We start from the raw sequence: 144179 nt of genomic DNA on the forward strand, positions 1-144179 counted from the left end.
GCTTCCCACAATAAGTTGGGGGAAGTTTGGCCCATTCCTCCTGACAGAGCTGGTATAACTGAGTCAGGTTTGTAGGCCTCAGTTCTCGCACATGCTTTTTCAGTTCTGCCCACACATTTTCTATAGGATTGAGGTCAGGGCTTTGTGATGGCCACTCCAATACCTTGACTTTGTTGTCCTGATTTTGCCACAACTTTGGAAATATGCTTGGGATCATTGTCCATTTGGAATTAAAGTGGAAAACCACACTACAGGCTGATCCAACTTTGATGTAATGTCCTTAAAACATGTCAAAATGAGGCTCAGTAGTGTGTGTGGCCTCCACGTGCCTGTATGACTTCCCTACAATGCCTGGGCATGCTCCTGATGAGGTGGCGGATGGTCTCCTGAGGGATCTCCTCCCAGACCTGGACTAAAGCACCCGCCAACTCCTGGACAGTCTGTGGTGCAACGTGGCGTTGGTGGATGGAGCGAGACATGATGTCCCAGATGTGCTCAATTGGATTCAGGTCTGGGGAACGGGCGGGCCAGTCCATAGCATCAATGCCTTCCTCTTGAAGGAACTGCTGACACACTCCAGCCACATGAGGTCTAGCATTGTCTTGCATTAGAAGGAACCCAGGGCCAACCGCACCAGCATATGGTCTCACAAGGGGTCTGAGGATCTCATCTCGGTACCTAATGGCAGTCAGGCTACCTCTGGCAAGCACATGGAGGGCTGTGCGTCCCCCAAAGAAATGCCACCCCACACCATGACTGATCCACCGCCAAACCGGTCATGCTGGAGAATGTTGCAGGCAGCAGAACGTTCTCCACGGCGTCTCCAGACTCTGTCACGTCTGTCACATGTGCTCAGTGTGAACCTGCTTTGATCTGTGAAGAGCACAGGGCGCCAGTGGCGAATTTGCCAATCTTGGTGTTCTCTGGCAAATGCCAAACGTCCTGCAAGGTGTTGGGCTGTAAGCACAACCCCGACCTGTGGACGTCGGGCCCTCATACCACCCTCATGGAGTCTGTTTCTGACCGTTTGAGCAGACATATGCACATTTGTGGCCTGCTGGAGGTAATTTTGCAGGGCTCTGGCAGTGCTCCTGCTCCTCCTCGCACAAAGGCGGAGATAGCGGTCCTGCTGCTGGGTTGTTGCCCTCCTACGGCCTCCTCCACGTCTCCTGATGTACTGGCCTGTCTCCTGGTAGCGCCTTCATGCTCTGGACACTACGCTGACAGACACAGCAAACCTTCTTGCCACAGCTCGTATTGATGTGCCATCCTGGATGAGCTGCATTACCTGAGCCACTTGTGTGGGTTGTAGACTCCGTCTCATGCTACCACTAGAGTGAAAGCACCGCCAGCATTCAAAAGTGACCAAAACATCGGCCAGGAAGCATAGGAACTGAGAAGTGGTCTGTGGTCACCACCTGCAGAACCACTCTTTTATTGGGGGTGTCTTGCTAATTGCCTATAATTTCCACCTATTGTCTATTCTATTTGCACAACAGCATGTGAAATTTATTGTCAATCAGTGTTGCTTCCTAAGTGGACAGTTTGATTTCACAGAAGTGTGATTGACTTGGAGTTACATTGTTTAAGTGTTCCCTTTATTTGACGGCTGCGTGGTCCCATGGTGTTTATACTTACGTACTATTGTTTGTACAGATGAACGTGGTACCTTCAGGCGTTTGGAAATTGCTCCTAAGGATGAACCAGACTTGTGGAGGTCAACAATTTTTTTCCTGAGGTTTTGCCTGATTTCTTTTGATTTTCCCATGATGTCAAGCAAAGAGGCACTTAGTTTGAAGGTAGGCCTTGAAATACATCCACAGGTACACCTCCAATTGACTCAAATGATGTCAATTAGCCTATCAGAAGCTTCTAAAGCCATGACATCATTTTCTGGAATTTTCCAAGCTGTTTTAAGGCACAGTCAACTTAGTGTATGTAAACTTCTGACCCACTGGAATTGTAATACAGTGAATTATGAGTGAAATAATCTGTCTGTAAACAATTGTTGGAAAATTACTTGTCATGCACAAAGTAGATCTCCTAACCGACTTGTCCTAAAAACTATAGTTATTTAACAAGAAATTTGTGGAGTGGTTGAAAAACTAGTTTTAATGACTCCAACCTAAGTATGTAAACTTCCGACTTCAACTGTATAGTTTTTGTGTGCTTCAGGGCAACAGTGTGTAGATGGAATTTGTATTCGTGGTCCTGGCAACTGGACCTTTTTTGGAACACCATTATTTTTGTCTTACTGCGATTTACTGTCAGGGCCCAGGTCTGGCAGTATCTTTGCAGAAGATCTAGGTGCTGCTCTAGGCCCTCCTTGGTTGGAGACAGAAGCACCAGATCATCAGCAAACAGTCGACATTTGACTTCAGATTCTAGTCAGATGCTGCAGACTGTAGAGTTATTGTATGGCAGTAAATCCATACTGGGAAGTTCATTATCGCCAATTCGTTGATATATATACAGTATGTCGTTGTTGAAGAGAGTGGGGCTCAAGCTGCATCCCTGTCTTACCCCACAACCCTTGGAAAGAAATGTTTGTTTTGTTTTGCCAATTTTAACCGCACACTTGTTGTTTGTGTACATGGATTTTATAATGGTGTATGTTTTTCCCCCAACACCACTTTCCATTAATTTGTATCGCAGACCCTGATGCCAAATTGAGTCAAGCTTTTTTTAAATCAACAAAGCATGAGAAGACTTTGCCTTTTTTTTAAAAATTTTTAGGGTGTGCAATTAGGGTGTGCATGGTTAATACATGGTCTGTCATACAATAATTTGGTAAAAAGCCAATTTGACATTTGCTCAGTACATTGTTTTCACTGAGGAAATGTACGAGTATGCTGTTAATAATAATGCAGAGGATTTTCCCACGGTTGCTGTTGAGGCATATCCCACAGTAGTTATTGGGGTCAGTCCTTGATACCAAATATTGGGGAAAATGCCAGAGCTGAGGATGTTAAAAAGTTTAAGTAAAGCCAATTGGATTTTGTGGTCTGTATATTTTATCATTTCATTTAGGATACCATCAACAGCACAGGACTTTTTGGGTTGGAGGGTTTGTATTTTGTCCTGTAGTTCATTCAATGTAATTGGAGAATTCAGTTGGTTCTGGTAGTCTCTAATAGTTGATTCAAGATTTGTTTTCGATCATGTTTTTGCTGTTTGTTTTTTGTTATAGAGCCAAAAAAATAGAAGTGGTTTATCCATGCATCACCATTTTGGATAGATAACTCTTTGTTTAGTGTGCTCCAATTTTCGCAGAAGTGGTTTGATTCTATGGATTCTTCAATTACATTGAGCTGATTTCTGACGTGCTGTTCCTCCTTTTTCCATAGTGTATTTCTGTATTTTAGTGATTCACCATATTGAAGGCTCAGATTTTCTGGGTCTATAATATGTTTTTGGTTGGAAGGGTTTCTCAATTTCTTATTTTTTTTTTTTTGTTGTTATCAAACCTTTTGTCATTGTTAATTTTCTTAGGTTGTCTGCTTTAATTTTTGGGATTTGATAGGGAAGCTGAGAGGTCAAATATACTGTTTAGGTTTTCTACTGTCAAGTTTACGCCTTCACTATTACAGTGAAATGTTTTGTCCAGGAGGAATTTGTCTAGAAGGAATTGAATTTGTTGTTGCCTAATTGTTTTTTTGGTAGGTTTCTACACCATTTTCCATCTATAGCATTTCTTATTATTATGCAGTTCCTTTGGCTTTGATGCCTCATGATTTAAGTATTGCTCTGTTTTGCTGTGATCTGATAGGGGTGTCAGTGGGCTGATTTTGAACGCTCTGCGAGACTCTGGGTTGAGGTCAGTAAATAAAGTAATCTACAGCACTACTGCCAAGGGATGAGATGGAGGGTCATCACTAGCTTCCATAGCCACAGTCATAAACCCTGCATATTTCTAAAATGTATCTATTTCTAAAATATTTTAATTTTTTAAATTAAGACCAGTAATCTAATTTGTTATTATAATTGTTTATGTTCTAGCCAATTTGGGCTGTGGAATATAGTGGATACCAAGCCGAGTAGACTGGATACATGACATTGCACCCACCACGGAGCCCAGTTTCATAAAATTACTGTACATAAAATCCTGAAAAAATGATTTTTCACCCTGCCAGCTCCTATTGAGCACCATGGTACCAACATGCCTTCCGAACGTTCTATTCTCAGCCCACTGTTCTGCATCACAATGCTATTGTCACTGTTGGCAATGAGTTCTACCCACGTAAAGCTACTTCTGTGGATTTAATATGGCGTTTGGCAACCAACTTTAAGGTGCATTATCGCCACCAACTGGACTTGAGTGTGGACCAAAGACAGTGAAGATCTAAATGCTACCCAATATTCGTCTCCCTAAGGAAACAAAATAAATATACTACATCCCCTGAAGATTTCCCCAGCACTTAATCCTGGCTCTTCAACCTCATTACTCCTCAGTGCTGCACAGGAGTCCGAGCAGATGACTACTCTGTCTGGCCTCACCACCTCCACTCACTCTGCAACCAATAGTAAGGCCAGCAACTCCATTGATTAAACAGATAAATGATCCATTGCTCTTTTTGTCACTGCCACCTTAAACTCAGGAACATTAAAAGCTGCACCTGTCCTCCCTGTTTGAGTCCATCTGTGAATATATTCAAGAAAGCATAGTGTTGTGGCTTTAAATGTTCACTTACAACTAAATATACTCCTTCCTCAACATATCTTACCCTCTCAAGCGAGATATATCACTGGCTGAGGGAGAAACCAAGGTGGGATAGCAGGAAGAACCACAGAGGGGCTCAACTCCCATATAACCCAATCTCTCGCCATGCCATTGCCTATCCACCTATAGCTTGTATTCAGATTTCATTCATGTTCCCTGCACTCTAGGATTACCTTTTATTTTTGTAGGCTGTATAGCCTTATGCCCTTGTAGTAAAGCTTGTGTGCTTACCCAAAGATAGAGAAAATAAGAGAAGAATCCAATTGGGCAATGACTGGGAGACTGTATAACGCCCCACCCAGCAGACTGTCGACCAATTAAGTTCACGTTGTAATGCTGCATCACACGGTTGCTAAACTGATTGTCACGCAATCCCCTCAAAATCAGAGTGAGTCGAGAAATCCACGTCCTCAAAAGTACGTAATGTCACGATTCCAAAGCTATATGACATTACAGAGAAATTAGTCATCTTACATCTCTGAAAATATTTGTGATGTACTTCTTGTTCACTAAATTCATGCTAATGTTGGGTTTTTGAGCTAGCGCCCAACTGACTCCCATTCACTCCTTGAAGGAGAGCTCCCCCTGCCCCAAAATAGCCCAGAATACAACGCGCGATGCATGGGCAACGGACATAATTGGCATTGATACGATTTAAGTGGAGTTTCCATCTCCTCAAATGATTTTTGATTTACCGCAGGTAATTAACAAGGTTACGGCTACTTATTGAGAGATCACTATTCATCTGCCTACACTTTGTGGTGACCTACGTAGCCAGAGATGGCTGGCACCTACCCATCAAAAGGTAAACATTTTCTGGTCATGGTTAACAATAGAAACGACTACTAAAGGACACCAATAATAATAAGAGACTAGCTTGGACCAAGAAACACGAGCAATGGACATTAGACCGGTGGACATCTGTCCTTTGGTCTGGAGTTCAAATTTGAGATTTTTGGTTCCAACCGTTGTGTCTGTGAGACGCTGTGTGGGTGAACTGTCTGTGAGACGCTGTATGGGTGAACGGATGATCTCTGCATGTGTATATCCCACCGTAAAGCATGGAGGAAGAGGTGTTATGGTTTGGGGGTGCTTTGCTTGTGACACAGTCTGTGATTTATTTAGAATACAAGGCACACAACCAGCATGGCTACCACAGCATTCTGCAGTGATACGCCATCCCATCTGGTTTGCGCTTAGTCCCACTATCATTTGTTTTTCAACAGAACAATTACCCAACACACTTCTGGGCTGTGTAAGGGCTATTTTACCAAGGATAGTGATGGAGTGCTGCATCAGATGACCCTCCCTCCACAATCCCTGACCAAATTGAGATGGTTTGAGATGAGTCGGTGCGCAGAGTGAAGGAAAAGCAGCCAACAAGTGCTCAGCATATGTGGCAACTCGTTCAAGATTGTTGGAAAAGCATTCCAGGTGAAGCTGGTTGAGAGAATGCCAAGAGTGTGCAAAGCTGTCAAGGCAAAGGGTGGCTATTTGAAGAATCTCAAATATATCATATATTTTGATTTGTTTAACACTTTTGGGGGGTACTTCATGATTCCTTGTGTCATAACTTGTAGGGGTGTACTGGTACAAGTATTTGTACTGAACGATTCGGTACAGGCCCTCTGAGCCAGAAAATATACATAAACAAATATTTACAAAATAAAAACACTTGGCCTATAGGCTATGCTTACGCTGCTTTGTATGCCTCTTGAGAAAATCAGATGATAAAAACATTTCAGGCTATTCCGTTAAAACAACTAGATCCTATCCTCACTTTGTAATCAAAATTATAATCTTAATTGCTGCATTTCAAACTATCCGTTTGAGAGGCGCAGCCGGGAACTAGTTCTGTACAGCGGTAAGTAGTGGGGTCGATAAACCAGGAGGATGCTCCATTATCGTTTAAATCTACAGTTTGGGAACATTTTGTCTTCCCAGCAGATTACAATGGGGATGGACAGAGAGAGTTTGTCGCCACTGCTCAACGAGAATAGCCTGCCTATACAGCTGCCAACAACACAAACATGTTGACACATTTACGCTGACATCACCCCAGTATTCATACCACCAGAACAAGACGAAAACGCAAAAACAACACAACTTTGTCTCCACTCTGCTTTCGAGCAGCTATTTGCAGCTGATTCTGACCGGTCCAAAGAAATTACAAGGGCGATAGGTTGGGCCTACAGTTATAGCTGCGGATATACGCCCATTCTTCGTATTTAAGAGGAAAAAAGTTCAGCCTCGTGAAAGTGCCACATTACGAACTTCACCCTCTCGCACCCATTTCAGAATAACAGGTCCTAGCCGCTCTATATAAACTAAAGCCGAAGTTGTCAATGAATTTGTCAATGAATTTGCCAACGCCCCCGGTGTTTAGCTTACTACAGATGGATGGACATCCAGGGTTACAGAGAGCTACTTAACAGTGACATCCCATCACAATATCCCGGAGTGGGAAATTAGAAGTACTACAGACATGCTCCCTTTATGAGAGTCACACAACGGAGCATATTTTTGTATTTGTACAAAGACAGAGCATAGGCCTATAAAATGTCTGAGCCAGGTTTACATAATTGATTTCACACACATATTGCACTTAATTGTGTTTGATGAGTAATGGTGTGTTTTCATTTAAGAAAATGCAGTAATGTGCATATTGATGTGTTTGCTCCAAATTCATATGATCCTACGTTTTTTGAGTCTCTGAACAGCATATTATTATAATTAACAGAATTTCATCTGGTTATTGGGACAGACATTCATGTAATTTTGTACATGCAGGACAAATCTAATAAAACAACTACAATCCAGTTTCTCAAAAACGTGAAATCACACACAATGACTGGGCCCTTCTGTAACATGCCATTCACATCAATGTCATGTTTCCCCTATCTGCCTGCTCCATTGTCTGTTCCATTTTCCGTGTAGCCTGCTGCTGCATGTAACTGTCAAAATAAAGGAAACACCAACATAAAGCATCTTAATATGGCGTTAAGCCGCCAGAACAGCTTCAATGCGCCGTGGCATAGATTCTACAAGTGTCTGAAACCTTCTGTGTGGAAGCACCCCATGCTTGCATTATAATAATTCATAATGATCATTAAAAACTCTGACCGCCAGATTATATGGGATGCCACCACTATGGGATGCCACCAAAGGAATTATTCATTTCGATTGAATAAATCACAATTAAAGAAATTAGAATTGAAAATGTTAACTGTGTTAGAGTGTTCTCAACAAACAGACCGGGTAGCTATTACTCTTTCCAAAGTTGATATAACAGAGTGTCGAATTTGCCATCCATTTAGTTGGACTCAACCAGTACTTCCATGGTAATCATCCCAGTCATTTACTCGCCAACATTTTTATAACTAGCTATTATGGATAGTTAGCTAATTCAGTTTGGACTTAAAAAAAAAAAAAAACGAACATTAAGAAAAACTAAACCCTCCTACTGAACCCTGCACAACTAAGATTTTTTTTTAAAGGAGCCCAGCACCAAACCCTACGTATAAATCTTTTTGCCTCTTCCACATACCGGTACTGCCATCAACCATACACTCCGCACGCCAACCAGAACGAGTTCAATGTACAATATCATAGGCACAACCGAGCAAACACCACCTCTTCCTTCCTAATCTGACCTTTGAATCTTGGTCAACCAAACTTTATTTGGAGGGCATATAAATCCCGGCACTTGGGCTCGCTGTCCCACCTCTTCTGCCACACATCTATCATAATGGCTGGACTCTTAAATTTAGCCTCATCTACAGTTGAAGTTGGAAGTTTACATACACTTAGGTTGGAGACATTAAAACTCGTTTATCAACCACTCCACACATTTCTTGTTAACTAACTATAGTTTTGGGCAAGTAGGTTAGGACATCTACTTTGTGCATAACACAAGTAATTTTTCCAACAATTGTTTACAGACAGATTATTTAACTTATAATTAATTCACTGTATCACTATTCCAGTGGGTCAGAAGTTTACATACAATAAATTGACTGTGCCTTTAAACAGCTTGGAAAATTCCAGAAAATGATGTCATGCCTTTAGAAGCTTCTGATGGGCTAATTGACATGATTTGAGTCAATTGGTGGTGTACCTGTGGATGTATTTCAAGGCCTACCTTCAAACTCAGTACCTCTTTGCTTGACATCATGGGAAAATCAAAAGAAATCAGCCAAGACCTCAGACAAACAATTGTTGACCTCCACAAGTCTGGTTCATCCTTGGGAGCAATTTCCAAATGCCTGAAGGTACCATGTTTATCTGTACAAACAATAGTACGCAAGTATAAACACCATGGGACCACGCAGCCATCATACCGCTCAGGAAGAAGACGCGTTGTGTCTCCTAGAGATGAACGTACTTTGGTGCGAGAAGTGCAAATCAATCCCAGAACAACAGCAAAGGATCTTGTGAAGATGCTGGAGGAAACAGGTACAAAAGTACCTATACCCACAGTAAAACGAGTCCTATATCGACATAACCTGAAAGGCCGCTCAGCAGTTTTTATTTATTTATTTATGTCACCTTAATTTAACCAGGTAGGCTAGTTGAGAACAAGTTCTCATTTGCAACTGCGACCTGGCCAAGATAAAGCAAAGCAGTTCAACGCATACAACAACACAGAGTTACACATGGAATAAACAAACATACAGTAGAAAGATCTATATACAGCATGTGCAAATGAGGTAGGATAGGAAGAAGCAAGCAAGAAGCCACTGCTCCAAAGCCGCCGTAAAAAAGCCAGACTAAGGTTTTCAACTGCACATGGGGACAAAGATTGTACTTCTTGGAGAAATGTCCTCTGGTCTGATGAAACAAAAATAGAACTGTTTGGCCATAATGACTATTGTTATGTTTGGAGGAAAAAGGGGGAGGCTTGCAAGCCAAAGAACACCATCCCAACCGTGAAGCACGGGGGTGGCAGCATCATGTTGTGGGGGTGCTTTGCTGCAGGAGGGATTGGTGCACTTCACAAAATAGATGGCATCATGAGGATGGAAAATTATGTGGATATATTGAAGCAACATCTTAAGACATCAGTCAGGAAGTTAAAGCTTGGTCCCAAATGGACAATGACCTCAAACATACTTCCAACGTTGTGGCAAAATGGCTTAAGGACAACAAAGTCAAGGTATTGGAGTGGCCATCACAAAGCCCTGACCTCAACCCTATATCAAATGTGTGGGCAGAAAAAGCGTGTGCGAGAAATGAGGCCTACAAATCTGACTCAGTTACACCAGCTCTGTCAGGAGGAATGGGCCAAAATTCACCCAACTTATTGTGGGAAGCTTGTGGAAGGCTACCCAAAACGTTTGACCTAAGTTAAACAATTTAAAGGCAATGCTACCAAATACTTATTGAGTGTATGTAAACTTCTGACCCACTGGGAATGTGATGAAAGAAGTAAAAGCTGAAAGAAATCATTCTCTCTACTATTATTCTGACATTTCACATTCTTAAAATTAAGTGGTGATTCTATCTGACCCAAGACAGGGAATTTTTACTCTGATTAAATGTGAGGAATTGTGAAAAACTGAGTTTAAATGTATTTGACTGAGGTGTATGTAAACTTCCGTCTTCAACTGTACTAACTTGACTGTGTATCGGGGTTCCCCAATTTGATCTTATCCCAATGTAATCAAGGTAAGGAAATTATGTTTTTGTGAAATACTGCAGTGCCTTTCGAAAGTATTCATACCCCTTGACTTAGCCGCCTGGCTACTCCAACCTCGGCCAACAGCTCCGCCCCCCCCCCCCCCCCCCCCCCGCAGCTACTCGCCCAAGCCTCTCCAGGTTCTCCTTTACCCAAATCCAGATAGCAGATGTTCTGAAAGAGCTGCAAAACCTGGACCCGTACAAATCAGCTGGGCTTGACAATCTGGACCCTCTATTTCTGAAACTATCCGCCACCATTGTCGCAACCCCTATTACCAGCCTGTTCAACCTCTCTTTCATATCGTCTGAGATCCCCAAGGATTGGAAAGCTGCCGCAGTCATCCCCCTCTTCAAAGGGGGAGACAACCTGGACCCAAACTGTTACAGACCTATATCCATCCTGCCCTGCCTATCTAAGGTCTTCGAAAGCCAAGTCAACAAACAGGTCACTGACCATCTCGAATCCCACCGTACCTTCTCCGCTGTGCAATCTGGTTTCCGAGCCGGTCACGGGTGCACCTCAGCCACGCTCAAGGTACTAAACGATATCATAACCGCCATCGATAAAAGACAGTACTGTGCAGCCGTCTTCATCGACCTTGCCAAGGCTTTCGACTCTGTCAATCACCATATTCTTATCGGCAGACTCAGTAGCCTCGGTTTTTCTGATGACTGCCTTGCCTGGTTCACCAACTACTTTGCAGACAGAGTTCAGTGTGTCAAATCGGAGGGCATGCTATCCGGTCCTCTGGCAGTCTCTATGGGGGTACCACAGGGTTCAATTCTCGGGCCGACTCTTTTCTCTGTATATATCAATTATGTTGCTCTTGCTGCGGGCGATTCCCTGATCCACCTCTACGCAGACGACACCATTCTATATACTTCCGGCCCGTCCTTGGACACTGTGGTATCTAACCTCCAAACGAGCTTCAATGCCATACAACACTCCCTCCGTGGCCTCCAACTGCTCTTAAACGCTAGTAAAACCAAATGCATGCTTTTCAACCGTTTGCAGCCTGCACCCGCATGCCTGACTAGCATCACCACCCTGGACCACCCCGACCTTGAATATGTGGACATCTATAAGTACCTAGGTGTCTGGCTAGACTGTAAACTCTCCTTCCAGACTCATATCAAACATCTCCAATCGAAAATCAAATCTAGAGTCGGCTTTCTATTCCGCAACAAAGCCTCCTTCACTCACGCCGCCAAACTTACCCTAGTAAAACTGACTATCCTACCGATCCTCGACTTCGGCGATGTCATCTACAAAATTGCTTCCAACACTCTACTCAGCAAACTGGATGCAGTTTATCACAGTGCCATCCGTTTTGTCACTAAAGCACCTTATACCACCCACCACTGCGACCTGTATGCTCTAGTCGGCTGGCCCTCGCTACATATTCGTCGCCAGACCCACTGGCTCCAGGTCATCTACAAGTCCATGCTAGGTAAAGCTCCGCCTTATCTCAGTTCACTGGTCACGATGGCAACACCCACCCGTAACACGCGCTCCAGCAGGTGTATCTCACTGATCATCCCTAAAGCCAACACCTAATTTGGCCGCCTTTCGTTCCAGTTCTCTGCTGCCTGTGACTGGAACGAATTGCAAAAATCGCTGAAGTTGGAGACTTTTATCTCCCTCACCAACTTCAAACATCTGCTATCTGAGCAGCTAACCGATCGCTGCAGCTGTACATAGTCTATCGGTAAATAGCCCACCCATTTTTACCTATCTCATCCCCATACTGTTTTTATTTATTTTATTTTCTGCTCTTTTGCACACCAATATCTCTACCTGTACATGACCATCTGATCATTTATCACTCCAGTGTTAATCTGCAAAATTGTAATTATTCGCCTACCTCCTCATGCCTTTTGCACACAATGTATATAGACTCTCCTTTTTTCTACTGTATTATTGACTTGTTAATTGTTTACTCCATGTGTAACTCTGTGTTGTCTGTTCACACTGCTATGCTTTATCTTGGCCAGGTCGCAGTTGCAAATGAGAACTTGTTCTCAACTAGCCTACCTGGTTAAATAAAGGTGAAATATATATATATATTTTTTAAAGACAGTTTGTTGTGTTACAGCCTGAATTCAAAATGGATTAAATAAATATTTTTATCACTCATCTACACACAATACCCCATAATGACAAAGTGAAAACATGTTTTTAGAAATATTGGCGAATGTATTGAAAATGAAATACAGGAATAACTAATTTACATAAGTATTCACACCACTGAGTCAATACTTTGTAGAAGCACCTTTTAAGAGTCTTTAAGAGCTTTCCACACCTACATTGTTCGACATTTGCCCATTTTATTCTTTTAAAATTCTTCAAGCTCCCCAATTGGTTGTTGATCATTGCTAGACAGCCAATTCTTGTCTTGTCTTAGATGTTTAAGTAGATTTAAGTCAGAACTGTAAGGAACATTTACTGTCTTCTTTGGTAAGAAACTCCAGCGTAGATTTGGCCTTGTGTTTTATGTTATTGTCCTGTTGAAAGATGATTCATCTTCCAGTCTCTGGTGGGAAGCAGACTGAACCAGGTTTTCCTCTAGGATTTCGCATGTGCTTAGCGCCAATCCGTTTATTTTCTTTTTCCTGAAAAAATCCCCAGTCCTTAACAATTACAAGGATACCCATAACATGATGCAGCTACCACTGTACTTGATAATATGGAGAGTGGTACTCGGTAATATGTTGTATAACAATTTGTATTCAGGACAAAAAGTGGCACATTTTTTGCAGTATTACTTTGGTGCAAAATGCAGGTTTTGGAATATTTGTATTCTGTACAGGTTTCCTTCTTTTCACTCTGTCATTTAGGTTAGTATCGTGGAGTAACTACAATGTTGTTGATCCATCCTCAGTTTTCCCCTATCACAGCCATTCAACTCTAAAGTTACCATTGGCCTCATGGTGAAATCCCTGAGCAGTTTCCTTCCGATCCGGCAACTGAGTTAGGAAGGACGCCTGTATCTGGGTGTATTATTACACCATCCAAAGTGTAAGTAATAACTTCCCCATGATTCCTCAAAGGGATATTCAATGTCTGCTTTTTTTTTTTTTTTTACCCATCTACCAATAGGTGCACTTCTCTTTTTTTGTTAAACCTCCCTGGTTTTTGTGGTTGAGTCTGTGTTCATAATTCACTGCTTGACTGAGGGACCTTACATATCATTTTGTATGTGTGGGGTTCAGAGATGAGGTAATCATTCAAAAATCATGTTAAACACTATTATTGCACACAGAGTGAGTCCATGCAACGTATGTTACTTGTTTGACATATCTTTACTCTTGAACTTAGTTTTGCCATAAAAAAGGGGTTGAATACTTATTGACTCCAAGACATTTCAGCTTTTCATTTTTTATTAATTTATAAAAATTTAAAAACACATAATTCCCCTTTGACATTATGGGCTATGGCCTTATAGAGTTGGTTGAGACCGGTCTTAGTGCCAGCTTCGCTTTGTGGTGGTAAATAAGACGGCTACGAATAATACAGATGAGAACTCTCTTGGCAGATAGTGCGGGCGACAGCTTATCATAAGGTATTCTACCTCAGGCAAGCAATACCTCGAGACTTATTTAATATTAGACATCGCGCACCAGCTGTTATTGACAAAAATACACACACCCCCACCCCTCGTCTTACCAGAGGTAGCGTCTCTGTTCTGCCGGTGCATGGAAAATCCCGTAAACTCTATATTGTCCGTTTCTCTGTTCAGCCACGTCTCAGTGAAACATAAGATGTTACTTTTTTAAATGTTCCGTTGGTAGGATAATCTTGATAGTAGGTCATCAATTTTATTTTCCAACGATTGCACGTTAGCAAGGAGAATGGAAGGCATTGGGAGTTTGCTTGCTCGCCTCCGGATTCTCAGAAGGATCTCCGATCTGCGCCCTCTTTTCGGGCATCTTTTCTTCAGCAAAGATGCAAAGATGCATCATTATAAAACAAAGCACCTTGCATTGGTTGCTTTGGTTAAAGGGATACTTTGGGATTTTGGCAATGAGGCCCTTTATCTACTTTCCCAGAGTCAGATTAACTCATGGATACTGTTTTTATGTCTCTGCGTCCAGTATGAAGGATGTTAGTTAGTTTTGTGAGCCAATGCTAACTAGCTTTAGTGCAATGACTGGAAGTCTGTGGATATCTGCTAGCATGCTAACGCTAGTTAACCATTGCGGTAGTTAGCAACTTCCTTCAAACTGCACCCAGACATAAAAATGGTAACCACGAGTTTATCTGACTCTGGGGAAGTGCTGTAGATAAAGAGCTTCATTGCCAAAATCCCTAATGTATCCCTTTAAGATAGCGACTTCCAAATAATTACTCTCCCTACCAAATTTCTTTCCAATTCAGGCATTGTTTCTTCAGTAAAGTACAATTTGCCGCAGTAGGCCTACTGGCCTTGTGGTCCTGTAAGAATATATAAAGGTTCACTGTTGAGTGTTATCATGTTCTATAAATAAATCTCCACTATCCACACAAAACGTTACACTTAGTGTGGCATGAACACAACCAGTCATGATGCCTTCATCTGATTTTCAAACAAATCACTTCCAAAAGTAGGCAACCTGTGCATGTTCGTCCACTCCAAAATAATCCAAGAAGTGCAATGCATGTATACTCATGCCATTTGATGAATGGAAATATAAATCTGTTGACAAAACACCAGACAGTGTGCCTAATGTCATTCAGCGATTTCCATTGATTAGGCCCACGTTAATTGATGTGTCTTGCTTACAAATGTACCTTTTTTGTAGCCTGACATGTCGGGACACCTGAAATAGGGCTGAAACTGTCGTGGGAAAAACAGCAATTTACTAGATTAGGCTACTATTACCACAAACTTCAAATAGGCCTACCGTAGCCAGTTATGTAGAGGTAAGAAAATAGGTGGCTAAACTGATTGCTGGTCGCAGGGAAAAAATAAACACTCCCTATTCTTTCAATGCATTTTTCTGAAAAAGGTGGGTAAACTGCGTTTAGTTGTTTACCCTCCACAAGGCCTACACCACTGCCGGTAGCCTACCCTCTCAGCCGAGGCAATTTTACACACATGAACACATGCAGAACAGGTAGTCTACATTCAATATAATACACAGCAGTGGAGGCTGCTGGGGGGAGGACGGCTCATAATAATGGCTAGAATGGAGTCAATGGAATGGCATCAAACACGTGGTTCATATCATTCCATTGACTCCATTCCAGGCATTATTATAAACCGTCCTCCCCTCAGCAGCCTCCACTAATACACAGGTAGGAGTTGAATCAAAACATGTTTACACCCTAGTTCATGAGTTGTCCATAATTCATGAGTTGAATGCTTGGAGTCTTCACAGATCGTGTGACATTAAACACTACCTTTTTTCCTGACAATAATGACATTAATGACAGTGTTATTTGTCTATATTAGGCATTTACCAATTTAATTAGAACATTGAACTTAAACCCTGTACAATTCCTGGATCTTGGAGATCTCGTAAAATGCACTGTATTTCGCCATGAAAACAGTTCTCATGGGCATACAAATCCAAAATAATGTAGGCTTCTATTGCTAAATTGAATGCATCTAACCAAAGGAGAACTATAGTCCTACTTTCATTAATATTGGATGGATTAGATGCGCATTTGGGTCTAGCTGTAGGCTAGTTGTCTAGTGATATTGGAGACCATCAGCTTTTCCAGAAAATAAACAAATATAGATAGAACATAAATGGTCTACTACTTCTGGCCACAGACAGCACAGAGAACACCAATACCCGCTCGCACCCGAAAAACAAACCAATGAACCCTCTAAACAGCTGACTGACAAACGCAAACAATGCTAAATCTCATGTATTGCAATTAAGACTATTTGTATCAAGGTTGCATGGCAATTTTGGGGGGAAAATTAGCAAGTACAAAAGAAAATCTATGAGACCTCAGCTGAGACCTGAAATTCTGCAAACCTGAGTGGACATTGCCATGGACAGGGAGATTGTTTGTGCAGCCATGCAGAAATAAATAGCTTAGACTATGACAAAGAGGTGTGGGTGTTTGTTTCATTTGGTAGCTTTTATTTAAATATCTACCACTGGGAAACATTTTACCATTGCATTTTAAACAAATAGGAGAATGGTTAAATTAGCATTATTTAGAGACTCCTCCAAGGTTAGACTTCAGCTGCATTTAAGGGAGCTAAGGTCTCATTCAGGGGAGCTGAGCGCCCTCTGGCTCCCCCGTAATTCGCACCCTGCTCGCACTGTATCTGCAAGCTGTTGGCTAGAGTGGACGTGCCAATACCAGAGTGGGCACACTCACTATATAACGCAGCATTTGGTTGTGAGAAAACCATCAGTAGAGTTGAAAATGAGATGGAAACCCATTTAACTTGTATTTTTTATTTGGTACATGGGAATTGAAATGCAAAATATATTTTTATTTGAATGATATCATCTCACACAGCCTTTTATCCCCAACAAGTCAATTTGATGGAAATACATCTCAGGTGGGAAAATTAACATTTTGTTTTTATGTAATTTAAAAATATATATTTGCATGAAAATCTGTAACCAATTGGATGGAAACCTAGCTTGTGTGTGATTTTGTTTTATGAAGAAAATATCACTAATCATTTCCCCTGTTATTTACATAGTGTGGACCACAATAGAAAATGACAGATCAAAGCTGGGCACGACTGTAGTCACGACTGTAAAATGAAATGGTCAAGAATGCAATATTAATGGTTTGCAATGGTTTTTACAATTGATTGTATCCTGTCCAACATATGCCTGCAAGCTCACATTGGACCAAAACACAGCATACAGGTATCTGATGTGGTCTAAGGAGACCAGAAACGTGACGTGGGGAAATAAAAGGAACAGCTGGATCCTGATCACCCAGAGAAGTTTGAGGAATGGTCACAAGTGCTGTGTAGAGAGGGTCTGACTGAACGCTGTTACTGGGAGGTAGAGTGGAGGGGGGAGAGGGTTGATATAGGGGTGGCATGTAGAACAACAAGCAGGACGGGGGAAGCTAGTGATTGGACTCAACAACAAGTCCTAGAGTCTGGAGTGCTCTGATGACAGATACTTTCTGGCACAATTATCATAAAACCGTCATACCTGTCCACTCATCCCGCACCAACAGAGTAGGTGTTTATCTGGACTGGCCGGCCGGTACTCTATACTTCTACAGCATCTCCTTTGGCGCACTGACCCACCTGTTCACATTCCACTCATTCACAGAGCCCCTATACCCAGGGTTTGGTCTGGCTCTTTCACTGACCCTGTGCCACTTAGCTATAACAGTGTTAGGGTAAAGGACCTATCCGTTCTACTATAGTGCTACTATAGCATGCTACTGTGATTTTAGTATTATTTTCTCACCTTGAAATTTGTACAAAAAGTGCTCATAATATCAGGACAGTATGAGGACCATGTGTGAAGCTGTAATGCTTAATATGTAACGTATGGATGAGCAGACGGTCCATCTTCTCTGTTTAAAAATGCATTGTAGTACCATAATATGTTTGTAACAGTTATGGTATACTAGCTATACACAATGTGTTTCACTGAGAATCCAGCAGAATCCGGAAAAGAAACAGACAAATCTAGGTCGTTAGATTTCTCCAGCTTCTTCTGCATATTTTTTTGCTGAATTAGAAAAACATTAAACATTTTAGACTTATATCAGAATGGATTGTTTCAAAGCCAAGCTGATTTGGAATGTTTGTATAACAGAGCAGAACAGTATGATATCAGCATGAAGCCTCACTTTCACACAGCTCTCTTTTCCTTCTCACAGGTCCACTCTGTGTTGTCCTCTCTGTTCTCCTCTGGAACCATCTCTCTGCCATGTTCACACCCGGGTTGGGCGTCTCAGCTCTCTGCCATGTTCACACCCGGGTTGGGCGTCTCATCTCTCTGCCATGTTCACACCCGGGTTGGGCGTCTCATCTCTCTGCCATGTTCACACCCGGGTTGGGCGTCTCATCTCTCTGCCATGTTCACACCCGGGTTGGGCGTCTCATCTCTCTGCCATGTTCACACCCGGGTTGGGCGTCTCATCTCTCTGCCATGTTCACACCCGGGTTGGGCGTCTCAGCTCTCTGCCATGTTCACACCCGGGTTGGCCGTCTCAGCTCTCTGCCATGTTCACACCTGGGTTGGGTGTCTCATCTCTCTGCCATGTTCACACCCGGGTTGGGTGTCTCATCTCTCTGCCATGTTCACACCCGGGTTGGGTGTCTCAGCTCTCTGTAAGGAAGTCTAAGATCCCTGCACCTTTTCCCCGTAGATGGTTCCGTTAAACCGCAATGAGGTGCATTCTTCCTTTGATTCCTTGCATCCTCTCTCCTACTCCCTCCCTCAAAATGCAGGCTACAAATTGAAGGGTACTAATACTAAAGTGAGTTATAAATGTATGTGGGTATTAAAACTCTGAACTTGTATTACTGACGGTGGACAGTGGATAATATTTAACATGATAGGCTACAAATGGAAAATAGTGAAAGTCTGGGCATATAATTAAAACATTTGAGAGTGCACAAAGGTTAAACGGCAGTCATCAGCTTGGTAATTAAAAGGAAAAAATGAAGTAGATATTTTCCCACTTGGAACCTGACAGGTTGCTCAACCTTATTAATGGTTTTCTCGTACATAAAGCTGGTGGAATTAAGTCAACGTCAGAATACGCATATCCGTAGACACTTCTGCCATCTCCAACCCAAACGAATAGCTGGCTGGTACATCCATTACCCCATGCTTAAGTTCAAGGTCAGAATGCGCACAGACAGGAAAGTGCATGAAAAAGGAATTAAGTTCCTTTTATGTGCGCATATCTTGGTTCTGAATTGCCCCTTTTAAAGACGTGTATGTTCATGTAACTTTTAAAGACGTGTATGTTCATGTAACTTTTAAAGACGTGTATGTTCATATAACCTTTAAAGACGTGTATGTTCATGTAACTTTTAAAGACTTGTATGTTCATGTAACTTTTAAAGACTTGTATGTTCATGTAACTTTTAAAGACTTGTATGTTCATGTAACTTTTAAAGACGTGTATGTTCATGTAACTTTTAAAGACGTGTATGTTCATGTAACTTTTAAAGACTTGTATGTTCATGTAACTTTTAAAGACGTGTATGTTCATGTAACTTTTAAAGACGTGTATGTTCATGTAACTTTTAAAGACGTGTATGTTCATATAACTTTTAAAAACGTGTATGCTCATATAACTTTTAAAAACGTGTATGTTCATATAACTTTTAAAAACGTGTGTTCATATAACTTTTAAAAACGTGTGTTCATATAACTTTTAAACTGGTCTCAAACTTGTAAAACACATAATAAAATAAATCACTACACGGTACAAGAAAAGTGATGTTCTGGTTCAATTTGACCCTCAATTTGACCTTAGTCTATATAACTTTTGAACGGTGTGTCCTAGAAGCTGCTTTCTGCACAGGAATGATATCCCTATGATACTCAGACGCTGAACAACACTGATCTGGAGTCAAATTGACCTGCAATTTGACTCTTGAACTTTCTGTAAAACACATAATAAAATAAAATAAAATAAATCACTACATGGTACAAGAAAAGTGACATCCATGATGTTCTGGGTCAATTTGACCCCCATAATTTGACCTTGACCTTAGTATATATAACTTTTGACTGGAGTGTCCTAGAAACAAGCTGCACAGGAATGGTGCAACCACGCCGACCACATAGATATGAGAATGATTTCCCTATGATGTTCAGAGGCTGAGCAACACTGATCTGAATTTCAGCTAAAACTGAGTTTTGACAAATGTTGACTTAAAACGTTGGATCACGGACGATCTGACGGATTTATGACTTTGACATGCATCAAACATTTGGCTCTATTGAAAGGTTGGGGCTATTCACCCAGGGAAAAGAGCATCTGAAAGAAGACATTCTCAGCAACATTTAAGGGAAACTGTGCTTTCTGTGACTGTACCTACTGTATTAACCTGGAACATAACTTGTGTGTAGGGTTTCCTGTATTAAGTCTCGCTATTGTTATTTTACTGCTGCTCTTTAATTACTTGTTAATTTTATTTCTTATTCTTATCCATTTTTTTAAAATATTTTTTTTAAACTGCATTGTTAGTTAGGGGTTCATAAGTAAGCATTTCACTGTAAGGTCTACAACTGTTGTATTCGGTGCAAGTGACTAAAATTTGATTTGAAGGAGAGCATAATAGTTGACCTACAGTATACATGACCGTTGAAATGAATTTGACCTCAGTTTAATAACATACAAGAACATCATCTTCATAACATATATTATCTATTATACATATCACATGCAAAAGCATAAAGAGCAATACACATCCTCTTCTTACATAACCCTTTCCTGCAGTCAAACAACCTAGTGGCCTCATTGGTAGAATGTTATTCATCTTTTTTTATTATTAATAAACATGATTTTTAAAAAATGCAGAAAATCTATGTCAAACAGTTTCGTTATATTTCAGTCTTCTGTGATGTACAGTATATAAAGTCTATTGGGATGTAAATTAAAAATGTAATACATTTCAACTCTATATCTGACATGGTACAGGTGTCTTCTTTTTTTTAAGCCCATGTGTGAGTTGTATACTTTTGTTTCAAAGTACATTTTCTTAAGACTACCAAGTCACCCTGATTTAGCCCACTGCATTAAAAGGTTATCTCACAGTTTATACAACAGAGTCGCTGAGTCTGTCTCTCTAAATTCATTGAAGCTGTGTGTGTATGTGTACATGCGTGCGTGCGTGTACATCTGTGAAGTTACATTTGTGTGTGTGTGTCAGGTGAGGCTGTACTGTCCCAGAGCAATGATCAGGTCCTGTAGAGGTTGTGTGTGTTCTGCTTCCAGCAGGTCGTGTTGAAGGCTGAAGTGTGTGAGGTGTATGAACAACGTGTTGAGGTGGGGGTGTAGTCCCAGAACCAGGGCCTCTCTGTAGTGACTCCAGTAGATATGAGCCAGAACACGGAACAACAGCAGAAACACCTTCTTGACCAAGAAAATAAAGCCTGCTGGGAACACTGACCCTGGTGAAATGAGATGGATAGGATGTAGAGAGGTGTTGGGGATAAGAGAGGCAAGGGAAATAGTGAGGAGGCAGAGGATGATGTGTAAGGTAGTGGGGGAGTGGGAATGAAAGGGGAGAAGGGTTGAGTATTTTATTGACTGATAGATCAGTTGGTTTGTTATGTTGTAGTCATTGGTTGATGATCAGTAGGGCAGTGAATGTCTGCAGCACTTGTGTTCATTTACTATACTGTGTGTGTGCGTGCGTGCGTGCGTACGTACCTGCTCTGGTGGGGAAGACGTCTTCATCTGTCAGTAGGTCTTGGATGTAGGACATGGTATAGTCAAAGTAGAGAGGAGCGGAACACCTCAACTTCTTCCCCTGATCGTCTGTCCATGTATACACTCTACACACAGACACATTGAGGGAGCAGAAGGGTATGTCTGCATGAGTGTGAATATTAACATACGTACGTGTGTGTGTGTGTTTGAGTGTGACTTACATGTTATTTGGTCCGCAGGCTGTAGGACAGGTGGTAGGAGTACATAACTCAGAAAGGGTACTGGAGAACAGGTTAATATGCTTAAAGAACGCTACCGCTGGAGAGGGGGAGAGAGAAACAGTTTAGGTTATAGTAATGCAATATTGGGATTAGGGATATACAAAATTAACCCTAACTCTTTTGGCATAACCCTAAAGTAACCGTATCTTCATTTCTACATCCTGGTTCAACCCTAGCTTCATGTCTACATCCCGGTTCAACCATAACCTCAACCACAACTCTAATCTTGGCATAACCCTAACTCACTTTATGTTTAACCCTGGTTTAACCCTAACCCTAACACTCCCAAATAGGGCTCCCATTTCTGAATTCCCAATGTATGTGTGTGTGCGTGCGTGCGTGCATATATATATATACTGACTGTTGCTGGCGAGCCACTCAGCCTGGTCCAGTCCGGGTGGCAGGGCGGTGAGGGCGGTCATGTCGGTGTGTGTGATCCTCTCAGAGACATACTGCTGCTGCAGATAGGGACGCTCCTCCAACACCAGCTCATTGTTATTATCTCCCCTAAACAATACAACACACACAGTTAAAGTGTGAGTGTGTCTGTCAGTATTTAAGTGTCCATGTTTCACTGCTCCAGCTGCAGTCATCAGATTGCATCGTTTGCAGTCTGGACTATATGGTTTACTATATGCTCACACACACAGCTGTTGCTGCAGTCTCTTCCCAGGTAGCACATAACATTCTGAAAACCAATTGTGTTTGTCTTGTTATTCTGGAAAATAACTCCAATTGACTCTCAACTAATTCATACCTTCAGGTTAATACATTTACCCCTATATTATTCTAATTGTAGTCTTATAGAGTTATTACTAAAATAACTCATAAGTCAGGTCTTCTTAGAAAACCAGTTGGTCCAATAACTAGACTGGTGCCCTGCTAATCATTTCAAAGTAATACGTGTACACACTACCTTACAGTATGTATTAACTAATTTGTTAGTACAATTAACTGTTTCAGAAAAATCCACAATATTTAGGAGTGACCAAGCTATACGATATATATGATTAATATTTGGTTGTACACTCCCATTTCATTGGTAATAATAGATTTTTGACCCCATCTGTCACTTCTTTGATCCTTATTCAGGCAGAAAGGGTGTAATCTCACAGAGAAATGCTGTGATGTGTTGGCTTCAGTTCTCAGCTCAAACTCCTCTAATCTAGGAGAGAGCTGGACCTGAGTGATACTAAACTGCAGGATGCAAGACTGGAGCTGCTCTCTGCTCAACTGGGGAATCCACACTGTAAACCGAAGACACTGAAGTAATGACATCGCTCAAATATGCCATTAAAACTCATTTGTTAGAAAATATAAATTGATCCTTCATGTAGAGCTGAGATGGAAATGTTTTTCTCCCATTGCAGGCTGAGAGTTGTAAAGTCACAGCGGAAGGCTTTGCTTCTCTGGCTTCAGCTCTGAGGTCAAATCTCTCACACCTGATAGAGCTGGATCTCAGTAACAATGAACTGCAGGATTTAGGAGTACAGCTGCTCTCTGGAGGACAAGGGAGTCCACACTGTAAACTGGAGGTTTTGAGGTGAGATATATCATACAGAACTTTGGTCATATTCTATCTCAGCCAGTGTGTGTCAGCGAGTGTGAATATATACATACTGAAATACACATTCGGTATATATTCATGCCTGTTGTAGTACAATGTTCCTTAGAGCTTGGTGAGAGCATGGTTATCCTGTGGTTATTTTGCATACAACCTTCCCACAACTTTCTGGGAATGGTGCAGGATAATCACTTGGTTGGGAACATTCTCAGCACATTTAAGGAATTTGACAAAAAAAAAATTATTTTTGTGGTTATTTCATTACTTTAACCTTAAAGTTTAAACATGGTTAGATTTGTCAATTTTGGTAACGTTCAAGGAACGTTCTCCAACTGGTTTGACATTGGGGAATGTTCTCCAATAGTTCAGAGAACATTAAGAAACAACTTTCTTCTGTGGGAATTTCAGTACTTCAGCATAACGTTTCCTACAGGTTTCCTCATAGTTCTATTTGTTATTGTTACATAAAACATTAGTAACGTTCAAAGAATGTTCTAAGAACATTATTAAAAAATATATACGTTCCGTTCTCAGTGTCAACAAAACTTTGAAATGGGGTCTGTTTGAATAGACTAAAATGAATAAAGAAAGCTTTGAATGAATATAAAAATTAAAAATAAACACACTAGCGCCATCCCGGTGGTGCAGTGGACTAGTTCAAAGGATAGAGAATAGAAGATCATAAGTGCGAATCTCACTGACACCGTGTCACAATAAAATGCCTAAGCAAATTAATTTCAATGTCCTCCTATCTGTGTTCAAAACAGTTAACCTAAGCTAGCAGTGTTATTAAAACTAATTTAAAAATGTTCAAATAACCAATCATTTCCATTCTCAGAATGTTCATAAAACAATCTCAGAACCTCCCTGCAAACTAAAAAAATGTATTCCCAGAACAAGCAACATTTTCACTTCCATTCTTAAAAAGTTTTGAAAAAAACATTGTTTTACCAGTCAGGAAGATTTGTTACCAGACCAGTGGGAAACCAAAAACGTTCTCTGTCACAACTTCCAAGGACCTACAGTGACCAAAAATATAAACGCATGTAAAGTGTTGGTCCCATGTTTCATGAGCTGAAATAAAAGATCCCAGAAAGGTTCCAAACCTTATTTCTCTCAAATGTTGTGCACAAATTTGTTTACACCCGTTAGTGAGCTTTTCTCCTTTTCCACAATAATCCATCCACCTGACAGGTGTGGCATATCAATAAACTGATTAAACAGATGCACCTTGTGCTGGGGACAATACAAGGCCACTCTAAAATGTGCAGTTTTATCACAACACAATGCCCATAGATGTCTCAAGTTTTGAGGGAGGGTGCAATTGGCATGCTGACTGCAGGAATGTCCACCAGAACTGTTGGCAGATAATTTAATGTTAATTTCTCTACCATAAGCCACCTCCAACGTCCTTTTAGAGAATTTGGCCAACCGGCCTCACAACTGTAGACCACGTGTAACCACGCCAGCCCAGGACTTCCACATCCGACTTCCCCCCCTGCAGGATCATCTGAGAGCTGTCACCCAGACAGCTGATTAATCTGTTGGTTTGCACAACCAAAGAATTTCTGCACAAACTGTCAGAAACCGTCTCAGGGAATCTCATTTGCGTGCTTGTCGTCCTCACCAGGCTTTTGAGCTGATTGCAGTTCGGCATCATAACCGACTTCAGAGAATGGAAATGATTGTTTATTTGAAGGTTTTTAAATAACTTCCTTAACTTTCACTGAAGATTTAAATTATACTTTTAATTACACTGCTAGCTTTGGTTAAATGCTCACCTTCAATGGCCACTGGCACGCTGGAGAAGTGTGCTCTGCTCTTTCACGGATGAATCCCGGTTTCAACTGCACCGGGCAGATGACAGACGTCATGGCGTTATGTAGGTGAGCGGTCTGCTGATGTCAACATTGTGAACAGTGCCCCAGGGTGGCGGGGGTGTTATGGTATGGACAGGCATAAGCTACGGACAACGAACACAATTGTATTTTATCGATAGCAATTTCAATGCACAGAGATACCGTGACGAGATCCCGAGGCCCATTGTCCTGACATTCATCTGCCGCCATCACCTCATGTTTCAGCATGACAATACACTGCCTCATGTCGCAAGGATCTGTACACAATTCCTAGAAGCTGAAAATGTCCCAGTTCAGACATGTCGCCCATTGAGCATGTTTAGGATGCTCTGGATCAACGTATACGACAGTGTGTTCCAGTTCCTGCCAATATCCAGTCCAACATTCCACAACCATGATCAACTCTATGCGAAGGAGATGTGTCGCACTGCATGAGGCAGATACTGACTGGGTTTCTGATCCACACCCATACCTTTTTTTTAAAGGTATCTGTGACCAACAGATGCAGATCTGTATTCCCAGTCTTGTGAAATGCATATATCAGGGCCTAATCAATTCATGTAAATTGACTGATTTCCTCATATGAACTGTAAGTCAGTAAAATGTTTGAAATAGGTGCATGCTGCGTTTATATTTTGGTTCAGTGTAAATATGCTAGCTTGGTTATCTCCGGTGCTCATGGGTGCTAAAGCGATTTAATTATGCGCCTGTGTAATGAGGTTAAAGAGCTGTGTGTCTGGTCGTTACGGAAGTATCTGTTCAGCTTAACAAATCAGAGATGAGGAGGGGCGGGCTGAGGAGATGATAAAGTGAGAGGGGTAATACTTTGTTATAATGCATTATAACCACAGACACATTAAATGTATTGTGATATTGGTCAATGTCTCTGTCCTAGAGAGTCTAAACCAGGGACTGGAGCCAGAGAGATTTGACTTCATGCAAAGCAGGTCCAAGTTTTCCACTGTACTACACTACACTGTCAGTGTTTTCCACTGTCAATGTTTTCCACTGTACTACACTACACTGTCAGTGTTTTCCACTGTCAATGTTTTCCACTGTACTACACTACACTGTCAGTGTTTTCCACTGTCAATGTTTTCCACTGTACTACACTACACTGTCAATGTTTTCCACTGTACTACACTACACTGTCAATGTTTTCCACTGTACTACACTACACTGTCAGTGTTTTCCACTGTCAATGTTTTCCACTGTACTACACTACACTGTCAGTGTTTTCCACTGTCAATGTTTTCCACTGTACTACACTACACTGTCAATGTTTTCCACTGTACTACACTACACTGTCAATGTTTTCCACTGTACTACACTACACTGTCAACGTTTTCCACTGTACTACACACACTGTCAACGTTTTCCACTGTACTACACACACTGTCAACGTTTTCCACTGACTATATCAACACACAGTCAGTAAAGTGAAAGCAACGAAAATACTTTCAACCTTGATATCTGTGTGTGTATTTGAGAATGTGTGTGTGTGTGACCTTGTTACACTGATAACAGACACATTCTGTTCTCTATGAGGAGTTTCAGTCCCTGCTGGGGTTGCCTTGGTGTGTGTGTCCTATTGGCAAAACAGCATGGCCTTTGTCCACAGGAGAAAGAGAGAGACAGAGAGCAAGTGAACGATGACAGAGGGAGGTTAGGGTTAAAGGCTAAGGTCAGGATAAAGTATGTAGGAATCTTCAGAATGGCTTTTAAACAGCATCTGGGGATGGTGCAGACAGAAGGAAGGTCACATTGGGAATCAATATAGTGAATTAGCGGTGAACACAGCGATCAGCCTGGTTTTACCACGCTGAGGGAACTGTCAACTCAACTTCCTCCCTATTCTACTCTACACAATTGCCCCTTTATTTAGACTACCCTCTCTACCAACCACCTGTACACACACACACACACACACACACACACACACACGAATCCAAAGTAGGTGGTGTGTTTATAGGTAAACAGAATCCACTGTGAGCCTGCTCTCTCACTCGTGTGTGTGTGTGTGTTAAAGTTTCACTGCACTCTGTGGATGAAGCAAACAGTAAACCAAGCATAACTGTCTCTGTTCAAAAAGCCACACAAGCAATCTATATATTCATGACATTTTTTTAAAGCACACACAATCTCTTCTTAAACACTTTTTGAACCACAATCCCATCATTCCTGTTTTTTGCCTCAGAAAAGGAATCTATATCCCCGTTGATGTTATCAGACAAATATGTGCCCCACACACACACACACACACACACACGTCCTTATAAAGAGAACATTCCTCAGTTTACCATGTCCAGCAGCCGTCTCTCTTTTTCCCAGTCCCTACGTCTCTCACTCTATCCCCAATTTTCTCTCTCCACCTCAGTTCAGATCTTTTGAGTTCTAACTAACTGTTCAACCTACTGCCAGCCCTACTCACAAACCCAGTCTAATCTGAACTAGCATAGAACAATGAGAGGGAAGGGGGGGGGGGAATGGATAGATTGAGAGAGAGGAAGTGGAGAGATACTCACAGTTTGTTGACGTCAGAGGGCTGGGGTACTATTTGTGTATCCGCAGCAGAGGGGTGACTCTGGCAGCCCCCCATGGCTGGGAGCTAAGACCTCGGAGTAGCCAGCGACAACCCTTTCCATCCGGGGCCGGGCTGTTACACACACAACATAACACACTCACACATGCTCTCACAGTCACTCATACAAAATACACTAACGTAGACACACTATACTACACACTAACACACAGACCTCCTCCAGCAAAGTTCCAAATATGAATTATATTCCACAAGTGTAAAATCCACTGTGTACAGAAAAGTCCTCTTCTCCCTCCTCGTGTTAGTGTGTGTCTGTTCTTTGTCTGTGTCCCACGCCCCTAGACTCCTCCTCTGTGAGGTGGACAGGCAGGTTTCTCCACAAACATATTTACTGAGCCAAGAGCTCTCTACTCCTCCCCCTCCATCTCTACTCCACCCCTCCCTCCATCTCCCTGCACTAGGTAGCCTCGTGGTCAGAGCGTTGGGCCAGAAACCGAAAGGTTGCTGGATCGAATCCCCGAGCTGACAAGGTAAAAATCTGTCATTCTGCACCCTGAACAAGGCAGTTAACCCACTGTTCCCCGGTAGGCCGTCATTGTAAATAATAATTTGTTCTTAACTGACATGCCTAGTTAAATAAGGATTAAATAAAAAAAATAAAAAAATCTCTACTCTACTCCACCCACCCCTCCATCTCTACTCCACCCCCTCCCCTATCCATCTCTACTCCTCCATCTCTCCTCCACCCCGCCTCCCCTCTCTACTCCACCCCTTCCATCTCCCCCTCCCTACTCCACCCCCTCCCTCCCTCCATCTCTACTTCACCCCCCCCTCCCTCCATGTCTACTTCACCCCCCCCTCCCTCCATCTCTACTTCACCCCCCCCTCCCTCCATCTCTACTTCACCCCCCCCTCCCTCCATCTCTACTTCACCCCCCCCTCCCTCCAACTCTACTTCACCCCTCGCTCCATCTCTACTCCACCCCCTCGCTCCCTCCCCCCATCTCTACTCCATCCCCTCCCTCCCTCCATCTATACTCCACCCCTCACTCCCCCTCTACTCCGCCCCTTCCCACCCCCTCCTTCCACCCCCTCCCTCCCGCTCTACTCCACCCCTCACTCCCTCTCTACTCCAACCCCTCACTCCACTCCCTCCCATCTCTACTCAAGCCCCTCCCTCCTTCTCTACTCCACACCCTCCCTCCTTCTCTACTCCACACCCTGCCTCCATCTCTCTACTCCACCCACTCCATCTCTATTCCAACCCTCTCTCCCTCTCTACTCCAACCCCTCCCTCCACCCCCTCCATCTCTACTCCACCCCCTCCATCTCTACTCCACCCCCTCCCTCCACTCCCTCCATCTCTACTCCAGCCCCTCCCTCCTTCTCTACTCCACACCGCCCCCCATCTCTACTCCATCCCATCCCTCCCTCCCTCTCTACTCCACCCCCTCCCTCCCTCTCTACTCCACCCATCCCTCCTTTCCTCCCTCTCTACTCCACCCACTCCAACCCTCCCTCCCTCCATCTCTACTCCAACCCCTCCCTCCACGCCCTCCATTTCTATTCCACCCCCCCTCCCATCTCTACTCCAACCCTCACTCCATCTCTACTCCAGCTCCTCCCTCCTTCTCTACTCCACACCCTCCCTCCATCTCTCTACTCCACCCCTCCCTCCTTTCCTCCCTCTACTCCACCCACTCCATCTCTATTCCAACCCTCCCTCCCTCCCTCCCTCCCTCCATCCATCTACTCCAACCCCTCCCTCCACGCCCTCCATCTCTACTCCAGCCCCTCCCTCCTCTACTCCACACCCTCCCTCCATCTCTCTACTCCACCCACTCCATCTCTATTCCAACCCTCTCTCCCTCCATCCATCTCTACTCCACCCCCTCCCTCCATCTCTACTCCATCCCCTCCCTCCCCCCAGCTCTATTCCACCCCCCTCACTCCATACCCCCCATCCATCTATACTCCAACCCCTCACTCCATACCCCCCATCCATCTATACTCCAACCCCTCACTCACTCCCTCCATCTCTACTCTACCTCCTCCCCCCCCCATCTCTACTTCACCCCCTCCCTCCATCTCTACTCCACCCCCTCCCAACCCTCCCTCCAGCCATCCATCTCTACTCTACCCCATCCATCTCTACTCGAAACCCCTCACTCCACTCCCTCCATCTCTACTCCACCCCCTCCCTCCCTCCACCCATCTCTACTCCACCCCCTCCCTCCCTCCCTCCATCCATCTCTACTCCACCCCCTCCCTACTCCACCCCCTCCCTCCACCCGTCTCTACTCCACCCCCTCGCTCCTTTCCTCCCTCTCTACTCCACACCCTCCCTCCCTACTCCATTCCCTCCCTCCCTCCCTCTACTCCACCCCCCCTCCTTTCCTCCATCTCTACTCCACACCCTCCCTCCCTACTCCATTCCCTCCCTCCCTCCCTCTACTCCACCCCCCCTCCTTTCCTCCATCTCTACTCCAACCCCTCACTCCACTCCCCCCCCCATCTCTACTCCACCCCCTTGCGCCCTCCCTCTCTACTCCAACCCCTCCCTCGACCCCCTCCATCTCTATTCCACCCCCCCCTCAATCTCTACTCCACCCACTCCCACCATCTCTACTCCACCCACTCCCACCATCTCTACTCCACCCACTCCCACCATCTCTACTCCACCCCTCCCTCCCCCATCTCTACTCCACCCACCCCTCCCTCCTCCCCAGCTCTACTCCACCCCATCCCCTCCCTCCATCTCTACTCCATCCCCTCCCTCCCCCCAGCTCTACTCCATCCCCTCCCTCCCCCCAGCTCTACTCCATCCCCTCCCTCCCCCCAGCTCTACTCCATCCCCTCCCTCCCCCCAGCTCTACTCCATCCCCTCCCTCCCCCCAGCTCTACTCCATCCCCTCCCTCCCCCCAGCTCTACTCCATCCCCTCCCTCCCCCCAGCTCTACTCCATCCCCTCCCTCCCCCCAGCTCTACTCCATCCCCTCCCTCCCCCCAGCTCTACTCCACCCCCCTCCTTTCCTCCATCTCTACTCCAACCCCTCACTCCACTCCCCCCCATCTCTACTCCACCCCCTTGCTCCCTCCCTCCCTACTCCACCCCCTCCCTCCCTCCACCCATCTCTACTCCACCCCCTCCCTCCCTCCCTCCATCCATCTCTACTCCACCCCCTCCCTACTCCACCCCCTCCCTCCACCCGTCTCTACTCCACCCCCTCGCTCCTTTCCTCCCTCTCTACTCCACACCCTCCCTCCCTACTCCATTCCCTCCCTCCCTCCCTCTACTCCACCCCCCCTCCTTTCCTCCATCTCTACTCCACACCCTCCCTCCCTACTCCATTCCCTCCCTCCCTCCCTCTACTCCACCCCCCCTCCTTTCCTCCATCTCTACTCCAACCCCTCACTCCACTCCCCCCCCATCTCTACTCCACCCCCTTGCGCCCTCCCTCTCTACTCCAACCCCTCCCTCGACCCCCTCCATCTCTATTCCACCCCCCCCTCAATCTCTACTCCACCCACTCCCACCATCTCTACTCCACCCACTCCCCCCCATCTCTACTCCACCCACTCCCCCCCATCTCTACTCCACCCCTCCCTCCCCCATCTCTACTCCACCCACCCCTCCCTCCTCCCCAGCTCTACTCCACCCCATCCCCTCCCCCCATCTCTACTCCATCCCCTCCCTCCCCCCAGCTCTACTCCATCCCCTCCCTCCCCCCAGCTCTACTCCATCCCCTCCCTCCCCCCAGCTCTACTCCATCCCCTCCCTCCCCCCAGCTCTACTCCATCCCCTCCCTCCCCCCAGCTCTACTCCATCCCCTCCCTCCCCCCAGCTCTACTCCATCCCCTCCCTCCCCCCAGCTCTACTCCATCCCCTCCCTCCCCCCAGCTCTACTCCATCCCCTCCCTCCCCCCAGCTCTACTCCACCCCCCTCCTTTCCTCCATCTCTACTCCAACCCCTCACTCCACTCCCCCCCATCTCTACTCCACCCCCTTGCTCCCTCCCTCTCTACTCCAACCCCTCCCTCGACCCCCTCCATCTCTATTCCACCCCCCCCTCAATCTCTACTCCACCCACTCCCTCCATCTCTACTTCATCCCCTCCCTCCATCTCCAACCCCCCCTCCCTCCATCTCTACTCCACCACTACCTTCTTTACATCATACCCCTTCCTCTTTAGTCCCCCTCACACTCAGGGCTACATATGCGTGCTCACTAAAGACCAGTCGCACACAACAGAGCAGAACAAAGCTGAGTGTGAGAAACAGAGAGGAGTAACAGAAAGAGAGACAGGCTATTTGTCTGTTTGTAGTTGTGAGACGGTGTCTGTTTAGAGTAGCAGTGTCTGTACTGTGTGTCACATATTAGAGAGAGAGACTGAGGGACAAGGGAGACCTATCAGAAAGAATACAGGAGTTTGTTTTTTGTGAATGACTGTGTGGAAGTAGTTAGGTCATATTTACCCTTTCTAACCTAAATAATAGCTCTTCCTCCAACCAGTAACTACAAAGTAGGTGTTTATGTAACAAGAGGGGGGGGGGGGGGGATTATTGTAGATGGTTTGTGTGTGTGTGTGTGTGTGACTGCAAATTGAACCCAACCCCTCTACTCACCTGACCTAAAGGTAAACATACTGTATTTGTGTTGGCTGCTGTGTGTGTCATTTCAGCACATGACTCAATGACATTGAGAGCCCAGTGTTGATGGTTGACATATTTATTAGTTTGATATCTGACTTTACAGGCTAGGTTTGACAACAGTAACACACACAATTACATATACAGAAAAGGAACCGCCAGCATCAGAACCCTTTATAAAAGGCCTCTGACTACAGAGAGCACACACACATATGGGTCAGATGCAGTGTGTGGTGTTGTATGGGTCAGATGCAGTGTGTGGTGTGGTATGGGTCAGATGCATTGTGGTATGGGTCAGATGCATTGTGGTATGGGTCAGGTGCAGTGTGTGGTGTGGTATGGGTCAGATGCAGTGTGTGGTGTGGTATGGGTCAGATGCAGTGTTGTATGGGTAAGGTGCAATGTGGTATGGGTCAGATGCAGTGTGTGGTGTGGTATGGGTCAGATGCAGTGTTGTATGGGTAAGGTGCAATGTGGTATGGGTCAGATGCAGTGTGTGGTGTGGTATGGGTCAGATGCAGTGTTGTATGGGTCAGATGCAGTGTGTTTTGTGGTATGGGTCAGATGCAGTGTGTGGTGTGGTATGAGTCAGATGTCGTGTGTGGTTTGGTATGGGTCAGGTGCAGTGTTGTATGGGTAAGGTGCAGTGTGTGGTATGGGTCAGATGCAGTGTGGTATGGGTCAGGTGCAGTGTGTGGTGTGGTATGGGTCAGATGCAGTGTGTGTTATGGGTCAAATGCAGTGTGTGGTGTGGGTCAGGTGCAGTGTGTGGTATTGGTCAGGTGCAGTGTGTGGTGTGGTATGGGTCAGGTGCAGTGTGTGGTGTGGTATGGGTCAGGTGCAGTGTGTGGTGTGGTATGGGTCAGATGCAGTGTGTGGTGTGGTATGGGTCAGATGCAGTGTGTGGTGTGGTATGGGTCAGATGCAGTGTGTGGTGTGGTATGGGTCAGATGCAGTGTGTGGTGTGGTATGGGTCAGATGCAGTGTGTGGTGTTGTATGGGTCAGATGCAGTGTGTGGTGTTGTATGGGTCAGGTGCAGTGTGTGGTGTGGTATAGGTCAGGTGCAGTGTGGGTCAGATGCAGTGTGTGGTATGGGTCAGGTGCAGTGTGTGGTGTTGTATGGGTCAGGTGCAGTGTGGGTCAGATGCAGTGTGTGGTATGGGTCAGGTGCAGTGTGTGGTGTTGTATGGGTCAGATGCAGTGTGTGGTGTTATATGGGTCAGATGCCGTGTGTGGTTTTGTATGGGTCAGATGCCGTGTGTGGTTTTGTATGGTTCAGATGCAGTGTGTGGTGTTGTATGGGTCAGATGCAGTGTGTGGTTTTGTATGGGTCAGATGCCGTGTGTGGTGTTGTATGGGTCAGATGCAGTGTGTGATGTGGTATGAGTCAGATGCCGTGTGTGGTGTGGTATGAGTCAGATGCAGTGTGTGGTGTGGTATGAGTCAGATGCAGTGTGTGGTGTTATATGGGTCAGATGCAGTGTGTGGTTTTGTATGAGTCAGATGCAGTGTGTGGTGTTATATGGGTCAGATGCAGTGTGTGGTTTTGGATGGGTCAGATGCAGTGTGTGGTGTTGTATGGGTCAGATGCAGTGTGTGGTGTTGTATGGGTCAGGTGCAGTGTGTGGTGTGGGTCAGGTGCAGTGTGGGTCAGGTGCAGTGTGGGTCAGATGCAGTGTGTGGTATGGGTCAGGTGCAGTGTGTGGTGTTGTATGGGTCAGGTGCAGTGTGGGTCAGATGCAGTGTGTGGTATGGGTCAGGTGCAGTGTGTGGTGTTGTATGGGTCAGATGCAGTGTGTGGTGTTATATGGGTCAGATGCCGTGTGTGGTTTTGTATGGGTCAGATGCAGTGTGTGGTGTTGTATGGGTCAGATGCAGTGTGTGGTTTTGTATGGGTCAGATGCCGTGTGTGGTGTTGTATGGGTCAGATGCCGTGTGTGGTATGAGTCAGATGCAGTGTGTGGTGTGGTATGAGTCAGATGCAGTGTGTGGTGTGGTATGAGTCAGATGCAGTGTGTGGTGTTATATGGGTCAGATGCAGTGTGTGGTTTTGTATGAGTCAGATGCAGTGTGTGGTGTTATATGGGTCAGATGCAGTGTGTGGTTTTCGATGGGTCAGATGCAGTGTGTGGTGTTGTATGGGTCAGATGCAGTGTGTGGTGTTGTATAGGTCAGGTGCAGTGTGGGTCAGATGCAGTGTGTGGTATGGGTCAGGTGCAGTGTGTGGTGTTGTATGGGTCAGATGCAGTGTGTGGTGTCATATGGGTCAGATGCCGTGTGTGGTTTTGTATGGGTCAGATGCCGTGTGTGGTTTTGTATGGGTCAGATGCAGTGTGTGGTTTTGTATGGGTCAGATGCCGTGTGTGATGTGGTATGAGTCAGATGCAGTGTGTGGTGTGGTATGAGTCAGATGCAGTGTGTGGTGTGGTATGAGTCAGATGCAGTGTGTGGTGTGGTATGAGTCAGATGCAGTGTGTGGTTTTGGATGGGTCAGATGCAGTGTGTGGTGTTGTATGGGTCAGATGCAGTGTGTGGTGTTGTATGGGTCAGGTGCAGTGTGTGGTGTGGTATGGGTCAGGTGCAGTGTGGGTCAGATGCAGTGTGTGGTATGGGTCAGGTGCAGTGTGTGGTGTTGTATGGGTCAGGTGCAGTGTGGGTCAGATGCAGTGTGTGGTATGGGTCAGGTGCAGTGTGTGGTGTTGTATGGGTCAGGTGCAGTGTGTGGTGTGGTATGGGTCAGGTGCAGTGTGGGTCAGATGCAGTGTGTGGTATGGGTCAGGTGCAGTGTGTGGTGTTGTATGGGTCAGATGCAGTGTGTGGTGTCATATGGGTCAGATGCCGTGTGTGGTTTTGTATGGGTCAGATGCCGTGTGTGGTTTTGTATGGGTCAGATGCAGTGTGTGGTTTTGTATGGGTCAGATGCCGTGTGTGATGTGGTATGAGTCAGATGCAGTGTGTGGTTTTGTATGGGTCAGATGCCGTGTGTGGTTTTGTATGGGTCAGATGCCGTGTGTGGTGTTATATGGGTCAGATGCAGTGTGTGGTGTTATATGGGTCAGATGCAGTGTGTGGTGTTATATGGGTCAGATGCAGTGTGTGGTGTGGTATGGGTCAGATGCAGTGTGTGGTTTTGTATGGGTCAGATGCAGTGTGTGGTGTTATATGGGTCAGATGCAGTGTGTGGTTTTGTATGGGTCAGATGCAGTGTGTGGTTTTGTATGGGTCAGATGCCGTGTGTGGTATGAGTCAGATGCAGTGTGTGGTGTGGTATGGGTCAGATGCAGTGTGTGGTTTTGTATGGGTCAGATGCCGTGTGTGGTGTTGTATGGGTCAGATGCAGTGTGTGGTTTTGTATGGGTCAGATGCAGTGTGTGGTGTTGGGGTGAAGGTATGACGTAACTCTGTACACAACTCTGGTTAGCTTTATCAGGGTGGATCCCTCTCCCTGTCCCAAATCTAGCCAATTTCATTAGTCTCTAGCCCACTTTGGCATCACAATAGGTGGATCAAATCGTCATATCACATACAAATATTATTAAGATTTTGTAATAACTCACTGATTCCTTTAAGTCAAACCTCTTCCTCAGCTGTGAGTAAAATACCTTGATGGTTCTGACCACCATCACAAAGTGCATAAACATAAAACCACACAACAGAAACTAACTTCACGAAGTCATACCTGAATGACATGCTCTAAATGAGAGAAGGGAGAGAGACCGCTTTAGATACTGATAAGATGATATAGCATGAGGAATTGGATATGGAAGACATTCCAATACATTAAACATATACATACATGTACCCACACACACACCCAGGAGGAAGCATGTAGCAGGGTATCAGGGTCTGATGCTGGGGTAAAAACCATAACAACACAGATGTCATTATTGCCTCATTTCACCACTATAAACACACATACACGCACACGCACACACACACACACACACACACACACAGCAACCTGCTAAACATCCGCTTTCCGATACATCTGAATTGATACCAAAAATAGATACGTGTTTATATATATATACTGTTTACATTATAATACGTTTACATTATACCACAACCTAATAAAAGGTTCAAAGGTCACAATATTACATTTACACAGCTCTGTGGAGGGGTGATATGGAAGGGTGTGAGTGCTTGTCTGCGCAAACTCTGTGTTTGTGTGTATACACTCATACAGTGGAGTGTGTATGCCTCAAGCTTTGTGTGTGTGTGTGAATAATCACACTGTATGTGTGTGTACTCATGCTGTGTGTGACGTCACACATGTGTGCTTTCATCACATCCACAGAACTGCTCTTTTAACCTGAGAATATATATTCCAAATCTCCCACACAAAGAGAAAGAACAGACAGAATCAATATTTCACTACCTGTAATAGTCCACACAGAGAGGGAGAACAGACGGAATAGTCCACACAGAGAGGGAGAACAGACGGAATAGTCCACACAGAGAGGGAGAACAGACGGAATAGTCCACACAGAGAGGGAGAACAGACGGAATAGTCCACACAGAGAGAGATAGTGGAGAATGTTCATAATCAGGCTGGATTTTCTATGCTGAAATGATTGAGTCAAAAAAAAAAAAAAAACTAGGAACACATTTTGTCCTTGAAGATCTTACAGTCAGTACTGACTACTCATTCCCCTCCTCAGACTACTCTGCGCTGATGATGTGACTACAGCGGGAATGGAGCATCTTCTCTACTTAAAGTGTAAAAAAAAAAGCAGTCTGAGCCAAGAACTAACAAGACTACATAAAGCTGGATCTCACACACACACACGTCGCAGTGTGGTGATAGGTGTCTAGGAGAGACTACAGCAGTAGGGCAGGGACAAACATCACATGAATCTGTTCATAAACTGCTGTGTTTAGGAGCTGTTGATTGGCTTCCGGAATGGCTTTTCTCTTCTGCTTTTTGACTCTCTCAGCCCCCGTAGATGTCCTAGACACAGACCTATGACAGGGCAGCACTGCTCACGATACAAGACGTTGCATGGCATGGAGTGTTGTTGGGAAGTGGAGTGTGTATGTGTGTGTCGTGGTACCGTAGTACTAGGCCGGTCCGTTTGCCAAGGATGGTGTGTCTCTGTGGGGAGAGTGGAGGGGGTGGTGTCAGCGAAGAAGCAGGTACACAAGACAGAGGCACAGATACACACTTACTTTGTGACGGTGGCAGGCCGAATTTTGAGGGGAGCAGCGGTGGCATTGAGAGGGTCTCCTCCACCCATCACCCTCTCTTTCTCCTTCATCTTCTCTTTCTCTCTCATGTCAGCCTCACTGTAAGAGTAGAAAGACATAGGTAAGAACATATTGGCAGTGTCTCAAATCACACCCTCTTCCCTGTATAGGGCACTATTATTGGTCAGAACTCTACAGTGCATTCTGAAAGTATTCAGACCCTTTGACTTTTCCACATTTTGTTACGATACAGCCTTATTCTAAAATTGTTTCAATTGTTTTATCCCCTCAATCTACACACAATATCCTATAATGACAGAGGAAAAACGTTTTTTTTTTTTTTTTTTTACATTTTTGCAAATTTATAAAAATCTTGGGTATAACGCTACAAGCTTGGCACACCTGTATTTGGGGAGTTTCTCCCATTCTCTGCAGATCCTCTCAAGCTCTGTCAGGTTGGAAGGGGAGCGTCGCTGCACAGCTATTTTCAGGTCTCTCCAGAGATGTTCGATCGGGTTCAAGTCCGGACTCTGGCTGGGCCACTCAAGGACATTCAGAGACTTGTCCCGAAGCCCCTACTGCATTGTCTTGGCTGTGTGCTTAGTGTCGTTGTCCTGTTGGAAGGTGAACCTTCGCCCCAGTCTGAGTTGCTGAAAGCTCTGGAGCAGGTTTTCATCAAGGATCTCTCTGTACTTTGCTCCGTTCATCTTTGCCTCCCATCTTTGTCTCCCAGTCTTTGCAGCTGAAAAAATAATATTGTTTCTCATGGTCTGAGAGTCTTTAGGTGCCTTTTAGCAAACACAAGCAGGTTGTCATGTGCCTTTTACTGAGGAGTAGCTTCCGTCTGGCCACTCTACTTTAAAGGACTGATTGGTGTAGTGCTGCAGAGATGGTTGTCCTTCTGGAAGGTTCTCCCATCTCCACAGAGGAACTCCGGAGCTCTGTCAGAGTGACTATCGGGTTCTTGGTCACCTCCCTGACCAAGGCCCTTCTCCCTTGCTCAGTTTGGACAGGCACCCAGCTCTAGGAAGAGTCTTGTTGGTTCCAATCTTCTTCCATTTAAGAATGATGGAGACCACTGTGTACTTGGGGACCTTCAATGATGCAGAAATATTTTGGTACACTTTCCCAGATCTGTGCCTCGACACAATCCTGTATCTGAGCTCTCCGGACAATTCCTTCGACTTCATGGCTTGGTTTTTGCTCCTTATATAGACAGATGTGTGCCTTTCCAAAATCATGTCCAATCAATTGAATTTACCACAGTTGGACTCCAATCAAGTTGTAGAAACATCAAGGATGATCAAAGGAAACAGGAAGCACCTGAGCTCAATTTCGAGTCTCATAGCAAAGGGTCTGAATATTAATGTAAATAAGTTATTTCTAAAAACCTGTTTTTGCCTTGTCATTACGGGGTATTGTGTGTAGATGGATTAAATAAACAATTTCTTCATCCATTTTAGAATAAGGCTGTAACGTAACAAAATGTGGAAAGTGAAGGGGTCTGAATACTTTTCGAATGCACTGTATGTTGCAGCCCTATGTGGTTCTGACCAAAAGTAGTGCACTCTTTAGGATTTTCGAGCGCTTTTGGATTTGCCTCTAGTAGACCCATCAGAACTCAGCATAGACCTAGAGTAGAGAGGCATAGTCATAGGATCAAAGAGGACTGTAGGGATGTCCAGCCAAAGGTCAGAGGTAAAAACATAGTTAGTTTTCATGCAGCTGAACACAAAGCTCAATGCCTTGGTTTGACGTTATCAACAGCAGAACTGCAGTCCATTCACTGCTAATAGGGTGGCAGGTAGCCTAGCGATTTGAGCGTTGGGCCAGTAACCGAAAGGTCGCAGGCTCGAATACATGACCCAACAAAGTGAAAATCTGTTAATATTCCCTGAACTTCTTTGGGACAGGGGGGCAATATTGAGTAGCTTGGATAAAAATGTGCCCAGAGTAAACTGCCTGCTACTCTGTCCTAAAAGCTAGAATATGCATATAATTAGTAGATTTTGATAGGAAAACACTCTGGTTTCTAAAACTATTTGAATGATGTCTGTGAGTATAACAGAACTCATATGGCAGGCAAAAACCTGAGAAAAAATCCAACCAGGAAGTGGGAAATCTGAGGTTTGTAGTGTTTCAACTCTTTGCCTATCCAAGATATAGTGGAAATGGGGTCATTTTACACTTCCTAAGGCTTCCAATGATGTTAACAGTCTATAGAACCTTGTTTGATGCTTCTACGATAAAAGAGGGGGGGAATGAGAGGGGATTGAGTCAGAGGTCACGAGCTGGTCACGCACATTCACATGGGAGGTAGCTTACATTTCATAGCATTTTTGAAGACAAAGGAATTCTTCGGTTGGAATATTATTGAATATTTATGATAAAAACATCCTAAAGATTGATTCTATACTTAGTTTGACATGTTTCTACGGACTGTAAAATGACTTTTCATCTGAACTTTCGCCTGGACCTGCCAGCGCGTCGTCAGTTTGGATTGTGTACTAAACGAGCGAACCAAAGGTGTTTGGACATAAATTATGGACTTTATGGAACAAATCAAAAATGTATTGTGAAACTGGGATTCCTGGGAGTGCATTCTGATGAAGATCATCAAAAGGTAAGTGAATATTTATAATGCTATTTCTGATTTCTGTTGACTCCACAACATGACGGATATCTCTTTGGGTTGATTGGGCTCTGAGCGCTGTACTCAGATTATTGTATGGTGTGCTTTTTCGGTAAAGCTTTTTTGAAATCTGACACAGCGGTTGCATTAAGGAGAAGTTTATCTAAAGTTCCATGCATTACACATGTATTTTCATCAACATTTATAATGAGTATTTCTGTAAATTGAAGTGGCTCTCTGCAAAATCACCGGATGTTTTGGAAGCAAAACATTACTGAACGTAACGCGCCAATGTAAACTGAGATTTTTGGATACAAATATGAACTTTATCGAACAAAACATACATGTATTGTGTAACATGAAGTCCTATGAGTGTCATCTGATGAAGATCATCAAAGGTTAGTGATTAATTGTATCTCTATTTATGCTTTTTGTGACTCCTCTCTTTGGCTGGTGTTTTTCTGTGGCTATGTACTGACCTAACATAATCGTTTGGTGTGCTTTCGTAAATCCTTTTTGAAATCTGACACGTTGGCTGGATTCACAACAAGTGTAGCGTTAATTTGGTGTATTGAATGTGTGATTTCATGAAAGTTTAATTTTTATAGTAATTTATTTGAATTTGTCGCTCAGCATTTTCACTGGATGTTGGACGCTAGCGTCCCACATATCCCAGAGAGGTTAAGCAAGGCATTTGCTCCAGGGGTGCGGTACTACTATGCCTGACACTTTAAAACAATACATTTCACTGCACCTATCTGGTATATTAGACAATAAAAACCTGTATTTGTTTGTTAGCAGATGTCATCTGTGGCTATGTTTCCATTGGGTTTTGCTCTGCAAAGTGTTGTACACTCTGTAACACTCCCATGGCAATACAACTCCACAGGCAACACACTCAATGGCTAGAGACCTCATACACTACATACCCTCTGACTGCAGGATGAAACACTCTGAGGAGGAGAGGAAATTCAGAAGTGGAGGAGAGAAGATGGAAGGAAGAGAAGAGGAGTGGAAGAGGGCAAGACAAGAAATTAGGAGAAGATGAGTAAGAAGGACTGATTTGGAAAGTGAGAGGGAGGGAAGGAGAGAGGAAAAGAGAAGGTAAGATGAGAGGAGTGGTGTGGTGAGGACACTGGACAGTAAGGCAGGGAGAGGAATATACTGCACGACTGAGAAGCGAATGTGTGTGTGTGTACCTGGTGAAGACAGCTCTCTCGTTGTTGGCGTCCATCCTAAGTTTGATGGTCTCCCGTCCGGCGGTTGTGACAACGGTCTCTGTAGTGACCATTTCCTTGGATACCTTCTCCATAGTAACAGATTCAGTCTTGTCCTCTTCATCACTTTCTGAGCCTCCTGATGAAGAGCTGTCTGATGCTACCAGGGGAGCCTTCCTCGCCACACACACACTCCACACACAAGCTGCAGAGAAAACACACACACTTTGCAAATTGAACACACACGGTTACACACGCCATGCAGGGAGAACACACAAAGACTTACAGTTCTTGTCTTGGCTGGGTTTTGTTTTGTCTGACCCACAGATCTCGGAGTCTACTGGAGAAGTGCACCTCGGACCTGTCTCTGAACTGAATACACACACACACAAATATAAACTTATACATGAGCAGCAGAATGTTCATAAAGACAGACTGAAATGTGGCTACACTCACCAGCAGAAGGGCTGAAAGTCAGTGAACTTGGCCCAGCCCTTCTCTGCAGTTATGGGTTGGGGGGCGGGGCTGCCCCATGCATCCACGCCCACTTCTGACTTGGGGGCAGGGCTGTCCCATGAGTCGACGCCCACTTCGGACTTGGGGTTGGGGCTACCCCATGGGTCTAGGCCCACTCCTGATTTAGAGGCGGGGCTACCCCACGGGTCTAAGCCCACTCCAGGTGTGGGGGCAGGGCTACCCCATAGGTCTACGCCCACTCCAGACTTGGGGGTGGGGTTAGCCCATGGATCCATGCCCACTCCAGGAGAGGGGGCCTTAGAGTTCACCTCCCCGAAACTAGCCGCCCAGCCAGGGCCTGAGGAATAAATACAACTCAGAGCTGAGGACCAGACACACACAAACAAAACAAGAAGAACCAGAAACATACGCATCGACTACCACAGCAACACACAACCAAAGAAAATGATAAACACATACAACCACAAAAACACCCCATGAACAAAAACACATTATATACCCACACACAAGCAGTCCTGTGTTCAAATAGTCATCCTTACTCTGTGCAGTCTCAGTCTGGCTGATGTTCTCAGTCTGGCTGATGTTCTTGCTGTGTTCTGTCTGACCTGTGACCTCAATAGGCACCTCCCACTCCTCCGTTTCAGAACCTGTTGAGCTACCAGCAGTATCGCTCACCCCATCACTCTGAGCCGCTCCAACAGATGTCCGTGACCCCCCAAACCTGAGAGAGCAAGACAGAGAGCGTTGTATGTGTACCTGGTCCTGGTGTGTCGTATTCTGGTCCTGGTGAGTCGTATTCTGGTCCAAGACCAGGTGTGTCGTATCCTGGACCAGGTGTGTCGTATTCTGGTCCTGGACCAGGTGTGTCGTATTCTGGTCCTGGACCAGGTGTGTCGTATTCTGGTCCTGGACCAGGTGTGTCGTATTCTGGTCCTGGTGCGTTGTATTCTGGTCCTGGTGTGTCATATTGTTAATCTAAGTGTGTGAATGTGTGTGTGTTTGTATACCTGGTCCTAGACTTAGTGTGTGTAGTATAGTTGATCTCTCTCTCCTCCCAGATATCTTCCTCTTCGTTGTCATCAAACGACTGGATCTTCTCCTTAGTGCAGGCCTCAAATGCTGCAGTCTTAGCCTGCACATGCATGCACACACACCACAACGTATGCGTATAGATCCCTGCATAACTGTACCTGTTGACCAGTCTACGTAATGACTCAGACAGTGGATTTCAAATGGAAGCTCCTAGGAGAGAGGCTATGGACTCTGTCACTCACAGTGTCCTCTGTGTCCACGTTGAAGTTAATCTCTGCGATCCGGTCAAAGGTGGCACTGCCGCACACAACATACACACAATCACAGTCAAGTCAGAACCACTTAGAGGACTTACTTGACGCTGTGTGTGTGTCTGTGTCTTACTTGATGTTGTCGCCGTGTTCTGAGAACTCGTCGTCATTGAAGCCAAACTGATCCACAAAGTTAGCAGTGATCTGCTGGATCTGGTAGTCTGAGAATGTCTGAAAGACAGCACACATAGAAAGCAGAACTGTATTATGGTAACTACCATGACAGAGTAGGAGCAGTAGATGACTATCTGGAAATACATGTAAATGCATGTGTGTGTGTGTACTTGTTGCAGTGACAGCTCTTTGGGGAAGGGACTCTGTCGATCATCATCTTCACTGGAGGAGCGCAGGTTGTGAGACACCTGGAACACACAAGGCCAGGGGTTTTACATGTGTGTGTGTGTGTGGGTGTGTGTGTGTGTGTGTATGTATGAATACCAGGTCTACAGTGTTCTTCCTGTTGATCTCTGTCAGGGCCTGGTCTACAAAGGTCTCCCAGCGCCCCTTGCAATCCACAAGCAGCTCTGCAACACACAGTCACAGTAGAGACAGCTTCACACACAGGCAGTTATTCTACAATAGGTTTGTTATGTCCGTAACCCTAAGTAACCCACACAGCCCTACCTGTAATAAGGCTGCTGATCTGGCTGTGTACTGGTCCTTTCTCCATGCTACAGACTACAGTGTTGGCGATCCTAGTCAGGTGACCCATGTAGCCTCTCCTCATGCCCCCCTCCTCCCTGAGAAAACACACATTCGTGCCAATATGTAACACACACAATTATATTTATGAACGTTAACACACTATACTAGTGATACACCAATCACAGATGACAAAACAGGTTCAAAAACAGCTGATTTGCTATCTGTTTAACAGTTTAAAATATCTTACTGCATCTTATCATTCTCCTCCCAAGCCTCCAATATCCTCGGAACCAGACGACAGTCCTGAAACAACTGCAGATGGGGAGGAGAGAGAGAGAGAGAGAGAGAATGTTACTGAGACACACAGGCAGGCAGAGACAGAGAGACACAGACAGACAGACAGACACGTACATGGGTCACCAGTGGGTTGTGTGTGAAGATGTCGGGAGGAACAGAGGGCAGTGGGAGTGTGGGGCCAGGCGAGGCCTGCTTCTCCTGGGGCACCTGCTGAAGCCTGGGATTTTCCTGGGTAACCAGGGGTCTCTGCTCCTGGGCAGAGTGGCTGAGGATGGCTGCCACACACAGCTCCACTTGGAAGTGCAGGAAGTTGTTCCAGGTGTACTTAAAGAACAGGTCCTGCAACACACAAAAACAGGTTAACGGATAAAAGAGGTAAAGGTGTATACAAACCAGGACATGGTGTGTGTGTGTGTACTGACCAGTAGAATGTTTATGGTGTTGAGTCTGCAGAGCTCCAGTGTGACGGTGTTGTTATAAATGGTGTTGTTACAACAAATGTAATAACTGGTGTTAGTGGTCTGTAGCAGAGAGGCCATCAGTCTGGCCACATGGAGACGACAGTTACCCAATGGCACCTCCAACACACCTAGACTGGTAAGCATGGGGGTCACCTACAAACACACACACACACACACGTCAATGAGTTTTATGATGTGTTGAATAGTTGACATTACAACTCTGAAACTATACATGGCATAACAGTGCAAGACTGTATGGGTGACTAAGTCAGAGAATACAGGATGTGTGTCTGTTGAAGGTGTGCGTTTGCGTGCGTGTGCAAGTTTACCCTGGGCGGATCCAGCAGTAGTTGGTGGTAGTGTGTGAGGTGGGGTTGGATGGCCTGCAGGATGCTACTGTTGACACACCTCTCATGTCCCTGAACACACACATCCAACATACCCTCCACCCTGGAACACACACACAGGTATGGTAGGTATCTTTAGATAAGCATCTAGATCAGTCACAACTTTTCCATTTACACCCCCTACCCATGGGCAGTAGCTACTGAGGAATGTCTTCCTGTCATAAGAGGAAATGTGTGCGTGCAGTGAAACCAAAAAGAGGCTGTGACCACATTCCTATACATCCCAACTAATAGAGAGCAATATTAATTTACTATTCTTGAAGGCAATAACGGAGGCTAACTCCGCCATGGCTCGTTGGCCAAAGCCTTTTTGGGAAATTTATGGGTTTTTTGGATAAACTTTGAAAATAAGGTATGTGGTAAACACAGGCTTAAAAGGGTAGGAAGCATGAGTTTTTGCTCACCAATGTAACAACACGGTGTGGTCAAAGACTTAGTAACTTAGTTGTAGTCACGATCTGGTTACCTATAAGTACAAACATGGTTTTGTTTTTGGGTCATTACATATTTAATACATTATTTCCGGATATCTTCTAAACAACCCACAATGCACTATTTCTCAACATCACATGGAACATCTTCTCTGTGCTGCCTAGTTCGTATGCAAGCTCGGCAGCTTGCTCAATCTGGCTAACGTTAGCCACTAGCTATGCTAGCACGTAATTACATTCCAGACCAAGTGTTGGCGGGGGTGAGCTACAATCCACTGATCAAGAGGAGGTGTGATGTACAAATGGGGCACCTGCGGCATCCCCGTGCTCTTTACGAACTTTGTGGCCTTTATCTAGTGGGAACCCATTAGCATGGCAGGCTCTGGTGCCTTCTTGCCGTAGGCTCAAAACAAAATAGAAAAATCATACCTGCTTGCTCTAATTGTGTAGTACCCGTTCTTTAATCTGTTCTCCTGTTTGTTTTGTCAACTTTTCAGCATGTTCTCTGTGAAGTAGGTTTCGAGAGTTTTGTAACTTTTCCCACCTTGGCTTCGTGCTATCACGCTAGTTGACTGACTTCTGGAATCTATCTATTTTATATTTTTCTCACTTTATAGCTATTGGATTTCCCTGACTCTCCCTCGGCCCAGCGAAACGCCCGCCTACCCCTCGCTTTGGTAGCCAACTCAGCTTGCACTCTTAAAAGGTTTACCATTGGATGGGCCCAACACTTCAATCTGTAGGTCTCTGCTCTCTTTTTGCTTTTAATCTGCGGTTATGTTTAAGTTGTGTTAGTTGTGGTTGGTTATGCTAGTTGGCTAAATAGCTAACATTAGCTGGCTGGCTAGCTTGCTGGCTAAGATAACTGCATATAGCTAACATTCTTTGAAAACTGGTTAGATGGCTTTTCTGGTTAGATGGCATTTCCAAAACTTAAATTTACTTTAATGTAGTTGTACGCTAGGTATTGATAACAACAGGCTGACTATTGCAGTGCTAATGTAGCGATAGCAGGCTGGTAGGGCTAAAGTTAGCAGGCTAGTTGGCTAGCAACCTTGCAAGTTGATTGGTAACAATTAATTATTTAAGTATTTGCTTGTAAATTGGCAGAAAATTACATTCAATCCAGTAATGAGTGCAAATTCTTTGGTTTAATTTGAAGTTATACATTTGAAGTTATTTCTGTTGGAGTTTACATTATAGGGAATAGGCTGGCTTGCCGGGTCCTCCATAACAGGCTGACTACACCACTCGCGTTGCGTGCGCGAGCGGTGCAAAAATACATTTAGAAATCTATATTATTCAATTACTGCACCCACACTGCTCGCGCTCGCCAACCAGCGTCTGCGTTACCAAGGGCTAAAATAGAAGTCAGTTCTATTTGTGACACAGATTGCGCTGCTAGTCCTGCCTCTCCCATTGGTTTATAGAAGCAGGTACCCACGTGCCATCTCCTCATTGGTTATACCCACGTGGGTGACTGAAAGACGAACGAGGTCAGTGGCGGTAATGCACCTAATATATGAAAGTTGCCAATTGCAATATAATGTCAAGAGAAGAAAAAGCCTAGAAGGAGGAGAGATGACAAGAAACGATTTGGTTGACCGTTTTATGTGTGGATTAATTGTCAAAGTAGAGGACCTTGTGCATTTCAGGTAAAATAACAACTTAATGTTTATATTCCAGGACAAATAAGGCAGCAACAGCAAGCTAGCTAAATAGGAGAAATTAGCTAGCAAGTGCAAGCTAGCTAGCTAAATTGCCATATATGTTTAATGCTTTTCGACCTGTCCCCAAATTAATGTAATTGGTTCAGTTTGTTTTGATATTTTAACCTGTGTGTCGTGATCGCGTTTGGTGTGGGGGGACAAAATACATTCATGCACGATGGCGCACGCGCGCAGCCGATTTGGGTTCCGTGTAATACATCACATCCCCAGAAAACATTTTCCGTCATGACTTCAGAAATCTTCGGAATTATGATTGTTTTTTTGTGAATTTTGAAGCATTTATGTAATCAAAACAAGTACGTAAAGGCTTCATAATTCATTAATTGACTGATATTATCTCATAGAACAAAACGTATAAGATTTCCTAAGCCTGGGTTAACTCGGACCTTACTTTCTGCATATATCCCAAAACCCCATTAATTTCCCCCATAGGAATGAACCAGAAACAGAGGTAGAAGATGCTAACTCATTTCCCTTTTTTAGTACTGCAAGCTGGCAAGCACTAGGCTTTTTAAGTATGCAAGAATAGAACACCCACCCTGGCCTCCTGATTTCCAGTAAGGTTAGAAGGATTTGAGTTCCACAGATGATACAGCTCTCTGTCCTCTCTCCCACAAACATGTTGTCCAGCAGCTGACCCACACACTCCTGCCTGGAGCACACAGGAGCACACAGGGCATAGGATATTACAGGTGTGTGTGTGTGTGTGTGTGTGTGTGCGCGTGTGTGTGTGACTTACGACTCCAGCACGGCAAGCAGAGGGTCAGCCTCAGAGTTCTCTTGGAGCTGATTGGCCTGGTCTCTGCTGAGACGGATGATGTCACACACAGTCTGGGATGCATTTGACTGTTTCTGAAACACACACACACGGCTGTCGTTACCCCTCTGACAGCACTCTCTAGTCATCAGTAGAGTGGGTGTGTGTGTGTCGGCCTTACCTCCTCATCTTTCCCAGGGTGGATGAGCTCTATAAGCCTCTGGGCCAGCTGCTCTTCATTTAACCACTGTAGAGGGAACACAAACGCACACTATTACATACTTTACCACACACTGAGGGTGTGTGGATGTGTGTGTGTGTGTGTGTGTCGTACATTGAGCGTGTCATGTCTGAGAGGAGCAGGCTCTACACAACTGATGAGGCGTAGCAGGAGGTCCATCATGGCTGATGTGTTGATGTGATTCAGGACCAGACCCAGGAAACCCTCCTTTCCCCGCAGAAAGGAGATCACCTACAGAGACCACAACACAACCACCTGTCAACCAGATCATCTAAAGACCAAAATAAATTATCATACAACAATATAGGCTACAACAACATCATACAACAAAATGATTACAACCAATATTATCTACCCAAGTAGGCCCCTATAAAAATCATTCAGTTTTTCCCAGGTTTCCATTTTTCACTCTCAAAATCAACCTTTTTATAGAAAAACAACAAATTGGATGTTCTAAGTCCATAACAATGCTTAAAACACATTGTCGGACAATAGTTCCCAAAATCATATAACCTGTAGGACTAGGCTACATATACAGTACCAGTCAAAAGTTTGGACACAATTACTCATTCAAGGGTTTTTCTTTATTTTTACATTAATAATAGTGAAGACATCAAAACTATGAAATAACACAAATGGAATCATGTAGTAACCAGAAAAGTATTAAACAAATCAATATATATTTTCAAGTAGCCACCCTTGCTTTGATGACAACTTTGCCAAGAGTGTGCAAAGCTGTCATCAAGGCAAAGGGTGGCTACTTTGAAGAATATCAAATATAAAATATAATTTGATTTGTTTAACACGTTTTTAGTAGCCGGCTAACGGAAGTCCTGGTGTGTGCACACACACACGCCGTTTCAGAAAGTTGCAGGAAAATACAAATAACTGATGCATTTTCTAATTAGATCAATACATTTTGAATATTGTTGAATTCTGTTTTAATGTCTGGATTCCATGCGCATTTTCCACAACACAGATTTTAGGGCTCTACACTAAAGAGAAGAAACCTTCCTTCTTCTGCAGAAAATGAATCACCGCCACAATGAAACTACAACACAACCAGAATAAAATGATCAACTGTGTGAGAGAGTTGGTGTTACTGTACCTGTTCGGTCTTGCGTGTGATGAGGTTTCCGATGGTCTTGCTGAAGAAGGACGCAAGAAGGGGGTTGAGGGGAGGGGGCTGCTCCAGGAAAGAGTACAGGGTATCCAGCAGGGGCTTCTCTCCACCCAGTTTATCATTTATCACCCCCACATCACTCGTCAGCAGCTCACACGCTATGTTAGGGTGCCTGGAACACACACACACTCAGCAAAGTATCCCACTGACTGACTGACTGACTGATAGACAGTGTGTGTGTCTCTCTACTCCTCTTGGCCTCCAAAGTTTTCTGAGCAAAAATGTAAAAAAAAAAAAATAGAATTTTAATTGTTGGACATAAAAGACTAAAAACACCAGGAAATCAGCTCCAAGTGTTTTAATTTTGGAAATCAGTTCTCAAGTATTCCCACGCATAATAGAGAGATGTGATCATTTACAAAAGTAAGCAAGGTTTGAAATGATTATGTTTTAGTCAAATATTATCTCTGTTTGGGCTTCTTGCGGTCAATTTGCCATCTATAAATTATTTGTAATTATGTTCCGGCCCCCCAACCACCCGCTCGAGAAACAATTCGGCCCGCGGCTGAATCTAGTTGATGATCCCAAGTCCACTCACTTAAAACGTCTTGTTTCTTCCAGGCCAGCAGGGGGCTCTGTGGTGATGAGGTGCAGCAGCTCTTGCATGCAGGTGTCCTGGGACAGGAAGACAAGCAGCCTTGGGCCCAGAGAGGAATGAAGAGACACTCATTAGCATGACACCATTTCCTATTTGAAATGCTCAAACTAATGCTAATAAACAGTGTGCTTTCTATGGCAGATGTTAATGCTGAAGGATAACCTGCGGTTCTGGGCCTTGCACTCCTGTAGTACGTCCTCCTCCTCCATGAGCTCAGTGAGTGTGACATCATCCTTCTCCAGCAGGGCCTCCAGCTGGGACGACATGTGCAGGTCAAACTTCCAGAACATGGCTGCAGCTGCAAGGAGAAAGAGTGAATAGAAAGTCATCCTCACCAACTGTGTATCAAATGTTTTGCAACTTTACATTTCCTGCTTGGTCTGGAGTGTGATGAGGTTCGATCCCCACGGTCTTACTCAAGAAGGATGCGAGGAGAGGGCTTGAATGGGGGGGTTACCAAAGTAATGTGTGTCCTTGGTCTGACCTCTTCAGTCATTTGTCTCATAGACCCAGGAAGGAATGGTCATCTGCATGGACGATTACACACAGCCAGATACACCCCCCACCAGTTTACAGAGGAAGCACATTAAACCTATAGTGAAACAGATATAGGTTAGATTGCACCTTTAAGTGAGAATGTGTGTGAGTGTTTACCTAATTAATGTGTGTCCTTGGTCAGACCTCTTCAGTCATTTGTCTCATAGACCCAGGAAGGAATGGTCATCTGCATGGACGATTACACACTCACACCATTGGCGCACACACACTGATAAACGGTATGCAAACCGAAAAGGTGATAGAAATGGAGAAAGAATCAGTGGGTTCCAGCACATACACACATCTCTGACTCTCCTAATCTTCAAGATTAGGACGCTGTGCTGCGTAGCAAGGTGGCTAGCTAGCTGCCAATGACTGTCAAATATGTCTGACCATATTAGCTAGTAGGATGTTGTTAGCCAGATAGCTAATTAGACTGCGTATATAGCTAGCCAGGCTGATTATTGCAATCTTGCCATGGCACAACTACGACAAGCACCTACCTTGTCATTTAGCTCCAGGGCGTCAGTGTCAGTCTGCTAAAGTAGCTGGTTGAGCAGTTTGTTTATATTCCAAACCAGTCAACTGGAGCTGCACGCCCCATCAACCAAATCTGTCAGTAATCTGGCGAGTGTTTCTTTGACAGCTCACCAGAGGCTGCCTGACCCTTCCACCCGTGTATAGTACAATCAATCCCAGCGCCAGTAAATTAATTGTCGCTTTTACCCTCAAGATTGCAGAAAGACAGGCAAGGATGCTGTCATATTTTTTAATCAAAATGGCGGACACTGTTACGAGAACGCGCAAAATTAAAAGGTAGCTACGGGCACTTGTGGTTTATCGTTGTGGTAAAGAGTAGAGATTGTCCTGAATATTACAATTCCTCAAAATATGGGTGGCACCATTAAACCATAGCTTTCGCACTGCTATATGTATGCCCCCGCCCTAACGGATTATTGGCAATAGGAGATTAGTACAAATGTTAACTGGGTCACACAGTCAGAAGGATACTTCCAAAATTGACAAGCAGACGTTATCCAAATCTGTAACTGTTAGCCTAGAGATAATGCTATACAGATACATATGTATGTCCTCATCATCTCTGCTATCTCTCTGGAGCATATCAGCTGACTGACAGCGCGCTGACCCAAATTGACGCATTGCGTATGACGTTTCCACCCGGCTTGTCTTCTCTCGTTTCCTTTCATCCGCAGGTCTTTCTCTGTGTGTAGCCCTAGATAGATAGCATAATGGCCAACGTTGTGGATACCAAACTATACGACATCCTCGGAGTCTCACCCTCCGCTTCCGAAAACGAGCTAAAGAAGGTACGTGACAGGTGTTGTTATTGTTTAAAAAAAAGAACACCACCACAGTGCCTACACAGACATTTTGGTGAATAATTAGACAGCAAAACTGGGTTGGTGTGGCCTTGCCAACACTGTTCGGATGCTAAGCTAACTAGCCTTGTGAGTTAGATAGCTAGACTTTCATTATATAAGTTATTTTCTCCAGAAATATCCGCTATGTCTTTCTCTGACAACTCGATCTAATGTAGCTAGACAGTTAGTTAGCTGTTAGGAATTTGGTTATATATATTTTATACATGGGAAACTAACGTTAGGCCTTACTTAATGCATAGAAAAGTAACATTCGTTATCCCAGACAGTCAGATCGTTGCTAGACGATGCACTGCAGATTGCTTCTCGAAGTTAGCTGCAGTGGCTAGCTGGCTTAACGTTAGCGTGAGGAAACAAATCTGTCAGTGTAGAACCATAGAGGTACTAGTTAGGCTATGTGTTAGCTAGCTGGTTAGTACATACGATCAGAATTTCTGGTTAGACTATTAGCTAGCTGGAAGATGTTCAGATTCACAACGTGTTGGTCTTGCGGCAGCAGCAGTGTAAAGCTACGCAGTTAGAAAAATGTTGGCCCAGAGACAGTAACTGATGTAGTTGTCTCTTTTGTGTGCAGGCATACCGCAAGTTGGCCAAAGAGTACCACCCTGATAAGAACCCAGATGCCGGGGACAAGGTAAGAGACAGGTGGTTATACACACATGTGACACAGCACACAACGAATCACAACACGCTAATCACGCCACATCACGATCACCAGCCATGTTCGTACCATTACACAGGCCTATCTGTATTGAGCAGTAACTAAGATGTGTATTAATTGACTTTGGTATTAGTCAAATGGCCTCCTCTCGAGAGCAGGAGTGCACCTGGCTAGTCTGTAGAGGCTCCTTCTCTCTCTTGGTCTCATCTGCTTCATATACAGCACTGACTTGAGATAACTGGCAGGTGAAAGCTAATTCCCAACCAGCGTGTTCTGTATCTCTCAACTGACCTGTGTAACATCAGTGCAGATGAAGGAGGAGAGGAAAGTAAACCACGTTAGACTATTGCGTTGGGAGAGGAGTATCTGTGAGACAACTGCATGTGGTGATTGTTCATGCAGATTTAAAGTAAACAGTGGGAAATGTCATCTGAAGTTGTAGAATGTCTGTCTGTGGGAGGTAGTTATGATAAAGATATGATAAAGGTCCCTAATAGTTCACCCCTTTTCTCCCAGTTTAAGGAGATCAGTTTTGCTTATGAGGTGCTGACCAATCCAGAGAAGAAGGAGCTGTATGATCGCTATGGAGAGCAGGGGCTGCGGGAGGGAGGTGGTGGAGGGGCTGGCATGGACGACATCTTCTCCCACATCTTTGGAGGGGGGCTGTTTGGCTTTATGGGGGGGCAGGGACGTGGAGGGGGAGGACGCAACGGGGGACGCAGGAGAGGAGAGGACATGGTGCACCCCCTCAAGTGAGTAACAGTTACTCTCCCTTCACTTCTCTAGTCTTCCATCCAGACATTGTTGGTTATGCCTTACCTAACCCTGCCTACCTTTCTAACACAGAGTATCACTGGAAGACCTCTACAATGGTAAAACAACCAAACTACAGCTCAGCAAGAATGTCCTGTGTGCTTCCTGCAATGGGTGAGTTTACACACTTTTAAATAATGTATTTCATGTGAAAATCAATGTTAGTAGTTGCTGAGCTACTCCACTTTTTGAAATAAATCACATCTTTAACATGAGCTATATTGTTTAATGTGATACTTTACTCTCCTCACTTTGGTCTGTCTCCAGTGCGGGGGGTAAGGCGGGGGCAGTGCAGAAGTGTGTGGCCTGCAGAGGGAGAGGCATGAGGATCATGATCAGACAGCTGGCTCCTGGCATGGTCCAACAGATGCAGTCAGTCTGCACAGACTGCAACGGAGAGGGTAGGAAAACACACACTCACATAGTCTGTAATTTTATGAATACACTTTTGAAAAATTTTTTGATAGGAAACTAATCCGTTTGATGTTTTTGTATAGGGGAGGTGATCAGTGAGAAGGACCGTTGTAAGAAGTGTGAGGGTCGTAAGGTGAACAAGGAGACCAAGCTGTTGGAGGTCCATGTTGATAAAGGCATGAAACACGGCCAGAAGATCAGCTTCACAGGAGAGGCTGACCAGGCCCCAGGCACTGAGCCTGGAGACATACTACTTGTCCTACAGGAAAAGGAGCATGAGGTAATATACACACTCTCACACACACATTGTAGCAGAGAGTACTTGAAGACTTAAACAAACTACTGGAAACCTCTTCAAGTGAAGTGTTTGGAAATTCCTTAGATTCCTCCATGAAGATGGCCCTCAATTCACATCTTCTGAGTTTGAGACATTCCTGAAACTCTCGCCCACTTGTCATTCAGAGCAGTTGGGTCAAAGTGCTGAGAAAGTGTTGTGTGTCTGTTCTGAAGGGGTTCCGTCGTGACGGCCATGACCTTCACATGACGCAGCGTATCGGCCTGGTGGAGGCTCTGTGTGGCTTCCAACTGGCAGTCACACACCTCGACGGACGCCAGCTCGCTGTCAAATATCCCCCCGGCAAGGTTATAGAGCCAGGTAAAACACACACATCACCTCAAGTATATATCTATTTGGTCCAACCTGTATCATTAAATTGATGATTGTGTGTGTTTGTCAGGTTGTATCCGGGTGGTGAAGGGAGAGGGGATGCCTCAGTACAGGAACCCATTTGAGAAGGGAGATCTGTTCATCAAGTTTGACGTCCAGTTCCCTGAAAACAACTGGATCAGTCCTGAGAAACTCTCTGTAAGTACCTCTAAGAACCAACTGGCCTGCCTAAGGTGTCCAACCACTTAGTTCACAGTCCAGGACATCACACATTGTCTCAACCATGACTTTGTCTACGTGATTGTACTGAGCAGGGTTTCTGTTAGGAAAATGTAGTGCCCGCCGGACATTTGACTGGCAGCATTTGAATTGATCCTACATTTGAGAAATGTACCAGTCCCATATGCATTGGGTGCATAACCTAATTAGGCCGTCCACCCACAGTGCTCAGAATGACAGAAATCACATTTCGATTATGGTAATTCATCTTAACAGAACAAGTCGAGGATGCAACTACGTGCGTCCTTTTTACCGAATTCTGATGCACAATAAGACAAGTAAAGACCAGCAAAATCACTAGTCTATGTCAATCTACTATCCCCCATAGTAGAACAATTACATTTTTATATTGGTCAGCTGTGCGAGAAAGAAACAGCCTATCCCAAACAGACTCTGGGACAGTTGTTGAACAATAGATCCCAAATTCATACAACCAGTAGGTCTAGGCTACATTTTTTGGGGGGGAGCAATGCGGCTGATGCAACAGTTCAGAACGTTTAGCTTAACATTTTTATAAACTATTATTTCTTCACATTATGAGCGCAGCAATGCGCACATGGCAGTAGGCTACGCGTGAGTGTTCATTCCATAATGCAATTAGCGGGAAAACACAGTTGTCATGGTGAGATATAAATGAACAGATCTGTTAGAAGTTTTGAGGGGAGATCTTTTGGCTACTGGACAATGAAAAAAGTTGAAAACCAGTAGAACATGAGTGAAATAGGCTACTAGTTTCAATGTTATATGGAAGTCTTTATAAAATAATTACCTCCACGTTTGGTCATATTTTGATGTTACGCACGCCTCTATGAAGAGGGAACGCAACACCCTGCTACAACTAAACTCTCAGTGAAGCGAAAAAGGTATGGACTGTAGGTGCGAGTAAGAATGATAACAGACAGAATGTGGTACCGTTTACAAAGACTTTATTCCTTTACACGGTAATATGGGGAAAAGGGGCTGGACGGAACCAAAGCAAAGAAAGTAAATCTCAAAGCCCCCCCCCCCCTCTCCTATCTTACCTGCCTACCCACTACTTACCTAATTTAGCACCACCTGGTGCCCTAACCAAAATACAGGGGGTGGTCCGCCCAGGTCTTACCTAGTGTGCCTAGACAATGAATATACTACGGGTATATGTATGCCAGCGGGCCTCTTGCCTAAACACTCCCAAGGTGCCTTCCCCTTCCCCCCTGGGAACAAATGAAACAGAATATTACACAATTTTACAAACAAACTAAGAAACAGAGGACGTCAAATAAGCTCTACCTGAGCAACAAACTCACAGAACATACCCACTCTCAGCAATGAACTCCCAGCAAAATCAACCTCTAGCAAAAACTCTCTATCACAAACAATCGCTCTGCAATGACCTCAGCAAAGTCTCTCTCAGCAATCCCTACCTCCAAAATCTCTCTATGCAATCCCTACCTCCAAAAATCTCTCTCTCTCTCCTGAACAGAACACTTGCTTTTATATAGCTTCTGAATTAATGTGTAACTGGAGACAGCTGTGTCTTGACGAGGGGGCGGGGTCAGCTCTCCAATTAGCCCTGGAGTCGACCAATCAGCTGCTTGAGGGATTTCAGGAAGCCATTTCCTGAAATAAAACACATGCAAATACACAAACTACAACACAAACTGGGGGAACGTAACACGCCCACCACAAAAATTGCAAACCTAGTTTTGCAATAACAAAAGCCATTGCTTCCCCAGTTAGTAAACCCATGATAGAGCGTCAGCAACCACATTCGCCGAGCCCTTCACATAAGCTATCAATACAGTCATCTAAGCGAGGTAGAGGAAAATAATCAGACTTTGTAACTGCATTTATGCAACGATAGTCCGTACTGGGTGTAGGAGATAAGATATGCTCCTTCAAAACTTTAAGCGGACCCCGTGGGGTGTGTCCAAGCACAAGGTCAGCAGGGCTGAACCCTAAGGACTCTTGTATCGTTTCCCTTATAGCAAATAGGACAAAGGGCACCCCCTCATCCCAATCAGTACTGGTATCCATACAATACTTGCGTAGCATTGTCTTCAGCGTCTGATGCCAGCGTTCTAGAGCCCCTTGACTCTCTGGATGATACGGACTAGAGACCTGATGGGAAATACACAATGTCTTTAACACATTTGAAAACAGTTTAGACATGAAGTTGGATCCCTGATTAGTTTGGATTACTTTAGGGAGTCCAAACAGAGAAGAACTTCACTAGTGCCTTCACCACAGTCTTAGCCGTTATAGTACGGAGAGGAATAGCCTCTGGGTATCGAGTAGCACTGCACATTATTGTTAGTAGGAACTGGTTACCTGACCTGGTTTTCGGCAATGGACCTACACAATCAATTATCACTCTTTCAAACGGTTCCCCCACCACAGGAATCGGGCAGAGTGGCGCTCGTGGAACTGTTTGGTTCACTTTCCCAGTGAGTTGACATATGTGACATGTTTTACAAAATTGGACCACGTCAGACTTCAAACCTGGCCAGAAGAAATGACGAAGGACCCGGTTATAAGTCTTTGTGATCCCCAAGTGTCCAGACCACGCCTGGTCATGGGCGAGTGACAGCACCTGCTGTCGGAACGGTGTAGGAACAACCACTTGACACACTTCACTCCAGTCATTAATGGTGTCATGAGATGCCCATTTACGCATCAAAACTCCTGCTTCCATAAAGTAGGCGGTCTCTCTAGTTTTAGCTTCCTCAATGGAAATTACCGAAGCAAAACACTTGCGAAGACTGGTGTCTTCTTTTTGACATTCAATCACCTTCTCAGGGGTGACAGACAAAAGAATGTCATGTAATTGGGGCACAATTTCGTTTTCCCCTGCCTTAGTTTTTACGGGGGTAAAAACTGTCGGCATTGCAGAAGGCATACTCGGTGCATTGTCTTCTACCTCAACATTCTCAAAAATAGAACTTGCCAAATCCACCACATCTCCTAGCTTGCGAGATTGTGCCCTCGTTAACGCACAAGCAGGAAAAACATGTGGAAATGCTTGAACCAATTTCTCATCTGTAGTTCTGATTTCTGGATTGTCTACTACTTCTAACACAGGAATGACATTACCACCAGCAATATCATTCCCTAGTAGCAATGTGACTCCTGATACTGGCAGTGTAGATACTACACCAACACGGAAACGTCCTGATACCAAGTCTGACACTAAGTGGACCCAGTGTAATGGTACAGGTACGGTTTTTGTCTCTATCCCCTGTAATATGACATGTGAGCCACAATATGTTTCAGGAGACCAGGGTAAAGCATCAGTAATGATTACTGACTGCGCCGCCCCAGTGTCTCGTAGGATTTGGATAGGCTTTTGATCAGCTTGTTCTCCTGTTAAGGAAACATAACCGGCAGAGAAACGGAGCATAGACAGGATCCGGTTTCTCAAATGCTGAATCAATAACTCGATCCAATGGACGAGCCAAAGACTTGACTAAACCCAAACTTTTCATTTTTGGGGACGGTGACTGGGACTGTTTCGGTTTATTTTTCAAAACTGGGCAGTCCGCAATCACGTGACCCTTTTGGTGACAGTAAAAACATTCACGAATTTCATGAAAAGGCTTAGGGTTGTAAGTCCTCCAACAGCATCAACTCCTTAATATCAGCAAAGGTGTTAGCTTTGCTGGCTGAACACCAGCGACTAAACAGAGACTCTTTGTCCCTAGCAAATTCAACAAATGTACGGTGAGATGTTTTTTTGTGGTTCCTGAAGCGCTGTCTATAAGCTTCAGGCACCAACTCATAAGCCCGCAACACGGTAGTTTTAACTGTATCGTAGTGTAAACTGTCTTCCAGGGAGAGAGCAGCTACTACTTCCTGGGCTTTCCCAGACAATTTACATTGTAACAGGAGCGGCCAAACCTCGAGTGGCCAATGCAGCGCAGCGGCTACACGCTCAAACGCAGAGAAATAAGAATCAACTTCCGACTCTCGGAATGGAGGGACTAAAGCTATGTTTTTACTCACATCGAAGTGGGTTTGATGAGGAGCAGCTTGTAGAGTCGCACTGGAGCGAGCGTCTAGCTCCAGTTGTCGGATCCTCACCTCCTTGTCAGCTTCTATTCTCCTAATTTCAAGTTCAAAATTCATCTGTCTCTCTTTATCTTTTTGCTCCATTTCTAACCGAGCCAGCCTCACTTTCAGCCTAGCAGTCCCATCTGAACGACACAAAGCAGAAGATAAAGGATCGAATCGGGGCAATGTAAAAGGGGTACGAGGAACCCCTTCCTCCGCCTTGTCCTCCGACTTGGCATCAGAAGGTCTACCCGTCTCCTCTCCTTGCAATGAGAGAATCCGTTCTCTCACTAAACCCTCCCTGACTAGCACCAAAAGCTCAGCCTTTAGGGCTTTCTCAGGGAAAACAAATCCATAATGGTCAGCTATAGCTATAAGGTCTACTTTACGAAACCTACCCAAACAATCAATAGAGGGCGCTTCAAAAAACTTGGAGATGGCTGAGGCAGCCATCTTATACAATGTAGTCTCCTGAACACCCTAACTAAACAAGTCATCCAAACTCACAACCTACCATCACACCTCAATCACTAACCACAGAGAGCTCAGAGCAGCAGGGTCCGGTGGGTTTAATGGAAAGATCCCGGATGAGCCCCCATTATGTTACGCACGCCTCTATGAAGAGGGAACGCAACACCCTGCTACAACTAAACTCTCCGTGAAGCGAAAAAGGTATGGACTGTAGGTGCGAGTAAGAATGATAAGACAGAATGTGGTACCGTTTACAAAGACTTTATTCCTTTACACGGTAATATGGGGAAAAGGGGCTGGACGGAACCAAAGCAAAGAAAGTAAATCTCAAAGCCCCCCCCCCCTCTCCTATCTTACCTGCCTACCCACTACTTACCTAATTTAGCACCACCTGGTGCCCTAACCAAAATACAGGGGGTGGTCCGCCCAGGTCTTACCTAGTGTGCCTAGACAATGAATATACTACGGGTATATGTATGCCCGCGGGCCTCTTGCCTAAACACTCCCAAGGTGCCTTCCCCTTCCCCCCTGGGAACAAATGAAACAGAATTACACAATTTTACAAACAAACTAAGAAACAGAGGACGTCAAATAAGCTCTACCTGAGCAACAAACTCACAGAACATACCCACTCTCAGCAATGAACTCCCAGCAAAATCAACCTCTAGCAAAAACTCTCTATCACAAACAATCGCTCTGCAATGACCTCAGCAAAGTCTCTCTCAGCAATCCCTACCTCCAAAATCTCTCTATGCAATCCCTACCTCCAAAAATCTCTCTCTCTCCTGAACAGAACACTTGCTTTTATATAGCTTCTGAATTAATGTGTAACTGGAGACAGCTGTGTCTTGACGAGGGGGCGGGGTCAGCTCTCCAATTAGCCCTGGAGTCGACCAATCAGCTGCTTGAGGGATTTCAGGAAGCCATTTCCTGAAATAAAACACATGCAAATACACAAACTACAACACAAACTGGGGAACGTAACATTTGACTAGGGATAGACCTTTTTATGGACTGTTGGAGTACTTGCAAATCTGTGAATTTATCTATATGCCAACACTGCGCACAATGCCTAATTTATCATAACCATTTGTTTTATTTCACCTTTATTTAACCAGGTAGGCTAGTTGAGAACAAGTTCTCATTTACAATTGCGACCTGGCCAAGATAAAGCAAAGCAGTTCGACACATACAACAACACAGAGTTACACATGGAGTAAAACTTTGGTGACAAAACGGATGGCACTGTGATAGACTGCATCCAATTTGTTGAGTAGGGTATTGGAGGCTATTTTGTAAATGACATCGCCGAAGTTGAGGATTGGTAGGATGGTATGTTTGGCAGCATGAGTGAAGAATGCTTTGTTGCGAAATAGGAAGCCAATTCAAGATTTAATTTTGGATTGGAGATGCTTAATGTGAGTCTGGTAGGGGAGTTTACAGTCTAACCAGACACCTAGGTATTTGTAGTTGTCCACGAATTCTAGGTCAGAGTCGTCCAGAGTAGTGATGTTGGACAGGCGGGCAGGTGCAGGCAGCGATCGGTTGAAGAGCATGCACTTAGTTTTACTTGTATTTAAGAGCAATTGGAGGCCATGGAAGGAGAGTTGTATGGCATTGAAGCTTGCCTGGAGGATTGTTAACACAGTGTCCAAAGAAGGGCCAGAAGTATACAGAATGGCGTCGTCTGCATAGCGGGGATCAGAGACTCACCAGCAGCAAGAGCGACATCATTGATGTATACAGAGAAGAGAGTCGGTCCAATAATTGAACCCTGTGGCACCACCATAGAGACTGCCAGAGGTCCGGACAACAGACCCTCCGATTTGACACACTGAACTCTATCAGAGAAGTAGTTGGTGAACCAGGCGAGGCAATCATTTGAGAAACCAAGGCTGTCGAGTCTGCCGATGAGGATGTGGTGATTGACAGAGTCGAAAGCCTTGGCCAGATGAATGAATACGGCTGCACAGTAATGTTTCTTATCGATGGCGGTTAAGATATGGTTTAGTACCTTGAGTGTGGCTGAGGTGCACCCATGACCAGTTCTGAAACCAGATTGCATAGCAGAGAGGGTATAGTGAGATTCGAAATGGTCGGTAATCTGTTTGTTGACTTGGCTTTCGAAGACCTTAGAAAGGCAGGGTAGGATAGATATAGGTCTGTAGCAGTTTGTGTCAAGAGTCCCCCCCCCCCCCTTTGAAGAGGGGGATGACCGCAGCTGTTTTCCAATCTTTGGGAATCTCAGACGACACGAGTTAGTGTTGCAGGAAGCAAATTTCTGCTTGAAAAAGCTAGCCTTGGCTTTTCTAACTGCCTGTGTATATTGGTTTCTAGCTTTCCTGAAAAGCTGCATATCACAGGGGGCTGTTCGATGCTAATGCAGAACGCCATAGGATGTTTTTGTGTTGGTTAAGGGCAGTCAGGTCTGGGGAGAACCAAGGGCTATATCTGTTCCTGGTTCTACATTTCTTGAATGGGGCATGCTTATTTAAGATGGTTAGGAAGGCATTTAAAAAAAATAACCAGGCATCCTCTACTGATGGGATGAGATCAATATCCTTCCAGGATACCCCGGCCAGGTCGATTAGAAAGGCCTGCTTGCTGAAGTGTTTCAGGGAGCGTTTGACAGTGATGAGTGGAGATCGTTTGACCGCTGATCCATTACGGATGCAGGCAATGAGGCAGTGATCGCTGAGATCTTGGTTGAAGACAGCAGAGGTGTATTTAGAGGGCAAGTTGGTTAGGATGATATCTATGAGGGTGCCCGTGTTTACGGCTTTGGGGAGGTACCTGGTAGGTTCATTGATAATTTGTGTGAGATTGAGGGCATCAAGCTTAGATTGTAGGATGGCTGGGGTGTTAAGCATGTTCCAGTTTAGGTCGCCTAGCAGCACGCTCTGAAGATAGATGGGGGGCAATCGGTTCACATATGGTGTCCAGAGCACAGCTGGGGGCAGAGGGTGGTCTATAGCAGGTGGCAATGGTGAGAGACTTGTTTTTAGAGAGGTGGATTTTTAAAAGTGGAAGTTCAAATTGTTTGGGTACAGACCTGGATAGTAGGACAGAACTCTGCAGGCTATCTTTGCAGTAGATTGCAACACCGCCCCCTTTGGCAGTTCTATCTTGTCTGAAAATGTTGTAGTTAGGGATGAACATTTCAGAGTTTTTGGTGGTCTTCCTAAGCCAGGATTCAGACACAGCTAGAACATCTGGGTTGGCAGAGTGTGCTAAAGCAGTGAATAAAACAAACTTAGGGAGGAGGCTTCTAATGTTAACGTGCATGAAACCAAGGCTATTACGGTTACCGAAGTCATCAAAAGAGAGCGCCTGGGGAATAGGAGTTGAACTAGGCACTGCAGGGCCTGGATTCACCTCTACATCACCAGAGGAAAAGAGGAGTAGGAGGATAACGGTACGGCTAAAAGCAATGATAATTGGTTGTCGAACATCTGGAACAGAGAGTAAAAGGAGGTTTCTGGGGATGAGGTATAATGTATGGTAGGATGTGAATACAGTGGAGGTAAACTTAGGTATTGAGTGATGAGAGAGATATTGTCTCTAGAAACATCATTGAAACCAGGAGATGTCATCACGTGTGGGTGGTGGAACTAATAGGTTAGATAAGGTATAGTGAGCAGGACTAGAGGCTCTACAGTGAAATAAGCCAATAAACACTAACCAGAACAGCAATGGACAAGGCATATTGATATTAAGGAGAGGCATGCTTAGTCGAGTGATCAAAAGGGTCCAGTGAGTAGTGAGGTTGGTTGGGGTCACGGCGATTCAGACAGCTAGCCGGGCCATCAGTAGCAAGCTAGCGTAGGATGGAGGTCTGTTTTTAGCCACCTCGTGCTTTTCCGTCGGTAGGATTAGTGGGGTTCCGTGTGGTAGAGGTGAACAATCCAATTCGCAAAAAAATAGATATAGTTATAGAGGCCCAATAAGAAGAAAAAAATGTCCGCTAGATCTATTCAGATAGCAGCCGATAAGACAGCTAACGATAAGCGGGCCGCAGATGGGCGTTCAGGTAACGTCGCGACAGAGGAGCCAGCTGGATAACTCCCTCGGGCAGATAGATTTTCAAGCTAAAGGATAGCTGATGACCACAAACCGTGGTTAGCTGAATACTATCGATTAGCCAGTAAAGAAGCTAACTAGCTTCTGGCTAGCTTCTAACTAGCTTCTGGCTAGCTTCTAACTAGCTTCTGGCTAGCTTCTAACTAGCTTCTGGCTAGCTTCTAACTAGCTTCTGGCTAGCTTCTAACTAGCTTCTGGCTAGCTTCTGACTAGCTTCAGGCTAGCTTCTGGTTAGTTTCTGGCTAGCTTCTGGCTACCATTATAGATAACGAATCCTAATTGCTAAATTGTCTCATATTCGGTCAATTAAAAAAACGCTGCCATTTAAGTAATTTATTGAGACTGTCATATCAATGAATAAAACAAAACAAAATGTACCCCCTTTTTCTTCCCAATTTCATTATATCCAATTGTGATCCAATTACGATCTTGTTTCATTGCTGCAACTCCCCAACGGGCTCGGGAGAGGCAGCGGTCAAGTCATGCGTCCTGCGAAACATGATCAGCCAAACCGCGCTTCTTTAACACCTGCCCGCTTAACCCGGAAGCCAGCTGCACCAATGTGTCAGAGGAAACACTTTTGGACTGACAACCGAGGTCAGCCTGCAGGCTTCTGGCCCAACCACAAGGAGTCGCTAGAGTGTGATGAGCCAAGTAAAGCCCAGTCCAAACCCTCCCCAAACCCGGACGATGCTGGGCCAATTGTGTGCCGCCTCATGTGTCTCCCGGTCACGGCACAACAATGTATGAATTAATGGTTGGATCAGAATATCCGTTATAATCATTGGCCAGTACATAAACTTCAGCAAAACCACAAGTCCAAATCCCTATCTCCAGTATGGCTAATTTAGGAACGGGACAATTTTAGCTAGCTAGCCAGCCACCAGAGGGCAACAACACAAGGAGATGCAGCAACTCAAGTTTTTCTGTCAATGATGTGTGCTCTCAATGGGATTTGATAGGAGTGACGCCAATATTTAAGCTAGTTTCCCCTGACACTTTTTTTTGGGTGCTCCTGTACCATTCACAATTGAGCTTGCTCAGTTTAGCTCAATGCTGATTGGCAAGTTTTTGTATACTTTTTTTTTTATCAAGGGAGACCAGATGCTCGCTGACTTCCTTGCCTTCAATGCTATGGTTGTCATGTATTCATTATCTTTGGTTAAATGTTTGTAGTTTGCATGTTTCAGTAATGATTAACATGGTTAAATAGTTGTAAATCTCTGCTTGGTTTATCTTTTGGTATATTTGGCATTTTATACATATTCTGTATTTCCAAGGAAGAAAGCAATAATTAATTAACACACTACTGTAAATAAATGGATACTACCTGTTATAAAACAGAAATTGCTCTCCGTAAATAAATAGTGAGAAATTCTGTCTGAAGCCATTAGGCTATGGCTTTCCTAGCCCTATAATAATGATACAAGTTATAGCCCCTTTAAAAGGGTTTATTTTCAACCTCTGGGGTATAACATGTTGGACAAAGTAGTATAGAAGAGTCTGACCCCTAACTTCGCCAATGAGAATCAAGAAGGGCGTAGCAATGTCCTTCATGACTGTGAAAGGCCTCGATTCTAGGCCGTAGAAAATCCCACATCCATCTCATTAGATCAGAACAGGATGGATCAACAGTGATTCATATTACTGGTCTGCATCCTAAAAAAGGATAGTTGTGTTTTGCTGCATAACAATCTTACGTTATTTGTCTGCCCACATGATGTGGTTCACAGAGGAGTTTCTTCTGAATAACTGGTCAGGGCATAGGACTTTCCATTCAGCTTCAGGCAACTTTGATGTAAGGCTTGATTACACCTGTAGTAACTACTTCTATCTGTCACTCCCATTGTTGCTTATCCATTGTTCACTAGATATATCAATGTAATTAAACCCAACACAATGTTGAAAAACCGAATGCTTCCCACCTCTAGATCACATAACTAGATGTGAGCTGGAGGTGATCCAAACGCTGCCACCAATATAGCGGAATAAAGTGAAAGCTGCAATAGGGACTCTAACCAGGGCTCATAGTGGAAAAGTGAGCTCTAATGGCCATTGCCATGAAAGTCTAGCCAACAATGCTTGCATATGCCTTGTTACAATAGCCTAAGTATATAACATGATTGACACGACTGTAATAATCATCATGAAACTGCCTTGGAAGTGCCATAAGTGTAAGCCAACATAATTCATTATTTTACATGAACCTGTTTAATTGATCATAGTCCAGATTCGTTATAGTAGCAAATACCAAAGTTTCACCAGGGGATTTAAACCAAACAGATTTGTTTTACAGGTCTTCTTTCCCAACATGTATATATTAATCAAATCTGACAAATACAGCTTTTTACTCCAATCTGGCAACCCTCATAAACTCCGACACAGCACCAGTATCCCAAAGTATTAAGTGAAAACGTGCAAAGAAAACAGCATTGGCATTAATGTAAGGCTGCTATTATAAGTATTTCGATGACAACCTGGTTGATTAACAATATTGGGTTGTAAACGTGTGATTTATATATATATATATATATATATATATATATATATATATATATATACAAACAAACAAACGTGGGACAAGTCAGTGTAAAACACCATTGCCCAATATGCATTGCTCCAATAATTTTCAAAAGATTGTTCCGAAGTTTGCCCTCAAATGTATTTTTGTAGAAATATGCACAAATTGCGTGTGAGATTGCAAGTGCGTGCCCACTTTTTTTTTTTTTCAAAAATTACACGGAACCCAAACTGGCTGCGCGCGTGCGCCATCGTGCATACATTTATTTTGTCCCCCCACACCAAACGCGATCACGACACGCAGGTTAAAATATCAAAACAAACTGAACCAATTATATTAATTTGGGGACAGGTCTAAAAGCATTAAACATTTATGGCTAGTTAGCTTGCACTTGCTAGCTAATTTGTCAATTTTAGCTGGCTTGCTGTTGCTAGCTAATTTGTCCTGGGATATAAACATTGAGTTGTTATTTTACCTGAAGTGCACAAGGTCCTCTACTCCGACATAAAACGGTCAACCGACTCTTTTCTAGTCATCGCTCTTCCTTCCATGCTTTTTCTTCTCTTGACTTTATATTGCGATTGATAACTTTCATAAATTAGGTACATTACCGCCACTGACCTCATTCGTCTTTCAGTCTCCCACGTGGGTATAACCAATGAGGAGATGGCACGTGGGTACCTGCTTCTATAAACCAATGAGGAGATGGGAGAGGCAGGACTTGCAGCGCGATCTGCGTCAGAAATAGAACTGACTTCTATTTTAGCCCTTGGCAACGCAGACGCTCATTGGCGCGCGGGAGCAGTGTGGGTGCAATAATTGAAAAACATACATTTCTACATTTATTTTGCAACGCTCACAGTGTAGTCATCCTGTTAGCTTCCTCTAGCCTTATGGACATGTGGCATAAACACAACCAGTCATGATGTTTTCATCTGATTGTCAAATAATCACTTAACAAAGGTGATTCAGTCTAACACAGCAAAATGTGGAAAAAGTTAGCATGTGAGTACTTTCTGAAGGCACTGTATATGCATTTGAATGGGAAGTACACTTCAATTACCAGTTGATAAATAAAAATAGTACCTATTTTTAATGGTGGCTATCAAAACAGTTATCACGTGAATTCATTTAGAATTGTTGTGCAATGATTGGGCTTATAAAAGCGTGTTTCACTCCAGCAGCAACAGGAGCTGTAGCTGCAGCTCTTGCACAGTCTGACCAATTTTCTGCATAAACTTGGCTCTGTATCTGTATGCTGTGCGTGTGTAAATAATCATCTTGAAACTAACAAAAAATACACCTGCCAATTTAATTACACTAAACTATGCAAATTAACCTATAGGCCGATTACATTTTTGTATCATCCAAAAGACCGCTAATTACTGGCTAACCTGATACTGAGATATGCAGAATGTGTGTTTTGCCTGTATTTTTAGGAGTTGGAGGATCTGCTGCCAGGGCGTACGGAGGTTCCAGTTATCTCATCGGAGGCGGAAGAGGTTGACCTCCAGGACTGTGAGGTCAGAGGTCAGGGTTCAGCGGGGGCCAGGAGAGAGGCCTACAATGACAGCTCTGATGAGGAGGGTGGACCACATGGCCCAGGGGTACAGTGTGCCCACCAGTAGACTGAATACATACACACCCTTCTCTCACTGGTCTGTGTGCCCATCTGTTGAGTACTCTGAGGGAAGGGCACCCCTCCACTGCCCCGCCCCCAGGTCCCATCAGGACCCTCAATCCTCTTCATTCCTCCATCAGCCAATCAGTGTGTGTGTTTGAGTGTGGTCAGCAGGCTGTGATGGATGTTTAGTGGCCATTTGACATCTTAGGTTTGTAGGCTCTACATCTGTCTGGAAACGTTGTCATTTGGGAACCTTGTGTACAAAATGAAAATATTGTCTAGTGAAATTATTAATTTATCTTCTAACAGGCTTCAGTGTCGTAGTCTAGTCTTAGTCACACACCAGCGCATGCTGAAAACACATTTAACACAGACCTACCATAGCCCCTGGTCTACACGGCGGCCTGCTGAGCCACACAGAAAGCTATTTTATTGCTTCCTGTAAGCTCAAACGTCTCCCATCGCTGAGGCACCTCGGGACTACCTGGTCAGATTTCTCTCCACCAATAAAATAGCTTGAATCTTTAGGCTTATTTACCTTTGTCAGAAAACAACATGTTTCTCTTCTGTGTGAGGATTGTGCTTTTGCGCATGTGTGCGTGTGACCACAGAGCTTGTGTCTTGAGTAGCATACTCTAAACTGAGTGTGTGTGTGTGCGCGCGCGCGTGTGATTTAGGAGCTGGGTGTGTGTGAGCTGCTGTAGAATGTTCTGGCTTCTCTGCTCATAACGGTTTGTGTTCTGTGTGTATCGCCAATGTGAGTGGAGACCTCGTTTTATGTTCAATTAAAGATAAAAACAATTGAATGTGTTGAACTTCTCTCCCACCTTGACCATGTAACATTTAGCCCCTAACCTCGCATTATACACAACTTTCCATGCCAGTACAACCGTCACACATGCCATCTCAACTTCCATTCCCTTAGCTCTGTAAATACCAACCCCAGCCCCTGTGCACGGTCACATCTCAATACTCTACAGTTGCCTCCTTCCCTCCTATCCAAATTCCTGTTCTTCGTCTGCACTGATGGGACAAGACAGCATGGTCATGGTCAGTTGGCACAAATGTTTTGGAACACTACCTGGAAAAACAATAATTTCCTGTTTGAACATTTTGCATTAGTGTGCACTATTGAACATGATCCAGGTGAAAGCAGCATGGTTTACTAGGCCACACATGGATTTCCTTTCTCATGTCGTTCTGTCAGATCAGTACAGATGGAGTGGATAGGAGGCTACTTTAAACTGTAGAGATGTAGTCATCTGACTGTCACTGTATATATGCTATATAGGCCACTGGAGGGACACGCTACAGACAGGGGCTTTATTTAGTAAATGATGTTATTATTGTTGATGATGCTCATGTTTGTTAGGATGACAATTAAACTGTATAATAAACTGTCACCATCAGCTCTGTTTTTGTGTTCATCCACTTATCAGGCTACAGTATAAGCCAATAACAGAAGAAGCCAGAAATGGCTAATGTGGCTTGTAAACAGGGTGGGTAGTAGTGTAGTGACTGACAGATTTAGGGGGGACTTTAACCAGCAAATACCAGCAGATTTCTAGTGAGACAACTGTGTAGTAATAGCATAATTAGCTTGCGCTGGTGGCTAGCCTGAGTGAGTCAGCAGTGTCGTCTGTCTCTGCACTGTGGAGTCTCACTGGACCCAGCAGCTCCTTGAAGCCTGCTGTATTCCTGGGAGGAGGGAGAGCAAAAGGGAAAGAGGGGGAATAAAGAACGAGTGAAAGGTGGAACTTGACACCAGTCTGGTTTGTTACCTGTATCTCTTACATAGTGTGTGTGTGTGTTACCTGTCTCGTTTGGACTGCATGACATAGGAGCGTTCTCTCCTCAGCTGCTCCAGTCTTTCTCTGACCACTGTCTTCTGCTGGCTCTTATCCGCCTGACAGAAACACACAGTCCAGAATTACACACCTGCTCCAATGCCTGACAATGGGGTATATTACATGTGGTTGTGTGTGTGTTTGTCACCTGGGGCAGGTTATGTGTGAGGTGTCGGAGTCTGTCAGTCTGTCTGAGGCCCATCAGGTCTTCCTGGGACTTCTTGTTCTGAATGATTGACAGCCGCTCCTGGACCTGACACACAGGAAGTAGTCATATGCCTTAGTGACATCTATAAATAAAAAAAAATCTTTGTTCTGTGCCTTTCTTCCTTTCTCTGTACATCGCTCTCGCTCTCTCACACACCCTCAGTAGTTGTCCCTGTCTATTCCATTCCTTCTTTCTCTCTCCCTTCTCTTGTTCACCCCCCCCCATCCATCTCACTCTCAGTAGTTGTCTCACCCTTAGTAATTGTCTCTCTCTGTCTCGCTGTTGTTTCTGCTCCACCTTCCTCTGCAGGTCCACCAAGCAGCGCATCGTTTTCTCTCTCTCCATCATAGAGACTGGCTCCAATGTCCTCTCTCTCTCTATCACACTCCCCATTGTTTTCTCTCCCTCCATTGATCTGTCTCCCTCTAGAGTAGTGTGTGGAGTATTGAGGGTCTCCTGGGCTGATGTAAGGGGTGCAGGTCTACTCAGGGCCCAGAGCTCTGTCATGTCCTCCCTCTCCCCTCCCAAAGAGCGCGGGTAAGCACTTCCATTGGCTCCCAAAGCAGTGAGGTCATCAGTGTGTTCCTCATCGACAGGTGGACTTCCGCGCCTTTCCTCAGCCTCCTGCTGGGCTCTGCCCCATGTTGGAGGCTCCTCAGCGTGTGTGATAGGGGTATGTGTGGGCACATTAGAAAGTGTTTCTGTCTTCTCTGACTGCTCCATCACCAACTCCTTCTGCAACACACACAGTCATCACAGTTATAATCTGAACCTTAGTGAGCCAGCTGGAACATTGGCGAGCCAAACAGAATCTTAAGAGTGACACATGGAATCTGAGAGTCAGACGGAATCTTAGAGAGACTAATATAGACTACCTGGCCTGTGATGGGGTGCTGGTCTGTAGGCGGTAAGAGCTGTTCAACCTCAGAGCTGTACTGGAACAGAGACGAGTCCAACACCTTCACCTGGACTGTGTCTCTGGTTGTGTCGTTGTAGTGTATGTGTCCAGGTGCGTCATAGGGTGTGTATCCGGGGGTGTTGTGTGTGTCACAGTGCACACTCACCTCACCCACTTCCTCTTGTTGCTCTGTTGCAGTAGACATGACCTACAGAACCACAACACAAAGAATACACAGTTCAGATCTCTGTGTGACAGTGTTTCTGATCCTAGATCTGTGTGTGAGACGGACCTGGGCCAAATATAGTTTATATTCGGAAAGTATTCAGACCCGTTGCCTTTTTCCACATTTTGTTATGTTTACAGCTCTATTCTAAAATGGATTCAATAGTTTTTCCCCCTCATCAATCTATACACAATACCCCATAATGAAAAGTCAATAACAGGTTTTCTATACATTTTTGCAAATTTATTACAAATGAAAAAAATCACATTTACTTAAGTATTCAGACCCTTTACTCAGTACTTTGTTGAAGCACCTTTGGCAGCGATTACAGCCTTCAGTATTGTTGGGTATTTCTCTTATTCTTCTCTGCAGATCCTCTCAAGCTCTGTCAGGTTGGATGGGGAGCATTGCTGCACAGCTATTTTCAGGTCTACAGAGATGTTAGATTGGGTTAAAGTCTGGGAGCCCCTCAAGGACATTCAGATACTTGTCCCAAAGCCACTCCTGCGTTGTCTTGGCTGTGTGCTTAGGGTTGTTGTCCTGTTGGAAGGTGAACCTTCGCCCTCATTTTCAATACATTTGCTAAGATTTCTAAAAACACGTTTTCACTTTGTCATTATGAGATATTGTGCGTAGATGAGTGAGTCAAAATATAAATGTAATACATTTTGAATTCAGGCTGTAACACAATATTTGGAATAAGTCAAGGGGTATGAATACTTTCTCAAGGCACTGTAGTTGAATTAGTCTAAATATATTATCATAAGCATATGGCTTGGAGGGTTCTTAGATATGAGAACCTATAGCTGCTCTCCTCTCCCTCCAGCAGCTTCCTATAGCTAGAATGACATACTTGAGGTACATTGAATCACCTCAACATTAGAGAAGACCATGTTTGCAGCATCAAAATGACAGCATATTTTCAAAATAAGTGAGACATACTGTATTACCGTAACACTTGACATCAATTTCTTATCTGTAGTAACTTTTTGATCATAACATTAGCAACATTGTTGTTACATAGGACTTAGCTAGTGTCGTGTCCTTGGCATCATTAAACTGAAGACTTATTTTTATAAAAAATTATCTTATTATTACGTGATTAAACTAAATTAATCATGTAACTGTAATTAACTAGGAAGTCGGGGCACCAAGGAAAATATTCAGATTACAAAGTTATAATTTTTCTAATGTAACTTTCAGATAATTTAATATCTGATCAATTAGTCTTCTAATGAATTAATTTTTCTTTACCTCATGTTAGTCTCATTCCAAACGTCATAAATTGTTGGTTATCTTCATGAACCCAGTCTTCACTATGAATCATCCATAGATCAATTGTCTTAAATCATTTGTTTACTAACTAAATAATCACAGAAATGCACAAAACAAATAAGTAGATATGGTTACAAGTAAATGATAGGGGAATGTTCCCTAGTGGGCTAAACCGGCATGGTGGCTTGTTAGACAAAGGGACTGAGGAGGGCGTAAAAGATACAAGACACTACAAAGTTGATAATTATAACAATTGAAATGCTAATCCTTTGCACATGAACGCTCACTCATTTGGGAATAATTGCAATCAATATATATATTTACGCTCAGTGTGTCATTGTAATCTCTGTTGGAAAGTTTGTTTCTTTTGGAGAGTTTGTCCGCTCTCTCTCTCTGCCGTGGTTAGAATGGATAGTTCAGAGTAACATTCAGCAATGTTGTTATAGGATATATGTTTCGGCAGTTGTCGGTCTTTGCGTTCAATGGTACAGAATTCCTAGCTGCAGACAAGTAATTAGTATCCAAGATTTGTTCTTATTCTGTGTGTTCGATAGTCTCAGAGTTGAAACACGTGGTATGGTTAAGAATTCAGCAATCGTCTGAAACCTTAGCCCTCGCGTGGTTATCGAGGTAAGCTGGTCTCTACTCAGACCTTAGCCCTCTAATAATTGACAGAAGCATGGTCTGAAGATAAATTCCTAAGGTGGGGGTTATATTCGGGAGAGCAGAAAGGGGCTGTCCCATGACGCCAGATTAATGTCTGTGCTCAAGGGGCGGGCCAATGATTTAGTTAAACTCCAAAGGCAATTGGAGTTTCCTTCATTAAACAGTTCAAAATCACATTACATAATTTCACATAGTTACATCTTTACTCATTCATTTTATACAACAATTAGATGCAAGCCTCCTAACTGAGACTCTTGTATAAACAGGGTTATGGTAATGTGGCTGTATTGTCTCTCATGAGTTTCACAAACATTAAAAGAAATGGACCGGTCGTAGCTGGATTCTTCCCCGACTGTGTACACCTTCTCCAAAACATGTACATTGTTCAGTCCTCAAGTTCTATGCTGGAGAAGAGGTTCCATTGTTCTCCTGTGAAACCTTTTCTCTCTCTATACTGTCTGGCCATGAGGAAGAGAGTCTCCTCCAGGAATTTATGACCTGAGATAACAGCAGCCTGGGTGTAGGCGAGAGGGGGAGGGCACGCTATACCCAAAGAGGGCCACATCATGACACAAAAATTGCTTTAGAATTCCATAATAATGAGGTTATTACATAAATTGTATGGCTTGTTCTTCTTCGGTATTATGGTGGTCTGCAAACAAATATTAAAGGTGCATGCCGCCAACTACTGTATTGGCTGCCTACTATTCTGTAGTATGAATTCATTACGTGTTGAGAAAAACTGCCCTACCAACTAAACCTGCACCCATTAAAACCTCACCACTATTCAACTACTTTGGTCCTACCTGATCCTACTCCAGGCCAGCAGCCTGGGAGAATGGGACTCTAATTGTTCAAAACTTATAAATTTAATGCAGTAAAATCTCGTACACCCAAGTACTTCTCTGCAGCTGCCACCACAACATCTATCCTCTGTGATTTATATTCCGTTTCTGCGGTACAATTGACAACCAGCACCATGGGTATTCATACAGTTTACACACACATCTTTTTCCACATATAATACACATTCCATTGTCTCAAGTCCTCCTGCACACTTCTCACATCTAGGAATCTCCCTCTTGCACACTACTGCCACATGACCATAAATTTAACAACTAAAACACGGTAATCTGAAATGGAAAAACTCAGTAGTACAGACAGTGTCTTCTCTTTCACCACACTCTCCACTGGGTCTGCACCCAACGGCGAGTCACACACACCGGGAATCTTCAACTTCAGTTGATCCTCCTCAACACTTAACACCACTCCACTTACCACTACTTTCAACTGCGTCCTGCTCCAGATAGGAAATCAAGTCTGATGAAGTATCATGACGTCTGACGAGAATACACTTGCAGGGTAAGGGGCGAGTGAGAAAATAATCCTTTTTAAATGGACCACCCTTGGCCACAAGGCAATGATACTTTCTCTCCGACAATCTCACTCCCACTGGGCCAGAATCGTCTTTGTCATCATAAGGACGAGGCTCAAACTTGGAGGTCTTCACCGCACCTGCCACCACAATTGATTCATCCTCACTCTCGTCACGTTCAATTTCCTTCTGTAGCTTTTCCAAAAGTTCGGTGTGATCTACCACTCCATATTCACTCAAAACATGTTCCAATTTTGTACTTTTTTTCCATCCACCATGTTCTCCTTCATAAGATCTTCTAGAAGGCTCTCCCATTCCATATTTACTTATTGTATGTTCCATTTTTCTAATTTTTTTCTAGTGATGTTACATTTGATACCGGAGCTACAGTATGAGGGATGTGTCGAAATAACATACAAAGCTTAATTTGATCACATGCTGTTTCATACCGGTCCAAACACTTAAAGGACACACCCTATCCCCTCAGCCTTCAAATTAAGATGACACTTCTGATGATGTATCATGACGTCTGACGTAAGTATACACTGACGCCTAAGTATACACTTAGCTGACTTTTCTTAGCGGATGTACAATCGTCGCAAATTGAATTATGGGGAGTTTCGGGGCCAGGAGTGAACATAATTGTACACTCGCAAAGCCGACTAAAAACGAGGGCTGAGGGGCTTGCGTTGCAAACTTCCCTTGCTTGGCTAATCATTTGGACCGCCCTCCAAGATGGCCGACGGGGATTCCCCCGAGGACATAAGGTGGGTAAGTGGATGAGGATGTTTCTTTTAAGTGTTTGGACTACATCCCGTGTGTTGCAAAATGCAAGATCCCACTGATTTCGCCGTGGTTTCACTGCTTTTTCCCATTCCAAGCTGCTTTCAGACACTGTCCTCTATTGGACACTGTACTTTCAAATAGAGCTAGGATTTTGTATATAAAGTTTCACCTGACTAGTAGTATAGCAGGTAGAGTAGGGGACTGTGTGGAACATTCAGGGACGTGAAAGGTATAAGGTTGAATCTCGTTGAAGGCACACTAGTTTGAAAATGGTTTTGTCTGCACTGTTGTTCAAGTATAATTTTTATTTAGTGTAGTATAAGCTTATGTCTTAAGCATCCTAAATAATGCAATAGATTCCGTTTTTGAAATATAGTCAACATGTAGGTGAAAAAGGGAAGCATAATGTAAGATGCAAACCATTATAGGTTACTAAAGGCAACGATTTACCGGTGCGCCACCCTATTATAATGAAATGGATTAAAAATATATTTTTTAAATGTTCACACACTGCTATTTACTGTTGACCAGCAGATGTCTCTAATGTGCATTGTGAATAGATAACGAAGCACCGACAAAATAACCGTTTTTCAGCACAATTCCTCGGCTTCCGATTACTATTTATTTCCCTGTCCACCATTTTACCCCTTACCTCATGGCCACACGAGCTAAATGTATGGATTAGAATTACCTAAGGCATTTAAACTGGAACAATTATTTCAATAAGGGGTGCAAAAAACATCTAACTAACTTCATTGGATTTGTTTAGAAAAAAGTATTTGTGTCGCATAAGATTAATAAATCAATCAATGTACATGCACAAACATAGATATTGAAACAATGTTTTTTTTATCTACCGGCCATAGAGCATGCTGGGAAATATAATAATGATGAGTGTAGTTTTGGTTCAATGTGATGTGTATAGTTTCTGGCCCCTGTATTAGGGTAATTCCAGCCCTTCAAAATAAGGCCTTATGAAACATGTCTCTGTCACTAACAAATACAGTCATGGGTAGTAACTCTACAACTTACTCGAAAGGCAAGGCACTCTGGGAAATATTTAAATAAGACTTTACACTCAACAGTGTGTTAATTTTAACACTTTCAGTGCCTATATGGGTCCACAGACTCCACACTTTCAGTGTTGATTTAACAATCGTATAATTTGCTCTGTAAGCATCCAACTTGCTGTTTGCAATGTTTGCAATTGGCTTTGAATTACTCTGAAGTATTTTTGGTATCATAAAATTAAGTGCAGCTTTCGACAGATTCAGTGGCATGTTGATAGAGTCATACAGTAGTTGAGCGTCACAACTTATTTGACTTGATTATGTACACGTGGGGCAATGGACATTCAGGAGAATGGACAGTTACAGAATGTTCAGATAGAAATGTTTTGTGTAGATCAAATATGACTTTCAGATATTTTTATCTTCAACATGCAGTTCCAGATACAGCCCTGCCATTAGTTGAAGAAAATCAACCCAATAGTTTCAGAAAAGTAGTCACTTCCTGAGATCTGTATTCAGATATTTTAACAATGTTATTTTAACATTTTGAAAATGTTGTTGCTTTCTCAGATCTGTATTCAAATAATTTTGAAAAGTAGTCATTCTTTGGGATCTATTTGTTCCCCTGGAAAAATAGTTACTTTCAATTAAGCATAGTTAAAACTATGCCAGGTCTGGTGTGCGTTAGTGTTTCTGATCCTAGATCTGTGTGAGGTAGTGTTTCTGATCCTAGATCTGTGTGAGCCCAGGTAGTGTTTCTGATTGTAGATCTGTGTGTGAGGTAATGTAGCATATCTTACTGTTCCTGTCTGCTGCTCAGTGTCTCCATCCGGTGGTTTGCTCCAGGCCAGAGTGATGAGAGAACCCTGCTTCTCATAGCTCTGAGGAGTCTTTCTGTGGCTGCCCTCCCTCGCCTCTCGTCCCTCACACACCTCTCGCTCTGCAGAGAATCCATTGGAGGCAGAGGGTGTGTGGTGTGTGTCGAGGGAGTGGATGGTGTCTGAAACACACAGGATCTCCAGATAGGGCAGGTCCTCCGGGGCCAGGGCCGTCCCACAGCCTGGAGACACACATGCACACAATATGTGATGTGTCTTTTTTAATGATTTGTGTGTTTGTGTGTCTGTGTATTACCTGTGCAGAGGTCCCCTGTGTGTTGGTATTCTGGGTCACCTCTGGTCAGGTCTGTGGGCGGGGAGGCTGAGGAGATGTTCTGGACTGAGATTGAGTCAGAAGGCCCCAGGCAGGGGTCAACAATAGTCAGTAGTGTGTTGGGGTCTGAGGTCAGGCAGGGGTTAGAGGTGAGGAGTGTGAGCAAGCAGGAGAGACGAGGCTCTCTGAGTTCAGACTCATACTCTTCTATCAGGGACAGCAGGCACTGTTCACCCTGGACACAGACGCAATGCACGCACGCACGCAGGCACACACACACAGACACACAGACACACACACACACTTCAAATGGTGGACCAAATAGATCTGCCAGTGTAGCCACAATGGAAAGTTGCTTTGATTTTAACACAGTGTTGTGACTGACCCTGTCCAGTAGAGTTGACAGCACTGCAGAGACCTGGGCCTCCTGGAGATCCATCAGCTCAACCAGCAGGACCAGAGCACAGCCTCCCCACTGGGACTGGTGCTGGAGGGAGGATTGGGTTTGGGCCTGGGGCTGGGCAGGGCCCTGTGCTGGCAGGGTTTGGGGCTGAAGACAGGACTGGAGCTGGGCATGTGTTTGGGCCTGAGTCAGCAGGAAGGTGTGTGTGTGTCTCAGCCTGCTCATACACCCCGCTCTCAGCACCCCCTCCCTTTGCTGGACACACTCTGCTAACACAACACCTCACAGATCACAGTCACACAACTGGTTACTGGACATCACTGATTACATTACAGATAATAGCAGAGATCCAGATAGATAAAAGCAGTCATTTAGCTATATTTGATATACAGACTGACCCTCTGTAGGTGACTTCTGCTCTCCTGGTCCCTGTAGCTTGTCTGGGGAGTCCCCGTGCAGCAGCCTCAGCAGACACTTTCTCTCCCGCTCCTGATTCAGTACCAGACACCTCAGCACCACCTGGTCAGAGGTCAGAGGCTAGAGGTCAAACTCCAGTAGCAGAGAGGGGCGGGAGGGAGGCATATAACAGTAAAACAAAGAGCCAACAGCAGTGTTACTGACAGATACTAGACATAACCTGTTGTTGAAAGACAGAGGATTCCTCTTCTTCCTCCTCCTCCTCCTCCTCCTCCTTCTCCTGCAGCCAGAGCTGGGCCTGATCTCTCTTGCAGGACCCTATAATCCTGGGCCTGGAAACAAGGCAGATGTAGGTATTCATTGACACATTAAAGTCAGAGACTTATTCCCATTGTGGTTGTCATGAAGGCCTCACCATGTCTCCCAGTCCTGTCTGGCTGCCAGCAGTGCACCATGGGACAGTGTCTCCCTCTGAGCTCTGATGGTGGCCAGGCTGGCATACAGACCCATCAACTGCAGGGTTTTCCTGTCCAGTCTGCAGGGGCAGAAGGACATGATCTGACAGTCAAGGTTGTAATTGGCTTATTGCAGGACCTGGAAAATGCCTCTCGTCGGGGCTGTTATTGTGGAATTGGTGTGTGTGTCTGTATGTGTTTGTACCTCTTGGCCAGGGCAATGAGAGTGTTTGTCTCCTGCTCAAGGCTGGTGTGTATTTCAGTGAGGAGAGAGATGGCCGACCAAGACTGCTCCCTGGGTTTCACCCAATCAGGACAGCCCCTCAGGGACACACCCTCACTGCACCTGTCAATGATATCATCACCTGGTCAGAGGCATAGCCATCTGCTGCACATATACCTGCTCATCCTCAGGTTTGCCAATCAATTAGATCACTCCTCAATATAAACTCAGTGTGCATATTTGTTATGCACAGCCTAAAACTATCCTAAGTTTGTGTGTTACCTGTATATCCTGAAGGCTCCAGGTAGGTCAGACAGACTCAGCATGTCACCTGACTCCTGAGTCTCCTCCCATAGCAAACCTAGCTCCGCCTCCCTCTCCTCACGCTCCCATGGCAACAGTGCCTTCCAGGCAACCAGCCCTGTAATATCATAAACATGATGATATGTACTGAGTATACAAATGTGGTGTGTGTGTGTGTGTCTCACCATGGTGTTCCTGCAGCATCTCTGTGAAGAGTATGTGTGTGACGGCATCATACTTCACTCCTACCAGTAGGAGTAGCTCTGACAGAGAGACACACCCCAATGCCTGACTTCTCACCCCTGACCCCCGACCACCACTTAAAGACGGCAGGGCTCCACACACACCCTCCTGCACCAGTCTGGGGACAGACACACACACACATAAATGAGAGGGGGGCAGACAGATAAGGGGAGAGAAAGAGAGCGGGAGGGAGACAGAGAGAGTCTTACAAACTAACAGCTTACCTGGCCCAGCGCTGTCTAACTGCTCTCCTCAGTCTCCACCCACACACTCCTCCCACTTTTCTCTCCTTTCCCTTTTCTTTCTCTGTGGGTATGTTCTGTGTGTCTCTGTCGTACTGCGCTTGACTGGTGGTGTGGTACAGGTCTTGGTTGAGGTGTATGGTGTGCGTGTCTCTTGTATGTGTGTCTGTGGTGTGTGTGTGTGTGTCTGTGTGGTATAGGTCTCTGAGTTTTCCTGTGTTGAGCAACTGAAGGTCCCAGTAGATCTGTAGAATCAGGGTTCAGAAACAAACCTCATTCAAAGTTTTTTAAGCTCAAACATTAAGAATTTGAATTATATTTGAACACAGGTGTAATACACAGACACACACATACACACAGAGCTGTGATAGCTACTATACCTCGTCTCTCCTTTCTCTCTCTCTTTCCATCTCAAGGAGAACTTCTAAAACCTTTCCATCACTGCAGGACCAACTCTCATCCTCCCCTGCAACCTAAGTGAGGCAGGGGAAGAGGTTTAAACAATACACCTTGGCAATAGTAACACATATTTGCCTGTCAAATCTATATCATTTTTGTCTGGGTACCAGTCATTTTCGCTAACATTCCACTCCTTTCCACTGGTCACATACTGGTTGAATCAACGTTGTTTCCATGTAATTTCAACAAAATGACAATTAACCAACGTAGAATAGATGTTGTTTTGACGGTCTGTACCCAGTGGGTTGTCACTTCTTTAATTTGCCAAAGACAGGAGTGGCAAGGAGTGGAATGTAATAGCTGAACAGAGACGTCAACCAGACTAATTGAATTTAGAGAGGAGAAACAGAAAGAGTGTTCATGTGTACTTCTAACTTCATTATAGCTGTGTGTTTGTTTGTGTGTACTTCTAACTTCATTATAGCTGTGTGTCTGTTTGTGTGTACTTCTAACTTCATTATAGCTGTGTGTCTGTTTGTGTGTACTTCTAACTTCATTATAGCTGTGTGTCTGTTTGTGTGTACTTCTAACTTCATTATAGCTGTGTGTTTGTCTGTGTGTGTCACCTTCTTTATAGCTGTGTGTGCATCCTCCAAGCCGGTGTGTAGATGGAACACCTTGTGGAACAGAACACACACTTCCTGAGGAGAAAGCTGTCCTCCAAGAGAACGACCTAAAGACTGGTACAGACCAGCCACACACTGCTCCATCACACCCTGGAGAGATCACACACACAGTACACATCACACATTACACAAACACAATACTAATAAGACAGTACTGAAGAAAATAAATATTATCAGCCAGCCATAGTGTCTTACCTGCTCCATGTTTACGCTGTAGACTGATGAATTATACACACTATCGCCATTATTACGCCAGTCGCCCCGACAACAGTCGGATTAGGTTACCAGGCAACAATACCGAAAGTTGTCTGCCAGCCTAAGTCAGACAGGTGACACCTGACCATGTTACTGGTCTCACCTAGGAGCAATTAGTTCCCCTGGCCTGTATAAAGTATTAAAACACGCACAGAAACCACACATTGAACAGTCATCTTTATTTGTTGTGAAATGGCAGAGGGAATGTGACCAATATTGCCAGTCTGTGTCCGGCATAACACATGTTACATACACATTAAGTAACAAAGAAAAATCATGTGTTCAAACATATTCCAATAATTCCCTGTGGATACAACAGGGTTTCTACAGTAAAAGCTCCTGGGATGCAGTGGAGTAACAACATGTTAATAACAGTGTTTATCCACCTTTTTATTTTCCCACTACATCCCTGCAGAGCATCATAGTGTACCAGCAGCCCTATCAAATCAAATAGCAGATGTTATTGTGTGTGTAGCGAAATGCTTGTTTCTAGCTCCAACAGTGCAGTAATATCTAACAATTTCACAACAATACACACAATAGACACACATCTAAAGTAAAGGAATGTAATTAAGAATATATAAATATATAGACCAGCAATGTCAGAGCGGCATAGAAATAGAAACTAGAATAGAATAGAATGCAGTATAAACTGTACATATGAGATGAGTAATGCAAAATATGTAAAAATTAAAATAAATAAATTGTGACTAGTGTTCTTAAAGTGGCCAGTGATTTCAAGTCTATGTACTGTAAATAGGCAGCAGCCTCTAACGTGCTTGTGTTGGCTATTTAACAGTCTAATGGCCTTGAAATACAAGCTGTTTTTTAGTCTTTCAGTCCCAGCTTTGATGCACCTGTACTGACCTCGCCTTCTGGAATATAACGGGGTGAACAAGCAGTGGCTCGCTCGGGTGGTTGTTGTCCTTGATGATCTTTTTGGCCTGGTGGGCAGGTAGTTTGCCCCCAGTGATGCGTTGGGCAGACCAAACCACCCTCTGGAGAGCCCTGTGGTTGCTGGTGGTGCAGTTGCCATACCAGGCGGTGATACAGCCCGACAGGATGCTCTCAATTGTGCATTTGTAAAAGTTTGTGAGGGTTTTAGGTGCTAAGCCAAATTTCTTCAGCCTCCTGAGGTTGACGAGGCTCTGCTGCGCCTTCTTCACCACACTATCTGTGTGGATGGACCATTTCAGTCTGTCAGTGATGTGTACGCCGAGAAACTTGAAGCTTTCCACCTTCTCCACTGCGGTCCCGTCGATGTGGATAGGGGGGGTGCTCTCTTTGCTGTTTCCTGAAGTCCACGATCAGCTCCTTTGTTATGTTGATGTTGAGTGAGAGGTTATTTATCTGGCACCACACTCCCAGAGCTCTCACCTCCTCCTTATAGGCTGTCTCATCATTGGTAATCAAGCCTACTACTGTTGTGTCATCTACAAACTTGATGATTGAGTTGGAGGTGTGCGTGGCTGCAGTCATGGGTGAACAGGTAGTACAAGGAGGGGGCTGAACACGCACCCTTGTGGGGCCCCAGTGTTGAGGATCAATGAAGTGGAGGTGTTGTTTCCTACCTTCACCACCTGGGGGCGGCCCGTCAGGAAGTCCAGGACCCAGTTGTACAGCAGGGCAGGGTTCAGACTCAGGGCCTCAAGCTTAATGATAAGCTTGGAGGGTACTATGGTGTTGAATGCTGAGCTACAGTCAATGAACAGCATTCTTACATAGGTATTCCTCTTGTCCTGATGGGATAAGGCAGTGTGCAGTGTGATGTCGATAGCATCGTATGTGGATCTATTGGGGCTGTAAGCAAATTGAAGTGGGTCTAGGGTGTCAGGTAAGGGAGAGGTGATATGATCCTTGACTAGTCTCTCAAAGCACATGATGACAGAAGTGAGTGCTATGGGTTGATAGTTAGTTCAGTTACCTTTGCTTTCTTGGGTACAGGAACAATGGTGGCCAACTTGAAGCATGTGGGGACAGCAGACTGGGATAGGGAGAGATTGAATATGTCCGTCAACATCCTGAGTGCTACAGAGGCAGGCAGTGGTCACATCACAAACACTTACCTTACAGTCCTAAAATACAGAGCATTCATTACAAGGTTGATAAAAATGCATTCATCTTCACAGAATCATAATAAATTAACAACAAGGTAAGGGAGCGAGTGAGGTTCCTCCTCAGAAAGTTCATTCACACTGTCAGAGCTGGGAGAGGTCCATGCAGTCCTTAGAAATGTATGTATATGTCTGTGCGTTAGGATTTGCCGTGTATGATCTTGAGGCATGTCTTTGGCGGTACACAGTGGTTGTTGGGTTGTTGTGTAGTACCAGTCCAGCAGGACATTGGCATCTGGGTACACAGGGTTTAAAACAGTGTCTCTATCACTACTAGTGGTACTTCACCGTTAACACATGTCACTGGACATGGGGGAACACACACATCAAATATGAAACCACGCTCCACTGGACAGTCCACCGCTAGAGAGAGAGAGCGAGAAAGAGAGACAGGAAGGGGGAGTTGAGGAGGGTATACATGGAGGGGGAGATTATGTCAACACAGACAGATGTTGGAAAATAATGTTGGAAAACAATGTGTTATAATGTGGTTTTGTTTGTGTGTATATTTGCCACACAGTGAGGAGCTCCTCGAGTACAGTCTAGCCCCTGCCTCTCTGCACTGCGCTGCGTAGGCCTCCAGGGCATCACACATAAACTTGTCAACATTGGCTCTGCAGGCAATGTGCGTTTAACCCAAGTCTGGTGTATGTGTGTGTGTTAGCTGACTTCCTGGCCTGCTGTCTTACAGGGGTCAACATCCTCCCCAGGCCTACAGGACGACTGCTGTTATCCCTGCCCACCTACAGAGGGAGATATAAATAGGTTGGTCGGTCGGTCGGTTGGTCGGTCTACGAGCTGTGGTTAACACTACAAGACAGACACAGACCTTCCAGCTGTTTCCGAAGGCGGCCTCTGATTGGCTGACTTTTCCTGCAGGGGTTCGCAGGTCACTCTGGAGGTAGTTGTTGAAGTTGCCACAGAGACCTGTCATGACATTGCCCTCTTTGGGTACAGCAAGCCCCGCTACACCCAGGCTGCTGTGGTCAGAGAGAGGTCGTAAATTCCTGGAGGAGATTATCTCCCCATGGCCACAGTATAGAGACAGAGTGAATTTTCATAGAGAACAAAGGAATTTCTTCCACCTCACAGAACTTGAGGTCCGAACAACAGTTATGTTCTGGAGAAGGTATAAAATATCGGTGAAGAATCCAGCTACGAACTGGTCCGTTTGGTACAATTTTGTGAAACTCATGACACATTACCATAACGTTGTTTATATAACAGCCTCAGATATGGTGCTTACATCTAGTTGTTGTATAAGATGAATGAGTGAGGATGATACTGTTTGTGAAATTGTGTAATGGGATTTTGGACTGTTTAATGAAGGAAACTCCAATTCCCTTTGGAGTTTAACTAAATCAGAGGACCGCCCATGAGCACAGTTATGGTCGGGCATCATGGGACAGGCCCTTTTCTGCAATTCCGAATATAACCCCCACCTTGAGAATTTCTCAACAGACCATGTTGCTCTCAATTACGAGAGGAGAAAGGTTGCAGACCAGCTTACCTTGATAACGAGAGGGCCAAGGATTGAGACCAGACTGCTGAATATTTTAACCATCCCACGTGATTAAACTCTTAGACTATCGATACCGACAGAATAAGAACAAATCTTTGATATTAATTACTAGTCTGCAGCTAGGAATTCGGTATCATTGAACGCGAAGACCGACAACCGCCGAAACATCTATCCATAACGACATGAATGAATGTCACTCTGAACTATCCATTCTAACCACGACAGAGAGGGAGGACAAACTCTCCAACAGAAACAAACTTTTCAACAGAGACCCCGACGACACACTGAGCGGTAAATATATATATTGATTGCAATTGTTCCCAAATGAGTGAGCGTTCATGTGCAAAGGATTAGCATTTCAATTGTTATAATTATCAACTTTGTAGTGACTTCTCAGCTGACCCCCACTCCCCTTTTGTCTAACAAGCCGCCATGCCGGTTTAGCCCACTAGGGCACATTCGTTATCATTTCCTTGTAACTATCTGCTGTTTGTTTATGCATTTCTGTGAATGACTTAGTTAGTAAATAAATGATTTAAGACAATTGATGTATGGATGACTCATAGTGAAGACTGGGTTCGTGCAGATAACCAACAATTTACGACGTTTGGAATGAGACTAACGTGAGGTTAAGAATAATTCATTAATCAGAAGACTATTGATCAGATATGAAAATATCTGAAAAGTTATATTAGGAAAATTATAACTTGGTAATCTGAATATTTTCCTTGGTGCCCCGACTTCCTAGTAAATTACAGTTACATGATTAATCAGTTTAATCGCGTAATACTAATTACAGAGAATCTTTGATAAAAAACTAAAAGTCTTCATTTAATGATAGTAAAGACACGACAGGCCACAGGTGTGACCTTTATACGACCCCGGAACACCTCCCTCCAAGTGGGACCGCCCACTCCACAACACCTGAGGGGAGGGGAGTTCAGACATGTAAGAGTGAACACGGTAAGTGTTAAGACCGCTAAGAGTAAATAGATACAGTAGTTCCAGTACCTTTATTCCTATAATGTTGAGTAGGATGGCATTTGTCCGGCGCTCCAGGTAGATGTATGGCAGGGTGATTACCTGGAATAAAAAAAACACCTCGCCTCGGATTGGCTCTTACCTCTAATACACACACTCTGATTGGCTCTCTGCTAGAACATCCACAACCAACAACTTTCTCACCTTAACAACCCAGTCCTGGAGTAGCTGCGCCACCACATCTCCTATGAAGACAGTCACCTCTTTGGTCCAGGACACTCCCTTTTGACCACGGTCATCATTGGTTGCATGGAAACTGGATACATACAGACAGGTGTACATAAATTACTTCAAATCAACCAAATACCAAACCTTGCTAAATATACATTTTGTTCATACAAAAAACTTTACTGCATACCTGAAGTTCCCTCCGTCACAGTCCTGGGCCAGTACGTAGGTGCAGGTTCCTTGGAAGTGGCGCATGCAGCCATCGAAGGTCCTTTAGTGGGAATCCCCGAACGCTACACAGGTGGCTGGCCGTGGAATGCAGTGGGGACAACACACACCTGGGATCACAGCGGAAGTCTTGTCCTGTCACACACAAGTGAAACGGAACACTGAGAGACCAGACGGAACACTAAAAGACCAGACAGAAGACAGAGAGACCAGACGGAATATTGAGTGACCAGACGGAACACTGAGAGACCATTCGGAACACTAAAAGACCAGACAGAATACAGAGAAACCAGACAGAATATTGAGAGACCAGATGGAAAACTGAGAGTCAGACAGAACAGGGAGTGGGGTTGAGCCGGTACAGTCACACACAGGGCAGCAGGAGTCAGGGAAAGTGTGGTGTTCTTCAGGGGGGTAGCTCTGGTAAAGACACGTCAGGTCATGACCAACATAACAACACACGTTATACCACTAGTCCAACACACAATACACAGCTTTACATGATTATACAACTACTTCACACAATATACAGTTTTAAACAAACACAATCAACACAGGTCAGTGGTCAAGGTACCTTGCACTGGCAGGTGAAGCAGGGTTCATCAGAGTTGCTGTGTAGTTACTGAGGGGCTATACACACATGAACGTTACTGGAAGCCTTAAAGTGAGAGAGAGTGTATGTGTACTGATATACTACCTATGTAGGTGTGTAAACTGGGGGATCTGTGTGTGCGTGAGAGGCCTACAGGTACACTTCAACTATGACAGACAAAATGAGAAAAAAACATCCAGAAAATCACATTGTGGGATTTTTTATGAATTTATTTGCAAGTTATGGTGGAAAATAAGTATTTGGTCACCTACAAACAAGCAAGATTTCTGGCTCTCACAGACCTGTAACTTCTTTTTTAGGAGGCTCCTCTGTCCTCCACTCGTTACCTGTATTAATGGCACCTGTTTGAACTTGTTATCAGTATAAAAGACACCTGTCCACAACCTCAAACAGTCACACTCCAAACTCCACTGTGGCCAAGACCAAAGAGCTGTCAAAGGACACCAGAAACAAAATTGTAGACCTGCACCAGGCTGGGAAGACTGAATCTGCAATAGGTAAGCAGCTTGGTTTGAATAAATCAACTGTGGGAGCAATTATTAGGAAATGGAAGACATATAAGACCACTGATAATCTCCCTCGATCTGGGGCTCCACGCAAGATCTTACCCCGTGGGGTCAAAATGATCACATGAACGGTGAGCAAAAATCCCAGAACCACACGGGGGGACCTAGTGAATGACCTGCAGAGAGCTGGCATCAAAGTAACAAAGCCTACCATCAGTAACACACTACGCCGCCAGGGACTCAAATCCTGCAGTGCCTAGACGTGTCCCCCTGCTTAAGCCAGTACATGTCCAGGCCCGTCTGAAGTTTGCTAGAGAGCATTTGGATGATCCAGAAGAAGATTGGGAGAATGTCATATGGTCAGATGAAACCAAAATATAACTTTTTGGTAAAAACTCAACTCTGTCGTGTTTGCAGGACAAAGAATGCTGAGTTGCATCCAAAGAACAACATACCTACTGCGAAGCATGGGGGTGGAAACATCATGCTTTGGGCTGTTTTTCTGCAAAGGGACCAGGACGACTGATCCGTGTAAAGGAAAGAATAAATGGGGCCATGTATCGTGAGATTTTGAGTGAAAACCTCCTTCCATCAGCAAGGGCATTGAAGATGAAACGTGGCTTGGTCTTTCAGCATGACAATGATCCCAAACACACCGCCCGGGTTCCTCATTAAATGTTTAACTCCTCGTACCTGATTCTCATCTCCAGCATCGGGCCTTACTCTCAGACCATGAGAAACAAGATTCTCTAGTCAGGATCGAGGCAAAGATGAACAGAGCAAAGTACAGAGAGATCCTTGATGAAAACCTGCTCCCGAGCGCTCAGGACCTCAGACTGGGGTGAAGGTTTACCTTCCAATAGAATAAAAAACCTAAGCACACAGCCAAGACAATGCATGAGTGGCTTCAGGATAAGTCTCTGAATGTCTCTCTGGAGAGACCTGAAAATAGCTATGCAGCAACTCTCCCTATCCAACCTGACAGAGCTTGAGAGGATCTGCTGAGAATTGTGTGCTGTACATATGTGTTTGTATGCCTGAGTGCGTGTGTGTGGCTTGTGTGTGTACCGTTACAGTTGTTCTGGCAACAGATCCCTGGGAGGGGTGTGGTGTAGTGAAGCCAGGGGCATTCTGAGCTGTGTCAGTCGACCCTCCCTGACACACACACACACACACCTCACACACACTCACCGGGCAGGGGAACACCTCGCCATCTCGCCACACATTGTTCTCAAAGGAACAGTCTGGAAAAACACACAGGCAAAAACACACGTGTTATACCTATGCATTTAAGGCAGCATTCTGTGTGGTGTGTGTGTGTTGGAACAGTTCAGGGGGGGGACAGGCTCTCCTCACACACTGCACTGTGTTGTCCTGGGAGTGAGGGTTAGGACAAGGCTGGTCGGGGTGTGTAAAGGTTTGTCTGCTATAGACACACTGGTTGAAGGTACAGCACTCACACTCTGCACAGCACCAACCTTACCTTGGTGGGGTGTGGCAGGCGGTGGGGGGACAGTGTGTGTGTGCACACCACTGCTCCATTTAGTCAGGAACAGTTGGAGCAGCCTGTCTTTATCTCTGTAGGTATAGAATGTTATCATTGTTGCAAAATAATCACGTGTGTGTGGTACCTTTGCAGATGGGGACTTGAACATCTCTGGAGAGACCTGAAAATAGCTATGCAGCAACGCTCCCTATCCATCCTGACATAGTTTGAGAGGATCTGCTGAGAATTGTATGCTGTATAAATGTGTGTGTGTTCCTGAGTGCGTGTGTGTGGCGTGTGTGTGTGTACTGTTACAGTTGTTTCGGCAACAGTTCCCTGGGAGGGGTGTGGTGGAGTGAGGTCAGGGGCATTCTGAGCGGTGTCAGTCGACCCTCCCTGACACACACACACATTTCGGTAGAGTACCTTATGATATCCACATCGAGCTAAAGGCTAGAGCTGCCAATTTCAAGGAGTGGGACACTAATCCGGATGCTTTAAGATAGAATCCTACTACACCGGCTCTGATGCTCGTAGGATGTGGCAGGGCTTGAAAACTATTCCGGACTACAGAGGTTAACACAGCCACGAGCTGCCCAGTGACGTGAGCCTACCAGATGAGCAAAATGCCTTTTATGCTCGCTTCGGGGCAAGCAACACTGAAGCATGCATGAGAACACCAGCTGTTCTGGACGACTGTGTGATAACACTCTCGGTAGCCGATGTGAGCAAGACTTTTAAACAGGCCAGCATTCACAAAGGCGTGGGCCAGACGGATTACCAGGATGTGTACCCAAAGCATGCGCGGACCAACTGGCAAGTGCCTTCACTGACATTTTCAACCTGTCCCTGACCGAGCCTGTAATACCTAAATGTTTCAAGCAGACCACCATAGTCCCTGTGCCCAAGGAAACGAAGGTAACCTGCCAAAATTATTACCGCCCCGTAGCACTCACGGTAGCCATGAAGTGCTTTGAAAGGCTGGTCATGCCTCACATCAATAGCATCATCCTGGATACCCTAGACCCACTCCAATTCGCATACCGCTCACACAGATCCACAGATGATGCAATCTCAATCACACTCCACACTGCCCTTTCCCACCTGGATAAAAGGAACACCTATGTGAGAATGCTGTTCATTGACTACAGCTCAGTGTTCAACACCGTAGTGCCCACAAAGCACATCACTAAGCTAAGGACCCTGGGACTAAACACCTCCCTCTGCAACTGGATCCTGGACTTCCTGATGGGCCGCCCCCAAGTGGTAAGGGTAGGCAACAACATGTCTGCCACACTGATCCTCAACACTGGGGTCCATCAGGGGTGCGTGCTTAGTCCCCTACTGTACTCCTTGTTCACCCACGACTGTGTGTCCAAACATGACTCCAACACCATCATTAAGTTTGCTGACGACACAACAGTGGTAGGCCTGATTATTGACAATGACGAGACAGCCTATAGGGTGGAGGTCAGAGAACTGGCAGTGTGGTGCCAGGACAGCAACCTCTCCCTCAATGTGAGCAAGACAAAGGAGCTGATCGTGGACTACAGGAAAAGGCGGTCTGAAAAGGTCCCCGTTAACATCGACGGGGCTGCAGTGGAGTGGGTCAAGAGTTTCAAGTTCCTTGGTGTCCACATCACCAATGAATTATCATGGTCCAATCACACCAAGACAGTCATGAAGAGGGCATGGCAACACCTTTTCGCCCTAAGGAGACTGAAAAGATTTGTCATGGGTCCCCAGATCCTCAAAAAGTTCAACAGCTGCACCATCGAGAGCATCACCGCCTGGTATGGCAACAGCTTGGTATCTTGGTAGGCTTGATTACCAACAACGACGAGATGGCCTACAGGGAGGAGGTGAGAGCCCTCGGAGTGTGGTGTCAGGAAAATAACCTCACACTCAACGTCAACAAAACTAAGGAGATGATTGTGGACTGCAGGAAATAGCAGAGGGAACACCCCCCTATCCACATCGATGGAACAGTAGTGGAGAGGGTAGTAAGTTTTAAGTTCCTCGGCGTACACATCACAGACAAACTGAATTGGTCCACCCACACAGACAGCATTCTGAAGAAGGCGCAGCAGCGCCTCTTCAACCTCAGGAGGCTGAAGAAATGTGGCTTGTCACCAAAAGCACTCACAAACTTCTACAGATGCATAATCGAGAGCATCCTGTCGGGCTGTATTACCGCCTGGTACGGCAACTGCTCCGCCCACAACCGTAAGGCTCTCCAGAGGGTAGTGAGGTCTGCACAGCGCATCACCGGGGGCAAACTACCTGCCCTCCAGGACACCTACACCACCCGATGTTACAGGAAGGCCATAAAGATGATCAAGGACAACAACCACCCGAGCCACTGCCTGTTCACCCCGCTATCATCCAGAAGGCGAGGTCAGTACAGGTGCATCAAAGCTGGGACCGAGAGACTGAAAAACAGCTTCAATCTCAAGGCCATCAGACTGTTAAACAGCCACCACTAAGATTGAGTGGCTGCTGCCAACACACTGACTCAACTCCAGCCACTTTAATAATGGGAATTGATGGGAATTTATGTAAAATATATCACTAGCCACTTTAAACAATGCTACTTAATATAATGTTTACATACCCTACATTATTTATCTCGTATGTATACAGTGCCTTGCGAAAGAATTCGGCCCCCTTGAACTTTGCGACCTTTTGCCACATTTCAGGCTTCAAACATAAAGATATAAAACTGTATTTTTTTGTGAAGAATCAACAACAAGTGGGACACAATCATGAAGTGGAACGACATTTATTAGATATTTCAAACTTTTTTAACAAATAAAAAACTGAAAAATTGGGCGTGCAAAATTATTCAGCCCCCTTAAGTTAATACTTTGTAGCGCCACCTTTTGCTGCGATTACAGCTGTAAGTCGCTTGGGGTATGTCTCTATCAGTTTTGCACATCGAGAGACTGAATTGTTTTCCCATTCCTCCTTGCAAAACAGCTAGAGCTCAGTGAGGTTGGATAGAGAGCATTTGTGAACAGCAGTTTTCAGTTCTTTCCACAGATTCTCGATTTGATTCAGGTCTGGACTTTGACTTGGCCATTCTAACACCTGGATATGTTTATTTTTGAACCATTCCATTGTAGATTTTGCTTTATGTTTTGGATCATTGTCTTGTTGGAAGACAAATCTCCGTCCCAGTCTCAGGTCTTTTGCAGACTCCTTCAGGTTTTCTTCCAGAATGGTCCTGTATTTGGCTCCATCCATCTTCCCATCAATTTTAACCATCTACCCTGTCCCTGCTGAAGAAAAGCAGGCCCAAACCATGATGCTGCCACCACCATGTTTGACAGTGGGGATGGTGTGTTCAGCTGTGTTGCTTTTACGCCAAACATAACATTTTGCATTGTTGCCAAAAAGTTCAATTTTGGTTTCATCTGACCAGAGCACCTTCTTCCACATGTTTGGTGTGTCTCCCAGGTGGCTTGTGGCAAACTTTAAACGACACTTTTTATGGATATCTTTAAGAAATGGCTTTCTTCTTGCCACTCTTCCATAAAGGCCAGATTTGTGCAATATATGACTGATTGTTGTCCTATGGACAGAGTCTCCCACATCAGCTGTAGATCTCTGCAGTTCATCCAGAGTGATCATGGGCCTCTTGGCTAGATCTCTGATCAGTCTTCTCCTTGTATGAGCTGAAAGTTTAGAGGGACGGCCAGGTCTTGGTAGATTTGCAGTGGTCTGATACTGCTTCCATTTCAATATTATCGCTTGCACAGTGCTCCTTGGGATGTTTAAAGCTTGGGAAATCTTTTTGTATCCAAATCTGGCTTTAAACTTCTTCACAACAGTATCTCGGACCTGCCTGGTGTGTTCCTTGTTCTTCATGATGCTCTCTGCGCTTTTAACGGACCTCTGAGACTATCACAGTGCAGGTGCATTTATACGGAGACTTGATTACACACAGGTGGATTGTATTTATCATCATTAGTCATTTAGGTCAACATTGGATCATTCAGAGATCCTCACTGAACTTCTGGAGAGAGTTTGCTGCACTGAAAGTAAAGGGGCTGAATAATTTTGCACGCCCAATTTTTCAGTTTTTGATTTGTTAAAAAAGTTTGAAATATCCAATAAATGTCGTTCCACTTCATGATTGTGTCCCACTTGTTGTTGATTCTTCACAAAAAAATACAGTTTTATATCTTTATGTTTGAAGCCTGAAATGTGGCAAAAGGTCGCAAAGTTCAAGGGGGCCGAATACTTTCGCAAGGCACTGTATGTATATACTGCACTCTATATCATCTACTGCATCTTTATGTAATACATGTATCACTAGCCACTTTAAACTATGCCACTTTGTTTACATACTCATATCATATGTATATACTGTACTCGATACCATCTACTGCATCTTGCCTATGCCGCTCTGTACCATCACTCATTCATATATCTTTATGTACATATTCTTTATCCCTTTACACTTGTGTATATAAGGAAGTAGTTTTGGAATTGTTAGCTAGATTACTCGTTGGTTATTACTGCATTGTCGGAACTAGAAGCACAAGCATTTCGCTACACTCGCATTAACATCTGCTAACCATGTGTATGTGACAAATAAAATTTGATTTGATTTGATTTACAGAGGGTACTGCATATGGCCCAGTACATCTCAGGGGCCAAGCTTCCTGCCGTCCAGGACCTATATACTAGGCAGTGTCAGAGGAAAGCCCCAAATATTGTTAAAGACTCCAGTCATCCAAGTCATACTGTTCTCTATGCTACCGCACGGCAAGCGGACTAGAAGGCTCCTTAACAGCTTCTACCCCCAAGCCATAAGACTGCTGAACAATTAATCAAATGGCCACCTGGACTATTTACATTGACACCCCCCTTGTATGTTGACTCCATATTGACGTTGAGGTTTTAATTTTTGGCGGTCTTTTCATAGCTTAGATGTACAGTTTCAGGCCCTGGAGTGAACATAATTGTACACTTGCAAATTCGACAAAAAAACGAGGGCTGAAGAGCTTATGTTGCAAATTTCCCTTGCTTGGCTAATCATTTGGACCACCATCCAAGATGGTGAAGGGGATTCCCCCAAGAGCATAAGGCGAGAGTTAGTGGATGAGGATGTGTCTTTTATGAGTTTGAACCGCATCCATAGTGAAGAGAAACATATCACATGACACCTTTTAAGCCTATAGGACAGGGGTGTCAAAGTCAAATGGACGGAGGGCCAAATAAAAAAATCAGCTACAAGACGAGGGCCGGACTGTTCGAATGTTCATTGAAAAATTTTTAAATGACGCATATAGTCTAGTGAACCTAATTGAACCTACTGAAAACCTAACAAATATATTACAATATGATCAGATAAATAAAGCAATATTTTCTTATGGCTCTGTCAGTAATCTTTAATTTTCAACAGACACAAAAGACAAATTTCCTTTATATAAATATCCCCATAACATGAACATTAAATGAAAGAAACCGGTATTCAAGGCACCATCAGTAGACTATATTTTCTATTTTAGCAAAAGTGGGCTAAATTTACTTCAAAGAAAAAACAATAATAGCAATTTTCTATCATCCACTCAACTGAAATATTTTTAAAATATAATTGGATTGAAATACAAAAAAATAAAGTGCAAAAATCTATTAATCAAAAACAACACTTTGTTTAAGGAGAAGTAACATGCAGTGAAAACAAATATTAAATTTTAACTTTTAAACTTGAACTGAGTAAAAACTCTAAATATGTGATTGCACAGTAATGTTCACTTGTTTGAGGTTGAGGGTGATACTTGGTGGTGTCCCATCTTTTCCACAAGTTCATCAATGTTCGGGGTAAGGCTCTGAGCTGAAGAAATCCTCAGAATTGAGTGGAGGTGTTCAGCAGTAAGTCGACTTCTGTGTGATGTTTTGTTCAGGTTCATCAAAGAAAACAGTTGTTCACACAGGTATGTGCTGCCAAACATAGACAACGTTTGAGCAGCCTGGATGCGCAGCTGGGGCATTGTGCCGGGGAGGAAACGGGCAAACTCCGCAGCACCCACTGCCGCATATTTTTCCCTCAGTGCATCATTGCATTGGAGGTCAATCAACTCCATTTGGAGGTTTGGTGGTGAGCTTTCCACGTCAACAGCAAATGGGTTACCGAGCAGTTCCAACCTGCTTTTTTGTGCTTCAAAGTCAGCAAATCGGCGTCGAAAGTCAGTGGTAAGCATACCTATTTTATCAGCCAACTGTGTGCTCGGGAACGCACTGGTAGAGAGCTTCTCTTTCATGGTCTGGCAGCTGGGAAAGTGGCTCAAATTTTCTTTCCGCATCTGCGTCTCCCACAGAGTCAGTTTGGTTTTAAATGCCTTCACTGTACTGTACATATCAGAGATGACACGATCCCGACCCTGCAGCTGCAAGTTTATTGCATTCAGATGACTCGTAATGTCACACAGAAAAGCCATTTCACACAGAAACATTTCGTCTCGGAGTTGTGTTGTGTCTTTCCCTTTGCTGTCCAAGAATAGACAAATCTCCTCACGAAGCTCGAAACATCTTTGAAGCACCTTTCCCTGGCTTAGCCATCGCACCTCTGTGTGATAAGGCAAATCACCATGCTCCGTTTCTAACTCCGTCAGAAATGCCTTGAACTGGCGGTGATTCAAACCTTTGGCTCTGATAAAGTTAACTGTGCGCGTGATGATGCTCATTACATGCTCCATTTTCAAGGCTTTACCGCACAACGCTTCCTGGTGTATGATACAATGATAAGCTGTCAGCTCACCTGTCGCGTTTTCCTCTTGCATCTTTTCCCGTATCTTCGCCACCAGTCCGCTCCTGTGTCCACACATCGCAGGTGCTCCGTCGGTTGTCAAACCCACGAGTTTTTCCCAAGGCAGCTCCATCTCATTTACACATCTTGACACCTCTTCATACAAATCATGCCCCGTAGTTGTGCCATGCATAGGACGTAAAGCCAAAAACTCCTCTGTCACGCTTAGGCTGGAGTCCACTCCGCGGATGAAAATTGACAACTGGGCAATGTCAGAAATGTCGGTGCTCTCATCCACAGCCAAGGAATATGCAATAAAATATTTTCCCTTTTTCACAAGCTGCTCTTTTAGATTGATGGACAACTGGTCTACTCTCTCGGCAATGGTGTTTCTGCTCAGACTCACATTTAAAAAGAGTTGCCTTTTTTCTGGGCAAACTTCGTCACAAACTTTAATCATGCAGTTTTTGATGAAATCCCCCTCCGTAAATGGCCGGGCTGATTTAGCGATCTCTTCTGCCAAAATAAAACTGGCCTTGACAGCAGCCTGGCCTTGTGATTTGGCTTTTTTGAACAGAGCCTGTCGAGATTTGAGGCCTCGTTTTAATTCCTCTGCCTTTTGTAGCCTTTGTTCCATGTCCATATTCTTGTTTTTGTCCGCGTGTTTCGTTTCATAATGTCGTCTCAGATTATACTCTTTCAGTACCGCCACACTTTCTCCACACAGAAGACACACAGGTTTTCCAGCTACCTTCGTGAACATATACTCCGACTCCCACCTTGTTTGAAACCCCCGGTTCTCAGTATCCACCTCAGTATCCACCTTCCGTTTTGCCATTTTTGATGGGTATCTGAAAGTTAATTTTACTGTGATGCTGACGACTGCTGTGCCAATAAATATTGAAATGAAGCAGCCTACTGCTCGGTGCGTCACCTTTGCATTGTGGGAAATGTAGTATTGGTGCGTGTAAAAGATCTGCGGGCTGCCGGCTTGCTGCGGGCCGGTTCTAATAATAAATCAAGATCATCCCAGGGGCCGTAAAAAACCTTCTTGCGGGCCGGATGTGGCCCGCGGGCCTTGACTCTGACATATGTGCTATAGGAGAAAGAGAAACATCAAATGACACCTCAACCAATAAGATATCACAGTCTGACATCAGAATTAGTTGTTCATCCATGTTTCTCAAACGTCAAATTTCAAAGTGTTTCAGGATAGGTTTAGGCATTAACTCTGAATTTTGAAGGTTAGTGTTAAGTTAAGGAATTAACTCTGAATGGTTAAGGTAAGGGTTAAGGATTGGGATAGGATCAGATTTTTTGGGGGAAAAAAATAACTTTCTATCAGTAGATTCGAACGTGCAATCTTTAGCACCAGAGGCAGATGCTTACATTTAAGAGATAAATGAGCAACACTGCAACAGAGTTCAATCTTTAACATTTTCAAAATTGTTATTTTAACCCCAGTACTGTGGGACTCATATCTTCACTGAAATTAGTGTACATTTGACACCTTTAAAGTTAAATGTACACCATTGATTTAGTTGTGCAGACACAAAGGTCCTGTTATCAGTTGTACCCCTCGAAGGGGCCAGCATCTGATCTACCTGAAAGCTGTGAATCTACCTGACCAACCAGGCAGTCACAACCACATACTAGACAAGACCTCCATGAGCCAACTAGCTTTAAGCCGGTCTTCAGCTCTGATGTGGGTCTGCCCACAAAATGAGGTGGAAACTGAGCTGCACTTCCTAACCTCCTGCCAAATGTATGACGATACTAGGGACACATATTTCTCTCAGATTACACAGACTCACAAACAATTCGAAAACAAATCCAATGTTGATAAACTCCCATATCTATTAGATGAAATATCACAGTGTGCCATCACAGAAGCAAGATTTGTGACCTGTTGCCACAAGAAAAGAGCAACCAGTGAAGAACAAACACCATTGTAAATACAACCTATATGCATGTTTATTTATTTTCCCTTTTGTACTTTAACTATTTGCACATCGTTACAACACTGTGCATAGCCTTAATATGACATTTGAAAGGTCTCTTTCCCTTTGAAACTTGTTTAATGTTAATTTTTTATTGTTTATTTCACTTTGTTTATTATCTATTTTACTTGTAAACATACAGTATGTTTCCCATGCCAATAAAGCCCTTTGAATTGAATTGAGAGAGAGAAAGAAATAGAAAGAGGCTTTACTCTCTGCCTCTCTCTCTGGGTCTGGTGTGTGTGTGTGTGTGTGTGTGTGTGTGTGTGTGTGTGTGTGTGTGTGTGTGTGTGTGTGTGTGTGTGTGTGTGTGTGTGTGTGTGTGTGTGTGTGTGTGTGTGTGTGTGTGTGTGTGTGTGTGTGTGTGTGTGTGTGTGTGTGTGTGTGTGTGTGTAGAGAAGTGGGGCATGGGTGTCATGCTTAAAATACTATGTTTGATTGGTAATCCCTTGTCAAGCCTGATTAGCGAAGAGCATGTTCTCTCTAAAGCTTGAACATCTGACGCACTCGCACACTGGCTCAAACAACACCCTTATAAGACGTGTGTCCCTTGCCTCCACTGTGACTAGATCATCAATTGGCTTAATCAGCCGCATCTTTATATCCACACCACAACCCGGGACCTGTAATGCCTGATGGAAACCATATTCAACCACCAGGGATCCCAGAGGTGTGTGTGGAGGAAGTCAAAAGGGACAGTCAGGTGAGATTTGACTCCTGTCTTTAACCTCCATGCTGTTCTAGTATGATCTTTCTAGGCACCTCGATTGGCTAGTGCTCTCGAGGTACCCTGTTTGTTTATCGGACTGTCACCAGTTAAATCCCTCCCCCTGAGCCGACAGTTATCCTCAGGAAATGCCTTTTAAGCTGCTGTCTGTCTGGTGTGTGAGAGAGAGTTCAAGTACTGTGTGTGTTTGCGTCCGTGTTTCTTTCTGTACGTTTGGTGGTGTCTGCTTGTGTATCTGTGCTTATGTTTCTTAGTGTGTGCTTATTGCTGTGAGGACACGCTCCCTGGGTCAGCTTGGAAGGCTGTGTATGTATATGTGTTCCTACAGTCCGTCCAGCAGATATGTTGTATTCTCTAGGCATTAAGAACATAACCCACAGATGATCTAACACCGAAAGGTCAGTCAGCACAAGTAAAGGTGGTGTGTCTGTATGTGTATATGTGTGTGGGGCGAGGGGCATGTATTATTATCCTTGTGGGTACCGGAAAACCCCAAAAGTAAATAAAAAGTAACACAATAAAATGAGATACAGGGGGTACCGGTACAGGTTAGTCGAGGTAATTTGTACATGTAGGTAGGGGTAAAGTGACTATGCATAGTGTGTGTGTGTGTGTGTGTGTGTGTGTGTGTGTGTGTGTGTGTGTGTGTGTGTGTGTGTGTGTGTGTGTGTGTGTGTGTGTGTGTGTGTGTGTGTGTGTGTGTGTGTGTGTGTGTGTGTGTGTGTGTGTGTGTGTGTGTGTGTGTGTGTGTGTGTGTGTGTGTGTGTGTGATTTCAAATTTACTCATGGATGCTTTATTTGTTGGAATTGAGATGGAATGGAGTGATCCTAAACCCTGACAGGAACCAGAACTAGGCCCCATGGAAGGAGGTTTGTAGGAAGCACAGCCAAAAGACAGAATTCATTATTTAGACTCCAGGAATATGTGTCTTTAAATACTATACAGATCTGACAATGTTGTTTATCCTGACCTGATTTGTCACCTTACGTGACTCTCAATCACTTACCGGGCAATAACACATTCGCATCTAGAAGGTACTGCTGTGTCAGTAGAGAGAGGGAGGGTTATAGGAAGGGTGAAGGGTGGTTGTCTGTCTCAGAGTCAAGCAGGGGAGGGGTTCAGGGAGGACTGAGGTTGGAGGAGCAGGGGTTAGAGGTGAGGTGGTTTGTCAGACAGGGAAAGCTGAACAAAATCCCACTTACTTGTGTGTGTGTCTGTGTTGTATGTGCGTGCATGCAAGTGTGTATAAGTGTGTTAAAGTCCTGACCCTTAGAGCTTATCTCCATCCAACTAAACATTAATTACAGCTTCAGTAAAGACCTTAACTTGATCAGTTAAGCAGGACCAGGAATTACAATGTGCCCAATGCTAACATTAGCCACTGAATAAAGTGTAATGTGAAAAGGTGAGGGATACTGATGGCACAAGCCCACAGTCAATCAAGCAATGTCAACACAGAAAGCTAGATAGTTAGCCTAGCATAATTTAGTCACAGTGACCACCATGATAGAACAGACAGCAAGCTAGCCATAGTTAACCAAGCATTCTTCAGTGACAGCCTTGTCAATACAGACAGCTGTCTAGTCGTAGTTAGCTTAGCATTGCTCAGTGACAGACATGTTAATACTGCTAGCTAGCCACAGATAGTCTAGCATTGATCAGTGGCAAAACTAGTTGTTGTTCAACAACAAAATGGCTCTTATGTTACCACACTTATCGTTCTCTGTTCCAGGCCAGGGGTTGTGGTGTGAGAGGCTGGGACTGGGCCCGGAGCATGGAGCTGTGCTAAGGAAGGTTCTAGATCCAAGGCTAGGGGCTGTGATTAAGACCTGGTGTTGGATTGAGGCTGTAATGATGCAGCCACAGAGGCCTTGTCTGTCCAGGTGGAGGGTCCTGCTCTGGTCCACACTACTCCTCCTCAGTCCCCTCAGAGTCACAGGTAAGACCCATCACCACAACTGTATTATTATCTTACTGTCTCATAGAAAAATAAAAAAACACAAGTAGGGAGGGAGGACAGTTTTCTGTTGAATGGTGTGTGTGTGTTTGTGAACAAGTAGAACTATTGAACGAGACCCTGTTGGACTGTCAGTGTTCCACATCGTAACTAAAGATGCGTTCCAGAGGTTTTGTATATACTTTTTAGCTATTAGTACTGAAAGTAGCACCCATAAGCCAAAACGGGTCCCGAATATTGTGCACATTTTGTACAACACCATTAATTTCATATGATATGTTAAAAATGTCAATTCGTGCAATATGTTACGAATTTGTAAGTACTTTAATTTAATTTAGACAGAGTTTCCAATGAAGCTGTGTGTAAAAGTGAGCTGTTTTGGTTCGTGCAGGGCATCCCTATACAATTGTAGAAGATGGCTTGCCTTGGGAGGCCGGGAGTGGTGACCAAACTGTGAGACGAGAAAATTGTAAGTAATTGTAGTGCACCGGTATATGTTTATGGCAAATACACCCATCACCACGTTTCCATAAGCTTCTTCCTTCCCTGCTGAAGAAAAACTGAAAATACAGACACACGCGCACACAGGCCCTAGGAGCCCAAGGCAATGAGTAATTTTTTCCCTCGTCAATCTACACACAATACGCCAAAGCAAAAGGACAAAGCAAAAACAGGTTTCCTTTTTTTCTTCACATTTATTAAAAATAAAAAATTAACACAGTGGCCTCCTTCATTTCTAAATGGAAAAAGTTTGGAACCACAAAGACTCTTCCAAGAGCTGGCCGCCCGGGCCAAACTGAGCAGTCGGGGTAGAAGGGCCTTGGTCAGGGAAGTGGCCAAGAACCCGATGGTCACTCTGACAGAGCTCCAGAGTTCCTCTGTGGAGATGGGAGAACATTTCAGAAGGACAACCATCTCTGCAGCACTCCAACAATCAGACCTTTATGGTAGAGTGGCCAGACGGATGCCACTCTTCAATAAAAAGCACATGACTGCCTGCTTGGAGTTTGCCAAAAGGCACTTAAACGAATCTGACAATGAGAAGCAAGATTCTCTAGTCTGATGAAACCAAGATTGAACTCTTTGGCCTGAATGCCAAGCATCATGTCTGGAGGAAACCTGGCACCATTCCTACGGTGAAGCACGGTGGTCGCAGCATCATGTTGTGGGATGTTTTTCGGCGGTAAGGACTGGGAGACTAGTCAGGATCGAGGGTAACATGAACGGAGCAAAGTACAGAGAGATCCTTGATGAAAACCTGCTCCAGCGCGCTCAAGACCTCAGACTGGGGAGAAGGTTCACCTTCCTACAGGACAACGACCCTAAGCACACTGCCAAGACAACGCTTGGGGACAAGTCTCTGAATTTCATTGAGCGGCCCAGCCAGAGCCCGGACTTAAACCCCATCGAACATTTCTGGAGAGACTTGAAAATAGCAGTGATATTTCAGCATTTATTATTTCATAAATTAATATAAATTTGCTCAAATCTGTTTTTGCTTTGTCCTAATGGAGTATTGTGTGTCATTTTTCTAGGGAAAAAAACAGGTGAATCAATTTTAGAATACGGATGTAATGGCTGTAAATGTGGAAAAGGTCAAGGGGTCTGAATACTTTCCAAAAGCACTGTACATATGTGTGTGTATGCCTATTGGTTTTCAAATCAACTTACTTTCATTGTCTAGCAGCCAAAGGCATTAACCTAGTCATATTAGCAACCAATGATAGTTGTTGCATCTCCCCTCTTTCAACATTTCTAAAGATATATTTATCTCTGTACATGAAACCTCTTGCATGAGCTGTGCGCATTTTAGAACAGTGTTTTGCAGCCAATTGCATTTTGGAACATTTGTGAGTATGCCTACCACTGTGTACATATTGCTGCACTTAAAATGTGAAGAAATTGTAGTTTATCAACAATTTAAGCTAAACATTCTGATCTGTTCCATCAGCCTTATTAATTGATACGCTGTATACCTCCACTACACCACACTACTTTGATAAGCATTGTGAGTAACCGCAATACCCACAAAAAAGTGGGTATACGGCGTATACTGGATATACCCTCCACTACACATCTGCTGGTCAGACCAGCTTGACCAGCATGGACCAGCTTGAAATTTACAAGCAGTCTGTGTTGTTTTTTTCAACAGGGTTGGCACACCTTTTGTAGGCTGTTCTGTTATTGCTTTGCCAGAATTAATGTATTTATTGATTAAATCCATTAGCTGAAATAACCTTTAAAAAGCTACCGAAAAGGTGTTTGTTGTAAGCAGAAATTGTGCTTCCTGCGTGGCTCATATCCCAAAGACTCAGCACTTTGTCTGATTGGCTACTGTGCTAATCATAGACTTGTCTGACTGGCAGGGAATCCATGTCTGGAGGGCCAGGATGTGTTTTCCACGGTTAGAGAGAACAGCATGATGGGAGAACTTATCATTGAGCTTAACACAGAGCTGACAGCCAATGATGTTGTCTGGAGCCTAACTGGGGAGGATGCTGATTGGTTCTTCCTGGAAGGGCGGAGCATCAGACTCAAGGCCCCATTGGACAGAGTTCTGGACCGGGAGGTAATCTTAAAAATGTTATTGCAATTTTGTCACAATGATGACAGGATTTGGTCTTGGTTTGGAACATGACTCAAACAACAACACACAGCAGGGTCATATGCAGATTCAGGTTGACCTTTATTATCATGAATCTTGCCCTGGAGGTAGAACTAAGCGATTTCTGCCAGATAGGCCAGCTTCAAAGTCAAAATTGGCTAAATTGTTAACATTTATGAAAACAAAAAGTTTTGGTCTTAATTTAAGGTTAGGGTTAAGCATTAGGATTAGCAGTGTGGTTAAGGTTAGAGTTAAAATTAGCAGGGCCAGATTAAGAAATCATAGGTGGTAGTTTCCATTTAAATCAGGACTGACAGCCATTGTTAGTGTACCCATGAGTGTACCTATGAGTGTAACAGTCATATTGCCAGGGTAATAGGTTCCAAAACCCTTCTATGGATTATATGTCTATTTGACCACAATGCAACAAGCTGTATATCTGGCGTGCATGCTGCCCAAATTGCGGCCTTCCCGACTGTAGGCATACTGGTAACTGATGAAATAAAGGAAACACTTGAGTAAATGAAGAATACGAAGATTACGTTATGGTGTGGGGTGCATTTTCCTTGCATGGTTTAGGTCCACTTGTAGAATCGATGTCAAGGAGCAGTAAAGCTGTTCTTTTGAACATTGAGAGCAGGCTCCTATGGTTGGAATAACCATTTTTGTGTGTATTTGTGTGTGTGTGTTTCAGGTTCAGGGCCCAGTCCTGATGGCAGCGTTGACCTGCTTTGAGGAGGACATTGTGCAGGTAGAGACTATTCATTTCTGGAAATATATTTGTCCCTTGTACCACAGTGATTTTATTATGGATCCCAAACTTCTAAATGTGTGTGTGTGTTTCAGAGTGAGTACAGGATCATGGTGGAGATTCTGAATGAGAATGATAACACTCCTGAGTTTGTGGAGAGCACCATTCAGCCTCGCAACATCAGTGAGGTAAGTAGACTACACATATAAGCGCGCACACACACACACACACACACACACACACACACACACACACACACACACACACACACACACACACACACACACACACACACACTGAAACTATTGCGTGCTGTCTAGCTGGCTGAGGTGAATACAGTGGTGTTTACAGTCCAGGCCACAGATGCAGATGATGACACCATCATGTACTCCATCGACCAGACCTCGGTACAGTATTAATAACATTTTATACATAAATATACACCAGGTCTCCTTACTGCATCAATAATGTTGTGCATTTAAATGAGTGTGTACAGTATTTGTGGGTGGTCTCTGTTCCAGCCTGATGCTGCATACTTCAGAGTGGATCTCCCTAACAGTGGAGAGGTGATACTGGCCAAGCCTCTGGACTACGAGACCAAAACACAACTAGAGATTACCATATCCGCTTTGGTATACTAATATACCTACTGCTACTGAAAGAGTTTGGCTGCTCCTACAATCTGTGTGATATATTTTGTGAATAATGCACACCAATCAGATTGCATGACTGGAACTGTTCCACCAACCAGTCTGTTTCAGTCTGATACGATCTGTGTGTGTGTATGTGTGTATTTATGTATGTGTAGGAGATTAACACTGCAGAGAAGTTCAACACCAGTGCCATCCTGATCGTGAATATCTTGGACAGAGACGACCAGTACCCACATTTCCTGCCGTGCACGCCCATCTCCAACGACCAATCAAATCGTGTCTGCACCAATCCCATCTACATGGTTAACATCACAGAAGGCGAACAGGTTAGTGACCAGGGTTCGGGTGGTAGGTGTCGGTGGTTAGCGGTTAGGGACTGATGTATTGTGTTAATGTTGTCTGTTATAGGACATTCTTCTGGACTTCTCTCCCGGGCCAATCAATGCTGTGGATGGAGACAGAGGCCTCCGCACACCTCTCAGCTACAGCATCCTGTCAGGTAACACACACACACACACATCGTTCAATGAAATGCAGAATAATATTAGGAGCTGATAACATAGATAGCTACATGTTGTCAGGGGCTGATAGCGGGCATTTCGTGATGGATGAGCTGACAGGGGAGGTGCGTCTGACAAGAGGAGTAGAGAACAGACTACAGACACCCACACTACACCTCCAAGTCATGGTGAGACACACACACACTTATGCAGACTTACACTCAGTGGACAGTTTATAAGGGACACCACCCCGCTCACAAAAATGGTTTGCAGATAGTGAGTCACGTGGCTATGGCTTGCTATATAAAGCAGGCAGACAGGCATCGAGGCATTCAGTTACTGTTTGATTGAACATTAGAATGGGCAAAACGAGTGACCTAAGCGACTTTGAGGGTGGTATGATCATCGGTTCCAGGCGCAACGGATCCAGTATCTCAGAAACGGCTGGCCTCCTGGGCTTTTCACGCATGACAGTGTCTAGGGTTCACCAAGAATTGTGCGGCAAACAAAAAACATCCAGTATCCAGTTAGTGGTAGTCCTGTGGGTGAAAACAGCTCGTTGATGAGAGGTCGAAGGAGAATGGCAAGAAGCATTCAAGCTAACAAGTGGGCCACAAACAGGCAAATAACAGCGCAGTAAAACAGTGGTGAACAGAACGGCATCTTGGAACGCACAACTCATTGGTCCTTGTCACGGATGGGCTATTGCAGCAGCCGACCATACCAGAGAAGCGGCTCCAGTAGGCACGCAATCACCAACACTGGACAATTGAGGAGTGGAAAAACATTGCCTGGTCCGACGAATCCAGATTCCTGTTGCGTCATGCTGATGCCAGAGTCCATGGCCCCATCCTGCCTGGTGTCAACGGTACAGGCTGGTGGCGGTGGTGTAATGGTGTGGGGAATCTTTTCCTGGCACACGTTAGGTCCTTTGATTCCAATTGAGCAATGTTTCCATGCCCTGAAGAATTCAGGATGTTCTGGAGATAAAAGAGGGTCCGACCCGGTACTTCATGGGTGTACGTAATAAACTGTCCAATGAGTGTATAAACGAGTATGGAGACTGAACAAAACCATTATTAATGGAAAATGTCTCCCCCTCCTCAGGCATACCAGAGGAATGACCCTAGGAAGTACTCAGTTGCCACAGTGGTGGTCCGTGTTGTGGCTGTCAACCACTTTCCTCCTCAGTTCAGTTGGCCTGAATACCGTGGCTTTGTCATCGAAGGCGACAGCCCTGCCTCACTGGTCAACACTTACGGCAACACTGTGCTGCTGATACAGACACAGGACAGGGACTTCTCTGATGTATGCACACACGCACACACACACACATACACACAGCTAGACATGCATAGTATAATATTCTGTAACTTCAACTCTCTCTTCTCTCAATCGGTAGGGCATCAATCCCAATATGCACTACTCCCTGAGGTCCTCGTCCAATCACACACAGTTCTACCACATCACACAGGAGGGGCTTCTGATTGCCAGAACCAATCAGCTATGGCCATCACAGACACACAGTCTGAAGGTGGGCTTTGATTGGACAGAAGAGTAGTACCAGAGAACAACCTAATTACTCTCTATTGAGGATGGACAAGCTGCATTGGTGAAGCTGATGTTGATGACGATGATATCCTGCAGGTAGTGGCTGTGGATTTGGAGTCAGGTGAAATGGACACGGCTCTCATAAAGGTGGAGGTGCTGTTTGAAGGACAAACAGGTAACACACACACATAATGGGAATCTGTGTGGTCATACTTGCTCTGTAGTTCATCATCAGTGTCTGTATGTACATTGAGTCTACAAAACATGACATAGGCTGACCAGTTGTATCCAGGTGAAGGCTATGACCTGTTATTGATGTCACTTGTTAAATCCACTTCAATCAGTGTAGATGAAGGGGACCTCTACAGGATAATTTACACACCCCTGTGGGATGGTTGAGCTAACATAGGCTAATGCGATTAGCATGAAGTTGTAAGAAAGAAGAACATTTCCCAGGACATAGACATTTCTGATATTGGCAGAAAACAAGAATTTAAATTAACAAGAATTTAAGTTAACAAGAATTTAAGTTAACTTAAATTCTTGTTAATCTAACTTCACTGTCCAATTTACAGTAGCTATTACAGTGAAATAATACTGTGCTATTGTTTGAGGAGAGTGCACAATTATGAACTTGAAAATGTATTAATAAACCAATTAGCACATTTGGGCAGTCTTGATACAACATTTGAACAGGAATGCAATGCTTCATTGGATCAGTCTAAAACTTTGCACATACACTTCTCCCATCTAGTGGCCAGAATCTAAATTGTGCCTGAGCTGGAGTAATACATTATGGCCTTTCTCTTCAATTTCAAAGATGATGGTACAAAAAAAACCAAAAAAAATCATGTTTTCTTCTTTGTATTATCTTTGACCAGAACTAATGTGTTATTTTCTCCAACATTCATTTCACATTTCCACAAACTTCAAAGAGTTTCCTTTGAAATGGTATCAAGAATATGCATATCCTTGCTTCAGGTCCTGAGCTACAGGCAGTTAGATTCGGGTATGTAATTTTAGGCGGAAATTGAAATAATGTGTGTGTGTGCGTGTGCGTGTGTGTGTGTGTGTGTGTGTGCAGTCCCTCAGGGCCAATTGGGGGATGGGCTTCTTCCTGGTAGCTGTGCAGTGGGCAAGGCTATGGGTATGGTCATCCTGGGGCTAACTCTGTTAGGCTGCACTCTGTATGCACTGCAGCATGTACTCCAGACATACAGAGGACTGAAGGACCCAGAGGACAGGGGCTGTATAGCCCAGGGGAAGCACCCCAACGTGGTGAGATACACTGACACCTCACCCTGACCCCTAACCTTTTAACTGTTAAGCTCTAACATTTACACATTCTGGTCCTGTGCTCTGACCTGTGTGTCTCTCTGTCTCCTCTCCCCTCTCCCCTGCTGGTTTAGAGATTACAATGCTTCCAACTGGTGAGTCTCTCCTCCTCTCAGCCCCTGTGTGTGTGTGTGTGTGTGTGTGTGTGTGTGTGTGTGTGTGTGTGTGTGTGTGTGTGTGTGTGTGTGTGTGTGTGTGTGTGTGTGTGTGTGTGTGTGTGTGTGTGTGTGTGTGTGTGTGTGTGTGTGTGTGTGTGTGTGTGTGTGTGTGTGTGTGTGTGTGTGTGTGTCTCTCACATACAGGGCATAGTGTAGCCATCTTGTTGTGTGTGTGTTTTTTCTCCCCAGGTGAGTCACAGTAGTCCCATGCCAGTACTGGATGAGGTGAAATTTAAAAAAGAGGGTCTGAGCAGCTCCACCTCCAAGCTACTGGGCAGTCAGAGCATCTACAGTCCTGCAGACTTCAACTCTTCTCCACTCAATGCTTTACCTATAGCTATACCCTCAACGACCTACATCCAGCCTATACTACCCAGCACCACTCCTACAGACCCCAGTCATTGCCCTGCTTCACCCAACTCCTCCCATACACCTGCTACAACCACCACACCTGAACTACTCACAACATCCACTCAACCCTTGGCCAACTCTAGCTTTAACACACCCACACTCCCCACACCTACCCCAAATCTGATGGATGAACCTTTATCTGCAGACAGATTTTCACATACACACCCCTTCCCTATTGCAGAAGAGGTAGGTACACCCACTCAGGTAGAAGAGACTCCTAAAGACACCCACCCACCTACCTCACCTACCCAACAGCAGGTACACACACCTTTACCTCCTCCCATTCCTATCAACTCACCCCCCCATGCCACCCCACCTCCTACCTCAATTACCACACCTCTCCCTCTTTCACCTGCTGCAGACCCAATACACACTCCAGAGTGTACAGGAGATACTCACACACCTTTACTTACTCCACCCTGTCCAGAGCAGGACAGCGTTGGGACACCCCCACCTAAACCCACTACAGGGCAGGCACACATACCTGTACTGACCACACCCACCCCAGAGCAGGTAGGACCACCAGGGTACCCTGAGAAGTGCAAACTCTCCACACACAGCCCTGAGATAGCCTCCATTGGGGATGATGACTCCTTCCTGGGGGATGAGGAGGCCATCAGGACCAGTGATGATGATGAGGATGAAGAGCTGGTGAGACTCTGTTTTCGAGTACAGCCCACATTCCTGATAACAGACTATGACAATGACATCACTACTGAGATCCCCCCCAGCAGTGGAGAGGACGAGGGGACTGAGAATGGCGAAGGAGTGGAGAGAGCGATGGAATTGATGGAGGGAGACAAGGGAGGGGTCGAGAGAGGCAGTGATTATATGGAAGGAAAGGGGGGTCATTTGGAGAGCGAAGCAGAGAGCTTGAAACAGGGGAGTCAATCATCTCAACCCTGTAATACTGAGCAGGAAGTATCAGTGGGCCAATCAAAGGAGAGATAGACAGTAACCCAGCAACACTCTCTAATAAAAGTATCTTTGGTGAGTTGCTGAGGCCAAAGATGTTGGAACGCTCTGAAACACGCCCATATAAACACACACAGAAACACACACACATACAGTACACTGATGACATCGGAACATCCTAGACTTGCCTCAACCAAGTGTAAATGAAACACAACACAACAGGCCATGTGTCTGAGATATAGGCTACACTTCACTTGTAACATAGACCTATGACTTGAGTCTGTTGTGTTGCTGTGTTGTTGTTCTTATTGTGTTGAATGGACTCCTGCACACTGTGTGTAGGCCTACTTACAAATAAATATGTATCGTGCATCTGTTTATTGTCAACCCCTATAACCATTCTTATTTAGTTAGAACTAAAAACACCCCTGTGATCCTTGATGAAAAAAAAACAGCACAGACCAGCATACATTTCAAGCTGTTCCATGCTAGACCATGCTGGTCTATGCTGGTCAGTGCCTGTTGGATCTTGGTCAAGCTGGTATGACCAGCATGATCCAGCTGGTCAAGCTGGTCTGATTGGTCTGGTTGGTCTGGTCTAGTTGGTTCTGCTGGGCAACCAGCCTTCGTTGTGTTTTCGCTGGTGACGAGCCTTTGTTGTGTTTTCCCTGGTGACCAGCCCTTGTTGTGTATTCGATGGCAGCCCAGCTATCGTTGTATTTTCGCTGGTGACCAGATTTTGTTGTGTTTTTTTTGCTGGTGACCAGGCATCCCTGTGTATTGGACGCTGGTGACAAGCATAAACTAAAGCATAACCAGCATCAAGTCACAGTATGATGGTTTACAAAGTGATGTTTAATTCCTATTGGAATCCATCCAGAGTGGATTCCCACAATCCCACAATGAGAATGACTACAAGGGTTAGAAAGATGAACAAATCAGACCACACTCTTAGAAAAAAGGGTGCTATCTAGAAGCTTAATTAAAGGGTTTGTTGGCTATCCCTATAGGAGAACCCTTTGAAGAACCCTTTTGCGTTGCATGTAGAACCCTTTCTACAGATGGCTGTGACTCACAGTCCGTTAGCCTAGAGAAGAGGGGGGGTCAAATTAATCATTAGGTTCTTACGAACAAAAGTAGCCTATTGTCAATGTTCTCCACCCAGTGACAACATCTTTGCGCACAAAAAGTGTTAGACTGTGAAGCAGGTGAAATTAAAGATGGATAGTCAGGGCCAGCAGCAGGACAAATCAGTTGGACCTTTTATTTCCATAGGTGGGCACGTTTTTTCACAGGACCTCCTATGTGTGCAAAAGCTTGCCCGTTGGTTGTAATACTAAAGACCATAGTAAAGACTGAGCTCGTGAGTTTCAAATTTAGGGAAGATAATAATTTATCCTACCATTTCTACCAATCTGTGTGCCAATTCTGATTATTTTTAAATGCACATTTTTGTCAAGCAATTTCATTTCCATATTATCATTTTGTTTCTTAAAATTATTGTGACATTTTTAATCGGCAGGGTAGCCTAGTGGTTAGAGCGTTGGACTAGTAACCGGAAGGTTGCAAGTTCAAACCCCCGAGCTGACAAGGTACAAAATCTGTCGTTCTGCCCCTGAACATGCAGTTAACCCACTGTTCCTAGGCCGTCATTGAAAATAAGAATTTGTGCTTAACTGACTTGCCTAGTAAAAGAAAGGTACAAAAAAAGAAATCATACAAATCTGAAGTAAAATGATACAAATATAAAAGTTCAAATTAAACTATGGCGAAAGCACTAGCCTCTGCCATATGGAAACATTGATATTATATGATCCATTGGCGGCTAAAGAAATGAGAGTTTAGAACTCAGAGATAGCCTATAGGCCAATGCAGCAGCAGGCCTATAACTTCCATTGTCAACTAAATAAAATACATAAAGCCGACAAATAAAAACAGTAGAAAATATCCTGATGAAAACTCTGGTTCTTTCAATCTCACTCCTCCTGTCTACAATGTGATTTTCAGGATTTTTTTTTTTTTTCATTTTTTTCTGTCATAGTTGAAGTGTACCTATGATGAAAATTACAGGCCTCTCTCATCTTTTTATGTGGGAGAACTTGCACAATTGGTGGCTGACTAAATACTTTTTTGCCCCACTGTAGATGGGATCATCAGATCATGATATTTTGTTCTTTCACACTGAGGCTTGGTGATTATCGAGGCCGTGAGTGTTGGAAAGATTTTTCAAATACTGAGTAACTATCATTCGCAATGGCTTCATTGACTTGTGTGAGGCAAAGAAAAATGAAAGATTCTCTAGTCTGATGAAACCAAGATTGAACTCTTTGGCCTGAATGCTAAGCGTCACGTCTGGAAGAAACCTGGCACCATCCCTACGGTGAAGCATAGTGGTGGCAGCATCATGCTGTCGGGATGTTTTTCAACAGCAGGGACTGGGAGACTAGTCAGGATCGAGGGAAAGATCAACGGAGCAAAGTATAGAGTGATTCTTGATGAAAACCTGCTCCAGAGCGCTCTGGCCCTCCGACTGGGGCGTAGGTTCACCTTCCAACAGGATAACGACCCTAAGCACACAGCCAAGACAACACAGGAGTGGCTTCGGGACAAGTCTCTGAATGTCCTTGAGTGGCCCAGCCAGAGCCCGGACTTAAACCCGATTGAACATCTCTGGAGAGACTTGAAAATAGCTGTGCAGCGACGCTCCCCATCCAACCTGACTGAGCTTAAAACTTCTTAGGGCTGAAATCCCATTAACGGGATGATATGACAACAGCCAGTGAAAGTGCAGGGCGCCAAATTCAAAACAACAGAAATCTCATAATTAAAATTCCTCAAACATACATTTATCTTATACCGTTTTAAAGGTCATCTTGTTGTTAATCCCACCACAGTGTCCGATTTCAAATAGGCTTTACAGCAAATGCACCACAAACGATTATGTTAGGTCACCACCAAGCCACAGAAAAACACAGCCATTTTTCCAGCCAAAGAGAGGAGTCACAAAAATCAGAAATAGAGATACAATTATTCACTAGCCTTTGATGATCTTCATCAGATGACACTCATAGGACTTCATGTTACACAATACATGTATGTTTTGTTTGATAAAGTTCATATTTATATAAAAAAATTGGAGTTTACATTGGCGCGTTCACTAGTTCCAAAAACATCCAGTGATTTTGCATAGCCACATCGATTCAACAGAAATACTCATCATAAATGTAGATGAAAATACAAGTTATACACATTCAATTATAGATATACCTCTCCTTAACACAACCGCTGTGTCAAATTTCAAAAAAACTTTACGGAAAAAGCAAACCATGCAATAATCTGAGACGGCACTCAGAAAAATAATACAATTATCCGCCATGTTGGAGTCAACAGAAACCAGAAATCACATTACAAATATTCCCTTACCTTTGATGATCTTCATCAGAATGCGCTCCCAGGAATCCTAGTTCCACAATAAATGCTTGATTTGTTCGATAATGTCCATTACTTATGTCCAAGTAGCAACTTTTGTTAGGGCTTAGGTATAGAAATCCAGACGCTTGTGCAGGTCCCACATAACTTCGGACAATAACTTCAAAAAGTTATATTACAGGTCGAATAAACATTTCAAACTAAGTATAGAATCAATCTTTAGGATGTTTTTATCATAAATCTTCAATAAGGTTCCAACCGGAGAATTCCTTTGTGTATAGAGAAGCCATGGAACGCAGGTCGATATCATGTGAAATGCGCATGACCAGGAAATGGCTCTCTGCCAGTAACCTGACTCATTCAGCTCTTATTCAGCCCCACAACACAGTAGAAACCTCATTCAAGTTTCTAGAGACGGTTGACATCTAGTGAAAGCCCTAGGAAGTGCACCTTTATCCATATCCCACTGTGAATTCAATAGGGGCTGGGTTGAAAATCGACCAACCTCAGATTTCTCACTTCCTGTTTGGATTTCTTCTCAGGTTTTTGCCTGCCATTTGAGTTCTGTTATACTCACAGATATCATTCAAACAGTTTTAGAAACTTCAGAGTGTTTTCTATCCAATACTAATAATATTGTGCATATATTAGTAACTGGGACTGAGGAGCAGGCCATTTATTCTGGGCACCTTCTCTCTTCTGGCTACACCTTGGTGCTAGAGGATGCTGTAGAGAATACTGTAGATCTTCATTGCAGTGTGTTTTAATCAGGTATTTTGGGACTTGAATATATTTAGTATGGTTTTATCTAAAAAATAACATTTTGACGTTTCATTATTTGTAATATTTCTGAAATTCACTGAGTATGGTGGTCCTTCCTTTCCTCCTCTGACTGAGGCTACAAGAGAAAGCGACAGAAGGGGACGCTGGCCCTTTAACAACAACCAAAGAAGTAGGCTATCACATACATGTTTGTTTGTTTGTGATAATGTGTGATAGAGAATTCTCTTTCGGGATGATGTTAAAGCAGCCATCCCACCAGTATCAGTGCTCGCTGTCCATTCATCCGTTTGTTAATTTAGCCTATGTTGTCTATTTATTTATAAAACTAGATTATCTATTTCATTACTATCACGCGCTCTGTCGTTGTCTAGAGAGATTACGTTATTTCATTGCCTATACATTACGTAATGCAACGGTGGCTGGGGAATCCCAATACTGATTGATATTAAATAGGCTACAGAATGTTCATTCATTCAAGCATAGAGTTTTTAACTTCTTCTGTTAATAGCCGAATCTGTTCATAATATAGTTTACGTCTGTCATATTATGTGGCTTTTTAAATACAGGTTGTGGTGTTACGTTAAATGAAGAAACGATAGAGTGAGAGACATTCAGAGAAAGAAGAGGACACGACAGACCGACAGCCGTTTGGTCTCGCTCTGGGGGTCGACCGCTACACGTGCACGAGAAGCGGCAGAGCAGCGGCAGAGAAAGAGTGAGCGGAGAACGGATTCCTCTTTGTGTACTCCATAATTATTATTAGTAGGCTAGTAATCCTACAATTGTCGTTTGGTGGGTTCGTCATTAATAACAGTTTAAACTATAGGGAGAGTAGAGGAGAACTGTGCCACTGTAATCGCTATGGCCGCTCTATCAGGAGGAGAAATGTGCGTCAAATACCTGATGTTCGCTTTCAACCTCATCTTCTGGGTGAGTCACTACTTATGCTATTAAAGGGACTGTGTGTTTGTGTGTGTGTGTGTGTTGTTTTGGCTGGCAGACAACAGCAGGTTTAGATTCATATAAATGATAGCCTCTTTGTAAGGGTTTATTCCACACATGTAGGGTAGAGGTAGTGTAGAGCCAGAGGAGGAAGATTCCCCAGTGAATCTGTCTGGTTCCTCTCCAGGTTTCTTTCATCTTCAATTAAAGTTATATGTGCATTGTAAAGGGGTTGGCGATAATTTGACAGTAGCTTACAGGCAGTTTGTGGCAAGTATAATTCTGTATTTCATATTACAGTACACCTACTGTAATTATAAATACGGGTTCAAAGCAAGTACTGAAACTATTATACTGTAAAAGTAAAAGCTACCGTAATCGGAATAAATTAATGTATGAATGGATGAATTAATTAAATTCATTGAGGGGAGGAGTTTGTATTTCACAGTATTTTACTGTAATTACAAGGGATTGGTGCAAGCAGGTTGGCTGTTAGGTAAAGTGTTTACAAAAAGTGTTAATAAGCCAGATACAACAATACCATGCTCCCACTTGTGGCAAAAAGGTTTTGGGAAGTCCAAAAAATATGATACGGTACTGTATTATGTGGGGTGTAATTACAGTACCATTCGAAATACAGCAATTCTTTCCCTGCCCACAAACTTTGCCCACAATGCACCATCATTTACATTATTTAAACCATTTCAGAGTATTTTACTGTTGGTAATACAAAAAATGACATATAATTTACCGTTTTCAGTTAGTGTGTGTGTTTGTGTGTGTGCATGTGTGTATCTGTCTGAGGGGGGTTGTCAGTATCTGCTTGGGGAAAGTGGAACAGTGATTTAGCTGGCCATGACTGGACTAAGAAGTGGCCTCTTGTTGGTGAACGGTGAAATAATCTCACACACAAACACACACTGGCCAAATAATCCCTGGTGGCCGAGTGACCCAGTGTGCACAGCATTTCAATAACTCAGTGTTTGTATGTGTGTGTGTGATATTGTGTGTTTGTGTGTTGTATTTTGTGTTGTGTCTTGGTGGGGTGTGTGACGACGTGTGACGCGTATAGCCCCAATGCAGATGAAAGAACAGAGCTCCCCTTGTTGCATGATTCAGAACATGTGTCCATGATTGTAGGTAGCTACAGTATCTATGGTTGGGTGTGTGTGTTAGATTCTGCAGCTGGTGAGGGTGTATAAGCAGTAGTGTAGTTGTGTAGTGCGAGCAGCATGATTAGATTAAACAAATTAACTCAATCACTTACAGAATAGACCAACGCAATCATTCACAGAGTAAACCAATTCAATCATTCACAGAGTAGAACTCAGGTTATCTGCGCTATCCTCCCTCCCCCAGCCCACCTCCTCTACCTTTCTGATCAGGTGACTCCAGGGCGTGACAGTTACTCCCAACTGCTTTCTCTTTGTATCACTCTATGCTCTCTTCATCTCTCCTCTTGCTTTATCCCTGTCACGCTCTGCGATACTGTCTAGGGAAATAGGAGAGAAGTGTTAATGAGTTAGTTATTGCTCTGTTACACACAGAGATCACGTTAGCAACATGGAAGTGTTTGGAAGGATCAGGTGTGTGAAGTACCTCATGTTTATCTTCAACTTCTTCTTCTTCTTCTTCTACTTTAGTTAGATTGTGTGCGTGTGTGAGTGCGTTTGTGTGTGTGTGGTGAATGTTCCCTTCCTCTTTAACTAGGCCATTTTTTCCGAACTGAGAACAAGGCATGAGTAATCTACCCCGACTCACTGAGCTTATCTGGCCTCGTTAGGTTTGGTCTGATCAGACATGTTGTCCCCACTGCAGAACACGCACACACACACACAGACATACACACCATGGAGCAGAACACCATTCTACATCAAGGTTCTTTGCTAAAGTGAATAATTAATTAGACTGAGGAAGTGGTTTGAGGAATGTGTGTCTGTGGTGGCGGCTCTGGTGGTAAGTCTGTAGCAGAATTTATACTGTATGAAGGAATCAGGCCGATGACCTCCTCTTCTTCTTTCCTCTGTGTGTTAGCTTACCCCCAAGTCACACACAAGCATAACCTGACATATCCCCGTTTCTCAACATGTCCCTACCTGCTCTCTCATCTGGTTTTCCATGCCCTGGGGTAGGTGTGTGTGTATGATATCTAATATTTTGTGTCTGTATGTGGTAGCTTGCAGGTACAGGAGTGCTGGCTATAGGGTTGTGGTTGAGGTTTGACCCAAAGACCAGAGGACTGTTTGAAGGAACAGAATCTCCCTATGTCTTCTTCACAGGTAATGCAAACACTCACATGCAAGCACGCATGCACTCACACATATACTGAACACAAATATAAACGCAACATGCAACATTTTGAAAGATTTTAATGAGTTACAGTTCATATAAGGAAATTAGTCAATTGAAATAAATTCATTAGGCCTGAATCTATGGATTTCACATGACTGGGCAGGGGTGCAGCCATGGGGTACCCAGGCCCAGCCAAACAGAATGAGTTTATTACAGACAAAAATACTCCTCTTGATATGCCACACCTGTCAGGTGGATGGATTATCATGGCAAAGGAAAAATGCGCACTAACAGGGATGTAAACAAAATTTGTGCAAAAACATAGAGAGAATAATCTTTTTGTGCGTATGGAAAATGTATGGGATTTGTTTTATTTCAGCTCAGGAAACATGGGACCAACACTTTTCATGTTTTGTTTATATATTTTTTCTCTGTACACAATCAAATATCTCTGCAGAGTCTCTGATGTTGTTGGTGGTTGCGTGTGTAGGTGTGTATATCCTGATAATAGCAGGGTTGTTGATGATGGTGGTGGGGTTCCTGGGATGCTGTGGTGCGATTCAGGAGTCTCCCTGTATGCTGGGGCTGGTGAGTTATACCTCCTCTCCTCTTTTTCTTTCCCTTTGGTATTCAGTTGGTCTGTTATGGGGCTGGTACTCAGATACTATGTAACTCTTTGTTTCAGTATAAAACTGTTTACAGAACAGATTCAAGGCCAGAACTCAGTATCTGTCCGTCCGTCCGTCCGTATAGACTATGCGTAAAATAGTACATTTAAAACGGGACACTAAAATTAGTATGATACGTTACGGTTGGTATGGTTACATAAGACAGGTGGTTACTTAAGGCAAAAACGAAAGTAGGGTTGTTGGTTGGGGTGGATGGGTGGCAGTATAAAGCAAACGTCTAGCAACCCCAAGGTTGCGAGTTTGAATCTCCTCAAGGACAACTTTAGCATTTTAGCTAATGAGGAACTTTTCAACTACTTACACATTTTTAGATACTTTGCAACTACTTAGCATGTTATCTAACCCTTCCCCTAACCCTACCCGTAATCATTTTAGCTAACCCTTACCCTCACCTCTAACCCCTAGCTTAGCTAATGATAGCCACTAGCTAACTTTAGCAACCTAGCTAGAATTTGTAACATTTCATAAGTTTAGCAAATTCGTAACATATTGTACGTTTTACAATTTCGTAACATATAATACGAATTGTAATTCGGAACATTTCATACGAAATGGGTGATGGACATCCACAAATTATTACATACGATACGCAACATATCATACTAAATGGAGTGTCTCTGATTTACATACAGGATAATATGAACTGCACTGAGACCAGGTTGGTCCCTCTCTCTCTGTATCTCTCTGTCTCTCTCGATTTCTCTCTCTCGTGTGTGTGTCCTAAGTCCCTTCTGACCGGGGAGTGCTTTGTGTCAAAGGGCACTTGTCAAATGAAATACACAGTGGTTCATGTGCATATTGGTCTCTTGCAGTTCTTCTTCTTCCTCCTCATCATATTTGCCATTGAGGTCGCCGCTGGAATCTGGTGTTTTTCCAACCAAAGCAAGGTCCCAAAACATATTACATCCCCTTTTCTGTGTTACATTAAAGCCCTTCCCCTGCTATTATCTGTGTTACATTAAATGCCTTTCCTTTCTTTCTGTCACATTGCAACCCTTCCCCTACAGGTGGTTGATGACATCACTCAATTCTACATGGAGACATATCAGAACTACCAGAACACTCGACAGGACACACTGAGGGAGACACTCCGTCTCATACAGACTGGGGTAATCATGTGTTTAATTTGTGTGCAGCCATGTTTGGGGGGTTGGGAGCAGAGACAATACATATTTCCAGATAAAAACAGATGGACACCTAAATGACCATTCAACCTTATTTGTTACAGTTGGACTGCTGTGGTACAGGTTCCGTTGTGGACTCTGCCAAAGACACCTGTCCCCCAAGAGACGGGCTGGATAGCCTCATCACCAAGGTAACCAACCCCCTGCTCTGTGATTGTGTTTGTGTTCAGGTGTTCCTTTTTCTGTATCTCTACAGTCCCTCCTTCTGTATCTTTACAGCCCCTCCTGATTTGGCCTCGTTTTTGAGCTTGGTCATTAATAAATGCAGCGGCTATTACTGAAGCAAAACGAGAGTTGTCTTGAGGGGGTGGTTTAATGCAGGCATCTCTTGTGTATGTGATCACACGTGGCAAGTGTTTATACAGTCACTCTGCCAAAACAGTACACAGTTACAGTCACTCACCCTTCTAGATAACTTGAAGCAGTCTTAACAGTTCTTGCATCTTGAAGTCGCCTAGGCTAGCTAGTGCTAGCCAAGTTCTTTCGCCAATTAGCTTCAGCCGGTTGGTGTGTGACCGTGGTAAAGTTGGTTTGACATTGGGTAGCCTATCTCTGAGGCTAGTTAGGGACCGTCAATAAATTACACAATGTAAATGGGACAGTAATGCTTTCAATATTTGTAAATGCATGTTTTACATTTATAGTTGGTTTGAGGTTTTTAAAATATAGACATTTGGAGCTATTGACATTGTCCTATGTACATTGTGTATTTGACTGATGGTCCCTAACTAGCCCTGTATAATGTCAAATCAAATTGAGCAAGGCCATTGGGCCAGCTGTTGGCAGGATTAAAATAAACTCAACCCAAGGAAATCTGTTACAGTACCCTTCATTCTGTGACAGACATTTTTTATTATCATCTTTCACATTTCAGTTTTGGACAAGACTGACCCAAATTATTACTTTTAAACTTTGTAGTACATTTTGTCACTCAAATAAATGGTTTCGACTCACATAGATGCCACATTTTCAAAATGAAAAGTTGCTTTTTTTTAGGGGCATTCACTCTTTATTATGTGTGTGTGTGTTGCAGAGCTGTCCTGATGCTATAGATGAATTGTTTGACTCCAAGCTGCACATCATAGGAGGAGTGGGCATCGCCACTGGAGTTATCATGGTGAGACACACACACACACACACAGTACAACGGAAGACCATTTTATCCAACTACGCTCCATTACAGATAGATAGGTTGACAGAGAGACTTCCCTACAGTAAAGAACTCTTCATTTACTCTGCATTTCCCATTATATTCCACAGATGTTTGGGATGATCTTCAGCATGCTGCTCTGCTGTGCCATCAGGAAGTCACGGGAGATTGTCTGAGGATGTCATCGTTACCATGACGGTGGCCGTTAATGTTGCATGATGTCATTCCTAGTCACATGAATTCTGTCAACCAATAGAGAGGCTGTGTCTTGAGAACAGTCGGCCTGAGTGCTAGCAGCTGTTCAGGTCCACTGGCCAACCAACTGCCATTTAGTTAGAGCCGCTAACCTCTGTAACAAGGATCTGCTACACCTGGTTCACCTGGCATTAAGTGTGCAAGCGTTGCAAAATAAATATAAACATGCATGTTATTCAGTAATTTCATCCAAACTGCTTGCACGTATCAACTGGCGTCTGTGTATCCAGGCACTAAAATAGAACTTGGTTCTATTTTAGATGCTTGATGCTGCAAGATCCTCCTCTCCCATCTATTCATTAGTTTTTACGAGCATACTAACCCACGTGGGTGATTGAAAGATGAGGTCCACACTCCAGTCCAGTTGGTGGCAGTAATGCACATTGAAGTTGGTTGCCAACCGCCATATAAAATCCACAGAAGAAGAAGGACTATGAATGAGGAGAGATTAATCAAAGAAAACTAACTAAGAACTAACTAGGTTTTCCTTTATATGAGTGGATTAATTGTCGAAGTAGAGAACACACAACTTTGTATGACTCAAAATGGGTAAAAATTCTACAAAGATCCAGTCCCATAATTACTATAGTTGGTGGACAGATGGTTTTGGTATTTTAACGCGTCTGGTAGGGATAGACAAAATCAATGTTGAGCCGGTTTGGTCAGCATGTAATCACAGCGCTGCACAAATCACCTTGGCTGTGTTTGCACAATTCTGATCTTTTTATCACTCATTTGTTTTTTGACCAATCAGACCAAAAATATCTAATGTCATGAAGTGATCTAGATTAGCTAATCTGCACAGTGCTTTTCTCAGGCTGATCCTCTTGAACACAGTGAATCTGCCCAGTGCACAGGTTGACCCTCCTAAATCATCATGATGATAACATCAACAACATGCATGCCAGTCTTTCCTGGTTGACTACAACTCATCCTCTCCGTCTCTTTCTCTACCCAATTTGAAAATGCCTTGAAGTCTCTGACTGTTTTTATCTAGGTGAGTTGTAGTCAGTTTTACAGCATATCTAGGTCTCTCCTAGATAAGAAACTTTTATAACACCCTTGCCATCTTACACAAAACAAATTAGCCAAATAAAATGTAACATCTGATCTTCATTCTGTGTGTATTCTGATCTTCATCCTGTGTGTATGTAATGAGTAAGAGAGGAAAACATGTCTGTCAGCCTCCACAGCTTCCTGCCACTGGAAAAGAACAACCTGAAAAAAAAAATCTGTTTCTGTCTTTCTCTCTCTCTGTCTCTATCTATCTCTGTCTCTCTCTACCTCTCTCTACCTATCTCTCTACCTCTCTCTCTCTACCTCTCTCTCTACCTCTCTTTCTCTACCTCTCTATCTCTCTACCTCTCTCTCTCTCTACCTCTCTCTCTCTCTACCTCTCTCTCTCTCTCTCTCTCTCTCTCTACCTCTCTCTCTCTACCTCTCTCTCTTTCTACCTCTCTCTGTCTCTCTCTACCTCTCTCTCTCTACCTCTCTCTCTATCTCTCTACCTCTCTCTCTCTCTCTAACTCTCTCTCTCTACCTCTCTCTCTCTCTATCTCTCTCTCTCTCTCTACCTCTCTCTCTCTACCTCTCTCTGTCTCTCTCTACCTCTCTCTCTCTACCTCTCTCTCTACCTCTCTCTCTCTACCTCTCTCTCTCTACCTCTCTCTCTCTCTACCTCTCTCTCTCTCTACCTCTCTCTCTCTCTCTCTACCTCTCTCTCTATCTCTCTCTCTATCTCTCTACCTCTCTCTCTCTACCTCTCTCTCTACCTCTCTCTCTCTCTACCTCTCTCTCTATCTATCTCTCTCTCTCTACCTCTCTCTACCTATCTCTCTACCTCTCTCTCTACCTCTCTCTCTACCTCTCTCTCTCTCTACCTCTCTCTCTCTCTCTCTCTCTCTACCTCTCTCTCTCTCTCTCTACCTCTCTCTCTCTCTCTCTCTAACTCTCTCTCTCTCTACCTCTCTCTCTCTCTCTACCTCTCTCTCTCTCTCTCTCTCTCTCTCTCTCTCTACCTCTCTCTCTCTACCTCTCTCTCTACCTCTCTCTCTACCTCTCTCTCTACCTCTCTCTCTACCCCTCTCTCTCTCTCTCGCTCTCTCTACCTCTCTCTCTACCTCTCTCTCTACCTCTCTCTCTACCTCTCTCTCTACCTCTCTCTCTCTCTACCTCTCTCTCTCTCTCTCTCTACCTCTCTCTCTCTCTACCTCTACACACACGTCATAAAAGGCTAATTTAAGCTGTATTTTAGGGAATGTTACAGTTTTTCTCAATTGCTAAAACACAATTTCTGAAACTTGCTCCATTTCCTGAAAACATTAAATACAAAACCTAATCTTCAAGCACTATTTACATAACATCTGACTCCTCTTGCAAAAATGAAACATTCGCCTCAAAACAGTTTTACCTGTGTTCAAAATCAAACACTGCTCTCAAATCATAAACAAAGTGATCAAAATGATATAGCAGTCAGTAAACAATACACCGAAAAATAGAAAACACATTGTTCAAAACATACAATTCTCAGGGAGAAGTACATTTTTAATCTAAAAAAAATATTCATATTTTTCCATCATTGTCTTATGATGAACGAAAACATGTTCTATCATAGTAGCTCAAAATGTATCAGAAATTACAACCAGTCAATCTATTGAGCAGTCAGTACTGTTAATAAATGGAAAGCACAATGTTCAGGGCCATACAATTTGTCCATTGTACAGTATACAGCATACTGCACTACAGTATCCATTCTCAGACTTTCTCCTTCCCACCTTCAACAACCTGTTTGCTTTCTGAACTGGCTTATATTGGTTGTGTTGCATCATTTGAAACAGGTTGAATCAATTTTGAGTGGTTGTGTTCAATCAATGACATATGTTCTCTATTTGTATTTGATTGTTGCCACTTGTGTTTACCAGTATGGATAACATGTGCATTAGAGTGCAGAATGTGTTTTGAGAATGTGTTTAGAGTTTTGCTGAAAAGTCTGAGATCTGCAAATTGTGTTTTACCATGTGAAATGGTTTAAGGTATTGACAACAGACTGCATAATTAGCTAAATGAGTCCAGGCAACTGAGAACTTTGTTCAGCCAATGGGCTTTAGTGTTTTAGCAATTGAGAAAGACTGTAACCGAATGTAGACCTGTTATTATTAGTGTCATTCTATGAAACTGGTGGCTTTTTGAAGAACCAACTTTTACACATTTGTTTTGCTTTTTTAAAAATCAAAACTTATAGTGAGATAATAGTTAACCCCTTAACATTATAAATCAACATAAATGGCATCTTAACATATTTTTATATTTTTACGACGTTACATAAAAAAAGCTTGCGCTGCCGTCTTGTCACTGGTGTTACCTATATTTTACACGACTATTCAGGCTTTCTAGAATGTAATTTCAGACTTGAATTTGCATATAAAATCAAAGACAAAAGGTTAATTACATTTCTAATAAATTGTTTGGATTAGTAATAATTTACTTTAAACGTGCATGTGTAAAGTTCTATTGTCTGACATTTTTCCATTTATACTATTGTTGTTTTTTTGTTGTTGAATGATCATATCCTTAAAATGTTTACTAATTCATGTAGTAACAGTTAGGTAGACACAAAAGCCATATTCAATTAAATTGGTTAACTCTGATGCCAGAACACCAATATGCCATACGGTAACACCAGTGACACAATGTAACACCAGTGACACAATGTAACACCAGTGACACAATGTAACACCAGTGACACAATGTAACACCAGTGGCAATGTGAAACCAATGACAAAATTAAGATTGTTTAAAAAAAAGTTATCAATTTATTTGTAATATTTTTTATGAAAAATAATATCAGATTTCATAAGATTTTATTAATAATAAAACACTTAAATTACCCCCCCCCCCCCCCCTCCTGGTGAAAGCCACAATTTTTGTAGATTGCAAGGTGTGGAAAAACAATATTGGGTCAAAGGAAAACGCACAATAGCTTACTTACTATGATGTAGCCTTCGATCACGGTTAAATGCAAAGGTACATGTATTGATATTTATTTTAGGTGAAACCTTAGCTTCTCATCCTGGAGCACAAGACTGAATTAGACGAACTCAAGCTTTTCATTGACAATGCATTCTTCAGGGTCATTGGGGGAATGGACAGCATCACCGGCACCGATATCTCCATGGACAGTACCATGTCAATAGAACAAGCTTCTCGAGATGAAGAAACTCATCTACAGACTTGGAATTACATCCAGTTGAAACTTATGTACTACAGTCCAATCAACAAGAAATGATTGATGCTAGAAGTTATGCATAAAGGTCTTTGACCTAAAAGCCAGTCTGGAATTCAGCCAGGTCCAAATAAAAGACTTGATCAAAGACAGCCAACAGCTCAAAGGTAACGTCAAAACATTCACAACTACCATTAATTCATCGTCAAGTGACAATGAAATGCTCGAAGAGACTTGATTAGACCTAGAGTCCCGTTCGATGAGAGAGAACCTGGTTTTCACAGGTCTTTCTGAGAATGATGAAAATGCTAAGGAAATTGTTAGACTTCATATGACCAAAACTACATAGCAGATGAGGCATAAACATTTTTGGAGACCGAGTCCATGGAATGGGAGGCTTGGGAGTCAAAAGACCTGGTGCTCCTCTCTTCATCGTGGCCAAATTCGGTCATTACAAGGAAAAAGTGCCGGTTAAATCCAAGAGTTGAGAATTATAATGGACAAACTTTGGGCTTAATGACCAGTTTCCTAAATAAATCATAAATAACCAAATGCTTAAGGAAAATAGATGAACTGGCTTTGTGCCTATATTGTTGTTAACACTTTGAAAAGGAATGTGGATGCTACCATGATTATGGATAATCTTGAATGAATTGTGACTAATGACAACTGAGAAAAGTACAGACGCACAAATATCATATCCCCCCTAAAAATGCTAACCTCCAATGTTATTGTAATGGTGAGAGGTTAGCTTGTCTTGGGGGTATGATATTTGTGCATCTGTAACTTTCTCACTCATCATTATGTATGCCAAAAGAAGAAAACATGCTTAATTGTCCCAATAATTATGGAGGACACTGTATGTTACTGACGACCAGACATCCAAATATCTTGTTAAGCTTTCTATGAGACTATTTATGGCTACCCCTTCTATGAAGTTACATCCCAGCTATAGAAAAAAACGGTGCTTTCTCAACTAAGATGCCCCCAAAGCACCGTCTATGGTAAAAAACAAAATGACCAAGGTAATGCCAATTATAATTGTAATGGTCTTGCAAATTCTGCAAAAAGAAGAGGTGTTCACGTGGCTTCGAGATTTTATTTCTGTATAAAAATAAAAAAAACAGAACTCTATGTGTAACTCTGTGTTGTTGTCTGTTCACACTGCTATGCTTTATTTAACCAGGTAGGCTAGTTGAGAACAAGTTCTCGTTTACAACTGCGACCTGGCCAAGATCAAGCATAGCAGTGTGAACAGACAACAACACAGAGTTACACATGGAGTAAACAATAGACAAGTCAATAACAGAGTAGAAAAAAATAAAAAATAAAAAAAGAGTCTATATATACATTGTGTGCAAAAGGCATGGTGAATAATTAACATTTTGCAGATTAACACTGCAGTGATAAATGATCAGATGGTCATGTATAGGTAGAGATACTGGTTTGCAAAAGAGCAGAAAAGTAAATAAATATAAACAGTATGGGGATGAGGTAGGTACATTGGGTGGGCTATTTACCGATGGACTATGTACAGCTGCAGCGATCGGTTAGCTGCTCGGATAGCAGATGTTTGAAGTTGGTGAGGGAGATAAAAGTCTCCAACTTCAGCAATTTTTGCAATTCGTTCCAGTCACAGGCAGCAGAGAACTGGAACGAAAGGCAGCCAAATGAGGTGTTGGCTTTAGGGATGATCAGTGAGATACACCTGCTGGAGCGCGTGTTGCCATCGTGACCAGTGAACGGAGATAAGGCGGAGCTTTACCTAGCATGGACTTGTAGATGACCTGGAGCCAGTGGGTCTGGCGACGAATATGTAGCGAGGGCCAGCCGACTAGAGTATACAGGTCGCAGTGGTGGGTGGTATAAGGTGCTTTAGTAACAAAACGGATGGCACTGTGATAAACTGCATCCAGTTTGCTGTGTAGAGTATTGGAAGCTATTTTGTAGATGACATCGCCGAAGTCGAGGATCGGTAGGATAGCCAGTTTTACTAGGGTAAGTTTGGCTGCGTGAGTGAAGGAAGCTTTGTTGCGGAATAGAAAGCCGACTCTAGATTTGATTTTAGATTGGAGATGTTTGATATGAGTCTGGAAGGAGAGTTTACAGTCTAGCCAGACACCTAGGTATTTCTTTCTGTAATGATTAATGTAACAAACAATGATCAATTCATAATTGTTGGTGATTTTAATAGTGTGCAGAATAGAAATCCATATGGATTGGGGATTCATTTGTATAATTATCATCCAAAAGCACTTTCTGCAATCTCTGAATGAATGTCCACTTTAGATCTGATAGATGTTTGGAGATTAAAAACCCCTGATCTGACTAGATAGACGTGGCATAGAAATAGGCAAGCTAGTGGCATTGCCTACTTCCTTATCTCCTTCACTCTGGTCTCAAAGATATCACAGTCTACTATTGTTGACCGTTCATTGTCAAACCATGGACTTATTTATTAGTCTCTGACTACAGTAGAATATCCTAGAGGACCTGGTTATTGGAAACTCAATCAATCACTGCTAAAATATGAAGAATTTGTTAATGATTTTGCCAAAATAATGTGGGATTAGCTAATCCTCAGGTTGTCTGGGACACTTTCAAATGTGTATTCAGATGCCATTCAATCAAGTGGTCATCATGGGGGGCGGAGCTATATCTTAGAAGGGAAAATGAATTAACTGAAGAGCTAAATGACAAGCATAAACAAATTGAGTGGACTCTCCGATTGAAATGCTTATTCTGATCAAGAGTAGACAACATGAGTTTGAGAGTCTTTATGCAGATGGTATATTATTTATAAATCAAGGGTAGCTTCGATGGAAAAAGTGAAAAAGTGTTTCCTAGGTTGAACCAAAGGAATCAACATAATAAAAATGTCACAAAACTGCTTTCCTCTGAAGGGCTACATTTATTATCACTCCACCAGATATTGCAGGAGCAAGTACAATATTTCAGTATAACTTTTTATTTTTTACTTTTTTACTTTTTTTATTTTGAGGAGCAGCTATTATCAGAACATGACTGTAACATCTTAACCAGGTAACAGAAATACAAAAAAGCATCCCGGGGTTGATCGCTGAGGATGAACTACTAATGGAATTTAAGTATTTTCTAATTGGTAAATCTCTCGGCTTTAAACTGTACAGGGTATTTTTTTTAACAAAAGTCATAGAACCTTTGCTCATCTGCTTTAATTTTTTCTTTGAACAAGGGGAACTATCAACAACTTAAAGAGAGGGACTGATTACATTACTATTGAAGCAGGGAGCAAATGGCCAATATCCTACAGTGCAGTAGTATCTAACAATTCACAACAATACAAAGAAATCTAAAAGTAAAATAATGGAATTAAGAAATATATAAATATTAGATTGAGCAATGTCGGAATGGCATTGACTAAAATAGAGTATGTGAAATTATGTGAAATTATTTAAACATTATTAAAGTGACTAGTGTGCCATTATTAAAGTGGCCAGTGATTCCAAGTCTATGTATACAGGGCAGCAGCCTCTAAGGTGCAGGGTTAGATAAGCAGGTGGATGCTGGCTAGTGATGGCTATCCTCTAGTGACTCCCCATCCCGGGTCCGGGAGCGTACTCATCGACTGACACTAATTAGCATAACGCAACAGACATAAATATTCCTAGAAAATATTCCTATTCATGAAAATCACAAGTGAAATATATTGAGACACAGCTTAGCCTTTTGTTAATCAGCCTATCATCTCAGATGTTCTAAATATGCTTTACAGCCAAAGCAAGACAAACATTTGTGTAAGTTTATCGACGTGTACGCTGAAGAACTTGAAGCTTTACACCTTCTCCACTGAGGTCCAATCGATGTGGATTGGGGCGTGCTGTTTCCTGAAGTTCAAGATCAGCTCCTTTGTTTTGTTGACGTTGAGTGGGAAATAATTTTCCTGGCACCACTCTCCCAGGGCCATCACCTCCTCCCTGTGAGCTGTTTCGTCATTGTTGGTAATTTGGCCTCCTACTGTTGTGTCGTCTGCAAACTTGATGATTGAGTTGGAGGCATGCGTGGACATGCACTTATGGGTGAATAGGGAGTACTGAAGGGGGCTGAGCATGCACCCTTGTGGGGCCCCTGTGTTGAGGAGCAGTGAAGTGGTGTTGTTTCCTACCTTCACCTCCTGAGGGTGAACCGTCAGGAAGTCCAGGACCCAGTTGCACAGGGTGGGGTTCAGACCCAGGGTCCGAGCTTAATGATGGTGTTGAACGCTGATCTATAGTAAATTAATAGCATTCTTATATAGGTAATCCTCTTGTCCAGATGGGTTAGGGCAGTGTGCAGTGTGATGGTGATTGTGCCGTCTGTGGATCTATTGCTGTGGTAAACAAATTGAATTGTGTCTAGGGTGTCAGGTAAGGTAGAGGTGATATGATCCTTAACTACCCTCTCAAAGCACATCATGATGACAGAAGTGAGTGCTATGGGGTGATAGTCATTTGGTTCAGTTACCTTTGCTTCTTGGGTACTGGAACGATTGTGGACATCTTGAAGCAAGTGGGGACAGTAGACTGGGATAGGGAGAGACTGAATATGTCCATAAACACTCCAGCCAGCTGGTCTGTGCATGCACTAAGGACGCGACAAGGGATGCCATCTGGGCCGACTGCCTTGCGAGGGTTAACACGCTTAAATGTCTTACTCACGTCAGCCACGGAAAAGGAGAGCCCACATTCCTTGGTAGCTGGCCGCGTCAGTGGCACTGTGTTATTCTCAAAGCGGGCGAAGAAGGTGTTTCGCTGGTCTGGAAGATGTCGGTGTCCGCGACGTGGCTGTTTTTCCCTTTGTAGTCCATGATTGTCTGTAGACCCTGCCACAATCGTCTCATGTCTGAGCCTTTGAATTGTGACTCCACTTTGTCTCTGTAATGATGTATTGCCTGTTTTATGGAGGGAATAACTACACTGTATGTATTTGGCCATATTCTCAGTCACCTTGGCATGGTTAAATACGGTTATTTGTGTTTTCAGTTTTATGCGAATGCTGTCATTATCGATGGTTTCTGGTTTGGGTAGGTTTTAATAGTCACAGTTGGTACAACATCTCCTATACACTTCCTGATGAACTCAATCACCGTATCCGTGTATTTGATTTTGTGAGTTTGTGTGTTTCTGTGTGGCATAATTTGTGTGAAAATACACATATTTTTGTGCACCTTAATTAGTAGGAAAATGCATTTTGTGGGGGGGGGGGGCTGTCACGCCCTGACCTTAGAGAGCCTTTTTATGTCTCTATATGGTTCGGTCAGGGTGTGATTTGGGTGGGCATTCTATGTTCTGATTTCTATGTTTTGTGTTTCTATGTTTTGGCCAGGTATGGCTCTCAATCAGGGACAGCTGTCTATCGTTGTCTCTGATTGGGAATCATACTTAGGCAGCCTTTTTCCCTTTTGTTATTGTGGGAGGTTGTCTTTGTTAGTGGCACTGTAAGCGTCACGGTCGTTTTGTTGTTTCTTGTTTTTGTTGGCGACATTATAAATAAATAAATAAATGTGCGCTCACCACTTCTTCAGATGGTCGTGACAGGGGCAAACTTCTGAACAATCTTTTGAAAGTTATTGGAGCTATTGGAGCAATGCATTTTGGGCAATGGTATTGTACGCTGCATTTCCCCCCCCCCAAAAAAATGATTTATATAAAAACCTAACGTGTTAACAACCCAATATTGTTAATCAATCAGGTTGTCACCGAATTACTTATAATATAATAGTAGCCTTACATCTTTTGTATTTTTTATTAATTCAAATGCTGTTTTCTATACTTGTTTTTGCTTAGTACTTTGGGATGCTGGTGCTATGTCGGATTTTATGAGGGTTGACAGATTGGAATAAAAAGCTGTATTTGTTTTGTTTTTAGTGGCTTTGCTGACTGTATTCAATTGAGGAATGGAGAGGCATTTGGGGCTCCCGAGTGGCGCAGCGGTCTAAGGCACTGCATCTCAGTGCTAGAGGTGTCAATACAGACACACTGGTTCGGTTTCAGGCTTTATCACAACAGTATCACAACCCTGATTGGGAGTCTCAAAGGGCGGCACACAATTGGCCCAGTACCGTCTGGGTTTGGCTGGTGTAGGCCATCATTGTACATAAGAATTTGTTCTTAACTGACTTGTCTAGTTATATAAAGGTAAACAAAAAAAGGGAAATTAATTAATCAGTAGATGTGGGAAAACAGAAGATCTGCTTAAAAAATCGGTTTGGTTTAAATTTCCCTGGTGCAACTGCATGGTATTTACAACTACGAGTCTGGATTATGATCAATTAAACCATATCAATGCAGTTATCAGCTTAATGTAAAATAATGAATTATGTTGGCTTACAGTTATGGCACTTTCAAGGCTGTTTCATGATTATTTTTGCGGTCGTGTCAATCGTGTTATATACTCAGGCTATTGTAACAAGAAATATGCCAGCATTTTACTCTTACTGCCTCTGCCCAGAGGCCTACTAGGCTTTCATGGTAACAACCGTTAGAGTTCACTTTTCCACGTATGAGCCCCAGTTAGAGTCCCTATTGCAGCTTTCACTTTCTTCAGCTACATTGGTGGTAGCATTGGGATCACGTCCAGCTCACGTCTAGTTATGTGATCTAGAGGTGGGAAGCATTCTGTGCAATTACATTGATATATCTAGTGAACAATGGATAAGCAACAATGGGAGTGACGGATAGAAGTAGTTACTACAGGTGTAATCAAGCCTTACATCAAAGTTGCCTGAAGCTGAATGGAAAGTCCTATGCCCTGACCAGTTATTCAGAAGAAACTCCTCTGTGAACCACATCATATGGGCAGACAAATAACGTAAGATTGTTATGCAGCAAAACACAACTATCCTTTTTTAGGATGCAGACCAGTAATATGAATCACTGTTGATCCATCCTGTTCTGATCTAATGAGATGGATGTGGGATTTTCCTTTCCCTGTCATGAAGGACAAAGCTAGGCCCCTCTTGGTTCTCATTGGCGAAGACTGAACTCAAGTTAGGGGTTATATGTCCGACTGTCCTATACCACTATTCCTAACATCTTGTACCCCATAGGTTGTAAATAAACCCCTTTTTAAGGTGATATAACTTGTATCATTATTATAGGGCTGTGAAACCCATAACTGAATGGCTTCATTTTTCAACATTTATTTACAGAGAGCAATTTCCGTTTTATAACAGGTAGTATCCATTTATTTACAGTAGTGTGTTTATTAATTATTGCTTTCTTTAGTCGAAATACAGAATATGTATAAAAATGCCAAATATACTAAAAGCTAAATCAAGCAGAGATGTATGACTATTTAACCATGTTGACATTACTGAGACATGCTAAATATAAACATTTAACCAGTTAATGATAATGAATACATGACAACTAGATACAAATATTTTATTAAAAATAATTTACACAAAAGTGAAGTTGGCTATAACATGAGTACAAACAAAGTGAGTGTGTAAGTGTATTATGGTGTGTATTATAATTTCCAATCATAAAATGTATCCCCATTCCCCCATCAAATACATTCGTTGATACCACAAAAAATAATAATAATAATCTGTCTTTTTTCATCAATCTGGCAACACTCATAAAATTTGGCACAGCCTTGTATAAAATGCATTATGAAAGAAATGGTATAATGTACACAACAAAGTGGAGGTTTGTTTTAAATGTATCATAAAGAAAATTGTGAAAAGTAGGCTCCATGAAATATGAAATGTGTTATGAAGAAAATCGTGTAGTCCTACTGATGCCTACACAAAATAAGGGTCTTTCTGACCCAAGTTCACCAGTATCCCAGAGTATTAAGCGAAAACTAGCATAGAAAACAGTATCGGCATTAATAAAAATGTAAAAACGGAAAGCTACTATTCTATCATGATTATTTTGGTGACAACCTGGTTGGTTAACAATATTGGGTTAACACGCTAGATTTTGTATATAAATACATGTGGCACAAAAAAAAGGCAGTTTAGAACACCATTGTCTATCATGCATTGCTCTAATACAAACTTGGGCAAACTTTTTTGGCTCAAGGGCCACATTGGGATTTTGGAATTCAACGGAGGAGGGCATTTTTCTGGGGACCAATTGATGACAGCTTTGCACACTCTTGGCATTCTCTCAACCAGCTTCATGAGGTAGTCACCTGGAATGCATTTGTGAGCTTTACATCATGTGTTTGTGATTATACCCTGATGAAGACAGCTTGGCTGTCGAAACGTTGGTAATTCAATTTTTGCATCTGAGCTCCTAGAGTGTGCGGCTCTCTTTTATTTTCATATATTTTTTTTTTATACTGATAACAAGTTCAAACAGGTGCCATTAATACAGGTAACGAGTGGAGGGCAGAGGAGCCTCTTAAAGAAGAAGTTACAGGTCTGTGAGAGCCAGAAATCTTGCTTGTTTGTAGGTGACCAAATACTTATTTTCCACCATAATTTGCAAATAAATTCATTAAAAATCCTACAATGTGATTTTCTGGATTTTTTCTCTCTCATTTTGTCTGTCATAGTTGAAGTGTACCTATGATGAAAATTACAGGCCTCACTCATCTTTTTAAGTGGGAGAACTTGCACAGTTGGTGGCTGACTAAATACTTTTTTGCCCCACTGTATATTACAGAAAATAGTATGGCTAAACTCTAATGTACTGATAGAGGATCAACCAATTTTCCTTGGAGACAATGTATAATGAAGGTATCATGTTTATGAATGACATTGTAAACAACGATGGTAAAATTATCACACAAGCAATTGAAGATGTAAGCCTATGCTCAAAACAAAATTATAACCAACTCAATGCAACTCTACCACAAGAAAATGGAAGAGGCAATTACTTAAAAAAAGAAAGGAATTTGTTTGTCTGCCACCAATTAAAAATCATAAATGACTTAATTAAAATGACCAATATACAGCGCATTCGGAAAGTATTCAAACCCCTTGACTTTTTCAAACCCCACATTTTGTTACGTTACAGCCTTATTCTAAAATGGATTAAAAAATAAATAATCCTCATCAATGTACACACAATACCGCATAATGACAAAGCAGAAACAGTTTTTTATACATTTTTGCTAATGTATTAAAAAAAACGGAAATATCACATTTACATAAGTATCCAGACCCGTTACTCAGGACTTTTTTGAAGCACCTTTGGCAGAGATTTCAACCTTGAGTCTTCTTGGCTATGATGCTACAAGCTTGGCACACCTGTACAGTATTTGGGGAGTTTCTCTAATTCTTCTCTGCAGATCCTCTCAAGCTCTGTCAGGTTTGATGGGGAGTGTCTCTGCACAGCTATTTTCAGGTCTCTCCAGGGTTTGTTAGATCGGTTTCAAGTCTAGGCTCTGGCTGGGCCACTCAAGAACAGTCAGAGACTTGTCCCGAAGCCACTTCTGTGTTTTCTTGGCTGTGTGCTTAGAGTCATTATCCTGTATAGAGTAAAATATACATAATTTTCTTTAGGAATGTAATGAAGTAAAAGTAAAAGTTGTGAAAAAATATAAATAATCAAATAAAGTACAGATACCCCCAAAAATGACTTTTACTTAAGTACTTTCTATCAATGCATAATATTGGGGCTCAGTTGGACCTGTAAATTATGTTGTTGGGGGATTTGAAGGACCACAGTCTGTCAACAGGAAAATATCATTGTGCTTTTCGGGGGGCAATTTCGGGCAGAGATACTGCAGATGAAGGTTCAAGTTCCTAGTGAGACACCATGGTAGAATGGAGGGATGTGGTAGAATGACGATTTCGGGGTGAGTTGGGGCGAGTGCACCCACTGATCAGAGCACCCACTGATGGGAGCAGCCATTTGTATTAAGCAGCCATTTGTATTGTTTTCTTTTTGTATTGTTGTTGTTTTAGTAAAAAAAAAGCTATACTAACAATCACACCTTTATATAAAACAATACTCATCCTATAATGGCATAAAACACTTAATATTATGAGTACCCTTTAGAAAATGATTTGTTTCATTACAAATTGACCAAGTGTTAACTTTTGTATGTCTAATTGGAATTGCTCTCTGCCCACTGTTTATCACACAGACAACTGAACAACATAAATGTACTGAATCAAACTGTCTATCAAAAATAAATAAATAATAACAAATACAACTATTCTATATATATATACACAAGTATATGTGGACACAACTTCAAATTAGTGTATTTGGCTATTTTCAGCCACACCTGTTGCTGACAGGTGTATAAGATCGAGTACACAGCCATGCAATCTCCATAGACAAAAACATTGGCAGAATAATGGCCTTACTGAAGTGCTCAGTTCCAAGGCTGAGCAGCAGTACACAAGCTCATAATGCGCAATGCCAAACGTTGGCTGGAGTGGTCTTATTAACCTCGCCGCCATTGGACTCTGGTGCAGTGAAATGCGGTCTCTAGAGTGATGAATCACTTTTCACCATCTGGCAGTCCGATGAACAAATCTGGGTTTGGCGGTTGACAGGAGATCACTACCTGCCCCAATGCATAGTGCCAACTGTAAAGTTTAGTGGTGGAGGAATAATGGTCAGGGGCTGTTTTTCATGGTTAGGACTAGGCCCCCTTAGTTCCAGTGAAGGGAAATCTTAACGCTACAGCATACAAGGACATTCTATACAATTCTGTGCTTCCAACTTTGTGAAAACAGTTCTGGGTAGGCCCTTTCATGTTTCAGCATGACAATGCCCACGTGCACAAAGCAAGTTCCATAAATAAATGGTTTGTTGAGATCGGTGTGGAAGAACTTGACTGGCCTGCACAGAGCCCTGACCTCAACCCCATCGAACACCTTTGGGCTGGATTGGAACACCGAGTGTGAGTCAGGGCTAATCGCCCAACATCACTGCCCGACCTCACTAATGCTCTTGTAGCTGAATTGAAGCAAGTCCCCACAGCAACATCTAGTGGAAAGCGTTCCCAGAAGAGTTGAGGCTGTTAAGGCAGCAAAGGTGGGACCAACTGCATATTAATGCCCATGATTTTGGAATGAGATGTTCGACGAGCAAGTGTTCACATACTTTTGGTCATGTTGTGTATGTCCCTTACCCTAAACCCTAGAGTGGTTATACATTGTATTTAAAGTAGTTACTCTAAAAATGGTCCTAATCACACCTAATCATGTGTGAATTCAGCTCAGGGGCGCAACTTTGGTTTTAGAAGTGTTGGGGGTCCTCCATCATTTTTTTGTGGCATTTAAAGCTAATTTCCTGCATTTCTACTAGGGCTGTCCTTGACTAAAAAAATATCTTGGTCGACCAAGAGTAGTTTTTTCTTTCTTGGTCAACATTTTTACACGTGTATTCTTTCATATACAGGTGTATACCCCATGTGTTTTATTAAAATCAACTAGGCTATATGTACTGAACTTGTCTGATACTTTTACTACGCTGTTTGATTAAATAATTAAGACACACAAATGTCTCAAGAGGGAGCCAGAGATCAAGATAGCTTAACTAGAAAAAACAACCTGTTCCCGGCCCTCCTCCTGGCCTTAACAGATTCTGCCTTTAAGCTCCTGAAGTTGCCAGTAATAGGCTACATCAGCAGTTGGCAACCTTTTCCATTTGGAGCCAATTTATCTTACCATTTCTACCAACCTGCGTGCCAGTTATAATTTATATAGGCACATATTCGTGGAAAAGTTTCATTTAATTTATAATAGTCTTGTATTTCAAAAGCATTGTCTGTGGTTAATCTACAATCTGTCTAAATCTAAATTAAAATTATACACATCTAAAAGTAACTTTTATTGCCATTGCCAACTATGTAAGAATAGCCTACATAAAGCCAACACATAAAAACATTGCAGCCTGGTAGGAAATATCCTGATAAAATTAAATATCCATTGACTACGCATGGCCTGTCTGCAAAGAACTTGAAACATTGTATCAACTATCAACTGGGTTGCCCAAAACTAATGCTAGCAAACTTGAAACATTGTATAAAATATTCTGTGTCCCCAAGAGTTTCCCGGGCCAGTGAGCTCGGGACAGACGGCTGTAGACTATTTGTCCAAGGGATAAAAAGTCAGCAGGTATTTTATGACGTTTCCACTGGATCAGGGAATTACATTTTTCCATTTCATGCTGTTTAAGGTGAAGAAAAATTACTTTGAGAAGCTCCACAGCTCATTGGTGGTGGTGAGTTAAGACAATCAGAAATACTGATAGAAATACTATCAAACATCCCCAAATAGGAACATTTATAGGGCTACATTTGCACGCAGGCCAGGTAGACTAGTCCTACTTCTGTATGCGTAATCATGAACGCGTCCTTACTCAACGTTGACAGGAGCATTTCAAACAAGACTATCAAAAAATTGCCATAACTCATAAAGGTCATGAAATAAACAAAAACTTGTTTCTCACAAGTGTAGTATAGGTTGTGACTTCTGCAACACACATGTCCAATCTGACAACGAGAACGGTAAATAACTGTAATAATGAATGCATTAACAGAAATTACCATAACCAAACAAACATTGCAGATTAGAAATTGATAGACACAGCAAACAGTGCACACAATAAAGTTATAAAACAACGAAATGGCGGGAGAGAACGCATTCTGGAGAGAGACGTGCCTTGTGTATCTGAGCCACAATCCCAATATTCTTGGATAGTGAAATCCCTGCGGCCTCCTCAATTGATTAGTCCACTGAGACAGGCGCAAATCAGACAGGAGTCTCGTGTGCCATGAAAAATATATATATATTTGTGGACAAAAAACCCTGAATGTTTTCAATACAGACCCCTTTTGTCATACAGTATTCCATATAAGGCACACAGACCTTATAAAAGTTGCACAGTATAAACTTAACCTTGTAATAAATAAAATCTAGTGATACATAAATTCACATTTCGGCCATCAACTGTGACATTGTAGGAGGATAACCACCCTTCCAATTAATGGCAATGTCTTTCTTGCCGCTGTAATTGCTAGGTTACACAGTTTCTTCTGATAATATTCTCCAGTATCAACATTTCCAAGCAAACAAAAACAGGTAGAAGGGAGAATCTTTAGACATTCTGAGATAAAAGAACATACTCTTTGACAGAATACTCTCAGTTACTGAGAAACAAGATTCTCTGTTCTGATGAAACCAAGATTGAACTCTCTCGCCTGAATGCCAAGTGTCAAGTCTGGAGGAAACCGGGCACCATCAGGTGAAGCATGGTGCTGGCAGCATCATGCTGTGGGGATGTTATTCAGCGGCAGGAACTGGGAGACTCGTCAGGATCGAGGGAAAGATGAAAGGAGCAAAGTACACAGAGGTCCTTGATGAAAACCTGCTCCTGTGGGCTCAGGACCTCAGACTGGGGCGAAGGTTCACCTTCCAACAGGACAACAACCCTAAGCACACAGCCAAGACAACGCATGAGTGGCTTCGGGACAAGTTTCTGAATGTCCTTGAGTGGACCAGCCAGAGCCCCAGACTTGAACCCAATCCAACATCTCTGTAAAGACCTGGAAATAGCTGTGCAGCAACGCTCCCCATCCAACCTGACAGCTTGAGAGGATCTGCGGAAGTGGGAAAAACGTCTCAAATACAGATGTGCCAAGCTTGTGGCATTCATACCCAAGAAGACTCAAGGCTGTAATCGCTGACAAAGGTGCTTCAACAAAGTACTGAGTAAAGAGTCTGAATACTTATGTAAATCCAATATTTCAGTTTTTTTTATTTTTTTATAAATTTGCAATAATTTGTAAAAAAAAAAACGTTTTTGCCTTGTCATTATGGGTTATTGTGTGTATATTGATGAAGGAAAAAAACTATTTAATCAATTTTAGAATAAGGCTGTAACCTAACAAAATGTGGAAAATTCCTAGGGGTCTGTATCCATTCCTCATCATCAATAGTGTCTCCCAGGTCTTCCTCAAAATTTTCTTGACATGTTTTGTGTCATCAGGAAAAGCCTCTCAAGCTTGGATACAGTTTGGAAATCAATTTGATGTTTGTCAGTCTGCCTAAAAATAGTTTCAATCTTTGAATATTCTGGCTTGTCAAGTGTTTGCTGCACAGAGAGAATAAAGTATGTACAAAAGTTCACCTCAGCACCGTCACAGACTGGACTTCCCTGGTTACCTTACCATGCTGAAACCCCTGTCACCATCTGAGCCTTCTCAGATGAAGCATGACAAAGAATCACCGTGGTGTACATATATACATTATATTATCCAAGATTAGAATCAATGGTTCAGTATTTGAACATTATTATTATTATTATTACAACATCATTATTCCCAGATTCCAGACTGTACCCTACCAATCAACTGAAGATGGAACTTGTGTCCATTCACTGATTGTTATAATATACTGCAAAATTCACCTGAGCTCTGTAAATTGGTCTTTCCTGGCTGTCTGACCCTGCTGGGACAACTGTCACCATCTAATCCTGCTAAGACATGATGAGCATAGTGTTGTGTACTGTGAACCATGGCAGTGAAGCCTATTGAGCTCTTTATACCATGTCAGTGTGAAAAGTAGGGACTTAGCTAGGGAAACTGACAGATCAATAATGTTAAATTGCTATACTGACAAATAAAAACTCACATTGCGCTGTAAAAAAAAAACATCTGAATACCGGTCTACAAATCGTTTGACTGCTGGTTTCATCGTTTGATTCAGGTCTAGTGTGATGGAGGCAAAACTAATAGCTAAAATCAGTGAGCTAGCTAGCTAACGTTAGCCATATTTTGGCTAGCTATAATTGTACAACAGCTGACAAAAACTATCCAAGTTAATTTACTTACATTGAAATGGGACTAAAAGGCTACAAAACATTTCATACACACAACAGCTGTTAGAAACAGCTACGTGACAGATAGCTAGAGACTAGAGCTGAACTGGCTGTGGTAGCTACTAGCTCACTAAATTAGCTCATTCTCTTCAGACAGAACTTCAGTCGAGAGGAGATGAAACAGTACTGTAGCTAACGTTACATGTCAGTTACACAACTAGCTCAGCGCTGGAAATAAATACTTTTTTTCTGTTAAGTCAAACAGCGGTTACATTGCCAGCTACACAAGTCAAATAAAGATTAGCCCGTTTCTGAGCAACACACACATAGACAGCAGCTGCAGACAGCAACACTGTGCCTTTTCAGAAGCTTTGCATTCACACAGACTGTCTGCACACTCTGTGGTGTCCCCATGGTCCTAAATTCAGCTGGTTGAAAATGCCAAACAGCCTACCTGACCGCTCTGAGGCATCCGCATGGTCCTTAAGGACACCATCCCCAGTGAAAGTTGCGCCCCTGGACTTCAGGCTGTTTTGAAAACCCCTTTCACAACAGATACATAACTGACCTCTCATGGACACTGCCTCATGCTGCATGTGGTCTCAATAAAATGTATACACTCATCTTTATGTATGTCTCTATTGGGATAGAATTGACCTATTCAATTGACTTGTATTTAGGAACAGAATAGTAATGCACTTTTAATTGAAAGATGAAATAAATAATTGTTATTGTGCTAATGTCAAGTCAACAATAGTGAAATAATATCTTCTTTAGCTTTCCAATTGTGCACATACTGTATGTTGCAATATCACAATCACAGCAACACTTAAAGACATAATCAAAACGTGTCCAGATGGCTGAGAAGGATAAGGATCATGTAGGCAAGGCGTGGACAGGAGTACAGTATAGATCTTATATAACAGAGATTACTATGATTTGTGAATGTCTGTTCTAATGTTATTATGACAGCTAATAAGGCTTAGAGATCCTGGGCCGGCACACAGCAGTGTGTGTGTGTATGAAATGGAGCTCGCCTCTCTCCGAGATGTCACCACAAAGGTAAGACACGATACAGAGAAGGGTATTGTTTTAAATTAATGTACATAAAATGAATCAGAAAGAGATTATTATTATCAGTCAATTAATTATTATTATCAGTCAATTAATTAATGGCACTTTAATGCAAGTAAAGTTGTATGGTGTGGTGCTGCACAAAAATATATTGTTATTATCATCCAATTCGATTTATTAAATAATTGCACCTTACTTTAACCCAATTCTCAACCAGCTGGTAGAGCATGTTTGACAATTACTTATTTTTTGGGGACAAAACATCTTCACTTGAACTTGATTGGTCAACTACCCCAGCCCTCCTGTATCAATTTACATAATTTGTATCCTTTTTGGTTGCTGCAGTTCAGTGTTGTGGCACTCTAACTTTGCCCACTAAGATGGCTGTAAGACAACTCAAAATCAGTCACCAAAGGTATAGGATAAATGGCAGGATTTAATTTGTTGAGAGATTTATATTGCAATATTCTGTTAGTAGAGACATTGAAGAGTATGAATATGAAAATAAATAGTTAAAATGTAAAAAGGCTAAAAAGCAATACTTTAAAAATAAATGTGCTCAACCAGGCGATTGATATGTCAGTAGAAACGTATGGTGGACTAAGAATAGGGTGCATTTATTTTGGGGAAAATATGATTGAATTGGCAACATAAATAGGTTAAACCACATTGTATGACCCATTGGGTCCATTAATCAATATTCAGACTTAAAGGGGCACTCCACTCAAACTATCTTTTAGATTTAAAAAAAATTGTCTACCTGTTGACAATCGCAAAATATTTTGCATGTCAGCAGTCAAGTTTTTAAGATATTGGATTTTCAAGAATCATAGTGTATAGTGAAGTTCTTATTTGAGTTTTTAGTAATATGAATTTAAGGTTAAATATGTTTTAAACAAGAGTCAGTTAAAGGGTTTTAAGCAATAAACTATCTTGGTATGATTCTGGTCAATCTAGTCACTAGAATGTTTATAATACTGTGATAGAGAGACATATCTGCAACATTTATTGACTATATTTTCTTTACTTTTCCAATTGTACCAGCTACTGGACTCTTCATTTACCACACAGTCCCATAGGTGAAGTTCGCTGGTTCTGTAACCCTACAGAACTCTGTAACCCTACAGACCTAGCCACCTGCATACTGTATATACAGTAGGATACTTCCAAATTAACCAACTTGTTGTTCTTGAGGGCATATTGACTTTACATCTCTGCATGAGGCTGAGTTAAGTCTGTGAACTACTCCTGGTACTTGCACCGCACCTGTTTCTCCCCTCCCACTGGACCAAGAGGCTATCTTGTCCCTCTAGAAGTCAACAAATGACTTCAGGTGTCTGCATAAGGCCAGCCACCACAGTACACTACACACTATAACCCTGCACTTCATCATATAATATTGTCCACTGGACCAAGGAGCTAGCTTGTCCTCCATAGGGTTCAACAATTGACTTCAGTTCTAACGTTTAAACTGACTCTGTGAACAACCCCCACTACGGTACATACTATCCACTATGCCCACGGTGCCGGTGCCTCGTCCAGCCTACTCCCAGGCCAGAGAAAATCTGGTGAAGGCCATCCCACCCAAGATCATTTGCCTACTGGCCTGCGGAGGATGGGACTGCCGCTATGAAGGACCAGCCTGCTGGAGGCCCAGCCAACAAGCTGTACAGGGACTCTTCTCACACTGGTGAGGAGGGGTGAGAGAGAGGGAAGGAGGGAAAGAGATACAGAAGAGAAAGAGGTGGGGAGGGAGAGATCTGCATGGGAAGGGAGTGATGATTGGAAGTTCTATATTCACTTCTGTTCTGTTTGCAGGGTGACAGATGACATTGTGGCCATGGCACGACCCTCCTCTCACCTCATCAAGAAATACAACATCATAGAGCAGTTCCAACGGTAAATAGTCATGTATATGTGCATGTCTGCCAACGTGTGTTCGCGTGTCCACCCTCTTTCTCCTCTAACTGATCCGGTTCTCTCTGACCAGGCTGAACATCAAGTCCATCATCAACATGCAGTTGCCTGGGGAGCATGCTCACTGTGGGCCTCCACTGGAGCCAGACACTGGATTTACTTACTCCCCACAAACCTTTATGGAGAATAATAGTAAGACTATACTGTATTTATACCTAGAGTATATCTACAACACACACTTTACTTTAGGATTGTCTCTGTGGCCTTACGTTAATGAAATATGTGTTCTTGTCTTTCCTTCTGTGTGTGTGTGTGCTTGTGGTGCAGTCTTCTTCTTCAACTTTGGCATGCCGGACTTTGGTGTGTCGTCTCTCGTGGGGATGATGGATGGAGTAAAGGTGTTAGCCTTCGCTGTGAAAGAAGGGAAGGTGGCGGTGCACTGTCACGCAGGCTTGGGGAGGACAGGTGTGTGTATATTTTTGGAGAATCCGGTTCTCAGTACATCAATTGTCTTCATTGTTCACTTAATTTAGAATATACATTGACTGCAATCAGAAACATATTGTCCATAAACGATCCTGCAAAAATTGGCACACCTCCTGTCATTGTTGACAGGTGTCCTGATAGCCTGCTACCTGGTCTACACTCTGCGTGTGAGCCCCAGTGAGGCTGTCCACTACGTGCGTATCAAACGTCCCTGTTCCATCCAGACCCGGGACCAGATCAGCCTGGTGTTTGACTTTGCTCGTCTTCTGGGCCCTCAGCTGGCCCAGTTCCCTGACCTCAGCCTGCGCCACGGGGCCCAGTTCACCCTGCTGCAGTACCTGCACCGTCAGGCCCTCCTCCTCCATGGCCAGGAGGCCCGCACCCTCAGGCACACTCCCAAGGTGTCTGTTTTGTATAATTATTTTGGCAACACTATCTTTCTTTTAGGTAATAAGTAATGTAGGGTAGAGTGGGGTAAGTTGTCAAGTAGGGTAGAGTGGGGTAAGGTGTCATTTAGGGTAGAGTGGGGTAAGTTGTCAAGTAGGGTAGAGTGGGGTAAGTTGTCAAGTAGGGTAGAGTGGGGTAAGGTGCCATGTAGGGGGGAGTGGGGTAAGTTGTCATGTAGGGGAGAGTGGGGTAAGTTGTCAAGTAGGGTAGAGTGGGGTAAGGTGTCATGTAAGGGAGAGTGGGGTAAGTTGAGCAAAACCTTGCTTCTAGGAAATCATATACAAAATGTATCATTTTACAAAATTGAGCAATAAGTCTGAGTCTGTGAAGGAAGAAACCACATGGAAAAAGTGGAAAGCAAGTTGGGTAAAAACAAAGAAAGGATTTTCACCTAGTCAAATGAATTCATTGTGTTAGAGCAGTGGTTCCCAAACTTTTTTTTTTGTCCCTTACCCCTTAAAACATTCAACCTCCAGCTGCATACCCCCTCTAACACCAGGGTCAGCACACTCTCAAATGTTGTTTTTTACCATCATTGTAAGCCTGCCAAACACACACACTATATGATACATTTATTATTAAACATAAGAATGAGTGTGAGTTTTTGTCACAACCCGGCTCGTGGGAAGTGACAAAGAACACAAATAATATAATAATAATCAATCATTTTGCTCTTTATTTAGCCATCTTAAAACCTTATTTGTTCATCAAAAATTGTGAATAACTCACCACAGATTAATGAGAAGGTTGTGCTTGAAAGGATGCACATAACTCTGCAATGTTGGGTTGTATTGGAGAGAGTCTCAGTTTTAAATAATTTTTCATACAGTCTGTGCCTGTATTTACTTTTCATGCTAGTGAGGGCTGAGAATCCACTCTCACATAGGTACGTGGTTGCAAAGGGCATCAGTGTCTTAACAGCACGATTTGCCAAGGCAGGATACTCTGAGCTCAGCCCTATCCAGATTAAATTCTGATTACATTTGTTTCTCACAGAACCGCTTGTTGCAATTTCAACGAGGCTCTCTTGTTCAGATATCGGTAAGTGGACTGGAGGCAGGGCATGAAAGGGATAATGAATCCAGTTGTTTGTGTCATCCGTTTTGAGAAAGTACCTGTGTAATTGCTCACCCAGCTCACTCAGGTGCTTCGCTATATCACTATATATACATTTGACATTGTCCATAAGCTTGAGTTAATTTGCACACAAAAAATAATACAATGATGGAAAGGCCTGTCTGTTGTCCTTGTTAATGCAGACAGAGAAGAGCTCCAACTTCTTAATCATAGCCTCAATTTTGTCCCGCACATTGAATATAGTTGGGGAGAGCCCCTGTAATCCTACCACTCCACTATGTCTCCCTGTCATGGCTTTTGCTCCATCAGTACCGATACCAATACATCTTGACCACCAAAGTACATTTGATGTCACAAAGCGGTCCAGTACTTTAAAAATACCCTCTCCTGTTGTCCTGGTTTCCAGTGGTTTGTAGAAGAGGATGTCTTCATTAATTGACCCCCAATAAATGTAACAGACATGATGCTTGTATCTAAACCAAAGTATATCATTTTAAGATTGTTCTGTACAACTTTATCATCCAAAGTATGTCTGCTGCTCTTGTGTTTCAAAATTGCATGTTTCAATGATCTTTTCCACAGCAGGTGTTTTGATATCAAATATCCCTGTACTCACATTTAAAGTGGGACATGGTTGATTCTCTGCTTTGACATCACCTTTCTCTCCATGATTCTTACAGACAC

General features: G+C 43.4%; 7 protein-coding genes across 26 annotated transcripts in view; 4 read left to right on the forward strand and 3 right to left on the reverse strand.

Annotated features, from left to right (window-relative positions):
- Positions 1-20660: 20660 nt before the first annotated feature.
- Positions 20661-28540, reverse strand: LOC110521742 (MOB kinase activator 2). Of its 3 annotated transcripts, XM_036976452.2 has the most exons (6): positions 28186-28359; positions 27955-28085; positions 22368-22513; positions 21947-22043; positions 21726-21850; positions 20661-21463 (listed from the first exon to the last, which is right to left on the reverse strand). In XM_036976452.2, exons 2-6 carry the CDS (start codon positions 28026-28028, stop codon positions 21219-21221), a joined length of 687 nt encoding a protein of 228 aa, XP_036832347.1. In that variant the 5' UTR covers positions 28029-28085; positions 28186-28359; the 3' UTR covers positions 20661-21218. The 3 variants fall into 3 exon arrangements, with proteins under 3 accessions (XP_036832347.1, XP_090086107.1, XP_090086109.1); XM_090229981.1 differs by having other exon boundaries at positions 27955-28540; XM_090229983.1 differs by lacking the exons at positions 27955-28085; positions 28186-28359 and adding an exon at positions 27730-27907.
- Positions 28541-32684: 4144 nt separating this feature from the next.
- LOC110521764 (serine/threonine-protein phosphatase 6 regulatory subunit 2) lies at positions 32685-51901 on the reverse strand. Of its 15 annotated transcripts, none has more exons than XM_021599676.3 (26): positions 51269-51729; positions 50883-50994; positions 50645-50755; positions 50391-50526; positions 50169-50267; positions 49556-49742; positions 48541-48678; positions 48388-48453; positions 48189-48301; positions 47988-48101; positions 45211-45331; positions 44843-45034; positions 44535-44759; positions 44371-44435; positions 44103-44218; positions 43917-44002; positions 43763-43840; positions 43552-43649; positions 43410-43464; positions 43143-43267; positions 42675-42856; positions 42115-42472; positions 41945-42030; positions 41641-41863; positions 37792-37908; positions 32685-37717 (listed from the first exon to the last, which is right to left on the reverse strand). In XM_021599676.3, exons 4-26 carry the CDS (start codon positions 50516-50518, stop codon positions 37684-37686), a joined length of 3006 nt encoding a protein of 1001 aa, XP_021455351.3. In that variant the 5' UTR covers positions 50519-50526; positions 50645-50755; positions 50883-50994; positions 51269-51729; the 3' UTR covers positions 32685-37683. The 15 variants fall into 15 exon arrangements, with proteins under 15 accessions (XP_021455351.3, XP_021455368.3, XP_090086030.1 ...); XM_021599693.3 differs by having other exon boundaries at positions 50686-50755; positions 51269-51555; XM_090229904.1 differs by having other exon boundaries at positions 50686-50755; positions 50883-50952; positions 51269-51294.
- A 50-nt stretch (positions 51902-51951) lies between these two features.
- LOC110521835 (dnaJ homolog subfamily A member 2) lies at positions 51952-69133 on the forward strand. Its single transcript, XM_021599749.3, has 9 exons — positions 51952-52093; positions 52740-52799; positions 53343-53578; positions 53673-53753; positions 53907-54040; positions 54137-54333; positions 54564-54708; positions 54791-54918; positions 67540-69133. Exons 1-9 carry the CDS (start codon positions 52016-52018, stop codon positions 67726-67728), a joined length of 1248 nt encoding a protein of 415 aa, XP_021455424.1. The 5' UTR covers positions 51952-52015; the 3' UTR covers positions 67729-69133.
- A 64-nt stretch (positions 69134-69197) lies between these two features.
- Positions 69198-79446, reverse strand: LOC149985482 (uncharacterized). The gene is made up of 8 exons (XM_090230011.1): positions 77553-79446; positions 77150-77402; positions 76816-77075; positions 70655-70885; positions 70032-70514; positions 69720-69824; positions 69539-69630; positions 69198-69422 (listed from the first exon to the last, which is right to left on the reverse strand). The coding sequence occupies exons 1-8, from the start codon at positions 77793-77795 to the stop codon at positions 69320-69322; spliced, it is 1770 nt and encodes a 589-aa protein (XP_090086137.1). The 5' UTR covers positions 77796-79446; the 3' UTR covers positions 69198-69319.
- An 18242-nt stretch (positions 79447-97688) lies between these two features.
- LOC110521853 (uncharacterized) lies at positions 97689-109170 on the forward strand. 2 transcript variants are annotated; one of them, XM_021599787.3, is made up of 17 exons: positions 97689-97931; positions 99689-99895; positions 100305-100382; positions 102280-102482; positions 103213-103269; positions 103365-103457; positions 103590-103676; positions 103791-103901; positions 104078-104248; positions 104331-104421; positions 104504-104610; positions 105530-105730; positions 105825-105956; positions 106070-106148; positions 107058-107251; positions 107383-107403; positions 107656-109170. In XM_021599787.3, exons 2-17 carry the CDS (start codon positions 99808-99810, stop codon positions 108826-108828), a joined length of 2886 nt encoding a protein of 961 aa, XP_021455462.2. In that variant the 5' UTR covers positions 97689-97931; positions 99689-99807; the 3' UTR covers positions 108829-109170. The 2 variants fall into 2 exon arrangements, with proteins under 2 accessions (XP_021455462.2, XP_021455470.2); XM_021599795.3 differs by lacking the exon at positions 97689-97931 and adding an exon at positions 98098-98353.
- A 4048-nt stretch (positions 109171-113218) lies between these two features.
- LOC110521870 (CD9 antigen) lies at positions 113219-120632 on the forward strand. Of its 3 annotated transcripts, none has more exons than XM_036976525.2 (8): positions 113219-113934; positions 116123-116225; positions 116729-116826; positions 117740-117814; positions 117935-118036; positions 118156-118242; positions 119145-119228; positions 119372-120632. In XM_036976525.2, the coding sequence occupies exons 1-8, from the start codon at positions 113866-113868 to the stop codon at positions 119435-119437; spliced, it is 684 nt and encodes a 227-aa protein (XP_036832420.1). In that variant the 5' UTR covers positions 113219-113865; the 3' UTR covers positions 119438-120632. The 3 variants fall into 3 exon arrangements, with proteins under 3 accessions (XP_036832420.1, XP_090086185.1, XP_090086189.1); XM_090230059.1 differs by lacking the exon at positions 113219-113934 and adding an exon at positions 115408-115532; XM_090230063.1 differs by lacking the exon at positions 113219-113934 and adding an exon at positions 115752-115902.
- Positions 120633-140612: 19980 nt separating this feature from the next.
- Positions 140613-144179, forward strand: part of zgc:77752 (protein tyrosine phosphatase domain-containing protein 1) — a 7980-nt gene continuing 4413 nt past the window's right edge. Inside the window, exons 1-5 of the mRNA XM_090183179.1 lie at positions 140613-141258; positions 141387-141467; positions 141559-141677; positions 141813-141950; positions 142101-142372. Coding sequence (XP_090039305.1) covers positions 141083-141258; positions 141387-141467; positions 141559-141677; positions 141813-141950; positions 142101-142372 — 786 coding nt within the window. The 5' untranslated portion in view covers positions 140613-141082. The remainder of the gene's footprint in view (positions 141259-141386; positions 141468-141558; positions 141678-141812; positions 141951-142100; positions 142373-144179) is intronic.

This window comes from Oncorhynchus mykiss, chromosome 1, assembly GCF_057628025.1.
Source record: "Oncorhynchus mykiss isolate SJ-2025 chromosome 1, ASM5762802v1, whole genome shotgun sequence".
In the NCBI taxonomy this organism is placed as follows: Eukaryota; Metazoa; Chordata; class Actinopteri; order Salmoniformes; family Salmonidae; genus Oncorhynchus; species Oncorhynchus mykiss.

Bases quoted from the DNA above. Each gene is read 5' to 3' on its own strand.
- LOC110521764 (XM_090229858.1), bottom strand. From the start codon at position 50,518: ATGTTCTGGAAGTTTGACCTGCACATGTCGTCCCAGCTGGAGGCCCTG. The intron at 45,035-45,210 runs GTAAACTTGCAC...GTGTGTTTGTAG, and splicing joins TACTGCTGGATCCGCCCAGG to GTGACCCCCATGCTTACCAG. The intron at 37,718-37,791 runs GTAAGTGTGTAT...CTCTCCCCACAG, and splicing joins CGGCCTGCCACCGTCACAAA to AGACACACCATCCTTGGCAA.
- LOC110521853 (XM_021599787.3), top strand. From the start codon at position 99,808: ATGATGCAGCCACAGAGGCCTTGTCTGTCCAGGTGGAGGGTCCTGCTC. The intron at 103,677-103,790 runs GTACAGTATTAA...TCTCTGTTCCAG, and splicing joins ACTCCATCGACCAGACCTCG to CCTGATGCTGCATACTTCAG. The intron at 105,957-106,069 runs GTGGGCTTTGAT...GATATCCTGCAG, and splicing joins CACAGACACACAGTCTGAAG to GTAGTGGCTGTGGATTTGGA.
- LOC110521870 (XM_036976525.2), top strand. From the start codon at position 113,866: ATGGCCGCTCTATCAGGAGGAGAAATGTGCGTCAAATACCTGATGTTC. The intron at 116,226-116,728 runs GTAATGCAAACA...TTGCGTGTGTAG, and splicing joins TCCCTATGTCTTCTTCACAG to GTGTGTATATCCTGATAATA. The intron at 117,815-117,934 runs GTCCCAAAACAT...CTTCCCCTACAG, and splicing joins GTTTTTCCAACCAAAGCAAG to GTGGTTGATGACATCACTCA.
- LOC149985482 (XM_090230011.1), bottom strand. From the start codon at position 77,795: ATGAGCAGGCTGAGACACACACACACCTTCCTGCTGACTCAGGCCCAA. The intron at 70,886-76,815 runs GTAAGATATGCT...GTGGTTCTGTAG, and splicing joins CTGAGCAGCAGACAGGAACA to GTCATGTCTACTGCAACAGA. The intron at 69,825-70,031 runs GTGAGACAACTA...CCTGTGTGTCAG, and splicing joins GAGAGAGACAATTACTAAGG to GTCCAGGAGCGGCTGTCAAT.
- LOC110521742 (XM_090229981.1), bottom strand. From the start codon at position 28,028: ATGGGGGGCTGCCAGAGTCACCCCTCTGCTGCGGATACACAAATAGTA. The intron at 22,044-22,367 runs GTCAGTATATAT...CCCCCTCTCCAG, and splicing joins TGAGTGGCTCGCCAGCAACA to CGGTAGCGTTCTTTAAGCAT. The intron at 21,851-21,946 runs GTAAGTCACACT...GTCTGTGTGTAG, and splicing joins GCCTGCGGACCAAATAACAT to AGTGTATACATGGACAGACG.
- LOC110521835 (XM_021599749.3), top strand. From the start codon at position 52,016: ATGGCCAACGTTGTGGATACCAAACTATACGACATCCTCGGAGTCTCA. The intron at 52,094-52,739 runs GTACGTGACAGG...TTTTGTGTGCAG, and splicing joins CCGAAAACGAGCTAAAGAAG to GCATACCGCAAGTTGGCCAA. The intron at 53,579-53,672 runs GTGAGTAACAGT...TTTCTAACACAG, and splicing joins GACATGGTGCACCCCCTCAA to AGTATCACTGGAAGACCTCT.